Source organism: Carcharodon carcharias, chromosome 9 (assembly GCF_017639515.1).
Source record: "Carcharodon carcharias isolate sCarCar2 chromosome 9, sCarCar2.pri, whole genome shotgun sequence".
In the NCBI taxonomy this organism is placed as follows: Eukaryota; Metazoa; Chordata; class Chondrichthyes; order Lamniformes; family Lamnidae; genus Carcharodon; species Carcharodon carcharias.
The window spans coordinates 98665695-98809873 of record NC_054475.1 but is presented as its reverse complement, the minus strand read 5'-3'; the positions used below and the strand labels follow the sequence as shown (position 1 = coordinate 98809873).

Below are 144179 nucleotides of genomic sequence, written 5' to 3'. Positions count from 1 at the left end.
TTCATCCCATCCTTCCATCATAAGGTCAGAAGTGGGGATGTTCGCTGATGATTGCACAATATTCACCATTCGTGACTCCTCAGATACTGAAGCAGTCCATACCCACTTGCAGCTAGATCCGGATAACATTCAGCTTGGGGTGATAAGTGGCAAGTAACATTCACATCACACAAGTGCCAGACAATGACCATCTCAAATAATAGAGAATCCAAACATCTCCCCTTGGATGTTCAATCGTATTATTAACGCTGAATCCCCCACTATCAATATCCTGGGGGTTACCATTGATCAGAAACTGAACTGGACGAGCCATATGAATACTGTGGCTACAAGACCAGGTTAGAGTCTAGGAATCCTGCGACGGGTAACTCACCTCTGACTCCCCAAAGCCTGTCCACCATCTACAAGACACAAGTCAGGAGTGTGATGGAATACCCTCCACTTGCGTGGATGAGTGCAACTCCAACAACACTCAAGAAGCTCGACAGCATCCAGGACAAAGCAGCCCACTTGATTGGTGCACCATCCAACACCTTCAACGTCCACTCCCTCCATCAACAACGCTCAGTGGCAGCAGTGTGTATCATCTACAAGGTGCACTGCAACAACTTACCGAGGTTCCTTTAACAGCACCTTCCGAACCTGTGACCTCTACCACAAGGCTAGCAGATGCATGGGAACACCACCACCTGTATGTTCCCTGACAAGGCACTCACCGTCCTTACTTGGAAATATATTGCTGTTCCTAATGTCGCTGGGTCAAAATCTTGGAACTCCCTCCCTAACAGCACTGTGGGTATACCTACGCCACATGGACTGCAGTGGTTCAAGAAGGCAGCTCACCACCATCTTCTCACGGGCAATTCGTGATGGGCAATATAAACGTAGGCCTAGCCAGCGCGCCAACATCCCATGAAAGAATTAAAAAAACTCACAAGGTGCACCAAGTTAGGGACATCGTCAGCCAACTGTTCACTTTTTGTTATAGGCCTGTGATTACTGTAACTGTCAAGAGATTGATGAGGCGATATACATGGGAGAATCTATCACTGCTATGAATTAACTTTTGAAAACCTGAGGCAATAGGCATGGAAGTGGCTACTGGCAGAAAGATTTAGAGCAGGAGAACGCATGAGGCCATGAGGCCAGGTCATCAGCATAGATGTGCAATAGATTTTACACATGAGGAAATTTGCCAAGGTAATGTTAGAGTGGACTATCTGCTATGGCATGGCAGCAAAGCATGCCATGACCTCAACCAGTTGGGTCTTAGTGTTCAACACATGGTTAGTCCAGTCTAAAGTTAACTTGGCAAATTTCCTCAAGTGTAAAATCTTTTGCACATCTATGCTGATGAGCTGGCCTCATGGCTTCCTGCATTCTCCTGCTCTGCTCCTCTTCACATGAAGCTCAGACAGCAGATTTTCTGAGGAGAATGCCCATCAGATACAAGGCTGGCAACCATTTATTGTTGCATTCTCTCAAAACAACCTGAGATGTTCCGTCTCTCTAAAAGAGCAAACCCTCCTAGGCTTTAGCACTGGTCTCAGTCATTTGTAGAAATGCATTGAATTAAAATCCTGCAATACAATTTCAATTTGCAAACAATGTCAGTGACCCCTTAAGGCACAGCAACAGTTTAAAAATGCAGTTGTACTGGATTTTTCACCTCGAATTGAGAGTAATGAATTTAACAGAAGCAACTAGACAGATGCAAAGAAGCAAGAGCCAGTTTTCCATTTGGACAACTCTAGAGGCTGAAGTGGGATTGCACAAGTCTTCGGTATTGCTACTTTTTGGATTGATAAGGAATGCAAATGAGTAGTGCTTGTTTGCTGGTATGAACGTGGGCAGAATTTTACATTCGGTGTGCGGGCGGTGCCCGACAAGCTGGAATGTAATATGACGTGTGATGATGTCGGATGTGCATCCTGATGTCATTGCACTGTCTTGCAATATTTTGTTCGGTGGCTGTGTGCCGACCGATAATTGAAAGGCCTATTAAGGCCATTAATAAGGTAATTGAGTTGAATTTTACACTGCCTGTCCAACCTTACGGTTGGTGGGCAGGCGAAAAGGCCAAGCGGCCTTTACGTTTCTTAGGAAACCTCATCCACAAGCGGGGTGAGGTTTCCTAAAGCTAATACTGATTAAATAAAACCATTATTTTGAAAATAAAAACATGTCTCATCTCATGTGGCACAGTCACATGAAGGGACATGTTTCATTAAATTTTTAATGCCCTTATCTATTCTTTAAAAAAACGTTTCAATCTCCCTGAGGCAGCTCTGTGCCTCAGGAAATTTGAAGTGCTCTTTTGTGCGCATGCAAATAGTGATCACTATATATTTAGATATTTAATTTTGTCTCCTTCCCCCACTGTACAGGTAGTGCTCAGCATTACTGCTTGTGATCCACGCAGGGCAGGCCATAATTGGCATGCTCGCGTGAAATTGCAGTGTGGTGTTGACTCCCCGACTGCTGCCGCCCACTTCCACCGAGCCCGCCTGATGACTGGAAAATCCTGGTCTTTGTTTCAATGCAAACAATTCCTTTGGTGATCCCACACTCATAATCTTAAGGAAGGCCTTCAGCCTGGTTACACCTCTCTGATCTTGAAGACCATGTATGGTGGTTTGGAGTAGGCCCTTGTTACTGTGATGTAAAAACAGACCAGAGATTTTATATGAAAACTCAATCTCCAGCACATAATAGTGTGACTTTTTTGTTTCTCATCTAATTTTCTCTTCTTGTCTTCCTAAGTGTACAATCCCTCAGATGCTGACCAGTCTCTGGTACATTGTCAAAATGACCATTCTTTGTATGTGAATCCAAAATGGGGAAGCATCAGGAGGCTGCTCAACTGCAGGAAGCATCACACATGAGTTTATTCCTTTACTTATCCAACTTGCATTTTCTGTTATCATTGTTGTGGGTCTTGGATGTGGTTGTTCACAGATAGTTCTGGAGGCAAGGCTGTTAGTAAACACTATCTTTTTTATTGAACATTATACTAATTCTGTACAATACAGACTCAGCATGAGGCTCTACATAGAGCTCTCTCGCTCCATGTTGTCATGTGATCTTATGGCACTGATGATGTAGACTATATATTTAGATATTTAATGTTAACTCTTTATATTACACATTTCACATGGATTTTCCATGAGGTACGAAATCATAAGGAACAATAACATAGATGATTTTGTCCATTCTCCTCAGTTAAGGAGTGCTTAGCCCAAATAATAGCATGTTTAGTCCTATGTTGGTTGAAATGTTAATTCTTTGCTGAAATTATTAAAACTGCAATTCCCTATGTTACAAGGCAGACAGTGTTACAATAATGCATTAAAAAATATGCATTGTGGTGAAACAAATATACAAGTAAAATAGTAAATAGAAATTGCCAGCTTGAGACAGCATGTTTAAAATCCATGAACATCTCTTGGGTTTTATTTAGTTTATCACTACTGTTTTATTTTATGGTGTTATGTTATCCTTCAAAAGTTATAATGTGTTCAATATGCAAACTGGCATTGGTGAAACATCAGGTTATAGAACAAAAACTAATTTATACGATGGGATGTATCATCTTAGAAGATTTTTAGCTTGTATATTATTCAAATATTTAAGGCTTTCAACAGTGCTTAACATTTTCTTTCAGCAATATGATGTCGTTGCTGAAAATGGACCATTCTCATGCTCTAGAAATCAGATTTATCAGTATTGCGGAACTTCTTCCAATCCCACTCGACTGGGCCCCACTATTCTTTGCAGCTTCTATATATTTAATATGCCACGTTTGTTTTACTGGTTACTGTGACCTCGGACTAGCATGGGCACACAATGTGTTTTCTGTGTCATGTGCCTGGTACAATGTAGAATACTTTTTATAATGCATTCTTGTTTGTTGCAAGTGTTAGTAGAGGAAAAGTTGCATTGCACAAGGGTTGGCCGAAAAAGCTTTACTGAATGACAGTTTGCTAAAGAATATAACTAACTAGCAGTGCAAGTACCTGGTTCAAATTTAGTTACAGTAAATAGTCTATGATTAGCAAATATTTGGTGAAGTAACCATCAATTTTACATCAATGAACTGGGTTTGCAGTAAATATTTCAGGGCACTTGCAACTCTAAAGCTGTTGCCTGCAAATGAATTAGAATGAATGTTTCTAGAAATTGTTTTTATCTTAAACATTCCACTATCTGTGTTTTCCTCCCTATCAGAAAATTTGACATCATTTGACGTAATTTGCATTCAACAGCATCTATTTGCGCTTATTTGCTATCAGTTGCATTCAAAAGCAATCATTTAGTTATAATTTGATATCATTTATTCTCAAAGCCAATCATTTAGCTATCATTTGCATTCAAAAGTAATCATTTAGCTATCATCTGATATCATTTGTGCTGAAAAGCAATTATTTAGCTATCATTTGACATTGCAAGTAGTGATCAACTGACATAATTGACCTAAACTGGTGGTGGGGGGGTTGGCGGGGGGTGGGGGGGGGGGGAAGCCTGTCCATGATATTCTCCTGCTCCTGCCTCCCACCCCTGACTTAATTGGGGAAGAGGTGGGAAGGCAATGTGATCTGCACCCACTACCAGCCCACCCTATTAAATGCCCCAACAACCATTAAATTCGCCTTGGTGGATGACATATAATTCTGCCTAATGTCATGGTGTTCCTGAATGCTAGGTTTTCAATCCATTGATAGGCATGTGGTCTGTGACCAGCAGTACCAATCAGGAAAGTCAATGCTCCCTTCCCAAACGGTTTGAATTATTTGAAGGAGAAAACTAGATTTGAGAGCTGATTCTTGGAGATTAGAAGCTATCCTCTGTAGCACTAGCTAGTAACACTAAAACTATAATTTGATATCATTTGCACTCAAAAGCAATCATTTAGCTATCATTTGACATTGCAAGTAGCGATCAACTGACATCATTGACCTAAATTAGTCGTGGGGAGGGAAAGCCATCCATGAACTTTTCCCTACCTGGGTTCTCCTCCCTACTAGAAAGTTTTGACATTATTTGACATAATTTGCATTCATCAGTGTTCCTTTGAGCTCATTTGATATCAGTTCTGCTCAAAAGCAATCATTTAGCTATCATTTGATATCATTTGTGTTCAAAAGCAGAAAGTGTGTGCAGATACAATGAGATATATCCTTCCTGAAAGGCGGTGGAGGCAGGTTCGATTGAGGTATTCAAAAGGGAATTGGATGGCTATCTGAAAAGAGAGAATGTCCAGGGTTACGGGGGTAGGACAGGGGACTAGGACTAGGTAGAATGTTCTTTCAGAGAGTCAGTGCAGACTCGATAGCCAAATGGCCTCCTTCTGCACTGTAAAGATTCTTTGTTCTGTGATGTATGAATTTACAAGACTGTGAAGCAATTCTTCAGACACCTAGACAAATAAGGAGGGATGTTGTAGCACAGCATGAGCAATACTGTCAGGATCTGAGCTTCATCCTTGTCGATTTCACCATCCAAAAAAGGCCTAAAAACAAGGTGGCAGAGAAAGCAGAAAGCAGTAACACTGGAACCAAACTTGGGTTGTTATGCAGAACCCCAATAGGCAATGTCCAACACCATACTCCACAATAAACCAATCCTTGCATCTGCTGTATTCTTATTCTGCATCAGTAGAAGTAAACTCTCTGGATTAGGTATAAATGAAATTAAAACTATTTCTTAAAAAGTGGATTTTTTTTAACCCCAGCTGCTAGGTGTCTCTGAACCTAGGGATTGATGTGACCCACTACTACTTGTGTCAGTCATGAGAAGGCCTTGTCACTGTTGCCAAGTTCACTGATCGATATTCCACTCACAAAACAAATATCCCATAGGTCTCCCCAAGAGCATAATGAAACTGGAAGCTGGAAGTTTTCATGGGATGGTGGTGTATAGCCAGAGCAAGTACAATACCTACTGGGCACTAATTAGAGTGTGACCGGGGGAAATTTGCCCATGTAAATGGGAAGCTCAGTTGTTTATAAGTGTGTTATTTAGTTACATTACTTGTGATGTGTATTCTCATAATTCAAAATTTTCACGACCTAAGTAGTTACACCAGACCTTAGCTCACAAATTGAATTCCAGTGGTTCATGTTGAAATCTGTAGTCATTTGGGTGACAGCAGCTCTCTCCTATCTCGCCCAAATAGTTATTTTTCATTTGTAACCTTAGGATGTGAGCGTAAACAGGTTATTCTCCATGTTAAAGAGATCAGGAGAGGGGAGGTGTGGGTGGGCTTCAGAATGGATTCTTGCTCCTTAATACATTGTGCTTTTTAAAAAAAATTAGAAATATATTCTAAAAGGAAGCAACTTGTTTGCATATTTGCATGTTTAGAGAATGTTTCGATTATGACTTGGGAGCACCATGACCTTTTGTTCAAAGTCTATTGTAATGCACACACTGCAAACCTGTAACATTGCTGTTACCTGAGAAGTATGAGCAGGTTTGTAGAATGGCAGTTTAGTGACTGACTGTTTGTGGGTCTGAACGTACAATTTTCTCAGTATTCTCCGCAAGCCATTGCAGCTATATTTGATTACCAGTTTACTGAGAGCTATTGTGGCCCTGTGATAAATGGCAATGACATTGCAATTAGATGGCTTGTTACCAAGGGAATGAGGGAACCCATTCAGCTTTAGCAATGGTTAAGCTGATGATCACCGTCAACTTGGACTAATGGAAGTAAATAGCAACTGTACAATGAAGCCATGCCACAAAGTCAACCTGCAGAGTTGTGATAGGCTAAAGTGATATACATTTCACTTGCCCATGGGCCTCCGCACTTTATTTATCGATCTCAACTTTGTCCATGGACTTTGATGTGGGATTACAATGGATAAGAACCTATTTAAAACAGCCTTTTGATAAAGAGCCTGCCTGTAGCTCTGACAGAATTCCAACCTCCTAACTCTTTAACTGCTGGAACTTGAGAACTCATGGAAGGGCTAAGTGATAGATACTTGTCAATCTATGAAACACAGAAAACAACTAACAACTCCAAAAAAATGTTCAACTTAAACACGGCCCTGGGTAAAGGTTTATGTCCAAGGCCACTGTTTCAAGTTGAACGAATACATTGAATTCCCTTTTATTACACTGAATTTCTGGATTTGTATCAGCATTTGGAATCACATTCTGCAATTGAGTCATTTATTTTGTTACAATTGAATTCACATGGCATATGACAAATGAAAAGAAATGGTTAAAATGTGAGTGCAGAGCACAAACTTCTATCATGATTTAATAGAATGGGAGTGGGAGGGTGTGGAAGAAAGAATTATGCAAATACAATCCTAGGGCAACCTCAGATGGGCCATCAGTAGATGGGATACTTTATGTGGGCCCAAGAGAAGCATTCTTTTAGGACCACCGGTTAGCCAATTCAATGTCTGGTAGAAATGTGGGGAGCAATTCCAATTGTGGTCCAATATATACCGTAGCTTTCCAATTTGCATTATCATTTGTGGCTTCTTTTTGAAACAGGGAATGCTCTGGCCATCCATCTCAAAACCCTACCTAATCAATTTCATTTGTGCTGAACACTGAACTCAAATGCCATCTCTATAGGTGAGAAAAGATTATGTACTCTTATTTCTTGTTAACAATATTTTCTGCCACTTTTTAATGCAAGAAATCTTGAATTGATTAAAGACCTGGCTGAGACCTTGGACTGACTTGGAAATGGATGTATTTGAATATAATTATTTGGTGGATGGGTTTCCGGGGTTACTTTCACCAAATGAATACCTAATTGGCTTTTTTATGTTCTTTACCACAGAGTCCCAGAGAAATCAGCAGACAATTTCTCATATGCAACTGTAATTTTATACATGAAGAACAATGAATGCTTGGGAATGCAGCATTTGCAATCTAAGAAAGAATTAGATGCTGTCATCACGCAGCCTCAAGGAGTTCAGAAGACAAGTTCTAGATGATGAAAGTTTTGGAGACACTTCTGAGTATTTACAACTATTTGCTTTGCAGTATTTGTTAAGCTTTTGCAATAGTTTTGTTCAATTATGCGAACATCTTTTTGCTGATGACAACTCTGTGAAGGTGTAGAATCCCTGGGCATTTTATATTATTGATGATCTGTGACACCTATCCTATAGTCACAGCAAGTTTAAAAGAAGATAATTTACTGATTAGTAGTTAAAAATGAACCTGACTATATTTATATTTTTTTTATTTAATGTGCTGAACCAACAGTGTTGAAGTGAAATTGATATTGCAATTGATTTTTGAGCTTTATAATTTTAGGAGGTGTTGCCTCTGTGCTATTTTGTGAGACAACTCAGATGTATTATGGGCTAAATTGGGTAGCCCTCGAAAGTGGACATGGATATCACAAAGCTTGTACTTTAACTCATGCCTATTCAATGTAATGCAGACACTAAGCCAATTTTTTTGCTGCCTGTTCAACTAAATGATTGCGACATGTAGCTAGTGTTAACTATGTTCTTCATTGGCTACATGCATTGGTAGGGGGTCCAAACTAGAACTTGCTAGCACCAGTTAAAGATAGCCAACACTGCTTGAAGGTAACCTGCATCTCTTAAAGGAAAGGTGCACTGTGGCTGGAGCAGGTGCTGGTAGTCATGCAGAAAGTGAATCTGACCTGGAAGACAGTGAAGAATGACAGAATTTAGGAGTTAGCAGGTTCCAAGTGTTTTTGACACTGTACTGGAGGCATGATAAAGGGGGTAGAAAGTAGGAATATGTCCTACATCCACAGGAAGCCCACCAGACACACATTGTAACCAGCAGGGAAAATTGGTAAGATAACTTTTCCCCTTTTTGCTCATATTTCAGTTGTTTGCAACAAGATAATTTTTACAGGAGTGTTTTTAAACCTTTTGAATGTTGTGACTTTAAAGGACAGACACAAACAGGCTGTCTGGTAAGCTTAAGTCAAAAGAAAAATAAATGTTTATTTTCACATATTGGAAATATAAATGCAGTGAAACACTCACTCCCACAAACACACATAGAGACACAAGAAAAGATGAGTTCTAGAGATGACGCATGCACTTAGCTTATTTTTAACATTTTTAACATTAACAGAAAACCAAGAAACAAATGATGTGTTCTTAATCAGTCCTTTAAGATGAAAACATTGCAGGGGTGAAGGATTTCTCTCTCCTGGTTCTTTGAAAATAAATGGATGTTGGAGGTTTCTGGATTTTCATACGAAATTGAGCTCCTGTAGAGAAAAAATAAACTATTGTAGGTGAAAACAAATTAGCCCCTCTCTTCACTGCCTGAGTTGACAGTCTGTTTAGGCAGGGTTTTGTTGTTCTTGCCTGAGGTGGTGTCCTCTATGCTGTGTGGTCCCAGACTGCCTTGACCTGGCCTGACCTTGGAACAATTAGATGTTATCTCAAGTATGTTTTGATCATGTGACCATAGAACCAATACTTCCATTATCCACACAAATTATTCGATCTCACAAACAATTGCCAAACAATGGAGAATAAATGGCGGCCATTCATACCTTTTAAAAATTCTTTCATGGAATGTGAGAGTCACTGGCATTTGTTGCCCATCCCTAATAGCCCTTGAACTGAATATTTCAGAGGACAGTTAAGAGTCAACCATATTGCTCTGGGTGTAGAGTCACATGTAGTCAAAACTGTGTAAGGATGGCGGGTTTCCTTCCCTAAAGGGCATTAATGAACTAGATGAATTTTTATGACATATGATGATAGTTTCATGGTCACCATTATCAGGACTATCTTTATATTCCAGATTATTTTATTAATTGAATTCACATTCCACCAGTTGCTTTGGTGGGACTAGAACCCATGTCCCCAGGGCATTTGTGTGGGCCTCTGGATTATTGGTCCAGTAATATTATCACTAGGCTACCATCTCCCCTACTTGTGATAAAGTGGTTTCCTCAAACTCTCTTTGCTAGGTTTCTAGTTTGTAGACACCTGTCTGGAGTGACCATTATATTTGAGTTCCTGTAAACAGCCAGGTAACAGGAGTTGTAAATTCCACAAGTGATCTTGCATCCTGAATGCCTCTGCAAGGAGCGTACTCCACACATTTATATTTTAATGACTTACTAGAGACATGAGTTAGCCCCTGTCTGTCCAGAAATCACAAAAATTCACCTGAACCCCTGGACCCCATCTTGGGTCAAGGTACGTTGTCCATATCCCATGCTGCTTTTATAAAAGGTAAAAATGCCAATCATCTTCATACAATCACAGACATATGATGCAAGCATGACAACGTTCAAAAAGCAGTTGGAACAGATAGCCAGGGAGATTAATGCCTCAAGAACCCAGATGCAGTGCTGCAAGAAGTTCAATGACCTCACACAAAGGATAAAGGCCAGTGAATGTGTCTTCAAATGTCATATCCCACCAACCGCACCACTAGCCTCAGACACTGATCAAATCACTACAAACCCAACACTACCCACATCAGCCAAACAGACTGTACAACATTCACTGGCACAATCCCCTCTTTTTTCAGGACAGGGTGGCACAAAACTAGAGGCAGCAAGAGCTAACCAAGCAGGCAACCCTGTGTGTCCTAACCCTAATTAAGGAAATGGCATTAGCCATTGTTGCAGCCATGCCCAGTGGCAGGGCTGAAACTATTGAAGTGTTCTCATGCCTAGTCCTCCATCTCACACCCCACAGTCCCCTCATCACAATCTAATTTATAAGCTGCAGATGCTGTGAAAATGCAGCACTTACTTTTCCCCTCTCTCTGTCACAATATTAACTTTATCACTTTTTCTTTCAGATACCCAAAGAATCCAACTTGGTCAAGCAGTGGAGGAAGACCAAGAGAGTAATGATGAAGATACAGCATGTCACTTGTTTTCCCACACTCACACAGCAGCTCAGAGATTGCCAGGACGCTTATCATAGAGGTAAGAGGTGGAATCTGCATGAGGTGAGACATTGACCACGAGTGGCTGAAACCAGGACAAGGGGCAAGAATAGCACTCACCGGAAGGTGAGGTTGTAAATAGTTCTGCTGCAGAGGATTCAGATGGACACTTCAATGAGATAGCTACAAAGGAACACTGATAGTATGCACACAAAATGTTGGTCCTTTGGGAGGCTTACCAGGAAGCCTGTGGCCAATGTGAAGGAGCATTAAGGGGCCCAGCAGATCTTGGAGCCCATCCTATCTAGCATGAAAATAGTGGACAACTCCATTCCCATACTTATAGACCAACTATGATACAGGTCTGATGGCTGATATCTCAGCCCTCATTTCAGCACAAGCAGCAGTCCCCAACATCTGAATGATGCTGTGGAAGCTTAGACTGAAATCATGCAAGCTCAGACTGCTGGCATCATGGCTGTGGATTGCAACATGCAAATATGCTTACAGGGTGTCACAACAGTCCAGCTCCAACAGTTTACTAGGATTCCTGTGATGCTGTGCTCGGGGAGTGGCAGTGGTTCGATGGAGCACCAATCTGCTGTCCTCTCTCAGCAAGACAGAATTTATCCTTCAGCCTTGCCACTTTGCCAGGGAGCTTGATGTTTTTTAGTCTGCTAGCCCAGAATGTTATCACTCATGCTGAGATGTTGCAGTTCACAGCTGGGCCTTCTAGGCCCAAAGCTGTTTGAGCTCATCCTCCAAGGCCATCTGCAGTCTCCCCCACTGAAAGTCAGCAGTCTTTCACAAGCCATGCTGCAGCCATTAGGGCAGCACTACATAGTGCAGCAGGTCAGGCAAAAGTACAGGGAAGTCAGACACTAAGGGAATGCATAACACAACGGAATTCTTCTGTGCTGTAACCAATGATGGTAAGTCCATCAAGCAGTGATGCTTGAACCTACAGCCTCTGACTTTTCTCCTGACCTGAGCTATAGTGACCATTTTCTATAAAGGTGGAGACTCTAAAGTAGGCCCATTTGCAAAATCAAAGTGGTTGATTGGCAGTGTTTCATATGGTAACTCTGTATAATTTAAACGAAATGACCTTTGATTAAACTTGCCGTGGTTTGTCAATTATATCAGAAAAAATTGAGATTATGCCTTGGCTGAAATTGCTGATCTGAATGTAGAAATAATTTCTTGCAACTTAATCGTTGAGTCATAAAATGTGATGCCTTCCAATGATGCTGAGTGGGAATAGTTTTATTTGATGCTGTAATGCTAGCTATTTGGGTTCCAGGCAAAAAGACTCTTAGTGGGTAAAATATCCTTCTGCTTTTCCAGGTGTAGTACTTATCTTACCTGTGTTATGTGGAGAAAAATTAACTACTACACCTAAATAAGAATCAACCTTATCCAGCTAAAGGTTAATCTAAGAGACTTTTGTTCACAACATGAGTATCAAATTTATTGTCATTATATTAATTGTCTGTAACTTGATAAAACATAATTTTCTTCTGGATAACATTTCCATTTCCATTTATTAATAACTTGCTTTTGTGTTGGTAGTTTTTGTAAATATATAGCTGCTGACCAACTTATCTCCAGATGTGGAATTAACCCTGAAGGTTCAAAATTACAATAACTTGTTTTCAATAATAGTAATTTAATAACCTCTTTGGCTTTCAGTTTGATGCTTTACAATTAGTTGTAACTTACAACTGCAATGCCGAGGGGATGTAGGTTTCTATCCCGCATTTTGAAAACTATAACCTCACTGTTGAGTTGTCTTCTAGATTCAGGGATGTAACCAAATACACAATGTCAAAGGCCAGCTCAATCTCTAGGCTATTTCAAACACATAGCAACCAGCCACCTGACATACTCCAGTCATTGGCGGAGTGCATGGAATAAATAGAAGAAGCAGACGCCATTACTTTACCAGTGGTGACATTGGACACAGAGTTCACATTTTGTGGGAGGGTGGTGAAATTGGTGAGACCTCATTTGCACTGTGTCCAGAGAGTGTTCTTGCATTGGTGTTGGATGTTGTTTTGATACCAGTCAAAATTAGTGCAGTCAAAGGAAGCTATCTCTGGCACCACTGTTTCAGCAGATTGTTGTACTTCAGCAAGCCATGCACTGAAGGATAGAACTGTCACCTAATCTTTGCGCACTTTACAAGCTTTCATTTACAGAAATATACATTACAAACTTGCACCTCCTAACCCTACAGCCACAATTTCAGTCTGCTCTGACATGTATGACCATAAGTGAAACCCCAATTAATGCCCAACACCTAAATACAATTAAAGACTAACTCAGTATATAATTAATGTGGATAGGCAGTGACCACTCTATCATCTGCTGCGGGCTGCTTTCAGTAACTTGGGGCCCTCACACAGGATTACCAAGATGCTATTCACTCCATGTACAGAATCATGTGCCCTCCCCCTTGGCGGGAAGCATGACATGTCAGGCTGTTTTTGGGCTCCCTGGGGGGAACCATCATTCAAAGGCACTCAATGACTGATTGAGGAACTTGGCATTGGAAAGGTGGGCCCACTGAGAGGTCTCCCTGCCCTTGCTGTCAAACCTCTTGCCCACCCTCCCTGCAACCTGCACCCTGTGACACCCCTCCCACCATCACTAACCTCTGCCCTGGGATCCAGCGACGATCCTAGGCCTCAGGTGAGTATAGTATTAACAGCAGCCACCGTCTCCCCGGTGACGCTACTGTTCAATAGAGCTGCTGGCCTTTGATTGACCAGCAGCTCTCGGTGGGAGGGACTTTCAGCCCCTGGGTTCTTGATCCTGCGAGAAGGCCCATGGCTAGCTTGTGAAGTGCCTGATTGGCACATGATGTGGATGCCCTTCCTGAAAAGAGGCAACGCAGGACACTTACTGGCTATGCAGCCGGCGGTTGAGACCCCCATCACCTCCACTAGATTTAGTCCCATGGTTTTGGTACATTCTGATAAGTTTCTCTCTCAGAAATGCAGTGATGCACATCCTTCACCTACATTACAACAGTATCAACGGTTCAGAAAGTACTTCATTGGCTGTAATGTGCTTTGGGATATCCTGTGATTGTGGAAGGTGACATGCAGCTCTTTGGGTGGAATTTTACACTCCCGCCTGCAGTGGGACTCGTGGTGGGAGGGAGCATAAAATTTAGAGTGATGATGGCAAAAGTCAGTTTTCCGCTGGCAGGAAAATAACTTGGAATTTTGTTCTTCCAAATTTCATGGTGGGTTAAAGGCGAGGTGTCTTTCCCACAGATCCATGTCAGGAACCACATTTGCTTCATCCCTTTGCATCTGATGAATGCTCATTAAAAGTCCAACTCACCGGAATCACGTTCTCCCTCCAAATTTAAATGTCGCGCCAGTGAGGTTTGTTTCATGATCGTATAAAAGTGGTGCACCTGATGACTTTCCCTTCAGTAGCGACTTCAAAGTACGTAAACACTTCTTTCACTGACCTTTCACAGTACTGCTGCGAGATCTCGGTGTTTACATGAAGCTGCGCGGGAGGCAATACCTGTGGGGAGGGCAAGACAGAGACATGAAGTAGGGGGAGTGAGTGGAGCACGATAGGGGAAGAGAAGGGGAAGACAGAGGCAAGACGGGGGTGGGGAGAGATTGGAGCATGAGAGGGAAAGGGGGAAAGACAGAGACATGACATGGGAGGAGTGAGTGGAGCATGGTAGGGAAAGAGGGGGGCAAGACAGAGGCATGACTTGGGGGGAGAGATTGGAGTATGGCAGGGAAAGGGGGAAAGACAGAGACATGACTTGGGGGGAGTGAGTGGAACACGGGAGGGAAGAGTGAAACACAAATGCATGACTGGAGGTCTGCAGGCGGAGTTGTCAAAGCAACAGAGGGTATTAGTGTGAGACAATCCTGGGACTGAGGCCATGCTGCTGGGGGCAGAATCAGAAGACTTGGGCCTGTGTGGGCCATGCTAGTGGACTCTGCATGACACGCATTCTTCGTCCCAGTCCTGATAGCAGGAAGGCCTCTCTGGACAGTGATGGTCAGCTACAGGGTGGTGCAGGGTATGGTCAGTCAGATACAGTTGTTGGTCCTTGGGGTTTGAGGATTTGTACTGGGCAGCAGATAGCACAGTCATGGTCAGGGTAGCCATCTGCATCCTGTAAACAAGGAGTTGGTAAAGCATGGTGGGGTTTATTGGATGGTCTCATGGAGGGAGGTCCCTGAAAGTCATGGTGCATGTGACCTCAAAAAGAGGAGAGGTCATGTCGATAAAGGCATGAAGCTATCTACATTAAATGGTTCAGAAGGGAGGATAGGAATGTCAACATATACAAAGATTGGCTCCGTGGTGACAGTGGAGGCAGGAGAGTGATCGGAGGAAGTGGAATGTGGATGTGGTGAGGATGGAGGAGGATAGGAGAGACTTGGAGGGTAAAGGGGGAGGTTGAAATCTGGTCGCCCACACAAAATGCAGCACCACCGTGATGATCAACAGCTTGGAATGATGCAGTTGAGGAATGACACAGTTGAGGAATGATGCAGTTGAGGGATGACACAGTTGAGGGATGACACAGTTGAGGGATGACACAGTTGAGGGATGACGCAGTTGAGGGATGACGCAGTTGAGGGATGACACAGTTGAATAACAACGCTTGGAAAAAAAAATTGTCCAGGGAGGGGTCTGAGGGTGTGCGGGGGGAGTCAACCACTGCAATTTTGGGCCGATTGAAGGTGCCTTTAGACATCCCCACCAATGTTTCTTATCTCCACCCAAACAGATTCCACAGCATAATTTTCCAAGCCAATATCCTTCCTCACTATTGCATTGATTTCCTCCTTTACTAACAATGCTACCCCACTTCCTTTCACTATTTGTCAGTCGTTGCTAAATATTGAATACCCCTGGATGTTCAGTTCCCATCCTTGCACCTTGCAGGGTGCAGCCATGTCTCCATAATTGCAACTATGTCATAACCATTTATATATATTTGCACTGTTAACTCATCTACCTTATTGCAAATGCTCCACACATTAAGATACAATGCCTTTAGACTTGTCTTTTTAACCTTGTTTGTCATCTTAGCTTTATTTTGCACTTTGATTTCCCACCTTCCCCAGAATCGGTCCTAATGTCCCAGAAATCTGAATCCTTCCCTCCTACACCATTTCTTCAGCCACGTATTCATCTGATATATCCTATTATTTCTATTCTCGCTAACACGCGGCACTGGTAGCAATCCTGAGATTACGACCTTTGAGGTCCTACTTTTCAATTTATATCCTAACTTCCTATATTCGGCTTGTAGGACCTCATCCCTTTTTTTACCTATGTAGTTGGTACCAATATGTACCACGACCACTGGCTATTCACCCACCCCGTTCAGAATGCTCTGCAGCCTCCCTGAGACATCCTTGACCCTGGCACCAGGGAGGCAACATACCATCCTGGAGTCTCTTTTACAGCAGAAATGCCTATCTGTTCCCCTCACTATTGAATCCTCTATCACTATAGCCCCGTTACTTTTCTTCCTCCCCTCTTGTGCAGCAGAACCCCGGTTGGTGCCATGGACTTGGCTGTTGCTGCTTTCCCTTGAGAAGTTGTCTCCTCCAACAGTATCTAAAGTGGTATATCTGTTAGAGAGGGGGATGGCCATAAGGGGCTCCTGTACTACCTGCCTTTCCGCTACTCTGCCTGATGGTCACCCAAACCCTTTCAACCTGTTCAGTCTTTACCTGCTGTGTGATCACCTCACTGAACATGCTATCCATGATAATCTCAGTATCGGGGATGCTCCACAGTGAATCCACCCGCAGCTCCAGTTCCAAAATATGGTTAGCCAATAGCTGCAGCTGGACACACTTCCTGCATACATGGTCGTCAGGGACACTGGAGGCGTCCATGGCTTCCAACATAGCGCAAGAGGAGCATATCATGGGTGCGAGCTCTGCTGCCACGATTTCCCCTTAAATTAAGCTCATTAGTTACTCCCTTTAAAGAATACTAATTATGTTAGGGGTGTTATTCCACTCCAAACACTCCTACTACAGTTGAAAGCCCTTACCTTATTTTGTTTAGGCTAATGGACTGCAGCAGTTTAATTAGTAGAAAAAGTAGGAGTAAAAGTGGTCATCTGACCCTACTTACCAATCAGCTGCCTCCGCTGCGTAGCGTCACTTTCTGGATCGTGATGTCCTCATGCCGCTTTCAGCCCCAATTCCAGCTCTTGCTCTTTTAAAATCTCCGCTCTGACTCTCAGCTCCCGTGCTTTTAAAATCTCCGCTCTCTCAGCTCCTGCTCTTTTTAAATCTTTGCTCTCTTAGCTCCCGCTCCTTTTAAATCTTACCAAGGCCATCACTCCTTTCGCACTGCCTCCCAGTCCCACTCTGAAGGACCACCAGCTATTTTAACTGTTCCACCGCTCTTGCGCTATTTTATCTGCTCCCTCCCCTCACGCTGTCTTATCTTCTCTCTCCTCTCATGCTGCTTTATCTTCTCCCTCCTCTTGCGCTGTTTTATCTGCTCTCTCCTCTTGCGCTGTTTTATCTGCTCTCTCCCCTCGCGCTGTTTCATCTTCTCCCTCCTCTGATGCTGTTTTATCTGCTCTTTCCCCTTGCACTGTTTTATGTTCTCCTTCCTGTGATGCTGTTTGATCTGCTCCCTCCTCTCATGCTGTTTATCTGCTCCCTGATCTCATGCTGTTTTATCTTCTCCCCCTTCTTGCGCTGTTTTATCTGCTCTCTCCTCTCGTGCTGTTTTATCTTCTCCCCCCTCTTGCGCTGTTTTATCTGCTCTCTCCTCTCATGCTGTTTTATCTTCTCCCTCCTCTGACGCTGTTTTATCTGCTCCCTCCTCTCATGCTGTTTATCTGCTCCTTCTCTCATGCTGTTTTATCTTCTCCCCCCTCTTGCACTGTTTTATGTGCTCTCTCCTCTGGCGCTGTTTTATGTGCTCTCTAATCTCGCACTATTTTACCTGCTCCGCTGCTCTTGCGCTGTTTTATCTGCTCCCTCCTCTCGTGCTCTTTTATCTGCTCCCTCCTCTGGTGCTGTTTTATCTGTTCCCTCCTCTGGCGTTGTTTTATCTGCTCCCTCCTCTGGTGCTGTTTTGTCTGTTCCTTCCTCTGGCGCTGTTTTACCTTCTCCTTCCTCTCGCACTGTTTTATCTGCTCCCGCCTCTGACGCTGTTTTGTCTTCTTCCTCCTCTTGCACTCTTTTATCTGCTCTCTCCTGTTGTGCTGTTTTATCTGCTCCCTGCTCTCATGCTGTTTTATCTGCTCTCTCCTCTGACGCTGTTTTATCTGCTCCCTCCTCTCGCGCTATTTTATCTGCTCCGCCACTCTTGCGCTGTTTTATCTGCTCCCTCCTCTTGCGTTCGTTTATCTGTTCCGTCCTCTGGCACTGTTTTGTCTGTTCCCTCCTCTGGTGCTGCTTTATCTGCTCCCCCCTCAGGTGCTATTTTATCTTCTCCTTCCTCTCGCACTGTTTCATCTGCTCCCTCCTCTGATGCTGTTTTATCTTCTCCCTCCTCTTATGCTGTTTTATTTGCTCTCTCCTCTCGTGCTGTTTTATCTGCTCTCTCCTCTTGCGCTGTTTGTTCTGCTTTCTCCTCTGACGCTGTTTTATCTTCTCTCTCTTCTTGTGCTGATTTATCTTCTCCTTCCTCTGGCGCCGTTTTATCTGTTCCTTCCTCTGGTGCTGTTTTATCTGCTCCCTCCTCTGGTACTGTTTCATCTTCTCTTTCCTCTTCCGCTGTTTTATCTGCTCTCTCCTCTCGCGCTGTTTTATCTGCTCTCTCCTCTCGCGCTGTTTTATCTGCTCTCTCCTCTCACGCTGTTTTATCTGCTCCCTCCTCTCATGCTGTTTTAGGCAGCGGGTACATGAATCAATGCCCCTCTATCCTTCTAGGATAAAACATTCCAAAACAATACAGAGAGGTCGTGGACTGGTGGGGGACCCAAACACCTCCTCATCCTCAGTAGATACAAGCAGGAGGCCCTGGAGCTGGAGAGGCGCCATGCACCTTGGTCACGCGGCCATGCTGAGGTTGGGGTGCCAGATGGAGGTAAGAATGCAGTGCACTGAGGTGAGAATGTGGCTTTTTGCAACCATTGCAGTGTTGTCTCTATATTGATGTGAGTCTTGAACCTGGAATGCCCATTGATAATGGAAAAGTGAGGGCACCATGATGCAGATCTCTGTCTCATCCGGGGCTGAGCATGTACACTGACAGTGTAATGACTTAAACTAATGACATGTCCTTCTTCTCCCTTTTAGGCTTACCAGCAGCCCCTCATTGTGAGGAGCCAGAAGGCCCATCCATGACCCTTGAGGACTAGCATGCTGAGCACGGACCAGCAGGGTGTGCGGGAGGATCTGGCAGAGATACATGAGGGAATGTGTGCCATGGTGTCCATTGTGGAGAGGTCCACGTGGAGCATAAGCACTGTGTTTACCCTCATGGCCGAGGGCAATGCCTCCTCCATGGAGAGAGTGGTGACTCATGGAGAGACTCCACCAGGAGCTCAATCAGGGGTTCCTGGGGTTGCGCTCAGACCTGCAAGTCCTCACACTGGCAATGACCTCAGCTGGTCAGTGTCAGTATGGGAGATGGATTGGGCAACCAGTATCCCAGCTAGGTGCCCATCCATCAGTGGTGAACAGGGAGGTCCAAAGTGACCTTACCTTGATGCTTGAGCTGCCTGTCATCTCTGTGGGCTCCTTTCAATGCTCAGGATGATGGCACCAGCTCCTCTGCCCCTCTGCCAGCGACCGTGGCATCCAATGAGGCTGTGGTGACTGGGGAGATGCCAGCCATGGCACTGGCCACTCCCTCCCAGATGGGGCCAGCACAGGCTCCACGGGCCAGATGATGCCCGCCAAGGTCAGCAAGGCCAACAGGACAGCAGAGTGAACAGTCTGTCTCCAATGCCAGTGCCAGAGAGGGGGGAGCACCTAGACGGAGCACTCACAAGTGAAAACTTAAAGCACCTTAAACACAGTGTGGCCTGATCAAGGGTGATATTTATTTTCCCCATTTTCTGGTTTTTTTTAATGATGTGATGTAAAACACTGGTGAATGTTAATTTCTGCTATGTTTGCCACTCAGAAGAAAATGAGATTTTTTTTTGCAACTGTGTTCTGGATGCTTCATTTGTTCTGCAGGTGTGGGGTAAGCCATGATGTTATGATGGACGTGTGACTCCCCACACTATGTGCCGTTGCAATAAAGTTTATGTTCCTGACTAAGGAACTGGTCCTGGTCCTGTAGACCTGGTTGTTATTTGGTAGGCTAGCTGAAGGAGCATTGGATCAAAGCTTCCCAGGTGTCCTTGCCTCCCTGAATGTTGCCCAGGTCAGCGCCCTTCCCCTCAGCGTTCCCCTGAGCGGCTTATCCTCAGACTCACTACTGGACTCATCATCTGTTGCCAGAGCAGCTGTGTCAACATCTTCCCCCACTTCGTCTCCCCCAATCCAGCGCCAGATTGTGGAGAACGCAGCATGCAACCATGATCAGTGACACATGATCTGGGGAGTATTGGAGTGCGCCCCCTGAATGGTCCAGGCATCGGAAGCGCATCTTGAGAAGACCTATGGTTCTCTCTAACACCGTACATGGCTCCTATTGTATCACTGCTTGGCCTCTGTTCTTGGCCGGCAGAGAGGCGTCATGAGCCACCTTTTGAGAGGATAGCCTTTGTCACCCAGCAGCCATCCATCCAGCCGGGTTAGAGCACTGAAGAGCCCCGGCACCTGGATATATGCGTCATGAGAGCTGCCTGGGTACCTTGCACACACTTGCAGAATCTGCATCCTATGGTCACACATTATGTAGACATTCATGGAGTGGAATCCCTTCCTGTTGACGAAGGTACCTGGCTGACCCGCTGGGGCCTTGATGGCCACATGTGTGCAGTCGTTAGCACCCTGGATGTGGGGGAACCCAGTAATCGCTGCGAATTCTGTCTCGCTCTGCCTTATGGAAGTGAATGAAAGTCTATACCAGCCTGAACAGAGCTTCTGTCATCAGCTTGACTCAACTGTGGACAGCTGATTGGGAGACTCCACAAAGATCACCCACTGACCCCTGGAAACAGCCAGAGGCATAGATTTTTAGGGCCACCGTGACTCTCAGCGCCACTGGCATGTGGTGTTCACCCACATAGTCAGCGCTAATCTGATCCTCTGACAAATGGAGGGCACAGTCTCCCTTGAGAGGCAGAGCCTCCTTCGGCATTGCACTTCAGACATATTGAGGTAGCTGCTTCGCCGCCTGTGAACCCTGGCAGCAGGATAGTGGTGTCTTCTGTGGCGCCTTATGCCTTGGACTTGTTGTTGGTCCCGCACCCCTTGTGCCTGCGCCTCTCATCCAGCAGGTCGCTCCCCCGAAGGCTGAATAGGGACACCTGGCCTCTTCTCCCTCTGGCCCTCTCTTTCTCCTCAGAGGAGGTGCCTCCAGTGGAGACCATAATCCCCATTCCCTGGGTAAGGGAAGGCTGTCTGATACCTGGAAGGACCTACGTGATGCGAATCCTCCGGGGGCCTGCAAGACAGCAATGAGTCCCTGAACTAGAGCCTCTGAATGCAGCTCTGAAGTGAAATGAAGCCATCCTGCTCACAGAAGCAAGCAGCAGCAAGTGATATCCAAAACTACTCATTATTTGCTTTGTGAAGCCCACTGACCCCTCTTATCCTGCCTATGGCTGAGGTTTTGAAAATTGTGGGCTGCCTGCCTGCCCGTGCAACAGCTTGAAAACCACATGGGCTATGTAAACTCGGAGTCAATTGGTCTCACAAGGGCCTTAACTAGCCACTTAATTAACGGTGGGCGCATCTCCGTCTTCATCACGCATCCGCCTAGCAAAATATCGCGACAGTGCGCATAGATGTCGGGACTATCGTCGGAGGTCAACGCGCTTTATTTCACACACAGGCATGTCGAGTGCACGCCCGCACGCTAAGGGTAAAATTCTGCCCATAGAACCAACGGACACAATGGGAGATACTTGAAGAGGGGGGCATCTGTTACCCTTGGATGACCACAGAATGTTGCATCACATGGAAGAGCCATTCAGTACCTGAGACTTTGACAGAAAGCAGCACAACATATTTACAAATATGCAAAGTATATACATTGATGGAACACCCGTGCCAGCATTGTGCATTCAGAAATTGTTAATTTTTTTAACCCTGCCGCTATGACTAGGTGCAGCCCCAACAACTGCAGCAGAGGTGGAGGCAGCTTGCTGCCTGTGGCTGTGCCCTTTGTCTGAGATGACTTTGGCAGGCATCCTCCGGTGGCCCGAGGCCTGGAGAGTCCTGGTCTGTTAAGAGCCTCTTGGTCTGGGGCAGGTTCACCCTACATGGCCTGACCAGCTGGAGTGGATGGGGGTCACAAGCAGAGGGGATTTGGACAGGCAGAACACCCTTGGAGTATCCTGGGTAGATAGCACCCCCCACCCCACCCCCATTCCCACTCGGTGTGCGGCTGACACTCCTTCTTCCTGTGGATGCCTGAGGGCTCCTCGCTGACTCCTTGAGGAGGAGCACCTGGAGAGAGGTCGAGGTGCTCCATTTCTCCCTCACCTAGCCACTGCTGGAACACAATCGTGGCTAGAGTGATGGTGTGCAGGTCTGAGCGCAAATCTGGCAGAAGCTGCTGGATCTGAATCTCCAAGACAGCTGCTACCCCTCCCATGGAGACTTCGATGCGCTTGCAGGCCAGAATCACAACATCAGACAAAACATGGGCGGACTCCTCCATCCTTCATTCCAATCTGCTGACAGCCTCTGACAACTCTGCCTGACATTCCCCTGCCAGTCTTTTCATCTGCAACATTTCGCTGAGGGCCATTTGAAGAGGCTCATCATTGGACTCGGACTTAGCATGGACCTCGGCTGCCATTGCCTCTGCCTGCTGTGGACATGTGTCTGTGTTGTGCTCACCATATAGTGACCCAGAGCTACTCTAGAACTAGGAACCACCGAGGTGGGTGTATCTGTGTTGCTGGAGGGTGCAGGTGAACACAGTGATGGGTCTTCTTCAGATGGATCCTCAGTTTCCTCATCTGAGGCACTTTGGGGGCTGGGGCCGAAACTCTGGCTGAAGCTCTCTCTGCCTTTTCTTGCTGATGGCGGGAATAGAGAAAATAGATAATTTATTGCTGACTACACAGGCACTCACAGTATAGATCACAGTTATTGTCCTCATGTGGCCGATGTATGCTAGATGGGGAGAGGCTGATCCTTCTTCCACGTAGGAACAATCCCTTTCCCCTCTAGACAGCTCAGCCACCTGCTCCTTGAAGGGGATGAGTCTCCGCAATTCCAGGTTCCCTCCTTCGGCCTGGGATCTCTCCTTATTGTTGCGGGAAATCTTGTCCTGCACAAAGATAGATGGATTGACTGTCAGCACCACACACGAAAGAGCAGTTCAGAAGCATGCATATCTGCTGTGTGTGTTGATTCCCACCCAGTAAGGGCTGAAGATGCTGTTTGTGCAGGATAGGACATCAGATGTGATGTTAAAATGGCTGTCAGATAATCAGTGCTGTTGTCCCATTTGGTGCTCGTCTGTGACATGCCTGTGGACTGTAACGCTTAGACCGCCTGATATCCTTATGAGAGTGAAAATTTGGAGTGAGGAGAAGGCTCACTTACCGTGGCAAAGTGGATCAGATCATTCATCTTTTTCTGGCACTACAGGGTGGTCCTTCTTTGGTGACTATGGGTGCTGACCTCCCTGGCTACCTCCTCCCAGGCTGGTGTGGTCATGTTTGTGGACCTCCTGCTCCCATCTCTCACAAAGAGGACCACCCGCCTATATTGGAGGAGTCTCTTCAGGGAGGTCTTGCTAAAACATGATGCAGATGGCCTGCAGAGATTGAATTTGTGTATGGATGCCATTTAAATATGCCGCCAGGGCCTTTGACCCCATGAGGTAATGGCGGGGCAGACAAATCAGTTCCATTCGCCACAAGATATGACAAGCTCCTCGCTGATGCATAAATAATGAACTGAAAAGCAGGTGACCTGGGGTGAGAACCTGTCCTGCTGCCCAGCGGGAGTCACCCTGAGTTTCCCCGCCTGCCACCGGACTTAGTTTCCAGAATGGAAAATTCCACCCTTTTTGTTTTAATACATTGTGCTTTTTGGGAATTTGCTGTGAACAAATTGACTGCTACATTTGCTTACTTGACAAATAACTTACTTCAAAAGTGTTGTGTTGATCCTGAGGAAGCCTTTATTGTAGTTCAGTTGCTTTTTGAGGCATAATTCTTTTGTGATCAAAGTTGTTCTAGTATTTGGAAGAAGAGGTTTATTCACCAAAAGAATTGAGATAAACAAGTAGTTGGCAGTTGAGTGAGAACAACAGTGCTACCATCATAAATAATTAGGGATTCTTCCAGAATAAAAAAGGGGTACAGGAGAGACCAGTTACACTTAAAACAAGGGGCAAAGAAACGTGCAAGAAATATTGAGTTAGCAATAGAAAATCATTTAAACCTGTCAGTAGGAGGCGGGAAGGAAGCAGGATCCTGAATGAGAGAAGTTGAAGGTGAGAGGGTCATCTAGGATAATATAGAATTAGATATCTTGGGCTTCCGCTAAATTTATGGCAATGAAGCAGGAGAAGCCACAAGGAAACTCCAAGCATGAACAACTGCTTAGTGAACAGAATGCAGTAAATCTTACAGACCCTGATAACACTCAGGCTGTAACACTGAGAACAACATGCCAGAAATAATCAAGCTGGTGTAGCTATAAGCTAGCACCTGCCTGACCAGGTGAAAAATTGTTCAGGTATGACTATCCATAAAAAGTAGGAAAATTCTGAACTAGCAAATTACTACCCTAGCAGCTTCCTAACCAAGCAAAGTGATGGAAGAAATAATCATTTAATGCTACCAGGTAGCACGACTCAGCAATAACCTGTTTACAGAGGCTCAGTTCGGGTTCCTATGGCTCCTGAGCTTATCAGAGCTTTGATGTAAATTGTGAACTGAAGGGATATGCATTTTATGGCACATTGGCTTGCTGAACACTGAGCCTGTAGCGTGCCCAGAGAAACCAGACACAGCATAGAACTGCTGTTGGTCAGGCCTTTAAAAGTCCCACACTCTTTGAAAAGTAAGTACATTGGTTATTTTAAATGCCCTTTCTGTAGTTTGTGTTGCCCAGAAACCATTTCAAAAGCCGTTGTGCCAGGTTCTGTTTGTTTTGCCCCAAGACTTCCTATAATGGCCCAGATTATTGGCACCAGGAATCCTTCACAAAGATGGTTCCAGGGATGAGGAACTTCAGTTGTGTGGATGGCTTGGAGAAGCTTGGGACTATTCTTTTTGGAGACGAGAAGGTTGAAAGGAGGTTTAATAGTGGTATTTAAAATCATGAGTAGATAGGGAGAAAATGTTACCATTGGTGGAAGGATTGAGAATGAGAGGGCACAGATTTAATGTAATTGGCAAATGAATCAACAGTGACATGAGGAAAAGCTTTTTAATGTAGCAAGTGGTCAGGATCTGGAATGTGCTGCCTGGCAGTGTGATGGAGTCAGATTCAAACATGGCTTTCAAAAGAGAGCTGGATAATTACCTGAAGAGAAAATAATTGCAGGGATTTGGGGGAAAGACAGGGGAATGGGGCTATGTGAGTTGCTCTTGCAGGGAGCCGGCATGGACACAACAGGTGGAGTGGCCTCTTTCTGTGCAGCAACCATTCTACCATCAAGCCTGGATCAACTCTGGTTTCAATGAGGAGTGTAGGACAGCATGCAGGAGGAGCGCCAGGCATACCAAAAAATAGGCTGGTGAATTAGAACATGGGACTAATATATGCTCCAGAATGGAAGCAGCATGTAATAGAGCAAAGTAATCCCACAATCAATGAACTCTGCAGTCCTACCACATTCCATGGCGGTGGACAATTAAACAACTAGCCAAGGAGGATGCTTCACAAGTATCCCCAGCCTCACTGATGGGGAGCCCAGCTTGTCAGTGCAAAAGACAAGACTGAAGTATTTGTAACCATCTTCAGCCAGCGGTACCGATGTGGATGATCTACCTCGGCCTATTCCTGAGGTTCCCTGACATCACAGATGCTAGCCAATTCAATTCACTCCAGATGATATCAAGAAACAGCTGCAGGCACTGGATCCAGTCAAGGCTATAGGTACTGACGACATCCCAGCAACAGTACTGAAGACTTCTATTTGAGAACTAGCTACATCCCTAAACTAGTCGCACCCTTAGCCAAACTGTTCTGCTGCAATTAAAACACTGACATCGACAAGACAACATGGAAAATTGCCCACAAACAGAAGGAAAAATCAAACCCAGTCCAATTTCACCCCAACTGTCTACTCTCCAATCATCAGCAAAGTGGTGGAAGTTGTAGTTGGCAGTGCTGTCAGGAGGCACTTACACAGCAGTAACCTGCTTACTGATGCTCAGTCTGGGTTCTGCCGAGTTCTGTCAGCTCCAGACCTCAACATGGACAGAAGAGCTGAATTCAAGAGGTGAGGTGAGAGTGACTGCCCTTGACATCAAGGCAGCATTTGACTGTGAGTGGCATCAAGGAGCCTGAGCAAGTTACAGCTCTCCGACCATCTCCTTGGGGAATCATAGATGATTAACATACTGCTCCTGGCTTTGTTGCAGGTAGGAGAAGTGCACCCTGATGACCACAGATGAGTAAGGCCACATGCTGAGGACCTTCCTCCTTCTTCCTTGGCAAGCAGCTTGTCTTATTTGCTGCCTCTGCTCCATATTTTCTGAAATCCACGATACACCCAGGACTTCTATGAACTCAACAAGACCCAGCAGAAAGTAATAAACTACTAACCTGCAAGTTGGATGATGTTGATAACTTAGTGCTGGCACAGGATGGGGGCCTCATGCTGCTGAACACCAGTTCAGTTATGCATACTTAACTAGAGCGGCAAGGAGCATAACGTGGGTAAGTGTGAACTTGTTTACTTTGGCATGAAGAATAGAAAAGCAGTGTACTATTTAAATAGAGAGAGATTGCAGAACTCAGCAATACAGAGGGATCTCAGCGTCCCCGTACATGAATCACATAAAGTTAGTATGCAGGTACTGCAAGTGATTAGGAAGGCAAATGGAATGTTGGCATTTATTGCAAGAGGAATGGAAGAAAAAAGTAGGGAAGTTTTACTAAAGCTGTACAGGGCCTTGTTGAGAACACACCTGGAATATATTGGGTACAGTTTTGTTCTCATTTAAAAAAATATATATAATTGCTTTAGAAATAATTCAGAGAAGGTTCACTGGACTCGTTCCTGGGATGAAGGGCTTATCTTGTGAAGGAAGGTTGAACAGGTTGGGCCTATACCCATTGGAGTTTAGAAGAATGAGAGGTGATCTTATTAAAACATGGAAGATCATGATTGGAGTTGATAGGGTAGATACCCAGAGAATGTTTCCTCTTGTTGGGAAGACTAAAACTGGGGGACATAGTTTAAAAATAAGTGTCTCCCTGTTAATGAGGAGAGATGAGGAGAAACTCTTTCTCCCAAAGGGTCATTGGTATGTGGAATTGTCTCCCTGAGAAGGTAATGGAGTCTGGGTCTCTGAGTTTATTCAAGGCAGAGTTAAGCAGATTTTTGTTTGACAAGGGAGTCAAAGTTTATGGGGGACAGACAGGAAAGTGGAGCCGAGACCACAATCGGATCAGCCATGATCTTATTGAATGGTGGAGCAGGCTCGAAGGGCCATTTGGCACCTTGAGCCTGTTCCCGTGTTCCTGGGTGAAAAATGGCAGGTCGTGATTCAAATCAGCAGTACACTGACTGACATCAAGATCCGCCCACACTGTATAGTTTTAGTGCATGCCCATACTGAACTCCTTCAATGATGTGGTATTTGGTGAGGTTTACACCAGAAATGGTCAGGAGCATGCAGTTGCCATTTTTCTCCTAAACTGGTCCCTGTAGAGCCAAAGCTACCAGTGCTGTGGAGTCATATTTTGTGGTCCTTATGTTCTATGTCATTTACTTTTTTAGTTTTATTAATCAATACACCATCAAAATAAATTAGAAGTCCAAGGAAATGAACAGAGTAAGTTTAATCTATAAACAGCTTTTTATTTTGTTCCTTTTCTCTTATTATACAGTACAGCTTTTAACAAAATCCCAAATCATTGTATATTGAAAGATTTTTGTTTTAAAACATTCATATTTTTGATTTTTTCTTCAAATTTGTGAAACGCTACATTATAAAAATAAGTGATACATTTAAAACAAACCAAAGCAAAACTACCACCATTTTCTTCCCCTTTGTTCTGAATATAAACATTACTTTAACAACTTATAAAAATTATATACATTACTAGATATCCCTGTATTTACATACCAATGTTCCTTAGGGAGCTTGATAGAAAACTAACGTATAATTAAAAACATTATGAGCCACAAGTTTAGTGTAAACTTTCCATCCAATAGTACAGAACCCCACACTGAATCTTCCACCAAAGTTAATTGTGCTGCATGCTTCCTGCGTAACATTTGAATTAACATGGATTTAGTTGGCTGATTATATTATTCAATTAAGTGTCCCAAAATTCAACTTCTGCAATTTTTCAAGTGGTTTAGGGGATTTTTATTCCCTTATTCTCCTTCACAGTGTTAGACATTCTTATCCATGCTACCTCCTTAATTGACAGTGAGGATGGTCCAACGCGCGAACCAACAATTATTGCTGTCAATGTTGTTAACTGCTTCACTTGCCTTATTTACTGAATCACTCTCTCCCCGTGGTGACTCATTCAAATTGGTAAAATTCTCCCCAGAGGTTTTGTGAATGTCATTGTTGGTTGGGACTACTCTTTTTCCTTTTCCAATTCAAACATCCACAGCCTCCATGTGAGAATTTAACAGGTAATATGAAACAAATGTGGGTAAACGGAGTTAAGATACTTTTAGATCAGCCGTGATCTAACTGGATGGTGGAACAGGTCAAATGAGGTGAATATAGCCTACTCCTGTTCCCATGTAAAAGGCCAGGGTGAATTTTCAGTGTAAAAGGGTTTTACCCCAAATTATGGGCTGCATTGGGGAATATTGGGAGTGGGGGAGTGAGTGAAAACTGGTCTGTCAGTCCAACCCTGAAATTTGTGTGGCAAAGTTCCTAAATGCTTCAGCATGATAGCTGCCAAGTGTCCCCAAATTGAATCTAATTAACCTAGTTCCTGGGAAGCCTCAGTTTAACTCTTTGCACTTTCAGATAGACTTTGAGGACTGCAAGTACGCTTATAGCCTTACACAATTGAAATGATTATAGGTGTGTCCCTTCATGCACTGTGATAAGAGCACATCATTAGTTCATTTTTCAATTTACTGACCTATTGCCATTCAGTATCTTTTCAAATTGTTTGCATGTACAGATAATACCAATTTGTGATTCCTTCTATTAAAATTTTGCAAAGCTTTCTCTAAATGAAGTGCTGAGATATATGAGGATATATGTTCAAAAGAATATCAGCAATATATGTGAGAATATCTATTATCACTGTTTTAAGTAATGCTGAGATTGTATGAGGGACATACATTTAACTTTGTTGGTTACTAAATTTCTTAACCAGGATGATGATCAGTTCAGTCTCTTGATAAAAATTCAGACAGCAGTGCTTATGGAAACTAGCTGGATTAGGGTATAAAAATAGTGGAGAAATGTATTAAAAAACAATGCTTGAATCAATCTTAAACCAAATCAGGCCATCAAAATTATTTAAAATAGGTAACCTTAAGAATAGCCAGCAGTAAATAGCTGGATACATGAGGCTTGTGTTCACTAGTCACAATAGTTTGAGTAGCCAATGACCGTTAGTAGTTATAGCATGTTTTCCACCATGCATTATATCCAGCATTTTCTAAAAATATTCTTCCTCACAATGTTCAATACCCGAAACTAGTACTTAAGGCAAATTGTCTACATTCAAATGCCTCTCGTCGATGCAATCAATATTTAGCAGTTAATATACACCGAGATAATTAGATGAGTAACAGTATACTTTAAACAAGAGTTCTTGGCACAAAATAGAGGTAATAGTCAGTTTGTTTTAATTAAGGGTTAAATTGCAAATTAAGACATTTTTCTCAATTTTTAGCATAATTACTCACAACAGTTGATCATTGTAGGAGAACATTTACTTTTGTTTCTTAAAAAAATAATTGTGGAAATAAGGGCTTTAGGATGTACTAAAATGCCTGGATGATGTATACTGCTGTTCAGATACCTTGACTGAATGCACATTTGGAGCGAGAAGCATTCCTGAATCAGTTTGTGTTGCAGTTGTTGTAGGTTTTACCATGTTAGGTATTATTAGTGCTACAGCCTAACACGGAGTGCTTTTCTTTAGAGTTTGTGAATGGTATTTGATTCTACCTATCTTCCCATGCAGCCTTAAAACATTGTTTTTCCAACATGAACTAAGAAATGACTGTGAAATATGTTACCGTAAGAATGTTCAATGCATACGTACTAAGTCCGTTAACCCACAAGGGTAAATTCAGCAATCCTGTGCTTCTAGTGATGAGATTGTAGGCCACAGATATGGTTACAATTCTGTAGTACTGATTCTTCAAATTGTGCTCTCATCAATTAAGGCTTATCTTAGAGGTAGGGCAGAATGGTTCACTAAACTCCTTAACGTGTTTATGTTATATTCCTCTCTCACCAGGTGATAACTTATTTAAAATGAACAAGTTAATATTCTGTTAATTAATATAGAGAGGAATAAGATCAGAATGTGGTAATTGTTTATACAGCTTTCAGTCATTTCTAAGCTATAATGTAGCACAGGTGCTGTCTTGTCCTTTAACTATATAACCATTTAAGCATGGCTGTCAGCTAATTAAATTCCAAGATTATTATGAATATCAATTAATTGCTGATCAGTAATTTGTTTCCTTAACATTATACTGGTTTCTAAAACAATCTTTCAGGCATAGGATAGCAGGCCTTTCTCCAGAAATAAAAAAATAAATAACACAAATTCTATCTTTTTTTGTGAATTAAACACTTTGCATAATTGGTTTCCAGTTAACCAACTGTTTCTCCCAGTAGTATATCCTTTCAAAAATATGAAGCTATTTATCTCATGTGTGTGTGTATGTGTGTGTATGTGTGTATAATGGCAGTACTTTGTTCATCTGTACACTTTAGAAATCAGCCACACTTGTTGTCTGGGTGACAGGTATTGGCTTAGTTTTGGTGTCTCTTCATGTGGAGAGCCAAATGATCTGAACGTGAAAAGCAGCGACCGCAGGCAACACACTTGAAGGGTTTTGCTCCTGTGTGCTTTCTGTAGTGTCTTGTGAGTTCATCGGAACGGGCGAAACGCCAATCACAAGCATCCCATGTACATTTGTATGGTTTCTCACCTGGAATTGAAACAGATGGATGTCAATAAAGTGGCTCCTTTACAGCCCAAGGGCACTTTAAAATACTCATAATCTGAAGAAGAGAACCAAATACCTGAATTTTAAAGATTACTAAGTAAATTTCCATGATATTTGCACTTAACACAGTGGATGAGAGCTATTTCTAGTCATCTAAATGTAGACAAAAGCTGAAAATCTACCTGCAGACCCTGCTGATTGGCCCAAATTATTTTGAGGGCTGGGGCTAATTTCAACATATTTTAACATTTAACGATGAACTGTGAGCACTGTTTACGCTCTTCCTGGCTCCACACATTTAAAATTTTTTTTTGGCTTGCCTTTAATGACCGCTGGTTAAGTTACTCATTGCTTAATGCCAGTGGGTGAAACGTACATGGCCCACTGGTACTTCAAAATTGTCTCAAGGCCCTATTGTATCATAGGACCCTGATTACTACGTTAGAAATTAGGCTCCTGTCTGAAAGATGGCTGCCTAAATAGCCGATGAAGAGGCCCTCAGGAAAATGGCAAAGGGAAGGCATGGGGCAGTAAATACATGTCTGCAATTTTTCATGTCACTTCCATTGAGCAGAGGGAGTTAAAATTGACCCCATATTTATATAATAAAAACAGTTCGTTTTCTCTTTTAAAATTTAAAAAAAAATAGAAGCCTAGATTTTATAATTTGGTCCACTTTAGAACCAAATGGCTAACACCACTCCTCAAAGATCAGCATTGTAACATGCCACATGGGGGTGGAGTCAATGATCAGATCACTATTACTATCAACGGATGTGCCATTCTTTTGTTACACAGGAGCTGCAGTGCCCTTGAAGTAGATGGTACAGTTTATATCCAGCTCTCATCTGGCTCAGACCGACTGAAAACATGGGGCTGACAGAAGATATCAATGGTAACACAATGTGGGCAATAGCAAATTCGCATCCTGTTTTACTGCCTGCGTGAGTTTTGCATAGGTTATAAAATGGATTGCTGATTCATCATCAACCATTTTGTATTATCGATGAAGATCAATTTCAGCCTCATAGCCTCCCTCAGTCCTTGTCATGAAGGTATATCAGTGTTCTCTGATGCAGTACTATGGCGCACCATACTGATATGAATTGCTTTCAACATTATGGTAAATCAGGTAGTGATCTATTTAGTGGTGCCATTGTATCTGCTGTTCCAGCTTCCTTTCTGAAGCAGGCCTCCACATATATTAATCATCTTGCAACCTCTATCTACAGATGTGGATATAACAGTCCTGCAGCTGATCATAATATCTGGTTTCATGCACCCTGATCTCCCTGGAAAACCTGCAATGGTGTTCTCACTCCTCTTCTCCATGCCTGGAAACAATGCCGTGGAGAAAAGTGCGGTGAGTACTGCTGCCAGAAAGCCATGTTATGGCATGATAACTGATGGCCAGTAGCTCTAAATCTAAGTTAGAATATGAACCTATTCCAGTGACAATATTGACTGCAATATATTGCTCTGGAGGTGTATCAGTGGGGTTGGATCTACTGGAGCTCTCCAGAGTGAGTATGATGACGGAGGGGGGTTGGGGATGTGGGGGTGCATGAGAATCGGGCGGGAGTACCCACATTAGATTCCTGATGCTGGGGAAAACTGTCCCTAATTAAGTTGGGGGCGGAAAGGTCCTGGTGCAGGAATCCAGCCCACTAGCCATAGGAAGGCAGTTAGACAAATTAATGAGCCACTTAAAGCCAATGATCCCTGAGCCCCCTGGAATTTAGTGGTGGCTCAGGGATTAAGTGGGATTTGCACGGCTCTCTGGTAGGCTGCCCAGCAAAACCCTATTGGGTTTGCCAGAGACCTTGTGTGGGGTGGGATAACACATTCAATGCCTGATCTAGGGACCTGGCATTGCAAAAGCCACAACCTTCTCCTTCCCTCCCACCTCCCTGCTTCTCCCTCTCCAGTGAACCCCTATCCATGACCCCCAACCTGCTCTCACTCAACTGTGTTGCTCCTGGACTGGGCCTTGGTGTATTACTGGCAGCGGCTATTGCTCCCTGTGGCACTACCAGCAACGGAGAGCTGCCGGTCCTCTGGATTTCCCACCTCATTGCAGGTTTAATCACTTGGAAGGCCTGACATTGGCCAGTTAAGTACCTGGCGTGCACTAAATTGTGTTGGACCTCCACCTTGGAAGTGAAGAGTTCCTGCCAATTCTCCAACCATTGGAAGGATCCCGCATCACTGGAACGAAATCCAGCCCAGTATTTCATTATCATTCTTCTTCAACAGGAGAAACAAATCATTGACATTAACTCTTAAAGGCTGGAAAGGACAAGGTACTATTTGAATCTCGCCAGCTAGTGCTGGCAGCCTTTCTGACATGTACAGCTTAGCCTGATCCTATTTTTCTCCAACATCTACGAGTATGCCCTGCTGGTAGGGGTTATTATGTAGTGATCAGACATGACATTCCTAGCCACTTTTTCCCTTTCCCCAACTAAAGGATGTTGCAAACAACTGTTGAGCCTCTAATACTGCCTGGGCTGAGATCAACTAATTTAGCAAAAATCACGAAAGTGTAATCTAGTTTTCACAAAGAACAAATATAGTTCTTCAAGGCCACTGGGGTTACTTGAAAAATACTTTGGATGTAACTTGGGGGAAGGATTTGCATTCAAGTTTTGTTTGTCCTATGTACAAAATACAGTCTAACTATCCCATTGCTTGAGTTGACAGGCATAATTCATGCAGGTTTAAACATAATCAAATTTCACCAGTGTATCATGGCCTAATGCCAGTCCACTGACATTGAATGAGTGTGTATGAAACTGTATGTCCAGAGCTAGTTTACATTTCTGATAATACAACAATGCTTGCTCAGTGTTGCCAGATATGCTTCCTGACAGGAAAATTATAACAAAGTGCATATAATTATGTGGATGAAAATAATAGGGCTTTTGAGATTCCATGTACTGATAAGACTGTAATGTATACACAGTTGTATTCTACACTGGAACAGGAGATAGAGCTGGGTTAACAAATTAAGTGATAGCTGGGTAATTTAGTTCACTGACTGTCCTTTGGGGTGAAACAGAAAATCATTGGAGTAGAAAGAAAGAGATTGGATTCATCAGTGACCTACTGGGTAAAAGCAGACTGTCGTACAGACTAGAAAGTTGTTAGTTCAAATCTCAGCCTATGTAGGTGCCCATGGAACCATACCTCACTAAGTGTCACTAGGTGTCAGCTGTGTAGCACTCTTGCCCGTGTCAGAAGGCTGTAGGTTCAAGTCCCAACACAAAATCTAGGCTGACACTCCACTGCTGCACTATTGGAGGTGTCATCTTTCAATTTAGACATTAAACCGAGGCTATGTTTATCCTCTCAGAGGAATGTGAAAGATCTCATGGCACAGTTTCAAAGAAATGCAGAGGAATTTTCCCTGGTGTCCTGGTTAATATATATCTCTCAATCAACACCATTAAAACAAATTCTGGTCATTATTGCATTGCTATTTGTAGGATCTAGTTGTGTGCGAATTGGATATTGTGTTTCCCACAATACAACAGGGATTAGAAAATCAGAGGTACTTCATTGTCTGTAAAGCAGTTTGAGACATTCAGATTGTGAAAGGCGCTGTACAAATGAATGTCTTTCTTATTTGTGTTAATGCTTACAACTAAAGAGAAATTAAGTAACTTCCTAGGACACCATGACTACAACAAAGCCTTAGAATCATAGAGCGGTTACAGCACAGAGAGAAGTCTTTCACCCATTGTGTCTGTGCCGAATTTCTGCAAGAGCAACTCAGCTTGTCCCGTTCCTCCGCCCTTTTCCCAGAGCCCTGCAAATTTTCTCAGTTTAGCTGATGACCCAATTCTCTTTAGAAAGCCATGATTAAATCTGTTTCTACCACACTCTCAGCCAGTGCAATCCAGATCCTAGCCAGTTGCCACGTGAAAATGTTTTTCCTCATGTCACTGTTAGTTCTTTTGCCAATCATCATAAATTGGTGTCCTCTGGTTCTCAACCCTTCCATGAGTGGAAACAGTTTCTTTCTGGCCCTCATAATTTTAAGCACCTTTATCAAATCTCATCTGAACTTCTGTAAGGAAAACAAATCCAGCTTAACCAATCTATCCATGTAACTGAAGTTCCTGATCCCTGGAACCATTCTCATAAATCTTCTCTGCACCCTCTCTAAAGGCTTCATTCACATACTTCCTAAAGTGTGATGCCCAGAAGTGGACACATTTTTCCAGTTGAGGCTGAATCAATGTTTTATAAAGGTTCATATAACTTTCTTGCTTTTGTACTCTATGCCCTGGTGCTGTATGCCTTTTTAACCACCTGCTTTACCTGTCTGGCTACCTTCAAAGATTTGTACACAAAAGCCCCAGGTCTCTCTGCTCCTGTACGCCTTTATAATTGTGCTCTTTATTTTAAATTACCTCTCCTCATTCTTCCTGCCAAAATGTTTCACTTTACACTTCTCTACACTAAATTTCATCTTCCATGTGTCCACACATTCCACCAGCCTCACCAAGGCTTCTTGGAGTATATCCTATCTTTCTCATAGTTCACTACACTTCTAACTTCAATGTCATCTGCAAATTTTGAAATTATGCTCTGTATACCCAAGTCTAGGTCATTAAGACATATCAAGAAAAGGTATGGCCCTAGTACCATCTTCTGAGTTACCCCACTGTATATAATTCACCAGTTCAAAACACAACCGTTCAGCATTACTCAGCCAGCTGTGTATCCAAGCTGTCACTGTCCCTATTACTATGCTGGCAAGTAATAACATGTCACTTTATCAAGCACATTTTGAAGTCCATATGTACCATTTCAACTATATTAACCTCATCAACCCTCTTTGTTACCTCATCAAGAAGCTCAATCAAGTTAGTTAAGCTTGATTTGCCTTTAAAAATTCATGCTAGCTTTCCTCAATTGTCCTGGATAATTGTTTCTAAAGACTTTCTGACCACCAGGGTTAAACTGGCCTATAGTTGCTGGGTTTATCCTTACATTCTTTTTGAAGGGTGCAACATTTGTAATTCTCCTGACACCATCCTGTATCGAAAGATAATTAAAAGATTATGGCCTGTGCCTCTGCAATTTCCACCCTTCCTTCCGTATTCTCGGATGCATCCCATCTGATCCTTGGGACTAATCAACTTTAAGTACATCCAGCCTATCTAATATCTCCTCTTAATCCATTTTTTGGCCCATCCAGTGTCTCAATTACCTCTTCTCTCTTCTCTCGTTGACAGATCTTCTTCCTTAGAATAGATGGATGTAAAGTACTCATTTAGTATCTCAGCCATGCCCTCTGCCTTCATGCATAAATCCCCTTTTTGGTCCCTATTCAGCCCCACCCCTCCATTACCATAGTTTTATTATTTATATGCCGATAGAAGACTTTTGTATTCCTTTATATGCTACCTCCCAATCTCTTCTCATACTCTATTTACCTTTCATTTTTTTTCCCCCTTATCAACATGATGTCTGTCATACACTCCTTTTTCTGCTTCATCTTACTCTCTACCTCTTTCATCATCTTGAGTGCTCTGGCTTTAGTTTCTGTACCCTTTCCTCCTTGTGGGTATGTACCTTGGCTATACCTGAACCATCTCCTCTTTAAAGGCACTTGTTACGTTATAATTTTGTCTGCCAATCTTTTATTCCAATGTGCCTGGTCAAACAAGGAAGGAGGCATTGCTGGATCTAGTTCTTGGGAATGAGATGGGTCAAGTGGATCAGGTGTCAGTAGAGAAATATTTTGGGAACAATGATGATAGTATTATAAGATTATATAAGATTTACCTGGGACAGATCCATTCTCACTCCACTGAAATTTACCCCCTTGCAATTAAATATTTTCACTCTTGATTTCTCCTTTTTCTTTTCCATGGCTAATCTTTATTTTATTTTACTATCATCACTGTTCCCAAAATATTACTTTACTGACAGCTAATCCAATTGACCTATCTCATTCCTCAGAACTAGATCCAGCATTGCCTTCTTCCTATTTGTCCAGCAACATACTGATCAAGAAAATTCTCCTGTACACACTTCAGAAACTCTTTTCCTCCCAGTCTTTTACACTATTGCTAACCTAGCCTATCCTAGGGTAATTAAATTCTCCCATTATCACTACTTTATAGTTATTATACCTCTGTAATTTTCTTGCAAACTTGCTCCTCTATATCTTTCCTGCTGGTTGATGGCTTATAGAATACACCAGCAATTTACCTCTATTATTAATTAGATAAAAACATATTTTGTAGAGATTGATAATTACACAGAGGTGGTGGCCCTGTTATGGAAAATGTTTTTTAAGTACAACAGTGGGTACACTGTAAAAGGGACTGGAGGATATTCCATGCCAGTGGAACTGTTGTTAATTGTATATCAATTTGGTGTTAATTGTATTCAGGTAGTGGTTATCAATTGCGGACTCATATTTTGAAGCAAGTTAAAAGAGGGCTTTCTGTTCGAGGTACATAATGAGTAGAATTTTTGGGTCCGCGAGCAGGGGTGGGGCATGCTTGCTGACATGTAAAATGGTGCGCGGTGACATCGGGCAGGCGTCCCGTCATTTAGATTTTCACTTCGGCAGGTGCGCAGGCTGTGTGCCCGCCTAACTGTCAAAGGCCTATTAGGGCCTGTTAAAAACAAATTGAAATAATTAAATGAGCTGCTTATCCAACCTTAAGGTTGGCGGGCAGGTGAAGAGCTCAGGCGGCTTTCGCATTTTTCATGGAACTTCATCCACGGGCGGGATGAGGTTTCATGAAGTGTTTAAAAATTCAATAAAAATTTTTTAAAAATTGACATGCCCCAGCTCATGCGACACTGTCACATGAGGGGACATGTTTTAACTGTTTGTAATTTCTTTATTTAGATGTTTAAAACTGAAACAAATCTCCCTGAGGCACCTCTGTGAGGCTCTTTTGCCACTCCCATGCCCACAGGGAGTGCACAGCGCTTCTGGGCAAGCGTCACACTAGGCGAGCCTTAATCGGCCCGCCCATGTAAAATGGCGGCGCGGCCCTGATCGGGGGCGATGATCGGGTTTGCACCCATTCCTGCCCGTCCCCGCACAATCCTCCCGACGGGGGGAAATTTCTGCCCAATATGTCTCTCTATAAATAAAAGCTTATAAATGAATAGCGACTGGGCTACAGTATTCTATCTTTCGCTACCATGCTATCCAAGTTTTGACAACTGAAACCCACAAGAAATCAATGGTTTCATCGGGCAAAAAAAATATAGTTGTTGTAAACAACATGCTGTGGAAATAACTGCAAAGGGTTGGATTTGTGATTTGTCAGAAATGTAAGTTTTTGAGAAGTGAATTGCTACTTGTTATTGGTTTGTGACTTTTTTTTAATATCAAATCACAAATCTGTTAGGCACTTATGTTTATGTGCTAATTCATTTTATGGAAAGCAAATGTTTGTATCAATGGTAATATGGGGGAGCTTCATTATTATTTGAAATATCATTATACTAACATATGAAAAGAAGGGAGGGAAAAGGCTATTGGGCTCATCAATGTGTACACCCCAGCTGCTGGACAATGCAAACCTGCACAACACCCTCAGTCACAAATAATACCAACGCTTGAGGATGAGTTTGACATGGCCTGCAAATCAAAACTTCTGAGAATACCATTGGGTGGAATCGCCCCAGATTTGCACCAAGTGCAGAGGCGGGCCGGAAAAAGGACGTTTTATCCGCTGGCTGCAATGGGAGGTATTCACGTCGTATTGTCCCAATCCCATCTCTTTAATCATGCATTCCTGGTGACTGTTTTGCTGGTGGGCAACCTCTGATTCACCCCCCATGCTGTCACCTCGCCGCTTCCTCATGCCAAGTGCCAGATTTAATGTGTAGCCGTGCGCACAGCTCTCAGTGCTTCCAGCCCAGCACTGCTGCACAGAAGACTTGGCCCCGAAAGGCAAGAAAATTCAGCCCCTGATTCAGTGACGCATCCCTGGGATGCCTTCTGGACATCGCTGGACCGTCGCAATGTCCTCTACCCCCGCTCTGGCCGCAGGAAGCCCATCAGTGTCTACTCTGGCTTGGGAGACAGTGGCAGTGATGGTCAGCGACAATTTTGCACAGAAGAGGTTCGCCATCCAGTGCAGAAAGAGGATGAATGATCTCATCCGTACTGCCAGGGTAAAGCAACCATTTCATCACTCTAAACTCACACACTCACAAGGCCATCACACATTCACTGGCATCTCACACTGCCAGCTCAAGGGACATCACCACTCTCTCTCTCACACATACCCTCACATCTCCATCTGGACTCATCTCCTCTGGAGACTGCTTCCTCAGCCCTCACCCTCTTAAGGACACATGCACAGTTCAACATATGTCCTCATCCACACTTGGGTGCTCCTCTTCCGCAGTAATGCCCTATCCCTACAGCCTCTTCCCTTGCCTGATGCCACTTCTACCCCTTCCCCAAGCAAGCAGACATGCCTGGATGATCCAGTGTGGGGAGGATGATTCCGGCAAGCTGGAATTATAATTAAATGCAGATGTATTACAATGAAGCTCCCAACATGCAGCGGCGGGAAATGTGGCCCACCATTGACGGGCGGAGCAGACAATTGCAAACTGGTTTCATGACATCGTGAAACCGATTTTTGGCCTTTCTGCCATACTGTCCACTCACGTCCGCCATGATGTCTGACACCAGCGGGCACGGAAAATTCCATCCATTGTTATGCACTGTTTAAACAAAATATTAAAAAAGGTAGTCGAGAAAGAAAAGGATGGTAATATTAATCAGCATTCTTTGAGTTTTAAAATGAGTGACATTTTCTCATTAACTCATGCACTGCCACTTTGATGTATCACGCTCTCTCTCAGAAATCACATATATAAACCCTTGTATTTTCAGGTTGCAAAGGCTATTGATCTCCCTTCACATAATTAGATTTTTACCCATTCATCACTTTGTTTGCGCTTCCTACTAAGCACTGAGAGGTAGAAATTCCTGACAACAGAACAATAGCAAGAAAATCTATCTGGTCTCTCTGTCTCCTGGTTAGCAGACCAACACGTAAGGGTCAGATAATGAGTTCTTTTGGAATAGGTTCTGCCCAAGTCAACAAATACTTTGCAAATAGGGGAATATACCAGGGTGAATTGCTTTTTGCACCAAGGTGTGGTCCAAATATTAGCACATGTTTTCTGATAGTAGGAATAATAAAGCCAAGGGAAGGAAATTCAGAGGTACTTGGACCTCAAATATTTGCTTTTTTGTTGGCTAATTTGTTTTTATTAAATGCAATTATTTCCTTTATTAAATGATTATCATTTTTCAATAAATACCATGAAGTTTCAAACAAAAATAAACATCCTGTTTGATATTAGTAACTGCCGGGCAGAGTCCAAGTTCTTGGGTGAAACACAAGAGCGTAGTAACAATCGGCAGTACAGTGACTTGAAGTGAAATGATATTTTCAGCTACTTCAATGGCTCATTGAATAAATAGATTGCAGCACAAACACAAGCAAGGCTCCAGATTCACCACGAGTGTGTCCCAGGATAAGAAGGGATGGAGGAGGAGGGTTGGGATGCACCTGGCAGATTGCTAATAAGTGACTCCCTGCAGGCAAATGGGAATGATTAGATCAAGTTTTGCTTCAAAGGCCCCCATGATGTTCATGTTCTTGCCAAATTCTGACAGCCCATGTATGAGTTCTGCCTGCTATCATCAATTTGTAGGTTTGGCTGCACTGGTGAGCAGATTACAAGGAAATTCCAAAGTAATAGCTGTTTGCACTTTGGAGGGTAGCAGTAGCTATTTTATATAAAATGCACAGCACAGAAATGGACCATTTGATCCAACTGGCCCTTGCTGGTGCTTATGCTCCACACTATCCTTTGCCCACACCTCTTCATCTTTTAAGTAAGTGTTTGCAACTTCTTTCTATTTTAATCAGTTTCCTTTTAAAATTGCTTCTCCCCACAACTCACTGCATCTTTTCTAATGTTATGAACCTTCCCAACTGTCCCACAGCACCCTCGAATGGAAGATGAATCTCATGGGCACTGCTCCTAATCATCTGGAAGAAGAGTAAAGCTTTGTGCCTGTGGTTTGCACCTTCATGCTTTCTTCCCTGCTATTCTGACCCACAGTCCCACCAGGACTTTCTAACTCTCCCTATCCTCTGGGTTTATATATACACAGACTGTAGCACACTATCTTGTTTTGTTCAACATGTAATGAAGTTATAGCCATGGAGATATTTACCATTACATCCTCTGGTCTGTGTTGCACTCAAAGCTGAGAACATATTTTCATCTGTAGCATTCTTGTAGCAGTTTGTTTTAATATTGACAACATTTACACTTATTCCTGCTTTATTTTAAACACATCAATTAGGTCACCCTTCAAACTTCAAAGCTCAAGGAAATATAAGTCACATTTATGCAACCTGGTCCATAACTTAATTCTTTAAGCCCAAATTGATGAGACCTGATCAATACTCTGTACAAATTAAGTTCCCCTTGCTCCCCCGGGGCTCACTCTTCCTCAGCAGAATTATTTACGTAATGTCTTTAAAAAATGCTCAGTTTATTTCAATGTAAGCAACTTACTGAGAAGCTACAGGGTGCTACCAGATGCTTGAGAAGCTAAACCACATGCATTGAATCAGAATTATTTCCATGCTAGAAATAACTGTCTTTTGGATAGAGCTCAAGGTAACATTAGGGTTTTCTATACTCTTGCTTGGATGTCTGGAAGTATCCAGCAATAGTAGATGAGTGCCCCCTCCACTCCAAAACAATGTTGCTAGCAATTTAGTAGGTAGAATTTTGCGCCTGTGTACATCCTTTGTCTGCTCATGGGAGACCTCCCAGTTCTCTAAATTTCTCGTATGACAACTGCTAGTGCTACACTGCAGCAAGTAAAGACAAAATTACTGGAGGCACAATCATTATAAGGTAAACGCGTAACTTTTACAAACTGTGGGAAAGCTGTGTGTTATCAGATATCATATGATTAGTTGTCGCATGACCAAATGCCTTATGACTAAATGTCACATATCAAGCATGATTCATCCAACCAGAGTTGGCAACCCTATCACTTAGCAAGCCACCACAACAGTTAATGGAACTGATATTCTCACAATTTAGTAACATTGGAGCGGTCTCCCATCTATTTGTCTACTTTTCCAGCTTCAGATGGCTGTGTGGATCTCGAGGGGCTTCTGGCAGGGATTCCAAAACTGGAAAAAATTGTTCAAAACACTAATTTTAAAAAAGATGAGAACAGTGCCTTCCTGTGCTCTGGGCTCTTGCAAGAAGGAGCTAAGTAATTAAAAACCTTCCCTGAAGAAATCCTAAACCTTGAATCTCTTAAGTAGGTCTCCAGCAAAACAAAATCCTTGCTCCATGGCTGGTTCTACTTCATAGTTATGCAGTATTTCAAAAAAACCCAGAGCAGAATTCTCTCAATAAGTTAGCACTAAGCTAAAGATTCAAACCAAATATTTTATTTGGTCAAATTCAATATGGCTAAGAAGTAAAACTCTGAGCCCTTTAAACATACTTTGTTAATATGAACTCTTAACTGGCTGGTATATATCATGGTATATACTTTTAAATATCAGTTTGATTTGCAAGTGTGTGAGTAGCTCAAGGTTACTGTCAGAACTAACCAAATGGAATACTTTCATACTGTTACATCATTTATTGCTCTGCTCATTGCCCGCTGTGTTGTTTATTAGTTCATCTGCTTGAATGTGTGACGTACAATTAATTTTTATAGAACTTATAATGCACAAAATTTTGGCTTATTTAATTTAAATATTGTATATTTATGAAATCTTACAATGTTTCACATAAGACTAAGCAAAAAAGCTCTTGGACAAATATCAATTTACAATAAAAATGAAGGAACAAATGCTTGCATTGATGTAACACCCAATCAGATTGAAACTTTCAATGTATTTCACATTAAATAGATGACTTGTGCACTTACTATATTTAGTCAAAAGAATATTCCATAAACAGCTATGGATTGATCTGTTTTTGGCAATGCTGGTTAAGGGCAGAATGTTTTCAACAGGAAACCAGAAGAACATGTTACTTATCTCTGAATGATGTCATGTGATCTTTACTATCCATCTGCATAGCCAAGGAGATGTAACATGATAACTGTCCATCAGACGTGTAATTTCAAAATATTCTTATACCAAAATTAATAATTTAGTTCCTCTTGTAATCAATGTATCCTCCAATTTTGTTTTGCAGTGCAAGGGTCTTTTATTTCATTTTTTGCATGGCTGTGCACAGGTGGTAACTTAAAGGGGTTGACTTGTGTGTGCAGGTTGCTGCACGGCTACACAACCGGAGGGAACGTTGCTTGCAATACTGATTTCTAACTAATCTGTCATGTGAGTGTGATCCAAGGTAAAGGGTAAGTCCAATTGTTCCTTCCTCCCATGAATACAAATTCTGTGATAGAGTGCATTATGTGCCAATGCTTTATGTAAACGTGCTGCCAATTGTTTGCAAAGTCACTGCTGTAGCCTATCCTGGGCTTCCCTGAAACCTATTCAGTATGTGCTGTTAATCACACAGAGCAGGAAGGTGCAATACAAAAACAGAATTACCTGGAAAAACTCAGCAGGTCTGGCAGCATCGGCAGAGAAGAAAAGAGTTGACGTTTCGAGTCCTCAAGACCCTTCAACAGTTCTGTTGAAATGTCAATTCTTTTCTTCTGCGCCGATGCTGCCAGACCTGCTGAGTTTTTCCAGGTAATTCTGTTTTTGTTTTGGATTTCCAGCATCTGCAGTTTTTTGTTTATATATATATATATATATATATATAGGAAGGTGCAATGTTTAATCCCTGGTATATACTGAGTTGGTTTATTTCCACTGTTTTGCTGGTGGTACATTCCCAGATAGGTTATTTTTGTTATTTGCCGTTTTCCAGTGGTTTCCTATTGGAAAATGCATGTGCAGATAATAAGAAAATGTGAAGCTATGATATCATAATTGTTGGATAGACTATCAATATTCATAAAAAAAGAAATAGGAGCAAGGAGCAGGTCGCTTGAACTTGCTCCACATTCAATAAGATCATGGCTGATCTGATTTGTGGCCTTAACCTCACTTTCCTGCCTACCCCCCCATAGCCCTTAACTCCCTTGTAGATCAAGATCAGCCTTAAATATATTCAATGGTCCAGCCTCCAGCTGCTCCCTGGGGTAGAGAATTCCAAAGATTAACAACCCTCTGGGAGAAGAAATGCCTCCATATCTCCATCTTAAATGGAAGACCCCTTATTTTGAAACTGTGCCCCCTACCTTTAGATTCTCCCATGAAGGAAAACATTCTGTCAGCAACTACTGTGTCAAACCCCCTCAGAAGCTTATATGTTTCAATAAGATCACCACTTCACTGACCATGCTGCCAAATTACTGTCCATGATATATTCGAGGGCTACTGAATCTATGGAACTGTCATCCAGCAACACCCTTTGAGAGAGAAAGGTAATTAGAGAGAAACTAATTCATATGTTGGTAGGTATTGAAACAACTCCCAGCAACAGATCTGCCATGAGTGATGTCCAATGGAAGTTAACATGAACTACCCTTCAAATTATACTTGAATTTTTTCTGTAAAACAGAAATTGTTGCTGAAATCAAATTAGTCTTTAATAATTGAACAATATGCTATCAAAGCATGACTAAGGCAGCTATTAAGCTAGCAAAGATAAGCTTTTCACAAGATACAAGTGCTGTACACTGGTTTGTGTGGGTCACCATTTCCCAACACTTAAACGTTATCAGTGAAAAGCAAACAGAACTAGATAAGTAGGAACTGAATGGGGGAAAAATAAACTTGTTTTTCTCTGTTTGTCAGGCTCACAATCAATTTGCACAGCTTTTCAGACTAATATAAGTGCTAGATATGGGCACTTCAAAGCAATTCTCAATTTTCAAGCACAGGTGAAGATTAACATTTTGATTTCAGCAATGCATGTGTCTGATCACTTAACATACATCAAGCAGCCCACAATCTTTACAACAGCTTCTCATGAAGTGGAAGCTCTGAATAGCATTTTATCCTCTGTTTACTAATAGGAAACCACACTAAAAACAGGTGGTTTCCAAAAGCCCTCGGCTGCTGGTGCTGTGGAATCCACCCCGTATTTGTTAAGTGAACTGTGCAATTGGTTGAAAGTCATAGTGCATGACTTTCACTTTCTTCCTCTTAAAGCTTACTCAATGGCTGTGAATATTACATCTCTAGTTTGTATGGCTGGGCTTAGTGCTCTGCACTGTGTGTCAAGAGAAAACGGTATCTAGCTTTGCCAAAGGCAGTATTTCCCTTTGTCATTGGTAGTGCAGGGACTTCCAAAGCTGCCTACAAAAACAACCATTTTGTGTAGGGGGAGCCATCTTCAAAAGCATTTGTGCGACTTCATTTACCTCATGGCACTAGCACTGATGTGAGAACTACAAGGTACAGTAAGTTATGTGAAGCTGCCTTTATTTTATCAAATAATCACTTAACTATTCCATAAATTGGTCAGAAAGTCCCTGCAATCTGATTTATATGCATGCCACTTACACATGTCAAAAGGTATCATATAACAGAGAACAAGAGCTGAGCAGTCATGGCCAGCATTCTTCCATCTATGAAAGATGATGGACATGCAGGAAACAAATCTAGTTCATATGGTGCACTTTTTCTGATGGCTGAAGAGGCCAATCCTTGAGTCACAGGTTCTGCCACAAATGCCATACATGAAGCCACCAAGTGTTGTTGTTTTTGATGCTGGTGACTCTTTCTAAGTTGCTGTGGCCACAGGTCATTGTGCTGGTGCACACCAGACCACAGGAGGTGTCACATTTTCTTCTATCCTCAGCTTTTGACTCCCAGGTGTCATAATCAATGTTTAGGGCCTTCAAGTCACGCTCGCAAGCATCCTTGAAGCAGGGCTTTGGGCATCCTACTGGTTCTCTGGCTCTGGCTTCCTTGCCACACAGAAAGTCCTTGGGTGTGCATCCTTCTTCCATCCCACAGATGAGCTGCAGCCAACGAAGCTGTCTGTTTGACGAATGCTAACAAACTTGGGAGCTCTGCCTTTGAGAGGACATGAAGATTATGCTTTAGCATCATAGGAGAGGCCTTTGCTAGAGTCGTACTTGAAAGGCTTCACCTACTTAGCAGATAGCTAAGCAGTCATATCAGTCAAATATAAATGTATTTAAAATATGGTTTAAATATATATCTGAGCTGGTGAATGTTTCATTATGTGGTCGGCGTCTAGACGGAGGTTTTGGTGGGGATTGTCTATTCTCCCAAAGAATGCTGCTCGGGCCTGTAGTTTCACAAAATCATTACTCTTTACTTACAGCAAGTATTTACACATTTGGATCTCTACTCAAGGTTCGAGCTTTTCCTTCTTCTAGATCTCTCTTACTTCTCAGTCGTGTGGTGTGACATCATGTGTGCTTCTGATGTTAAATCTTTGCTCTACAGTGAAAGTCCTCCCAAAATCAAGTTTGATCTAATGCCCAGAAACTTAAAGATTATTTGGGTGCTCCTAGTTACAGTAGTCATTTAAATTGTAAATTATGAAAAAAATTAAGATTTGCACGATCATAATTGAAAGATTTAAATGGTAATTTTTCACCAAGGTCTTTTTATGGGATCCAATGAATAGGGGTATTCAAAATTTCTCTTCATGGACCCAATGGATCTGTACCATTAGAATCTTGAGAGCTTAATATATTGCTTAAATCAATTGCATTCATTAAATTTTACATAGGCCTGAATTTTCATTCTCTGATTGGGACATTTACCGACTCCACAAACCAGACCTGGGAGGAAGTGCCCGGAAGTTGGGAATTTTGCTCCGGTGTGGCAAGGTTCTCTCTGAGTCGGGCCAGGTGACCCTGGACTAAGTGCGGAGGTGGCCAGGTGCGAAGGTGGGTTGGGGGGGAAGGCCTGCCTCGATGCTCTGGCACTAATTATAAAAAGCACAATAAAACATAAAAGAACCCTCATACCCCAGACACATTCCCCATGCCCCATCCATGCCAACCCATGCCCCCCATCCACCCCGATGGCCCCTCATACTCTCCACGCCAACCTATACTTTCAAAAGACATTTGATACAGTGCTGCACAACAGACTTATAAGGAAATTTATAGCTCATGGAATAAAAGGGACAGTAGCAACATGGGGCAGAACTTTCCCCCATTGAGGGGATGGTGCAGAGTCGGTGTGCGCAGACCACATTGGTGCTCCCAATAGGGTCCATACCGCCATTTTACGTGGGCAGGCCTTAACTGTGACGCACACCCAGAAGCGCTGTGTACTCCCTGTGCAGGGAAGGGGGGGGGGGGGGGGGTGTGCATTCCCTGAGTCAGGAGTGTGCTCTTTTGCGCATGCACACGAAAGAGCGCAGAAATCTCCCTGAGATTACTTTCACTTGTGAAACATTGATTAAAGATAAACAAAAATTTTAAGGACATGTCCACTCATGTAAAACTGTCACAAGAGCTGGGACATGCCCATTAACTTTATTAGAAGCTTTTAAAACACTTTAAAAACGTTCATGAAACCTCATCCCTCGATGAGGTTCCATGAAAAATGCGAAGGCCACCTTTGCCTGCCCACCAACCTTAAGGTATAATTGATATTTAAATGGCCTTAACAGGCCTTTGATAGTTTGGCGGGCGTACAGCCGAAATGAAAATCTAAATGACATGCAGTGATATCGGGATGCACGACCGACATCACCGCACATCATTTGAAGCCTCGGCGAGCAGGCCCTGACCCGCCCCCGCTCGCTGAGCTGAAGATTCTGCCCATGGATCTGAAACTGGTTGTGACAGGAAATAGGGAGTAGTGGTCAATTAATGTTTTTCTGGCTGGAATAAGGTTTGTCGTGGAGTTTCCCAGGGTTCAGTGTTGGGACCCTTGTTTTTCCTGATATATATTCATGATTTAGACCTTGGTTTACAGGGTAAAATTTCAAAATTTGATGATTAAAAAGTTGGAAGCATTGTGAACGGTGAGAATGATAGTGTAGAACTTCAAAGGGTCATAGACAAGTTGGTGAATTGGCAGACGGGGCAGATGAAGTTCAATAAACGTGAAGTGATTTGTTTTGGTCGGAAAAACATAGAGACACAATATAAAATAAAGGATGCATCTCCAAAGGGACTACAGGAGCAGAGGAAATTGGGTGTACATGTGCATAAGTCATTGAAGGTAGCAGGTCAAGTTGAGAGAGCAGTTAGTAAAGCATTATCCTAAGCTTTATTAATAGGGTCATTGAATATAAGAGCAAGGAGGTAATATTGAATTTGTAGCCTCAGCTGGTGTTTAGAGGCCAGTACTGGACACTGCACTTTAGGAAGGATGTGAAGACATTGGAGAGAGTGCTGAAAAGATTCACAAGAATGGTTCTAGGGATGAGGAACTTAAGTTAGGAAGATTGATTGGAGAAGTTGGGTCGATTTTCTTTGCAGAAAACAAACCTGAGAGAGACTTGATATTGGCATTCAAACTCATGAGGGGTCTGGACAGAGTAGATAGGGAGAAACTCTTCCCACTTGTGAAAGGATCAAGAATGACAGGGCACAGATTTAAAGAAATTGGCAAAAGAAGCAAAAGCAATATGAGAAATTTTTTTTCACACAGCAAGTGGTTAAGGTCTGGAATGCACTGCCTGAGTGTGGTGGAGGCAGATTCAATCAAAGCATTCAAAAGGGAATTAGACTGTTACATGAAAAAGAAGATTGTGCAGGGTTACGGGGAGTAAGTGGGAGAATGGCACTAAGTGAATTACTCATTTGATAAGCCGGTTCAGACATAATGGGCTGAATGGCCTCCTGCACTGCAACAATTCTCTTCTACCCATCCCTCATGGCCCCTCATGTTCCCCATGTTAGCCTATATGCCTCTTCCCACCCCCTATGGCTCCTCATATTCTCCATGTCAACTTATCCTCTCTGTCCATGCCCCATGGCCCCTCATACCCTACATGCTACCTCATGCCCCTCTGCCCACCACCTTTATAATCTCTATACCAACATAGTGCCAACTCATGCCAAGCCATGCCCCTCACCCACCACACCTTTCCCTTACACATATCATGCCAACTCATGCACTATCCATCATGGGCAGACCACAGAAGTGATGCTGTGAGGAAATAATAATGTTCTAAGTGTCTATTACAGACTTCATTGGAAAAAAGCACTCATTTATTAAAACCCATTTACTATATTTACATTCCCTCAACTACATAATCTCTTATAAGAACAAACGTTTCATTCAAGTGCATAATCCCTTATAAAAACATTGGAATATTGGAATTCATATACCCTCTTCAAAGAATTTATAACCACTTGGTACTGAAAATCAAACCGTGAAAGGGCAGGCATCCTACTGTCATGCAGCACTAATTCAGTAATGGTAACTCTAATCCAATAATAGGAGTCCTCAGGCTCCGTATTGAATGAAGGGGGAAGGCTCGATGGGCTGAATTGCCTACTTCCGCTCCTAGTTATGTTCTCATGCTCTAATGTCAACAGGCAGAGTTACATAGCAAGCAAAGATTTTTTTTCAAACACTCCAGGCATTTTTTTTTCAAAGATTTAAAGGGCAGGAGTTTTAAATTCCTTGACAGTTGCCTTTGGCAGTTCATTTTGGCAGTCAATCAGTTTATGCGCTTTTTACACACATTCATACATGTTTTTAGCAATCCCATGGGGCACCTGACCTCTCCCAAGGGCATCTGACCTCCCCCAAAAGTTGTCCTGGGACTATATCGAAAGGGGTACCCTACGTCTCTAAATGAATCCACAAAGTTCAGACCTGCTCCTATCAGGTTTAATCTCTCCTCATTGTATTTCACAAACCTGGATCAACAAAATTTGTAATGAGTTGCTGATTTATATGGGCAGCTGATTTATATGGGCACTGCCTCTGTGAAACATGATCTGGTCTCATTTCCGCCCCGAGAAAATGGTTAGATTTTTAAAAATTTATTCACAGGATCTGGGCTACACTGGCTGGGACAGCATTTATTAACCAGTTGCCCTTGAGAAGGTGGTGGTGTGCTGCCTTCTTGGAACTGCTGCAGCCCATGTGGTGTAGGTACACCCACAGTGCTGTTAGGAAGGGAGTGCCAGGATTTTGACCCAGCGACAGTGAAGAAACAGCGATATATTTCCAAGTCAGGATGGTGAGTGACTTGGAGGGGAACTTCCAGGTGATGGTGTTCCCATCTTTCTGCTGCACTTGTCCTTCTAGATGGCAGTGATCATGGGTTTGGAAGGTGCTGTCTAAGAAGCCTTGGTTAATTCCTGCAATGCATCTTGCAGATAGTACACACTGCTACTACTGTGCATTGGTGGTAGAGGGAGTGAATGTTTGTGGATGTGGTGCCAATCAAGCAGGCTGGATGGTGTTGAGCTTCTTGAGTGTTGTGGCAGCTGCACTCATCCAGGCAAGTGGGGAGTATTCCATCACACTCCTGACTTGTGCCTTCTAGATGGTGGACAGGTTTGGGGAGTCAGGAGGTGAGTTACTTGTCACAGGATTCCTAGCCCCTGACCTGCTCTTGTAGCCACGGTATTTATATGGCTAATCCAGTTCAGTTTTTGGTCAATGGTAACCCCCAGGATGTTGATAGTGGGGGATTCAGTAGTGGTAATGCCATTGAACATCAAGGGGTGATGGTTAGCATCTTTCTTATTAGAAATGGTCATTGCCTGGCACTCGTGTGGCGCGAATGTTACTTGCCACTTGTCAGTCCAACCATGGATATTGTCCAAGTCTTGCTGCAGTTGGACATGGACTGCTTCAGTATCTGAGGAGTCGTGAATGGCACTGAACATTGTGCAGTCATCAATGAACATCTCCGGTTCTGACTTTATAAGGGAAAGTCATTGAAGCAGCTGAAGTTTGTTGGACATAGGGCACTACCCTGAGGAAACCTGCAGCGATACCCTGGGGCTGAGATGACTGACCTCCAACAACCACAGCCATCTTCCTTTGTGCTAGGTATGACTCCAACCAGTGGAGAGTTTTCCCCCTGATTCCCATTGACTCCAGTTTTGCTAGGGCTCCTTGATGCCACGTTAGGTCAAATGCGAACTTGATGTCAAGGGCAGTCACTCTCACCTCACCTCGGGAGTTCAGCTCTTTTGTCGATGTTTGAACCAAGGCTGTCACGAGGTTAGGAGCTGATTGACTCTGGCGGAACCCAAACTGGGCCTAAGTTAATAGGTTATTGCTTAGCAAGCGCCGCTTGATGGCACTGTTGATGATCCCTTCCATTACCGATGATCCAGAGTAGACTGATGGGGTGGTAATTAGCCTGGTTGGATTTGTCCTGCTTTTTGTGTACAGGACATACCTGGGCAATTTTCCACAGAGTCGGGTAGATGACAGTGTTTTGCCTATACTGAAACTGGCAAATGGCTATGGGTGTGGCAAGTTCTGGGGCACAAGCCTTCAGTACTATTACCGAAATATTGTCAGGGCCCACAGCCTTTGCACTACCCAGTGCCTTCAGTCATTTCTTGGTATCACATGGAGGGAATTGAATCGGCTGAAGACTGGCATCTGTGATGCTGGGGACCTCCGGAGGAGGCCGAGATGGATCATCTGCGTGGCACTTCTGGCTGAAGATTGTTGCAAATGCTTCAGCCTTATCTTTTGCACTGATGTGCTGGGCTCCCCCATCATTGAGGATGGAGATATTTGTTGAGCCTTCTCATCCAGTGAGTTGTTTAATTGTGCACCAACATTTACGACTGGATGTGGCAGGACTGTAGAGCTTAGATCTGAACCATTGGTTATGGAATTGCTTAGCTCTGTCTATCACTTGCTACTTATGCTGTTTGGCACACTAGCAGTCCTGTGTTGTCTCTTCACCAGGCTAACACCTCATTTTTAGTTATGCCTGATGCTGCTCCTGATATGCCCTCCTGTGCTCTTTATTGAACCAGGGTTGATGGTAATGGTAGAGTGGGGGATATGCCAAGCCATAGATTGTGTTTGAGTACAATTCTGCTGCTGCTGATGGCCCACAGTGCCTCATGGATGCCCAGTCTTGAGTTGATAGATCTGTTCGAAATTTACCCCATTTAGCATGTTGGTAGTGCCACAGAACATGAAGGACGGTATCCTCACTGTGAAGGTGGGACTTCGTCTCCACAACAACTGTGTGGTAGTCACTCTTACTGATACTGTCAGGACAGATGCATCTGCAGCAGGCAGGTTGGCGAGGATGAGGTCAAGTATATTTTTCCCTCTTGTTGGTTCCCTCACCACCTGCTGCAGACCCATTCTAGAAGCTATGTCCTTTAGTTCTCAGCCAGCTAGGTTAGTAGTGGTGCTACTGACCCACTCTTGGTGATGGACGTTGAAGTCCTGCACCCATAGCACATTCTCTGCCTTTGCCACGCTCAGTGCTTCCTCCAAGTAGTGTTCAACATGGAGGAGCACTTATTCATCAGCTGAGGGAGGGCGGTACGTGGTAATCAGCAGGAGGTTTTCTTGCCTATGTTTGACCTGATGCCACGAGACTTCATGGAGTCCGGAGTTAATGTTAAGGACTCCCTGGGCAACTCTCTCCCGACCGTTACCACTGTGCCGCCACCTCTGCTGGGTCTATCCTGTCCGTGGGACAGGACATATGCAGGCATGATGATGGTAGTGTTTGGGATATTATCTGTAAGATATGATTTTGTGAGGATGACTATGTCAGGCTGTTGCTTGACTGATCTGTGAGATGGCTCTCTCAATTTTGCCCCAACCTCCAGATGTTAGTACAGAGGACTTTTCAGAGTCAACAGGGCTGAGTTTGCCATTGTTAGGTTGATGCCAGGTGGTCTGTCTGGCTTTGTTCCTTTTGTGAGGTTTTGTAGTGGTTTGATTCAACTGATTGGCTTGCTAGACCATTTCAGAGGGCGTTTAAAAATTAACCACATTGCTGTGGGCCAGAAAGGACAGCAGATTTCCTTCCCTAAAGGACATTAGTGAACTAGATGGTTTTTACAACAATCGACAATGGCTTCATGATCATCATTAGACTTTAATTCCAGATTTCAAATTCAAATTCCACCATCTGCCATGGCAGGATTCCCCAAAGCGTTCCCCTGGGTTTCTGGATTACTAGCCCAGCAACAATACCACTACGTCATTGCCTCCCCTAGGTGCCATGTTCAGGGCCATGACTTCCTATTTTCCGGCTCTTCCATTATTTTTGCAACAGCAGAGGCTCTCCATCATTTCGAAAATCCAGGCCATAGTTTGAGTTGTAATTAACAGGCTTGCTTTGATTTAGAACTTATTAATCAAAAGGATAAATGTGCTAGAAAAAGCCTTTTCCAAAATCACAAGAAAATTCACAAAAGACAAACCAGGGGATAAATGTAAATATAAACAGAACTGAGTTGCCTGGATTCATGGCTGATTGCCAACAGTTGGGGCCCTCTTTCCTATAGAAATTATAAGCTCTCCTTTTCATTTCTAACCAGTGACTTTGCTGCATTTGTAGAAGGCACAGCTCTTATTAAATTCAATGGGAACCACTGGCTCTAAAATCCCTGTTTGGGAGATGTGATTATTTAATTATAGGGACTGGAAGGCTAGGTTTCACTGTGTTAAATTAGAAATGAAATTCTCTTGTTGCTATAGCATTGTTACTGAATTGGCTCATTTCTCTCCTGGAGGCAACCTACAGAATGTAAAAGTGAATAAAGTAAAAATATTTTACAAGTTTCCTGATCTATCCGGAGAAGTTGAAATTCACGATTGTGCTTGCAAACTTCACAGGATCACAGTTGCAGATGGTGCCATCCATTCAGCCCAACTGAATTAATCCATCTAAAGAAACACATGTGCTGCTGCACGCCTCCCAAGCCCCAACCACACCAGCCTGGCCCTCATCATTGTGGCCTCTAGTAGCTTCTTAAATAATTCCAAGGCTTTTGCCTCCAATGCTCTTTCTGGAAGTTTATTCCAAGTGTTGATGTCTATTTGTGAGAAGAAGAATTTCCTGACATAGTCCTAAGATTATCCTTCACTAGCTTGAACCAGTGTACCCTTGTACTGCTCCCACCACTTAATATAAAATAATGTTCTGGGTTAACTTTTTTTAATCCTTTAAAAATCTTATATACGTTGAAGATAAATCACTCAGATACTTCCTATGTTTATTCAATCTTTTCTTAAGAGACAGTTCATGGACATAGGGGTTCACTCAGCCTTGTGCCTCTTTGCTCCACTGCCTCCAGTGCTTGAATGCCTCTCATTTCCTGGTGACCAGAACTGAATGCAATTATCGAAATGCAGTGTAGCCAGAGGACTATACAATGTGACCATTACCACCTCTTATTGTTTTGGATTATGTAGTTCAACATCCCATTGGCTTTTTTGATTGCTGCCCTGCATTGGTTGGACATATTTGGTGTTGAATTTACTAGGACTCTAGGTTTCCTTCAACTTAATCCTCAACAATATCGACACCTTGCATGAAATATGCATGTCATCTTTTTGTCCCTTCCTATGTATAATATTTTACATTTATCTGTAATAAATTTAATTCCTCACTGATCTGCCCACTTTCATGTTTTGCCTGATTTGTACTCTAATTTCTGAACTGCCTCCTTTCATTTCCTCTGCACTTTCCAGTTTACTGGAATCGGCAATCTGATCACTGTATCTTTAGTTTCTGAATCTAGGTTATTAATGTAAACTAAAACAGTAATGATCCCAGTAATCAACCCCAAGATATCCCATTGGGTAGCCACCCTGCCGCCGCAACCCCCCCCCCACCAAAATTCTTGAAAAATTCATCTAACTTGTTGTTTCCTAGCCTTCTGCCAGTTTCTTATTCATCCTTGGGTTTACCCTGAATTCCTGCAGATTTGAATTTATTTAATAGCCTTTTATGTGGAACTTTACCCTTCTGGAAGTCTAGGTATACCATGTTATAGGGCCTTCCATAGTCCACTTTAGTTATCACCTTACCAAATTTGTTGATGATGGTGGTTAGGCAGGACTTCCCCTTCTGAAACCATTTTGAGTACTGTTAACTAGGTCAGTGCTTTATAGATGATCTTTAGGTTTACTCCTGATAAAGAATTCCATTAATTTACATGAAATTTAAGTAAGATTAGTGGGTCTGCAATTGTCTGCCTGGCTCTTCTGCCCTGTTTGAAGCAGTTAGGAGCTTTGGCTGCACCGGGAGTTGGGGGAAATGGAACATTTTATATAGTATTTCCACGTAGTAAGTCACGTACCTATTTTCTGCACATGAGAAACTTTAAAAATGTCTAAAAATATGAAATATTTAGGATTATTTTTAGTCACTCATGGAGGATATATATTGCTCTGCCATATTGAGATAGATTATAAGATGGCTTTACACTAGAATATGTGGGATACATTTTGAATTGGAATCTTAAAGTACATTTTTGATTTAAAAGCATTTGAAAAGTTTGATAAGGAGTACATTCTCACAACAAAATGTTTAATTATATTTTGTTAGAACAACACATGAATTCTATTGTTTTGTCTATGTTATTAAAACACAGCTGCTCACTTCTATCAGGTGTTTTACCTATGCCATGTACAGAGTGGTTTCAAAAGGACAGAGCCTGGTGTAGCCTCGGTAAAATGTAAAAAAAAACACTCAACCATGAATATGAAACTAATCCAGGCTTGTTTTGGATTAACCAGTTCAACCTCACTATACTCTTAATATAAAGATAGAACAAAGCCCCACTGTGCTAGGGACCATCCATAATTATCATCTTTGTCATGAGTACAAAGAGTACTTTTAAGTTTACAACTCCTGTCCCGAATCCAAAAAGAGGGCTGTAAAAATTGTGAAAATTGATCAGTTTAATGCTTATATAATGCTGTATAAAGCAATAACCATCTTTCTCACACACTGAGTGCTCTTGTTCAAACAATGAAAATTATGGATGGCCTCTATTCTCGCTGTGTAAATTCAGAATAAGAGACCACAGGTCCGAACTGAACCTTCAACCTGACTCTTCCTGGCAGCAATATATTTTATTATCAGCTGTAAAAAATTCGGTGAGTTTCATTTTTAATATCTATTGGATTAATTATAAACATTAGTTAATCATGGCTTTGGTTCTTTGAAATATATTTCTTCACTCAGATGTGAATATTATTTTTCTTTTATAAATTTTGTTATAGTGCACAGCTAATATTACTTTAATATGCTCTGTGCACTATATCATGGACTTTAACAAATCAGCTTGGCATAGTGGTGAGAGATTGCAGGTAAAACATGTCTGCTGACAGTCTTTTTTTCCCATGTGCTAATTCTAATCTGCATTTCTAATCGCTGCCCAAATTCTAAACAACTTGCATTTATATAGCACCTTTACCACTGTAAAATATCCCAAGCCACTTCACAAGAGTATTATCAAATAAAATATGACACTGAGCCACCTTAGTATATATCAGGGCAGATGACTAAAAGCTTGGTCAAGAAGTAGGTTTTAAGGAGTGACAAAGAGTCCATCAACTCCTCAAACCTATTATTGGGGTGATAGTAAAGGAGACAAGGGACATGGAGGTAAAAAGATGGTTTGTAGTGGAGAAGAGAATGCTGGGGTTATTGCTATATTCCTGGATAATCCTGGAATGGTAAATAGTTTTGTCAGAGGAGAGCAGGATCTGCTATCGTGCTTTAATGTGGTCCAGCCAGACCTGGCACTGAATGGTTAAGTTGTCCTCCTTAGACATTCAAGTCTGTATCCCTTGGACTGTTGGGAGTGGTGATGAGGGCTGAACCAGGGAGAATGACCAGAGTGAGAAAAAGTAATGATTTTAATGGGCACAAATGCATAAGGGTGAGGATGTGATTAAGCTGTTCAGTAATTGCAGAAATGATGAATGGCAGGTCAAAGGCTAAATATTTGGGAATTTTAAATTACAGTTGTAAATGACTTGAAAACCTGGTTATAATAAGCCAAATTAGGCAGCTTGGTTTCCTCCACATCATTTCAGTTACCAAAGCCATTTCCCTCCAGCAATCTTGAAATCTCTGCCCTCGTCTTTTCACCATTGCTGTCTCAACATTACTCCATGAATTTTTCACCTCAAATGTTAACATTTCTAATACTTGCCTGAAAAGCCTCAACACTTCACATGTCACAGCTCTTTACAGTCTGCATCGTTGCTTACTTGAAGTCCCATGTTCCTATTGCCCTTGTCCTCTTCACACTCCACAGGCTCACCATAGCCCGGGAGACTGACCTTTTTTAGTAATCCCCTCCAACCTTGCATCCCTGCTTGCTACTTTAAAAACCCCATTTAAATTAAAGTTGTTGTTGTACATCATTCCTTTAATGCCGGGATATCCAATGTCCTGCATCCCGTCTGTTCACCAATGATAACTGCCTGTTCAGCTATTATACTCCTGACTAAAGTCCCACTGCCTTTGCATTCAGAACCCTTCTCTTTGACTACGGCGGAATCATCCCAGATTTTCACTAGGTGCGCTAGCGGACGTGACAAAAGACGTTTTACCAGCTGACTGCAATGGCGGTGTTTTATGCTGAATCATCTGCTTTCCACCTCATTATTATCCAGCCACAAGAAATACGCCATCTCACTGGCGGGTGGCCTCAGAATCGCCTTCCATGTTGTTACCACACCATTTCCTCACTCTGGGTGCCATATCTAAACTGCAGCCACGTACACAGTTCTCAATACTTGCAGCCCGGGGTTGCTCCAGTGTTGATATGGCTCTGAAAGCCAAGGATTCAGTGACCCATCACTGGAATGCCTTTTGGAGGCCCATTGTGATGTCCTCCATCCTTGCCTTGGTTGCAAGAGGCTCAGCAATCTCACCCCTCCGGCTCGGCAAGCGGAGGCAGTGGTGGTCAGTGCCAATGTCGCACAGAAGATGATGGCCTTCCAGTGCAGGAAGAGGACGAATGGCCTCATCTGTGCTGCCAGGATAAGGCAAGCATCTCATCACTCTAAACTCACAAGTCCGTCACACATTCACTGGCATCTCACTCACTGCCAACTCAAGGGACATCACCATTCACTCTCTCACACACACCCTCACATCGCCATCTGGCCTCATCCCCTCTGGAGACTCTCCATTCTGCCTTCACTATCTTGAGGCCACTTGCGCAGATCAACATGTGGCCCCACACACACCCTGGGATACGCCCCTTCCCCAGTACAGCCCTCGCCTGCAGCCCCTTGCCTGAGGCTACGTCTCCCCTTTCCCCAAGCAAGCCCTAATCCTGCAGCCAGTTGGTCTGGTAAGTAGGGACCTGCCCGTGGGCCCTCTAAAGTGATGTGGTGCTGTCACCGAAGCCTGGCGCTGATGACCACAAGTTCTGCCCAAAACAAGGTCGGCAAACAAACCTCGAAGACGCGAGCAAAGTGCAGCTCGCCAGGTGCACTTCACTTACGTACAGTTGTGAAACATGTCGGCATGATTGCCCGGATGATCCAGTGTGGGGAGAGGGATGATTCCGACAAGCAGGGCTTATCATGAGATGCTAAAGTATTGAAATTAGGTTCCCAACGTGCAGCAGAGCGGATGATTGCAAACTGGTTTCACTTCGGCATAAAACTAATTTTTGGCCTTCCCGCCATATTGTCTGCTCACACCCACCATGATACCTGATGCCAACGGGAGCGGAAAATTCCGGCCTATACCTTTGCCCTACCGTGCCTGCAAATTAGTTTTCTCTTTTGCTTGTCATCTACTTTCAAGGAAAAGTGTTTTTTAAGACATCAGCTGGAATCTTATGAAGGCGATGGGGGTCTTGGCTGCCATATAGAGACCCAGAGTGAGCCCCGCATTACCTCTTCTTTGGGAGGCCAACCGCATTATGTCCCACTCAGGCACCTGACAGACCAATGGCGAGCCTTTCCCAGGGATTAAGGACCCCAGAAGCAGGTCCTGCCTGCCGAGGATTGCCAGCAAATCAGAGGGTTTTCTTGTCCTGCTCCCTGGACGGTGAGCCCCCCCCCCCATCCACTGATGGATTAATATCATGGGATGGGACATTAATTGGCCACTTAAAGGCCTGAATTGGCAGCATGGTGGGAAGGTGGCCGGGTCCTCACCCGGCACACTCTGGCACGATTAAATAACCCCTCACACCACCAAACTCGCCCCAGGAGAGGGCAGAAGATTCTGGCCATTATCTTGCAGATAAGAAGTGTAAAACAATATAAATTGTTCAAATGATGGTGCAACTGTTTAATGCTGAAATTACATTGATACAATCGCATTCACTGTTTACTGCTTTGGAACTATTTACCATGCAAATGCCAAATATCATAAGGAACAGAGTTCCTATGATTCTTTCTTATGTGTTTATCATACAGCTATAGAAATTAGATAGTTCAATTTTTATACCTTGCAATTTCTGAAACTTGTATCAGTTCACCAGCAGAAAACAAAAGCAATATTAAAAAAAATTAAGCAGTTGTTTCTCAAAACACTTCCTACATTTTGATTTCCCTTTTATGTTGATGCCATTAACATACACCATTACAGTCATTTCTCAATTAATTTGAGTATTAGGTAGGGGGAATGTATCCAAAGCTCTTGTCAATTCAGCCTTGTAATTGTCTTGCAATAGATACAAGTTCTGAATGGGTTGTATAACTGGTCCTACCAGTATTTTGCTTCCCCCCTGCTATTCCTCCCCTCTGGCCCCCTATGCCAAAAGTTGCCCAATTACAGTAATCTAATTTTGAATCTTTTGTTGAAGTTGGGAATCTAACTTTCCATCAATCAAGATTCCATTAAATTGGAACTGCTGGATGGCAGCCCTCATCATGTACCTCACAAATCATGTACTTATGAAGCAAAAATGAACAGAATGATAAACTTTGCTGCAAATAACACTATGAAAGCATTGTAGCACCTGTTCACTGTAAAGCTAAACAATTTTGTAATTTCAGAAGAACCTGTTTGGACTCTGCATTCTTGCTTATGTTGTTTCTTTTGGGCTAAACTAAGTCTAAGGGGAAAAGTATTGCAAGAAAAAAAGGGATCCAGCTACAGTCTCTGGAGTCATGCTGTATGAATGTGATTAAGATCTGTTCACTGATTTCAGGAGGTTTCATGAAAGCTTCATTAGGTGCTTACAAAGCCATTACTAGCCTCCATTCATCTGGGAATTCGTTGGGTTAATTAGGTCTTCTCATATTTTTTGATAGGCCCACATAGATGTTAACTATAACTTGCCACTAGATAATACTGGCTGTGCTCCATCCAGGCAAAGTAGTAGAAGAAAATATTTGGAATTTGATTATTACCTGTACAATTATTGATTCTATAGCCAGTAAATAGATTCACTATTTAAAAGCAACACTAATATTTGTGCCTTCAAATGCCATAATTCTATTTTCACTTGTGTTAACACAAAAATTACAAGTGGATTGGTAATTTAATTAAATGTGACTATATTATTCTTTTGCTCTGAATTCAACCTGGATATACTGGGCAGAATTTTACGGTTGGCATGCGGGTGCGCCCTCAACATGCCCGAGAGTAATATGATGTGCAATGACGTCAGGTGTGTGCATTTGTGCAATATTTGGTTCGGCAGGCGCACAACGGAGTCGGCTGCATGGCCAATAATTGAAAGGCCTATTAAGGCCCTTAACAAGCTCATTAAAATCAAATTTACACTGTCCATCCAACCTTACAGTTGGTGGGCAGGCGAAAAGGTCAAGCGGCCCTTACATTTTTTAGGAAACCTTATCCACGAGCGGGATGAGGTTTCCTAAAGCAAATAAGCATAAACTGAAAACTTCATGTTTGAATTAAAAACATGTTCCAGCTCAAGTGACAGAGGGGACATTTTTTCCATTTTTACTGTCTTCATTGATTTTTTAAAAAAGCGCTTCAATCTCCCTGAGGCAGCTCTGTGACTCAGGGAGATAGAAGCGCTCTTTCGCGTGCATGCACAAACTGCGCGCCAGGCCCACTCTATCTCCTTCCCCTGCCCATACAGGTAGCACTCAGCGCTGCTACTCACGATCCATGCAGGGCGGGCCTTAATTGGCCCACCCGTGTGAAATTACGGAGTGAAGCCGATCGCAGGCAGTGGTTGGCTTCCTGACCGTTCCTGCCGAGCCTGCCTGATGAGGAAAAAATTCTGGCCATTGTGAAGCAGAATTCAGAGCACAGAGGCAATGGGAATTCTTTTTAAGCTTGTGCATATATAGCTCTTAAAAAGTTAAGTTTGCAACTTAAACTTTCTGGCTATGGGCCAATAATAATGACAGCCAAAAGTCTATGGAAGCTGAGTTCCAGAGACCAAGTAATATTCTGTGTTACAATTCACAGCGTCTAGTACGTTTACAATAAATGTTATATCTGACTATAACATGGGTCATAAAGAGTTTTCAAAGTGCCAAAAAGTTTTGGCTTAAAGTGATATTTTCAATCTAATGCGATGTAACATATTTTCTTTAGCGTCTGCGTATGCATCGAACCAGCACCGCACACTGCACCCATGTCTCTGTAGTACCACAGTGACAAGTCTTGTAATTAGAGAATATATAACGGTAGTTATTCATTGCTGGGAATATGGCAACTTGTGTGACAGTAATACTATGAGAAGCATCTAATATATAAAATATATTTACACCCAAACATATCACAGAAATCATAGAAAATTTATGACACAGAAGGAGGTTATTTGGCCCACAACATCTGTTCCAGTTGACAAAGAGCTACCTAACCCAAACCAATCTCCCTGCTCTAGGTCGCTAGCCCTATAGGAGATGGCTCTTCAAGTCGATATCCGAGTACTTTTCAAATGTGTTGTGATGAGAGTTTCTGCTTCCAACACCCTTTTAGCCAGTGAGATCCAGGTCTCTGCCACTCTCTGGATAAAAAAATTCTTCCTCATCTCTCCTCTATTCCTTCTACCACTTACTTTAAATCTATATCCCACAAATTTTTGACCCCTCTGCTAAGGTAAATAGATCATCCCCATTTATTCATAATTTCAAACACCTCAGATAAATGGCTCCTCAGCCTCCTCTTTCAAAGAAATAGCTAAAATTTTCCACTCCTGGCAACACCTTGTAAATCTCCTTTGTACCTTCTCAAGTGCAATCATATCTTTCCTATATTGTGGTGACTAGAATACGAGTGGTACTCCAGCTGTATTCTAACTTGTTTTTTTATTCCGTTCTAGGATAACCTCCTTGCTCTATGCCTTAGCTAATAAAGGAAAGTATGTCATATGCCTTTTTAACCACCTTATTGTGTGGAGATGGTGGCGGAGTGGTCATATCAGTAGGCGGGTAATCCAGGCCAGGCTAATGCTCTAGGGACACTAGATAAATTAATTTAAAAATCTGGCATTGAAAAGCTAGTCTCAGTAATGGTGACCATGGCAGCTATCATCAATTGTCATAAAAACCCATCTGATTCACTAATGCCCTTTAGGGAAGGAAATCCATCATCATTACCTGGTCTGGCCTACATGTGATTCCTGATCCACAGCAATGTGGTTGACTTTTAACTGCCTTTGAAATGGCTGAGCAAGCCACTCAGTGCAAGGGCAATTAGGTTTGGATAACAAATGCTGGTCTTGCCAGTCACTCCCACATCTCATGAAAGAATAAGGACAAAAATATTGATTTTTCTTGCTAACTTTAAAGATCTGTAGACATACACTTCAAGGACCCCCGTTCCTCCACACTACTCTCATTTGTTGTGTATTCCTTTGCCCTGTTGCACCTCCAAAATGTATTACTTCATTCTTCTCTGGATTGAATTCTATTTTCCATCTTTCTGCCCAACTGATCAGACAATACATGTATTTCTGTAGTCTCCTCACTGTGAACCACATGGCCAATTTTTGTAACACCTGCCACCTTCTTTATCATGTCCCCTATACTTGAGACTAAATCACTAATATAAGCAAGGGACATGAGGCCTGAGCCATTTTGAAGCCCAGCTTCATTAACTCGCTGCAAGCAAGTAGAGAGGGCACCAAGCAATTGACCCACTGCAGTTCGCTGGTTGTGTTTTTTTTATTTCAGTGAAATACAAGTGATTTACTTGGAGCTAGTGTACTTGGTCACCGCCTTTGTGCCCTCCAACACGGCGTGCTTGGCCAGTTCCCCGGGCAGCAGCAGGCGCACGGCAATCTGGATCTCCCCGGAGCTGATGGTGCTGCGCTTGTTGTAATGGGCCAGATGAGAAGGCTCGCCTGCGATGCCCTCGAAAATGTTGTTGACGAACGAGTTCATGATGCTCATGGCCTTGGAGGAGATGCCAGTGTCTGGGTGAACCTGCTTCATCACTTTGTAGATGTAGATGGAGTAACTCTCCTTCCTTTCCTCACCCTCCTCCGATGCTTGCCGCCCTTCGCTGGGGCCTTTTTCAGTGACTTTTTGGGGCCCTTTTTGGGAGCCCCTGTCGCTTTCTTCCCATCCCCCATAATCACGTCAGGAGAACAGGAAGATGGACCCTGAATCTGGGAGTTTGAAGCTGGAAACAGGAGTACAGGCAATCCTGTGGGGACCTTGAGAATGCTAGCAGCAATTTAAGGTTGTCAGGGGCTCAGGAGTTGAAAATTGCCTCATGTGTATACATATGTAAGCAGTGGTTTACCCCAAATATTTTAGGCACCAAAGAGCCTTTGAGGAGACCAAGAAGGGGTCTTGAGCTGCAACGCTGGTTTAGTTTGCCTTTAGTGCAAGACACCACCTTGGTAAAGGAATTGAAGTGCACTCTAGAAACAGCTGCCTGGAGGATCATTAAAGCTTAGATTGACAATTAAGTTTGCCTGATAGCACTCATTAAAGAGGCTGCATGCCATTTTGGTGACTAGCACTTCAATTAACACTGTCCTAACAGCAACCACTGAACAGGAGTTAACAAGTTTATTTTTGTCAGTAAACAAATTGTTGCTGAGGGTTTCAAGTAATACTTAAAGCTATGTTTAACTTTCACTGTTTAATTGCTGCTGGAAGTTTGAAGAAGACCTTTGACACATTAGGGGACTTTCTAGGTCAGTTTGTCAAGACTTCACCGACACTCTCAACATTTTTCCTGGGAATTCTTTGGGCACTTCAACTGAAGAAACTGTGCCACTTTCCCTTATCGGAAACCTTAGAAGAGTCACCAAAGAAAGGGAATGCTTGATCATGGTAATTTTGCTAGGGCACCATTGGTTTGGTGGCAGAATGGGAGAAGAAGTTGGGCAGAACATCACCAGCTGCTGCAGGAGAGAGGAACAGGAGAGCAAGTGGACTCATTTCACCACCTGCTTTTGCAGGTACAGAACATTCTTTCTCCCTTTGGATCTCCATTGCCATGTCTGAGAACATGTGTGTCCTCTCTCCTTGAGCCATTCTGAAATATTTTGTTGGGTGTCAGCCAGCATATTCCACACCTTCAGTGGAGGTAACTCTTTCGAGTACAAACCCGTTTCCATCTGTTTCAGATGAAGTTACATTGTTTCATAGTTTACCATTGTGAGATTGGAACTCTTGATCTTGAGGTTACAAGCCCAGTACCACTTGCCTATTTAGGCCAAGCTCCTTCACTAGAGGTAGGTGTAGAATACACTGGCTGACACACAAGCACTCAATAGTGCTCACATGCTGAATGGGCAAGAATCTGCTTTAGTGTCTCCAGGTGCGTTCAAAACACGGTAATCATCAATTAGCCCCAAAATTGTAGACTAACATCAGACTTTCAAACAGGTGTGTCCTATTAACACTGCACCCACTTCGTACCTGTTTTCACCCTTTCAGCAAAATAACCCCATGTCAATTTAAACTGAAATCATAAGTTTTATGAACATTAAAAAGAGAAAAAATAGGTTGACAATTTGATTGAAGACTTTTCCTCAAACATTCTGATTAAAGTATCTTTTTTTTGTTCTAAGTTTATGTACTATATATGTTTATGTACTATATGTTTTGTTTGTAGTCCTAGGCTACAATTGATCGTGAGTCAGATGCTGATGGAGCTTGTGTATTTTCATTGACTTCTATAAGAAGGAATATTAGGTGGGGTTTATAAACTGCAGCCAATCCAATATTGCCTACTCTACACAAAAGTTGAATGTTCCACCCATCGAACATTTGTTTCTGTAATATCTTGATGCTTTTATCCATTATGTGACCAAGATCTGCATGTGTGGTGTGTGTCTCTATTTTTTCTATGCATGTATTACCCCACCAGTTTTTCTGATTGTCTCCTCCTAATTTTTCAGTTCTGAAGCAGGGAAAGATATTTTTTTTCTTCCCACAAAAGCTGATTCCAGAAATAATTTTAAAAAAGGAATTGGACGGGTACTTGAAGATTAATAACTTAGAGTTATGAACAAAAAAGCAGGAATGTGGAAGTAAGCATGACAGCTCTTTCAAAAACACAAAGAGCTTAATGGACTCTTTCTGTGCTGTTAAGATTTTATGATACTGACTGACCTGTTGTGTTTCTAATATTTTCTGTTTTTGTTTTATATTAATCCATCTGTAGATTGAGTTATATGAGAGATGGCTTCCTAATTCCAATGATATAAACAAAAATTTCGGTAACTTCTGTTCTTAGAATTTTTATTCAGGGTTAACCGTGCAGAAACTTCTCTCCATTAAAATCTCTCCTTTCACTATGTTTTACAACAAACAGAATACTGCGTGAGCAATGAAAATTGTGCACATCTAAAGTTTCCAAAGAGGGATTTGTTTTCCCTACTCCTATCCCCTCCCCACTAACACATGCACAGTTGAGGTGTGTTTCCAGTTTGCTGCCACTCTCTGCAGGTTTCCCACTTCCTATTGATTGATGAGGAATTATCAGTAAGTAACCTGAGGTACAGTATTGTGAAGGCTGTTTGTACCCCAATGCACCACTAGTTCATTAGGTTTGCCTAATTATTTGGGATCAATTCTCCAAGCAAGAATTCTTTTTTGAATATGTCTGCACAATAAGAACAATGTAGTGCACTGAGACAAGTAAGAACAGAATAAAATGTGAGGTAATCAGGGCCCCTATTCCCAGGTGAGTGGAGGTTTCCACAAAGCACAACAGCTCCTGTTTCCTTAGTGTCAACAGTTCACTGACATTACAGCATTGCCTGAAATAGCATGAACCAGGCAAAAAAAAAAAAATCTGGTTTAGCAGGTTTGCCCAAACATATTTCAACAGCATTCTGAAGAAGTGAACTCTGATAGACTCTCAGGCAGAATGTACTGTTTTAATTAATGTAACCTGCTGGTACCTCTCAAGGAGACTTGCCAGTTTGTTATATATGGTATCAGATACTGGCATCAGAAGTAAAAGGGACTCAATCATTACTTTAGCACAGAAGCTGTAACCTGACGCTGACCATTCATTTAAATCAGCTCCAGGTTATTTTAAATAGTACAATGGTTTGACAAAATAATATCCTGAGTTACTGGGCGGAGTCTTCTGCTCTCTCTGGTGGCATATTTGGATGCGGGGAGGGCATTTAATCGGGTGGGTTTCACTTATTTAAATGCCTTAGTCTTGTTCATATTACAGAACTCTGTGTCCTTAAAGTCAAGAAACAAATGGCAAGGCTGCCAGTGACCTGAGGGTTCATCCTATTTTGCATTTTGGAGAGATTTCACAGCACTGCAGAGCATAGCGAAACAAAACGGATTGTGCATTGCAGAGGCTTTTAAAAATAACCATAAGGGCTTTCAGTTTGGAGCTTCCCCAATGTTTGGGAAGAATTTTTCATATAAGGCAGAATAAGCATATGCAGCCCACTCGAGCAGTTGATCCTTCCATAGTGGCATTCATTGCTCAGTGCTGCCTGTTTGGGTTTTGAAATACAACAGTACTACATGTCCTATCTGGCGTGCCGTAATCATGTGAGCTCTACCATGAGGCAGTCTCTCTGTAAGCTGCCATTTTACATCTGTTCAATAGAGACCAACAATGAGAAAGCACAGCTGTATTTGAACTTGAAACATGGTGTCACAAGTGGAGATAAAATAGAGTTTTTAAATCCTGAAAATACTACAGAGAAACCAGAGCTCAGAAAGGCACACAGAAATGTTCAAATCTGCTAAATGCTGCTTAAAAAAAAGAAGAAAAAGCAAACTCAAACCAAAGGCTGCACGTCAAATACTGGGTGAGTTAACATGACTGTAAACTCCCCCTCTCCCTTCTCTGGTAGAAATGAAAGACAATATTTAGCAGAACTGGCAATGTTTCCACTTGCAATGGCAAAACTTTGAGGTGGCAACAGATCTAATTAACAAGCCAGAACCAATAAAAGTAGCCACAGTTCTAGCACTGCTAGGGATGGACTGCCAGAAACTGTATTCCACCCTAAATCTATCCGATGAACAAGAGAAAAAGACGACAGAGATTTTGAATGCTTTGAACACACATTTTGAATCCCGAGTGAACGTTACTTATGAATGCTATGTATTCAATACTAGAGCTCCAGGTGTAAATGAGCCCATTGAATAGTATGTGACCGCAGTAACACAGCTTGCAGAATCATGTGAATTCGGGCAACTAAAAGATGATCTGGTTAAAGATCAAATTGTCTTTGGTCTACAGGATCTCTCAGTGAGAGAAAGTCTCTGAAAGAGGAGAAACTTACGCTCAGAAAAGTGATAGACATGTGTAGAAATGTGGAGGCTGTAAAATGTCAGGCAGAGCAAATGTATGGCAGGACAGACCAGGCTGAAAGAGCAGAACAATCATGGACAAAGGACAGGATGCAAATGCTGCGGAAGAAAGATTTCTCAGCATGGGGAAAGCAGTGTTTATACTGCAAGAAGCACACAAGTGTTTGACTAGAAAGAAAAACAAGCCTATACAGATGGCTACTGGAGAGATATCAGCAGAAGAGTCTGATGGAGCATTATACACCATACAACAGGTTGGTTCCGTCAAGTCTATAGGTGATAAATGGTCATCACTGTAACAGTCATAAACCTCAGGAGAGTATTAAGCAAACAAGAAGTGTCAGATAGACACTGGTGTGTCATGCAACATCATGACCTTCACAGACCTGTGCGAAGTGGCGCAACATGGCGATCTGAAAATGAAGTCCTCAAAAGTGAGGTTGAGGTGAAATGATGACATGATATTCATACCGAGAGGACAAATTAGCCTGAGAGCCCAATGCAATGGCAAGAAGGAAAATCTAGAGTTTCAGATCATAGATGGGATGCAACAGCCACTCATCTCACCTGAAGCAAATCTAAAGCTTGGACTGGTAACTCTGAATGTGCCAACAGAGATTTACAATGTATCATCACACACAAAACTATTGACTGCAGAACAGATCCTAGAGGAGTACAAAGCTGTGCTTACATGGTTGGGATGTCTACCAGAAGAATATCATCTAGAAGTGGATGAGAGTTTAAGACAAATTCAGCATCTGCCGAAAAGAGTTCCAGCTGCCCTCAAGGCAAGCGTAAAAGACAACATGGAAGAGCTGGGAAAAGAAAGGAGTAATCAAGAGAGTGATAACTCCTATATACTGGATTAGCAGCATGGTAGCAGTGAAACAACCTGGAAAGCGGTGAGTATGCTTAGACTCAAAGAATCTAAATAAAGCGCTGCAGCGATCTCACTATCCCATGCCAGCCATTGAAGGAATTTTGCTGTAACTTGCCAAGGTGCGAAGGATGGTTACTGGCAAGTGAAGCTGGATGAAAGCAGCAGCTCTCTAACTACATTCTGGACACCATTCTGGAGACACAGGTGGTTGCGCATGTAGTTTGGCATTTCCACCATTCCAGAAGAGGATAAACGCTGACAGCATGAGGTAGTCAGTGATCTTTCCAGAGTGGAAGCAATAGTGCATGATCTACTAATCTATGAATGTGGAGACAGAATAGAAGAAGCAATAACTGACCATGATCAGAATTTAGTATGACTGCTAGAGACAGCTCGCCAGATCATCCTGAAGCTTAACAAGAAAAAATTGCAACTGGAGATGACTGAAGTCAAGTACATAGGTCATGTACTGACAGCAAAAGGTCTTCACTTGGGTTCCGACAAGGTGAGAGCTGTAGCAGCAATGCAGTGACCAACAGATGTGAAAGCAGTGCAATGATTTGTTGGATTCGTAAACTATTTAACAAACTTTTTGCCCAATTTGTCATCGCAGTGTGAACCATTATGCAAGCGCACACCAAGGAGAGATGCAGTTGGGGAGAGAGCAAGAAGCAGCGTTCACTGAAATCAAACAGTTAGTGGTGACAATTCCAGTGCTGAAGTACTATGGAATAAATAAGGAAGTCACAGTGCAGTGTGACGCCAGCAGGACCGGTCTTAGCGCAATCGTAATGCAGCATGGATAATCAGTCACATTTGTATCCAGGGCACTAACGCGAACGGAATGACATTATGCTCAGATTGAGAAAGAGTGCCAGGCTATTGATTTTTCTTGAGCATTTTCATCAATACCTGCTTGGGAGAGGCAAAGTAACAGTGGAGTCGAACCACAAGCTGGTTCAAAGCATTTTTTTCAAACCATTACTATCTACTCCAAAGCATCTGCAAAGAATGTTACTTCATCTACAGAGATATCATCTAGATGTGGCATACAAGCAAGGGAAACAGCTGTATGTTGCAGACATCCTGTTGAGAGTAGCACTTCCCATGAAGAAAGTTGAGGATGCTACAACAGAATGTGAAATCTTCTAGATTCAATGTGAAGCAACAGCTCAAATCAACAGATCTGGAAGTCATCAGCCCAGCAGAGACATTGAATCTGACAGACAAGTGACTTGCTCAAATCAAGAGAACTACCCAACAAGATACAACTTTCCAAGTGCTACAAGAAGTAGTGATGAAAGGATGGCCTGAGAACATCTTGTCACCTGTGCCCAAGATGGCATCTTGTACAAAGGAAATAGAGTCATCATCCCTAAGGAGATGAGAGGAGATATGCTGAAGCGTATCCAAGCAAGCCATAATGGAATCAAATCGAGTCTTATAAAGGCAAGAGAAGTGCTCCACTGGCCAAACAGGGACAATGAAATTGAAGAGCACATTGGCAAATGTGATGCTTGTCATAAGGACAAAGCTAAACAAGCTAGAGAGTCATTAAAGATGCATGACATTCCAGACAGACCATGAATGAAGTTGGGAGTAGACCTCTTCACTATAGCAGGAACTGACTATCTTGTCACTGTAGACTATTCTGACTACTTGGAGTTAGACCAGTTGACTTCAACGATGACAGGAGAAATAGTAGAATGCTTGAAAGCATACTTCAGTTGTTATGGCATTCCAGACACTGGCCCTCAGTTCATGAGTGAAGAATTCAGCTGTTTCACAAAGTATTGGGAAATTCAACACTACATTTCATCTCCGAGTATCCCCAATTGAATGGAAAGGCTGAGGCGACAGTAAAAATTGGCGAAAGAGTCATCAAGAAATCAAGCAAATCTAGCAAAGATGTACATAATGCAATCCTCGAGTGGAGAAAGTAGTCCAGTATAAAGACTAATGTAAATTCACACCCAAACTACTCTTCCAATAACAAAAAAGCTACTGAAGCCAGAAGTATTAACATACATAAATGAAAAAATCAAGGTAAAATGGCAGAAAGCCAAATTTCATTTTGACACGACTGCCAAACCATTGCCAGAGCTGAGCATTGGAGAGACAGTCAGAGTATAAACCTTCAACGCTCTCAACAGGAGTCAGCCCACGTGGAAACTTGGGACATGTGCATTGTCACCTCGAGCCTACGCGAATAGAAGTGAACGACCAAACATACTGATGCAACCACAGGCATATGCACACAACAAATGAAGCTGTTTCTTCATAGCAATCGACCAGTCAGGGAGAAAGGATCTCACCAGCTGTGTTGAGTACATAACCACCATCAAAGCCAGAGGTCCAAGTATACCCACCAATGGCAATGGAACAACAAATTACCGCGGCAACAAGTGCCATAGGAAGGACACTCCCTGGACAAGGAATGTCACCCAGATGAACAGCCAATGATACTGCGCAGGTGGACCATTAAGAGACCTGCACAATTTAAAGACTATGTATGCAATGCAGAAGCAGAGACTGACTAGCAGAGCAAACAGTTGTTAATGCAAGAGAGTAGTGGGCATATAGTGGGTAACTTGGGTAACTCACAGTTACACATTATCGTGTCTTTTGTTCATTAGGAAAAGGGAGATGTTTGGGTCTTTTGTTCATTATGAAAAGGTGGGTGTTTGGGTTTTGAAATGCAACAGTACTACATATCCTATTTGGCTTGCCATAGTCATGTGAGCTTTGCCATAAGACAATCTCTCTGTAAGTTGCCCTTTTATATCAGTTCAATAAAGACATACAATGAGAAAGCCCACCAATGTTTGAACTCAAAACACTGCCAATAACAACTGTTAATCTTTGTCATAGTTGAAGTGGGGGGGGGGGGGGGGGGGGGGGGGGTTAGTGAGAAGACAACACTTTGAGGTTGTAGTCTTTGTACTTTGTTGAATAGAGAGGTGCCTGTACCTCTTTATTTATAAGTCTGCAACCAAAGTCGGGGTAGGAGCATTGAATTGTAATGATGATAACTGAATGACCTATTGGATTGAGAAACTGTCTCTTTCACACTATTATGTGACTGCTGATGGCTGATTTGCTTTACAATTTGCAGGCAATGGCATAGCTCTCTTAATTCATAACAGCTTGCAATAATATGCCTAATGCTATAAAATTTCAATTAAACATAGTTAAAATGTATCAGAATTAATAAATACCATTGATACCCTCATAGCATTGTCCCCTCACCATCGGCACATTGTGTCCGCAGTGCGTACCATCTACAAGATGTATTATAGCAGGTTGCCAAGGCTTCTTTGATAGCACTTCCAAAACCTTCGATCTCTACCACCTAGAAGGATAAGGACAGCAGGCATACTAGAACACCACCACCTCTAAGTTTCCCTCCAAGTCACACACCATCTACTGTCATTCTTTCAATGCTGCTGGGTCAAAATTCTGGAGTTCCCTACCTAACAGTACTGTGGAAGTACCTTTAACGCACAGACTGGAGCAGTTCAAGAAGGTAGTTCACCAACATCCTCTAAAGGGCAACTGGCAATGGGCAACAATTGCTGGTCTTGCCAGCGTGACCCACATGCCAAGAATGAATAAATGAATAGACAAAAATAGCCAGAGGTGGAGAAGCAGACTTGACCTAAGGTATATACATAGAGCTGTTGAAAAATAGGAATTATGGTGGCAAGTGGGATTAGATGCCAGGGCTTCAGGACATTGATCTGGTAGATAAGTTGTTTTATAGTACCCGCTTTTTTAATGCTTCTTGATTGAAGATTGAAGGTGCAGCTGACAGGAAAATATGAATTATTTCTTGTTTTGTCTTTCTAAGTTGGTCGCTACTAATCTTGTGGACAGTACAACATGTGATTAACAATCAGAAAAGAGACAGAGACTTGACAATTTTCATTTCAATAACACGCTGGTTTACATGAATGATCATCATGCACTTGAAGTGCTTGCATTACAGCAAACTCACTCACCTCACTATAGCATTGGAGGCAATAGAGCATAGCATAGTCAAAATAGAATATGATTACAGTGCTGCAACACAGGTAATGTCTGCAACTGATCCAGCATGCAGTATTGCAATTAAAGCAAGAAATGCCACTGTAGGGACAGAAGTTCCAACTGATGAAGTCCACGTAAATATTTACATTTCTTTCACTTATGCAAATGTTAAAAAGTTTTACCTATATTAAGCATTTGTACATGAGTTTCACCAATTGAAATTTCTAATCTACAGCGGTGCCCATTATGCAATTACTTCCTCTTAATCCCTCTTCTAACACAACTGTTTTTGTAACTCCCACCAGATTTCGATATAGTACAATGGATACTGTATTCATTTTGGAACCTGATTGTATGCATGTTGGATTGTATATATTGGCCATGAAACTAAGTTTAAATAACTTGCTCTGGGATCTACTTTGTCAGTCATGCTTGTTAATATTTGACTGGTGTATGTGTGGGTGGTTTTGTTTATCTAGCATTGTACTTGATGCTAAAGAGCAAGCTAAGACATGTGGAGACTCTGAGGGCTGATACAGTCAAAGAATTAGGTGCTGTGCTTTAATGCTAATGAAAACACTCCGATACAAAACGGTGAAGTTACAAATGTGCTTTGTGGATAATCTTTTGGCATAGCTGTGGATGACTTTTGGTTTATATAACAATGAGAAGAATGTCATCTTGCCATGACTGTTGAAAGACTATTGACCTAATTTTAAATAAAGATAGGAAAGCATTTTCTATTCTGCTGTTATTGGATATCCTTCTGTTGTCGTAATATTGCTTGGGATATTGATAGAAAGCAAAACATTAACGCAAGCTTATCTTAGAACGTCCATTTTCTTGGCAGGTCATTTTGTGTGCTCTGAACATTTGAAAAATTGATAAAACCTAGGTAAAGGGACAAGGCTAATTGCCCCATACACCAGTAAAGTTGAAATGAGTAAAATAAATTCGATACGTCAAGGAGTGGTCAGGTAATGCTAGGCTTGACCATTTAAAAAAACTGGAGAATGTATTAGGAAGAAAAGACTGAATGAGAGAAGGAATTGAAAGTCTTGAGACCCTGGGAAGGGAGTCAAAGTAAGGGACATTTTGTTGAGTTTCCCAGTAAGGATGCAAGAGGAAGAATGCAGTGGATGACTTATTTAGAGATTAGAAGAAACAATAGAACATATTCAGAAGTATGAATTACATGGCTAAATAACTCATTCAATCTGCTCTGGAACCACCATATTAATGCTATTTGTTTAGAAAATCTATTGAGCCAATAGCATTGGTATCTAAAAACGTATTGCTAAAGGACTGTAAAAATAAAGCCATAAGGTTGTCGGAAAACAATTAATGCAAGATTAAATTAAACAGCTTAAAATAGCAGTGTAAGCAATTTCTGGCAAATATGTGAAATATTGAATTATGGGAATCAATATAGTCTTTAGCGTTAAATTATGGGCTAGATTTTCGTAGAGGTTGGGTGACTCCAGATCCATTTAAAAATGGCGGGCAGGACCTAATTCTAGGATGCCCACCCCCATTCCCAATGTTGGCAATTTATGCCAGCACAGGATAAGGGTGTGGGTAGCGAGCCCACATCCTGCATTCTCTACCTGGCTGGCTCCATTGGGAGAAGCATATGCAGCTCCATCTTCCACTTATGCAGGCAACCCTCTATTTCTCATTTCAATATTTGTACTCCCATTCAATAACTCAAGTTACGTGCTTTAGCTAGTGCCTCCAAAGTGCTAATGTTGACTTAGGTCTGGATATAAAAGAGCCCCAGAACAGCCCTGTTCACCTGACTTTGATGTATCTCAGGAGTTTGAGCACAAAAACACCCCAAATATTTGTGTTGGCTTTCTGCATTTTGCTTGCAAGTTTCCTTGCAATTTTTTAAAACTTTTGTTCAGTGAGAGCTGCTTTACATATATGCTGAGAGCCTCACGACATCCAAGATATTTTGAATCCCCAAACATTTCAAATGACTGAACAGCAGGTATGAGCTATCCAATGGACATACCTCTGTATTCTATGAAAACAGAAGTGGAATAATAACAGCAGAGCCAACCAGGTACAAAAATGGGCCATCATGGCAGAAAAGAGCAGATATTCGTCCACATCCAGAGAATATTGAAGCAGTCTCATAACATTTGAGGAACTGTATCTGTAGAACACACTGTCCAAAGCCATAGGGCACCAGTATGAAATTTTAGAAGAAGACCTCAAACTTCAGTCAATTGCTGGCACAGCATTCATTATCTGTGCAGGTGAGTTTGCCATGGCCCTGAATTTTTATGGTTCCAGTTCCTTCCACTCAGACACAGGGGATCACTGTAATATTAACCAGAGAACTGTAAGGGCCTGCATTAGCTAGGTGACAGGTGCCCTAATCTGAAGGATACTTAACACCATCAATCATGGCATAGCCTCTGCAGAGCAGAGACAGCGCCATTCAATTGTGCAGACTCACTAGCTTCCCAAGGATGAGGTGGCCTGAAGGCAACAACTTGGAACCCATGACATACATCAATGGGAAAGCTTCTACTTGCTGTTTATGCAAATTGACTGTGATGCCCAGTGTTATAGAGTTGATCTTCCAGAGAACTTTTCTTAGTGGACACATTTAACTTTATTTACAAGATAGCAGCAGCAAATACATGTGTGCATCAAAATTCCATAACCACAGAAGAACTCTCTGTAGAGTTTCCCCATGCTGCTAACACATTGGTATACACAGATCATGTGATCTTACAACACAGGATTATTCTTAAAGCTACAATCCTACATTTATCAAAACCATAATTACTAAATTCCGCTCCCTTTTACTTTTCTGTACATTTTGTATTTACAAGAATATTTGTCTTATGACATTACAATATTTACACAAGTCATGAAATTACAAGTTCAGTCTTTCAGGTGGGTTCCTGATCTGTGTGGAACGTCGTAGGTCCACGACTTCCGATTCTTTTGTAGGAAACATTTTCTGGAACCGCATTGACATCAGGTACCTCATTAGGCACATGTAGTTCAGTGTCTTCCACTCCAACAGAGACATCGGGCATGTCTGTCCTTGGTTGAGCAGCTTCAACAGGAACCACTGGTTTAGTAATGGTTACAGATGGAGCATCATTTTGTTGGGGTATCTCCCTTCTTCTTAAATGATCCACATGCTTATGATGATCTGGCCCTCCACTTCCACGTGGTACGACAATAGTCCGGTCACTGATCTTACTTTACTTGGTATCCATTTTGGTCCTTCACAGAAATTCTTTACACATATTGCTGTCCAACAGTAAATTGTCGCTCATGACAATGCAAATCATGAGTCACTTTTTTTGGTTCCCTTGACTTTTCTCCACCTTCACCTCCAAATTGGGAAGCATTAGGCTTAGTCTTGTCTGAAGACAGCGCCTTTGTAAAAAGATAGAGGAATTATCAGAATTTCTTGGAAAACAAATGGTGCGAACTGGTACTTGTATCGATGGATTGACATGTGATTGACTGATGTTCGTGTATGATAATTCTGGCTATGTGTTGTTGTGCCATTGTATTCTCAGCAGTGGTAGCATGTTACTGGAGAGTTTTGAGCAATGTTGAATCCAACACAGTATGATTTTTTTTAAAGTCAGTGCCTTAACAGTAACTCTGCATCCTCTTTCTATGTGTCTTCTTTTTAACCACAGAATTTAGTCACAGCCTTTTTTTTTGACTTCACTGTTGGCCAGACTTCTCTCAGATGCAATTTCAACTTGTCTTAGTTCAGTAGTTGAACTAATCATGACTTCATTATTTACTCACATCTTGGAAAGCTCTTTTGCATTTAAAGCCTCTTTAGCTGCATTTATCTTATTCTTCAGCTCTTCTGTATCCTTCTTGTATCTGTTGGAAACTTGAACATTGCTGTGTCTTCTCTGCCAACTGGCTCTTCAGTTTGTTCAGGGAGGTAATAAATTCTTCCTGTTTCTCTTCATACTTTTTCAGAGGCACAAACTTTGACCTGAGGGATCCTTGTAGTGTGTGAAGGTCTTTCAACAGGTTTTCCTTTTCTTTACGATGCTCACTTGCTTCATCTTGAATTCTGTAATTCGGCAAAGTCTCCTTGGGTTTCTTCTGCTGTTCTTCCATATTGTTGTTTAAGACAGTCTTCATTTCTTCATGTTACTGAATGCTTACATACTCCTTTTTCATCCTGTTGTAGTCCTTGAACTCTCCAGTCTCTTTCTGAAGCACCTTGCCTGTTACTCTGGTGATACCTTTTACCTAGATTTCTTTGCCTGTGCACATTTTCAACTTGGCAGATGTTTGTTCCAAATTTAATTGTTGGTCACCTTTATTTAAATATCTGGAAGTGTGTTCTCCTATGACAGTGATAGGAGCACCTGTGTCTTCTTCCATTTTTAAGGGTTTACCATTCATTTGCACTGTGACAATAATTGGCTCTGTCTTCCTAACTTTTACGTTGAATAATGAATAAATGTCAGAATTGGTTGTTTCTGGCTCTTCTACACAATATACTTCATTGGACTTCATTTGTTGTCTGGGAGCTTGTTTAAATCTCACTTTGCAATGTCTCTAATATATGTCCACTTCCGTGACAAAAATAAAACTCTACTTTTTTAAATTGCCAATCGCTAGAAGAATGATTAATTCCACGTCGATAAAAATTAGTTTTTGACTTTGTTGCTAAGCTGTTTCCTCTCATTTTTTGGTTAGTAGGAGCTGTTTCCCGCTTTGCAGCAGAGTCCCGGCTTTTCACGCCACTTTCAGCTGTCCAATTAGGAGAACAGCACCATTTTGTGCCCCTTGAATTGCTTGTGAATCCCTTAAAGTGCTTTCTACTGCAAGCACTATTTCTAATGCTTTCTTAAAATCAAGATCCACTTCAGCCAGCAATCTTCGTTGAATAGCATCCACCTACATGCCACATACCAAATGATCCCTGAGCATATCATTCAGAGTTTCACCAAAATCACAATATTTCATTAGTTGTTTTAATTTTGCCAAGTAGTTAGGAATGGTCTCCCCCAGGGCTCTATTCCGTGAATTGAACCTGAATCTCTGCATTGTGACTGAGGGCTTGGGTTGAAAATGTCCCTTAACGAGGTCTACTAATTCACTGAAAGTCTTCGAATATGGGGCACTGGGGGCTGTCAAGCTTCGAATTAAACTGTAGGACTTGCTCCCACAAATAGTCAGGAGAATTGTTCTCCTCTTTTCCTGCCCCATGATTTAGTTGGTTTGAAAATAGAACACAAGACATTCTATACATTGAGATCAATCGTCTGTTGCTGGCTCAAAGAGATTGATCTACCAAACTGTGGAATTTTGGATGATTCTTTTCTTTTAATTAACTTAGATAGTCACAATTGCCGGCCGAGGTACAGCACCGAATCTGATTTATCCTCATCGCTAGTTTGTTATAGAGTTGATCTTCCAGACAACTTTTCTTGGTGGACACATTTAACTTAATTTACAAGACAGCAGCAGCAACTACATGTGTGCATCAAAACTCCATAACTAAAGAAGAACTCTCTCTAGAAGCTCCCGCGCTGTTAACACATTGGTTTACACAGATCATGTGATCTTACAACACAAGATTATTCTTAAAGCCACAGTCCTACATTTATCAAAGCTATGGGCAGAACTTTATGGCCCACCCCGATCGGGAGGAAAATAGTACGCGATGATGTTGGACTAGCGTCCTGACGTTATCGCGTACTCATGCGATATTTCGCTTGGTGGGTGCTCGTGAGAGTTGGCAGCGTACCTGCTGTCAAGGGGCCTATTAAGGCCATTAAACAAGCAATTGATTTGTATTTTTCACTGCCTGTCCAATCTTATGTTTGGCCGGTGGGCAAATAGGCCAGGTGGCCTTTGCATTTCTTAGGAAACCTCATCCACAGGCAGGATGAGGTTCCCAAATGTAATTAAAAAGAAATAAATTTTTTTAAATGTCATTTTTAATATGTACCTGTTCATATGACTGAGACACATGTGGGGACATGTTTCCCTTATTTTTAAAATTTTATTTTTCATTGTAAAATTCTTCAGCTCTCTGAGGCCACTCTGTGCCTTCAGGGAGCTTTCAGTGTGTGCTCCCCCACACATGCACAGGCTTTAGTGCTCATGCTCCTCCCATCCCCAGTGCTGAGTTCATGTTCATTGGCCAGTTAGCGTGAAACCGTGGTTGGGGCCCGATCGCAATCGGTGGTCCGTTTTGCAGCCGCTCCGGGGCCTGCCTGCCACATGAATGGAAAATCCTGCCCTATAATTTCTACATCCAACAAATGGGAAGTTGCCAAAGTGCATTCATTCCGCAGCTTTCAGCTATCATAGTTATTTAGTGAGAGGAGCTGAATTGAGGGATGAGTCCTGGGAAGAAGTCCCATTTGCTGATTCCATTCAGTGTGACCACAGAGGATCATTGCAATCGAATCCATGCAGCAACCTGGCAAGTATTGGAGAGGATCATATTCAGATGACTGAACAAGTCGGGGAAGTTACCTGAATTGCACAACAGGAATAAGTTGTGCATGCTTGTATGTTGCAGGGTCATAGAGATGCTCAAGTAGACTGTACTAAATGTCAGGTCTTGATATACTGTACTGCTGTCTCAGTGACAGTCCTGTATGCACCATATACCTCTGTCTCAATGATGATCCTGCTTACATCATATAATGTTGTCTCAGTTTTGTAGACATTGCTTACTCCCCTAACAGCAAAGTATGGAATTTCTAGGAACAATCTCCCCGCATCAGTAGTAATTTGTAATTCTGTTATGTGCTTTGCACGAATCTCAATTAGTCAGCGAAGTCATGCCCTTCCCAGTTTCATAATAGCATCCAGTATATGATTTGTTTTACTTTATTTAAATATCACAAGATTTTGAAAGAATAAACTTTAATAGAATTCCACTAGCTAATATAAAAACAAATAATATTTTTAGAAACCTATACAGTTTTATGTAAACATTTGTTTTATGATGATAAATCTGATGGAAGTTTATTTGGGATTCCATTGCTGAGTGTGTTCAATATAATTGTTATAACCCCATTGCAGACCACATCTTTTTTGTATCAAACAGGAGACCTGGACAGTGGTTGGCATTAGAGGAGGTGTACTTTGGTAAGATAGTAAAATAGGGGGAAATTGGAAGAAAGAAAGAAAAATAAGGCTTTCAGGGTTGTCTGCTGTCACTAGTTTCTTCTTTGTGACAAGGAAATCGAGGAGAGTTGAAGACCTAGAAGGATAATGTTTAAAAACCATTGACCTGACAATGAATTCAGCATTAATAAATTCCATTTTTAACAAAGCACAAATATTCTTCTTGCTATTATCCACTAGTTCTACTTATTGTACATGCAAATGTTAAGAAATGCCAGAATACTAAAGTATAAAATAGTTAAAATATGGGTGTTTACTTTTGTAGAAGTAGCAAGCAATACAATACCCAGTCCTGTAAAGTGCTGAGACTTCAATCAAATTCTATGGTCATATTCTTGAACCTCGAGGGCTCAATGTGATGTAACATCTAAACTGCACAATTGCTTTGATGGCATAAAATCGAATATATGCAGGCATTGACACATGATAGTAAAGGAAATCAGCATACCTGTGTGGGTCCTTTGATGGGCTTTCAAGTGAGAACTCTTGGTGTAAACTTTGGTGCAGCCTGCAAAAAAATACATTACTATGACATCCTGTTTCAAATGTGGTTTTGGTCATTTCAGATTTATAATTATACCCCCTTGCTGAAAAAAAAAATCTGCTAAACTTACTAATTCCCCAGCCAGAACACTAAATTGTCAACCTAAGGAGTTCCACTCAGAAGGAAGCTGCTGAGCTACTTTGAGAATCAATCACTTTAAGTACTAGAAGTAGTAACTATCATTATTAGATCATTAAACAACTGTACAAGCGTTCGGTCTAGTATTTTTCTCTTTAGTCAGAATCTCTTTCTTCATGTACACTTCATAAACCAGGCATCAGACTTGGTTGCAGGTATTAAACATTCTTCAGAAAAACGAGAAATAAAGCCAGTCATTGATATGCAGCACTAAATTGATAAATAATTACAATTGCTCACTGATTTCAGTAGTTTTTAAATAGCTACAATTACCTGGATTTACCAGATTAATGGTACAGGCCAGGTTAACAGTTGAACATCACAAACATTTTCCAGATACAAGACCACCTCTGACCAATGTCACAGGAGGTTCGCTGCTACACATAGGGGAGAATTTTTGGCTTGGCGAATGGGGGTGGGGCCCGCTTGCCGAGGCATAAAATGACGTGGGGTGGCGTCGGGCCTGCAAGCCCGCTGAACTGTCAAAGGCCTGTTAAGGCCATTAATTAACTAGTTAAGGCTATTGAGAAAGCTGTCCATCCAACCTTAAGGTTGGCGGGCAGGCAAAGAGCCCAGGGGGCCTTCGTATTTTTCATGGAACCTCATCCACAGGCGGTATGAGGTTTCATGAAGGGTTTATTAAATACATTTTTTCATTAAAGTTCATTGGCATGTCCCAGCTCATGTGACGCATGCCTGGAAGCGCTGTGCACTCCCGCACAGGGAGTGCACAGCGCTTCCAGGCATGCGTCATGCTGGGTGGGCCTTAATTGGTCCGCTCATGTAAAATGGCGGCACGGACCCAATTGGGGGCGCCGATCGGGTCCACGCCCTCCCACGCCCGCCCCCGCACAACCCCTCCGCAACAGGGGGAAAATTCTCTCCATAATATAATTTACAAGATATTGGAACAAGTTATCTAGCCGCCTCATCCAAATCCTGCAGACTTGTCTGCATATGTGTCCGTTGCAAAGCGCAAACATAGAGGATGCGAATCTACCACTCGGCTGCCACAAGTTTTGATGGAATAACTGCAGAAGGTTCGTAACTGGTGTTTACACCCTTTTTCCAAAGTTTCTGTGGCTCTTCATCCAAAGTCATAGCGGATGAAGAGGTGAACCCCATATGGAGATTCAATCCCAGACTGATTCTCAAAACATTGTGAGGTAATTATGAAATGGCAGAGTTGGCTTTTTATTTTCTGAATTCAGACTCAAAACATCACACAGGAGACAAATGACATTATTGCAATGAGTCAGTTTGGATTTTTAAGACCAAATGACCTAATGATTTAACTATCCAAAACTTGTGTATATAAAAATGGAGGAGCAGGTAAGTTGACTACTTGAAAAGTTCATCAAATTTTTCTGCAGAGAGAACTGCATGTGTACTGGCAAGCAGATTGATGTCTTGATCACCTGTAGAATTGCAACCATTTCCATAAGACTTGACATTACATCTGGTTCATGATAAAAAGCCCTCAATAATGTAAAACTGAGCTACATAGACCAAGAAGATTGCAGATACATTCACTAGTCTCAACATTTACCTGATCTCAGTTAGAATAGAAGCACGGCTGGTACAATTGACTTCACTGCTCCTGCCCAGGAAGCTGATAAAGCAAAAATCACAGTTGATTCTTGCTCTTTTCTGATTTTTTTTTAAGTATTATTATTCATTCTTGTGATGTGAGCATCATTGACAAGGCCCGCATTTATTGCTCATCCCCAGTTGCTTTTGAGATGATCCCCTGCTAGAAAGTACAGTTTGGCATTGGTTTAGGCTAAGTTATGATGCCTTCTATGTTGGAATAGATTTCCAAAGCTTGCCGTTTAAGTTTATATATGAAGAATGGCCAGTGGAGAAAGGTACAGAAGAACACGTCTCAGCATGAATTAATGTTTTAATAGAGGAGGAGGAGGGGGCAGCAGCCAAAGAATATGAAAAAGACATGACATTGAATTTAAAATTATAGTAATTACCCTTGATTATATCACCTAGATTATATATTAAAAAGTTTTAATACACCAAGCTCTCATACCTGGGAAATCACAATGATGAATGCGTCGTTTCTCCAACTCAGGGTTGTTACGTCGACTGTATTTTGTTGTCTGGAAGCCAGGCTGACAGGGTTGCAAGCTGGTCTGAAGGCTATGCATCTGTGGGTGATGAACTATCTTTGATGCTACTGATGCAGCATATGATGGAGGTGGCGAGAGTGTATTGATAAGGTCAGGCTGGTTTTCTGGGCTACCAGGTTGGGAGTTTGGTGGTGAGGGTGGCAGGTATGAGGTTTGCTGCTGATAAAACTGAGCTGGCACAACAAAGTTGTTTGGTGTCGATACAGCAGGCTGGAAGTGTTTAATTGCAGACTGGGTAGCTAGGCTGGTTGCTCCAGCCATGCCTGTTGACATGGTAACACTGTTACAACTGTGAATAACTGTAGTGTTGCCAAGTGACTGGGTAGAGCTCAAAGGCATGTTGACAACATCTGCATTGATTGGCATCTGATACAGTTGGGGTTGATGCGAACTGACGGGCAGTTGTAGCTCAGGGGAAGAGGCTTCTTGCTTGATGAAGATATTATTCACAGGAACTGACTGTGGCACACTGAACACACTGGTGAATTCAGGCAGGGCATTCGTCGTGGTGGACGTGCAGGACTGGGTGAAATTAGTGACCGGCTCTGTCTTGACTTGTGGGAGAGCTTGCTTTGTTGGTCTGTAAAGGCCTGTTCTCAAGTGGGTGATATCAGGCAGGATCAGGTTGATATTCAGACTGTATGGTGATGTTATCTGCTCCTCAAAAAACTCATCTACCACTGATGCACTCTCTCTTCTGTATTTTTTCTGGTCCAGAACTGTTGGAGCTGATGGAATCAGTGGGGCGAGATACTTGTCCATTTCTGATCTTACCTTTTTTTAAAGAAAATGAATACACGCATTTGTTTTGGGTACATTGTCAAATAATTAAAGGATGCCAACTTTGCTAAGGCTTTGAGTTTCATTATACTATAACAACAAAATATTAAAATATTTTTGTATTTGATTTTCAATTGACTATTTAACATACATTAATGCTAATGAACATCAATGATTTTTAAAGATGTCCTAAAATAGAAAGCCAGTCTCTTATTCCCTTTTGTCATAGTGCACTCAAATTGCACCTTTGATAGATTAACCAATGCCTAGTCCCTATTGTAAACAAAGACCTTCTTAAGACAGTTTAAAGCAGTGCAATGCAACATAGTTTCCTAACAGGAGAGGCTGGTTATTACTTGCAGAAAGCATTAGCTGATATTTGCATGGGAGTTACACCACAACTTGGAGGCACTGGTGATAAGCTCCATAAAAAAAGTTATTTTCCTAATGAATCAAATGGCAACTATTAAGGTGGTCTCTCCACTGCATTTATTCATTTATTGAAAGTCTTGTTCTAGGTTTTTAAAAAGGCTTCCCCCGTTTCCCACTTTAAAGAACTCTGTGGCATGTAGTTTCCATGACTGAAAGCAAAAAGACAAGTTATTTCCAGGCCTGCTGCTTTGAAACAAGCAGTTGGGTGAAAGTTGCATTTTATTCTGTCAATAATATCTGCTCAATGCCATGACATCAGAAATTCACTAAGAGGGCATTCAAGGACATACGCTGTTAGCTTATCACTCGAGGTCACAGTAGGACCCATGCTCCTACATTGCCATAAAGTTAACCATCAGAGCGATTATCACTTTATGTTGAAGAATATCAGCACTTTTCATTTTACCTGATTACTTCTCAATCTAAGCACCTTTAGATCATTCTACATTAAATTTAGATATTTGACTTTTCAATGACACTGACAGTCCAGGTAAGTAGTACAAAAGGTACTATTGCTTAGGTATGCTGCTATAATTCTTTATGACACCATGAAACCTGACATTAGACTGGTTTCAGGGGCATTTTCATCATAAAAATGGCATAGTATCCATCTATATATTACCCAGATCGCATTTAACTGCAGCAGCCAAAGTCTGTGTGGGGGTGTTTACTGACTGTAATCTGTGTATTGCTTGACTAATTCAAGATTGTGGTTCCAGAAAAGAATATATTAGATATTCTCCTAATCAGAGTGACTTCATATTTCAAAACCATAACTGTCAAGACAAGATTTCCTGTATTTTTTCTAATAGCTTCTGTACGATGGGAGTAATTAACAATTTCATGGCAATATTTCTTGGATCTCATTCAGTTTTTCCAGCCTTAACTAACAACTACATAGAAGGGAGTTTAAGGTCATCGGGTGGTCGTACCAGGAGTCCACAGCTACTCTGCCATACCAGGAATACCTCTATAAATAATGAGCGTACTCTACTGAATAAGAGCGATTGAAAGCTGTACATTTTCCAACAAACTCTGCCCAGATCTTTTAATACTCATTAATACTCCTTCAGCTTTTCTCCTTTCTTTTCCTGGGAAGAAATAATTGTCCCCTCTTAAGTAATCTTCCCATTGTGGTTCATATTCACACTTCAGCCTATGCTGCACAATAAAATTGTCAAAGTAGTCAAGAAGCACAAAGACCATCAGCACTCTCATTTCTATCACATGGTTCAAGCTGTTCATTTGAGTTCTGCTGCTTAATATTATTATGTGAAGTGCATAGTATTTCAAATATTTTCAATTTCCATAGTGTGCTTTTTGCAGTAACCTGTTGGAAATTTTTTTTGATTGTTCTATTCTTATACTGGCATCATTCAACCTATCATTTGCTACCTGATCTTGCCCAATGACAGCACTGAAGTCAGGAGGTTGTGGTTTCAAGATCCACTCCAGAGACTTGAGCAGAAACTCTAAGCTGACACACTAGTGTAGATACTGACGGAGTGCTGTACTGTTGGGGATGTTGTATTTTGTATGAAGTGTTAGAACAAGGTCCCTCTGCCCTCTCAGGTGGATATAAAAGGTTTCATGGTACTATTTCAAAAAAAGAGCTGGGGAGTTCTCCCTGGCCAATATTTATCACTCAAATAATATAAAAACAGATCATCTTCTTAACTGTCATATTTCCTGCATTACAACAATAATAATTTATATTTATATAATACCTTTAACATAATAAAACACCCCAAGGTATTTTACAGAACCATTTTAAAACAAAATATAACACTGAACCACATTAGTTCAGATGACCAAAAGCTTGATCAGAGAGGTAGGTTTTAAGGAGCCCCTTAAAGGAGGAACAAGAGGTAGGAAGGAAGCACAGAGGTTTAGGGAGGGAATTCCAGAGATTAGCACCGAGGCAACTGTATGGCTACTTTCAAATATGTTGTTCTGGGAAAGATGGGCATGAATTTAGGAGGCAACAATATGTTCAAGGACTTTGGAGAGGAAAGGGTGGTTGGAGTTGGGGCTGTAGCTTGCAAGGACAGTGGGGTCAAGGGTAGGTATTTTGGGGGGTGATGACAGTTGATTTAAAGGAGAAAGGGGCAACACCTGAAGGGAGAGAACCATTGAAAATATCAGCTAACGCAGGGGCCAGGAGGGGATGTTGGATGGTCAGCACTGGTTGCTCTTTAATTCTTCATTTGGGCATCTTGAGATCATGAAAGGTGCTAAATAAATACAAGTTGTTTCTTTTTAGAGGTTTCCACATATAGATAATAACTAGCTGTTAAACATTGTTTTGCCAGAATAGTATTGGGCGTGTCTTTAGAAATGGTTGAAGCCTTGATTTTTTTTTTAGCCACTAGTTCGAATAAATATGTTTCAAAAGCTCTTTTCTACTACCGACTGTCTCAACATGTCATCATCATAGAATGGTTGCAAGAGCTCTGCAACAGCGACTCAGTGAGTCCCACTCTCCTGCCTTTTCCCCATAGCCCTGCAAATGTTTTCTCTTCAGATAATGAACCATTACCTTGTTGAAAGCCATGATTGAATTTGCCTCCACCACACTCTCAGGCAGTGCATTCCTGATCCTAAACACTTGCTACGTAACAACATTTTTTCTTCATGATGCCTTTATATATGAAATTAAATTTTCACACTAATCTCCCTCATAGTCATTTATTTTCCTCTCCCACCAACTCTATTTAAATAAATTTGTCAGTCACCATATTTAAATAAATATCTTGCAGTAATACCATCTCAAAAGAAGATTCACATTATATTCATAAATCATAAATTAGCTCCATTGTCCAAGATGCTATAGCCCTCTGTGTCATTGTTGCCTTATAATTCATTCCTAGGTTCACATTGTTTTCTTACCTTGTGCTAAATCTATGTGCATCAAGGTTATTGTTTTTACATCTTCACATTCTTCTCATGAAGTTGTGGAAGGATTTGCAGACTGATAAATAGTCTGACAGGTTGCAACATAAGTGCTCCTTCTGTGGTCAAAACCACCTTTATATCAGCTGATAGGGTGGTTAGTACTATACAGGAAGAGACTTCATGTACTCCCACAACCCATATAATGATGCAGGGGACACTACACAAGCAGATCCAGGAATGTCTGAAGCCTATACCTTCTAACTCGAGAATTAGGAATTAGGCCTGAATTTTTCGGATGGCAGGGTCTCCCTTACTGCCATCCAAACAGTCGGTGGGGAATACACTCAAAGTGTCTTGCAGCCATTTCATGCTCAAATGAGTGTTAAGTGACTGCAGGCAGGACTTCCTCCCCTCACTTAGGAGGAATTTCCACTTTAGAGAGCTGCCGGCTAACTTTTCAGTCCCTGCAGTGACAAGAGCTGCAGTGGACTGAAGAGGAAGTGAACCAACTTGCCTCAGCCTAAGTCCTGGGACCAGAGGACAAGGTAAGTTTAAGGGATCCCAGGGCGGAGAGGGTAGGGAAGGCTGGGGGGACAGCGGGGGATGTACAAAGGGGGCCATTGGTGTCTCAGGGAAAGGTTGTTGTGGGAGGACGGTCCAGTAGCCTTTGGACCTTAAGGAGTGGGGAGAGGGCTTCTGATGTAGGTGCCCCCCCTGCTTCCGGCCCGAGAGCTAGACCCCTTCTTTATCAAGCTTCCTGCATGCTAGATAAGCCTAAAAATTGAGGTTGGGTGGGAAACAGCCCTTAAGTAGCCAATAATTGGCCGCTTAAGGGCTTCAATTGGGGCAAGGGTGGGCTTCCAGTCCGAGGCCTTGTCTGCCCCAGCATAAAATCTCTGCATGGTCGGGGTGGGCGGGAACCCAGAGGGAATCCCGTTCCTTCAATTTTGTGCACCCCACGCCTAAAAACCCACGGGTGGGGAAGAGTGAAATTCTGGCCAAAGGCTTGCTCTGCTCAGTCTCTATATTTCTAGATTAGAACCTACTCTCCATTATAGACTGGATGAAAATACTCTGAGTATTATACATAGGAGCACTGTAGACCAGATCACAGATGTCTGTTATGGACTGGATCATCATGCTTTGCATTATGTGTGAGATCATTATCTTTCGAATACTAGTCCAAATTATAGCCTTCTTCATTATAGATTAAAGCATTACACTCTGTGATATTGATCAGATCATAACTTTGTATTGGTCATAGATTGGAGCTTTGATGAAACAAAAATATAGTGAAACAAGTGGCTCCGGTTATCTGTTCTTAGTTCTAGACAGCTTTCTTACTGCTCAATATTTCAAGAATCTACAATGGCAAGACATAGCATGCATGCATCAATCAAATTAGATCTCAGACTAAGAGTTTCAGACATATTTAACATTATTTCCGTATTATTTTAAAAAATTGTATTGGAGTTGATTCATTCACTCTACAGAGATTCTGCACATGGGAAAATGGACAGCAAAAACCTGATCTGGAAGCACTGAATGAGATCTGCCCTTCCACACAACTGCAGCAGGACTCCATTAGATAGCACACAACATCATAAAATATATCTCATTTTTTGAACTCAACAACTCCCATAAGATTCAAGCTGTTAAATGTGTGTCACAATGAAGTGCCCATTTGATGCCAATAGATTTTCTGAGATGCTTAGGGAGAAATCTGATCAAATAATTCATTTTTCTCTTACGTTTAATCAACTCATGAAGAAAGCAATAAATGAGGAATTCATAAACTATCTATTGCTGTCCTCCCAGGGAAAGGATAATGAATGGGCAATTGTGTTTTGCTGCAGTCAACGATCATTGAGTGTACTTAAGAACATATCACAAAAAGCATTAAGTACACAATGATATAGCTTAACAACCAGACATCTGTTCATGAAATTGGTTCCTGTTGGTATGTAATGGAAAATAGCACAGGAACTGCAGAGATATGCACACAATCAACAAACCTTTATCACTATTGACATATACATTTCTCATTTTTAAGTACTTATCAGGTTATTTGCTTTTTAACAAAAATTAACTGCAAAAATCCAATCAGAACTTGCATTAGTTATTTGAGAACTGGTTATATCAGTTATAATTCCTGAATGTTTTCTTTATTAGAATCTTCCAAACGTTAGAAGTTGTATTCTTTTGCTACCCCTGAGCTACCAGTATTTTTACGATGACACAAGTTAACACTGGCCTTGGTCCTATCCCCTCTTCAAACTTATAACACTTCATATTCAGGTCCCTCTTATCCACTTGTATACCATTTCATCTGTGTGCTGAGCACGAGTTTTTGCATTGTAAACATTTTCTAAATGAATGTAATTAAAACTTATGTAAAATGAAAAATGTAAACTTACTTGACTTGGAGAAGATGTAGTTTGTAACAATTGCAGTAAATGTGATTTCAGTAAACCTGATGATTTAATGGTATCTTCTCCTAGAAATATGTTGGCCTAGACAAACAAAATATTAAAGAATATTTAAATGCAAGTTTTATTTTCTACATAACATCACAATAAGCTTTTGTCTGAGGAGTTTTCCTCCTGCAATCCAATCATTGACCTCCTCAGGGCATATGCAAGAAACAGGCAGCTCCTAATTCATAACCAATACTCTGGTTAAGAAGCATGCAACTGGGATTCAGTGAGGAGATTCTCTCCCTTTAACTTCGCATGTCTCTCTCCTTCCCCAGCCCCCCACCTTTCCCTCCTTTTCTGTATATCTCAGATTAATAATTAAGGAGAACATTCAATGTTTGGAGGCCCTCACCATGCATGTCAATGATCTGACTCACAAAGGCGATGTAATGCTTTCAACATCCTGCTTTGAAACCTGGACAATTCCAATTACAGAACCATAGATATTTATAGCATAGAAGGAGGTAATTTGCCCATTGTGCCTGTGCTAGCTCTCAGTTACAGCAAGACAAAATGAAAGCTACAAACCTATTTCCTTCCTCCTACACATAGCTTGGTATTTACTCTGCTTCAAATAATTATCTACTTTTTCCTTAAAAGACGCAATAGCTTGTGTTTCAACAACCACCGCCTGCACACCCCCCTCCCCACAACCTTTTTCTTTCTTTGTCCCTTCATGGAATGTGGGCATCACATCTACATCACGACAAGCCCAGCATTTGTTGCCCATCCCTAATTGCCCTTGAACTGACTGGCTTGCTGGGCCATTTCAGAAGGCAGTTAAGAGTCAACCTCATTGCTGAGGATCTGGAGTCACATGTAGGCCAGACCAGGTAAGGATGACAGATTTCCTTCCCTAAAGGACATTAGTGAACCAGATGGCTTTTCCTGACAATCAATGATAGTTTCATGGTCATCATTACTGAGACTAGCTTCCAATCCCAGATTTATTAATGGAATTAAATTCCACCAGCTTCATAGTGGGATTTGAACTTGTGACCCAGAACGTTAGCCTGGGCCTCTGGATTTACTAGTCCAGTGACATTACTGCCACACAACCATCTCCAATAATCTTTTCATCTTCACTCAATCAAAATTTTTCATCATTTTAAAAACCTCAATAAAATCTCCTATTTTCTCCACTCCAGGGGCAGTCAATCCTGTTGAATGTCAGGGTTTATGACCATTTTCAAAGTGATAAGGAATTTTAGGGTCTGAGGTTGTGCAGCTGTGCCAGGAATGTATCTCCACCATGTTTCAGAATTTCAGCTGGGATTCCATTTGCTTCAGAGCTTTATTGTTTTTCAGCTGTCAAATGGCTTTTTGAACTTTTCTCTGGGCCAGGGTAGCACTGAGGCCAAGCCGGATGGGGTATTGACCTGACTAGTAATAGGTAGTAGAACACTTCTGCAGCTTTGTATCTAATGCTTGCAGTCTAATTTTCATCCTTTGTAAATGGTCCATCGACTTTGACCCTCCGAGCTGAATCAATCCTTGAGGTAAATATGAGGGTGATTACCCTCAAGTTTCCACCAATTGTCTCTGTATTTGATTTTCAGGAGGCAAGAGAGATGGTTTGGTTATGACTCTTGCCTCATTGTAGCTGTCCCCCTTTCTTCCCACAGGAAGATTCTACAGCCTTCAATTGGAAGATTGAGAGCTGAGCTAGGCAGGACTCAAAACCTATGTTTACAATAACACTCTATGATTCTAAGTGTTTGTGCACTAACTCTTTGCTAATTTAATTTCACTGGTAAATGAGATATTATGAGTATCTAACAATGTTTATGTAATAACATATCCTATTTTGCCTTGTATTCTTATAATGCGCAACACATGTTCCCAACAAACTCTACAATGGACCTGATGGAAGAGCCCCATAAAGACTGCAATGTTAACAGCCATGAGGTGATATAGAGGAGTTACTGGAGGAGACCAACCTCCACCTTTCTTCCCTTTCAAATGGTGAAAGGAAAATTCTATCTTGCCTTCAGTGACTTACCATTGAACTGATCTTTTGAATGTTGGTAATGACTTTTAGAAAGATGGACCTTTGAATTTCCCTCATCCCTTGTTCTTTATTTTATTCATTGTAGATATCATGCAAGCCATTTCAATCACAGCAGAAATTATAGCAGGAATATTGATGTAAAGGTATTCATAGAACATTGCATTCTATTTATTGCTAGAACACACAAGGTTTGGATGAAGATCCATTTGATCTCATTCTTCCAGAAGGTCATGACTACCTATTTTTCATTACAGATTTAATGACCACTTAACCAAGACAGGACTTTAGTGCATGCCTAGATTCTACATGCAAGATCTGAAGTCTGAAGCCACAGTATTTTAACCTAAGGGTGCACTACCAATCGAGATATGGTGACATCCTAGGGAAGATTATCCACTGGAGTTATGCTTGTTCTCCAGTGTAGGCATTCTGCCATCTCCATGGACAGTGGCACTACTGCGATTTTTTGTCAACAGATGTAGAACTTTGAATATACCTGCTCTATTGAAGGTGGCTCTAGTCAGATTGCATACTAATAATGGAAAATTGCCATTTAAGATATCTCCTATCATTAAAACCATAGTAATACCAGAGAGTTGGAATGCTGGTACATTCTTTTTGTATTATGTTGCTGTGGTAAGTGTAGCGTAATTGATTACAATTCCTCTGCCCAGGAAATGTGCATTTTTGAAATCTGCTGTCCTTACCTGGTCTGGCCTACATGGGACTCCAGATCCACTATAATGTGCCTGCAGTGCTAACTGGATGAGGAAGAGTGGCTGACTCTTAAATACCCTCTGAACAAGGGCAATTAGAGATGGGCAATAACTGCTGGCCTAGCCAGCTACGCCCACATCCCATGAATGAATAAAAAAGTAATAATTTCTTTAACTGCCCTGAGAACATTCAAAAACAAAGTCTGCAATGCCTGAAGCCAGGACCAGTAATGTTTCTCCCTCTTCCTGGGTGGTCTCCGCACTGCAGGTGGGAATCCCACTGGGAGCATGCCAAAACTATTCAAATAAGGCTGACAATTCTGAGTCCATGGGTAGAATTTTGGGTTCTGGTGTAGGGGATCCTGACTTTGGGGTCAATGAGGGTCGTGTGGGGAGGCCATCCAGCTTGGAAGAAGCTGCAGCCTGTCATTTTAGGTAAGAGAGAGAGGGCACCTCCATCTTGAGAGACACTCAGCATCTTTTAAAACTTTTAAATTAAAAAAAAAATGGCCACCACTGTCATGCTACAAATTTAACACTGCTATTCAAGAAAGGGGGGAGAGAGAAAAGGAACTACAGGGCAGTTAGCCTGACATCAGTCATTAAGAAAGTGTTGGAATCTACTATTAAGGAAGTCTTAACAATGCATTTAGAAAATCATAGTATAATCAGACAGTCAACATGGTTTTATGAAAGGGAATTAGTATTTGACAAATTTATTAGAGTTTTTTTTGAAGATGTAACTAATAGGGTAGATAAAGGGGAACTGGTAGATGTAGTATACCTGGATTTCCAAAAGACATTCAATAAGGTGTCACACAAAAGGTTAATTTGCAAGATAAGGGCTAGTGGAGTTGGAGATAATATATTAGCATGGGTAGAGAATTGGTTAATGGTCAGGAAGCAAAGAGTAGGCATAAATGGGGCTTTTTCAAGTTGACAGGTTATGACCGGTGGAGTGCTGCAAGGATCAGGGTTGGGGCCTCAACTATTCAAAATTTATGTTATTGAATTAGGCACAGAGATAGAGAATAATGCACCTAAGTTTGCTGACAACACAAAATTAGGTGGAAATGTAAGCTATGAGGAGGACACAGTCTGTAAAGAGGTATGGACAGTGAGTGGGCAACAAGCTGGCAAATGGAGCATAAAGTGGGGAAGTGTGAAGTTATTCCCTTTGGACATAAAAATAGAAAAGCAAAATGTTTTTTAAATGGCATAAAACTTGTAAATGTTGATGTTCAGAGAGACTTGAGTGTACTCATACAAGGAACACAGAAAGTTAGCATGCAGGCACAATAAGCAATTAGGAAATTAAATGGCATGTGGCTTTTATTGCAAAGAAATCAGAGTGAAGGAAATCTTGCACAATCCTACAGGGATTTGGTGAGATCACACCTGGAGTAGTGTGTGCAGTTTTGCTCTCCATATTTAAAGATATACTTGCACTGGAGGCAGTACAGCGAAGGTTCGCTAGATGGTTCCTGGGATGAGAAAGTTATCCTATGAGGAGCGGCTGAGTAAATTAGGCCTATATTCTGTGGAGTTTAGAAGTATGAGTGATGATCTTATTAAAACATATAAGATTCTGTACCTGGTTGAGGAATCCAGAACATGAGGGCACAGTCTTATGATAAGGAGTTGATCATTTAGGACTGAGATGAGAAATTTCTTCACTCAAAAGATTAAGAATCTTTGGAATTCTCTACTGTGGAGTTGTGGATGCTCCATCATTGAATATATTTAAGGGTGAGATAGACAGATTTTTGGACTGTCAGGGAGTCAAAGGATAAGGGGAGTGGACAGGAAAGCGGAGATGAAGCCCAAGATCAGCCCAAGATCATTAAATAGTGGAGCAGGGTCTATGGGCTGTATAATCTACTGCTACTTCCATTGTTTGTGTCTTATGCCACCATTATGGAAGGGAAAGGTAGCCTGCAGTTTGCAGCTGGAGCATGGTAGGTAGGGAGGGTTACAAAGTTTACCTGGAGTGCTGGCCCCAGTCTGCCACCGGGAAGTTGCATCCAGGCAGCTGGCCCAGTTCCCAACACTTTTGGTGACCCACAGGCTGACTGGCCAGTAATTTGTCAGAATTACTTTTCTGCCAGAAAAATGGTCCTGGGGTGGGATGCTGCCATCAAACCAAACTTTCATGCCTGCCCATCTCCATACGCATCCCCACATGAGGGTCAAAATTCTGACCCATATTTCAAAGGTTTCCACTGAAGCATAAAAACACTAATCTTTACAGTATCTAAAAGAACAATGACATAGTAAAGCCACATCTCATTGTGAAACCTTGGGTAGGACGGCTCACCACGCCACCCCCCCACCCCACCCCCCCTCCCTCCACCCCCACAAAGCAAAGTTGGTGAGGAGCCAACACACTCCATGCCAGACAGCCTGCCCGCAGCCATACACGCTATGGGCAGGCGAGGGAGGGGCAGTGTGGGACCTCCACCCCTCACTGGGGAGGAGGTTCCACCATTGGGAGCTAGGAGTGCATTAGTGGGCACTACCTGGATTGCAACCAGGAAGAAGGCGGCCCAAGGAACCTGGAGACAGATAAATCCAGGGTCTTAGGGAGAGAGGGTTTAGGCAGGCTAGGGAGGGAGGTGCAGGGGGGTGGGGGTGATGTGTTTAATGCAGGAGGTGGGTAGGAAGAAAGGGGTGTTTCAATCTTAGGGAGGTTGCCCTGGATCCGCAAAGGGCAGCCCCCAAAGATAATAACACTCCCTCCTTGCCACCCTTTGAGGATTAAAAACAAAAAAATCTGCTTGCCCACTCCCGCCCAACAGCTCACACCGTTTTATGGCATGACAGTGTATCATCATATGAACATTCGAATTAGGAGCAGGAGTAGGCCACTCGGCCCCTCGAGCCTGCTCCGCCATTCAATAAGATCATGACTGATCTGAATGTAACCTCAAGCCCACATTCCTGCCTACTCCTGATATGCTTTCACCCCCTTGTTAATCAAGAATCTATCTACCTCTGCCTTGAAAACATTCAAAGACCCTGCTTCCACTGCCTTTTAAGGAAGAGAGTTCCAAAGACGCTAACCCTATGAGAGAAAAAAATTCTCCTCATCTCTGTCTTAAAAGAACAGTGACCCCCAGTTCTAGAGTCTCCCATAAGAGAAAACATCCTCTCCACATCCACCCTGTCAACCCCTCAAATCCTACAGGCTTCAATTAAGTTGCCCCTTACTCTTTTACGTTCCAGTGGATACAAGCCTAACCTGGCCAGCGTTTCCTCATAAGACAACCCGCCCTTTCCTGGTAATAGTCTAGTAAACCTTCTTTGAACTGCTTCCAATGCATTTACATCTTTTTTTAAATAAGGAAACCAATACAGTTCACAATACTCCAGGTATGGTCTCACCAATGCCCTGTACAACTGAAGCATAACCTCCCTACTTTTGTAATCAATTCCATTCATAATGAATGATAACATTCTATTAGCTTCCCTAATTACTATGACAGGTGTTAGGCTAACTGTGTTGTTTCCTGCTCTCTGTCTCCCTCCTTTTTTGAATAAAGGAGTTACATTTGCTATTTTCCAATCTAATGGAATCTTCCTCGAATCTAGGGCATTTTGGAAAATTAAAACCAATGCATCATCTATCTCACTAACCATTTCTTCCAAGACCTTAGGGTGAAGTCCATCTGGACCTGGAGATTTGTCAGCCCGCATCCCCAACAATTTGTTCAATACCACTTCCCTGGTGATTGTAATTTTCCAGAGTTCCTCCCTCCCTTCTGTTTCCTGAGTTACATCTATTTCTGGGTTATTACTTGTGTCCTCTATAGTGAAGACCAAAGCAAAATACCTGCTTAAATTCATCCCTCCCTTCCATTTCCAGGATGTTACTTGTGTCTTCTACAGTGAAGACCAAAGCAAAACATCTGTTTAATTCATCCGCCATCTCCCTACTTTCCATTATCAATTTCCCAGACATACTTTCTACAGGACCAACGCTCACTTGGTAACTCTTTTCTTATTTAAATATCTATAGAAACTCTTACTATCCCATCTTTACATTAATAGCTAGCATTCTCTCATACTCTAATTTTTTCCTTCTTATTAACCTTTTTGTCATTCTTTGCTGTTCTTTATATTCTTTCAATCTTCTAACTGGCAACCTGCCTTTACGTAATTATATGCCTTTTCTTTAAGTTTGATGCTGTTTTTAACTCGGTTTGCCACAGTTGGTGGGCCCTCCGCTTGGAATTTTTCTTTCTCATTGGAATGTATCTATTCTGCGTATTCTGAAATATCCCTTTAAATGTCTGCCACTGAACCTCTATTGACCTATCCCTTAACCTCATTTGCCAGTTCACTTTAGCTATCTCTGCTTTCATGCCCTCATAATTGATTTTATTTAAATTAATATACTAGTTTTGGATGCACCTTTTCTCCCTCAAAATGAATATAAAATTCAGTCATATTATGATCGCTGGTACCTAGGTGTGCCTTCACTATGAAGTTATCAGTTAATCCCATATCGTTGCTCAGCACAAGGTCTAGTATAGCCTGCTCTTTGGTTGGCTCCAGAACATGCTGTTCTAAGAAACTATCCCGAAACCATTCTTTGAACTCTTCATCTACACTACCTTACCCATCTGATTCTTCCAGTCTATAAGTAGGTTAGAACCCTCCATGATTATTGCTGTATCTTTCTGGCAAGCTCCCATTATCTTTTTTTATATACTCTGCCCTACCATGGAAAAGTTACAATTAGGGGTCCCATATACCACTCCCACAAGTGACTTCTTGCCTTTATCATTCCTCATCTCAACCCAAACCGCTTCTATATCCTTGTTTCCTGAACTTAGGTCATCCCTCTCTAATGTGCTAATCCATCATTAATTAACCGAGTCACCTTTTCATAACTTCCTGTCCTTCCTAAATGTCATGGACCCTTCAATATTCAGGTCTCAATCTATGTCATCCTGTAGCCATGTCTCTGTAGTGGCTATCAGATTGTACTTATTTATAACAAAAACAAAAATACCTGGAAAAACTCAGCAGGTCTGACAGCATTTGCAGAGAGGGATACAGTTGATGTTTCGAGTCCATATGACCCTTCATCATAATGTATTTATTTATTTCTATTTGCGCTATCAGTTCATCTGTATTGTTTTGAATGATATGTGCATTTAGATACAGAGCCTTTAGTTTTGTCCTTTTATTATTTTTGTGGGGTCTCGCCTTACCTGCTGATCTACTCTTAGAATTGTACTCTTTTTCCCTTCCTCTCACAGTCTGTTTATCATTTCCTATATTAATACCTTTCTCTCTTACCTTGTCTCTGCTTTTTGGTTTACCACATCTTTCCAAATTTGATCCCTTGCCCCCACTATTCAGTTTAAAACCCTCTCTACTTCCCTAGTTACGCGACTCACGAGGACACAAGCCCCAGCATGGTTCAGGTGCAGACCAGCCCAATAGTAAAGATCTCACTTTCCCCAATGCTGGTGCCAGTGCCCCACAAACCAGAACCCACTTCTTCCACACCAGTCGTTCAGCCACATATTAATTTCTCTAATTTTATTTGTCCTATGCCAATTTGCATGCGGCTCAGGTAATAATCTAGAAAATATTACCTTTGAGGTTCTGCTTCTTAATTTGGGGCCTTGCTTGTCATACTGACAATGCAGAGCCTCCTTCCTTATCCTGCCTATGTCATTGGTACCTACATGGACCACGACCTCTGGATGCTTACCCTCCCACTGCAAGTTCCTCTCCAGCCCTGAGCAGATGTCCCGAACCCTGGCACTGGACAGGCGACAAAGCTGCCTGGACTTTTGATCTTTGCTGCAGGGAACAGTGTCAATCCCCTTCACTATTATGTCCCCTACTACCACTATATTACTTTTTGCTCCCACCACTTCAATGGGCTTCTTGTACCATGGTGCCATGGTCCGTTTTCTCATCCATCCTGCAGTCTCCAAACAAGCTGAGAGAACCTCAAACCTATTGGACAATTGCAGAGGCTCACACTCCTACCCTCTGGGTCCCCTTATCTGCTTCGCTTGCAGTCACATCCTCCTGTCACTGGCCACTGACCAAATCAGAAGACCCTATCCTAAATGGTGTGACTGTCTCCTGGTATAAAGCATCCAGGTAACTTTCCCCCTCCCTGATGCATCACAGTGTCTGCAGCTGAGCCTGCAGTTCAATGACTCTGAGCCCAAGTTCCTCAAGCCGCAACCACTTATTGCAGATGTATTTGCCCTGATCATAACGTTATCCAAGAGCTCCCATAAGCTGCAGCCTGATGCATCACCTGTCCTGCCATTCTTAATGTGTTTTAACTAATTATTTAATTAATCACTTATTTCTGTTGCTTTCTTTTATATTTTATTAACTTTACCACAAATTTATGTACTATTTTAAACCTTAGGAATAGAATAGAACTTAACTACTCACCAGATACTCACCAAACAGCTAGTTGCTTTCCCCATGGTAGAGCAAGAAACAATTACTATGGGGTGAGAAAGATGGAAAAAGAAACAAACACATCCTTTCCCCTCACCTTCACCAAACTCCCCTCTCACCCAATTCCAAGTCTTCACTCAGTTAGCTTGGCTGCACTAAAGAGCCCTGAATTTATAGTAAACCGAACTGGGGCTACAGTAACCATATTCAACCAGTTAGCTAATTAGCTACACAGCTCCTACAACTGAGAGTGAGTTTACCCTATCTAAACTACAAGAAAGAAAGAACTTAGCCTGCTTACGCACTACTTTCCATTTACTGCTAACTATAGACTAGATTAGATTGTAAGGACAAAATTTAAGAACAAAATTAATGCTTAAAACACCCCCTCACCAAACTCCAAGTTTTCACTCAGGTCAGCTGCACTCCGTTTGTTAACAAGCCCAATTGACTCTTGATTATCTGTTTAAAAATGGTGGGCAGGATGGGTGAGCTTGGGGGTGGGTGGGGAGGTGGTGGGATGGGCGGGCACCCTATTTTATGTGTCCCCCGCCCACCACCAAGGGCATGTAAAATGCCACCCCTTGTGTAAATATAGGAACAGAGGCAATTTGCCCAATATACAACAGTTCTGAATTATTTTGGTCATGTTTCACTACAAGTGTACTTCTAAATTATCCCAGAGAACATGGAAACTAAGACTTCATACCAGGTTTAGTATATGTTGATGTTTAAATTTATAATATGGAAAAGTATCTCCCTTCTGAATGTGTATACAATGAATTCATCAACGTTTCATAGGAAGAGAGGCAGCAGATGGAGGTGTGATGTTTCCCCTGATGGTGAATCAGAGGATAATAAGGATCAGAAGATGTTCTCATAGATCTTCAGTTGGCTGATTCAACAGTGCCTTTGGAAGTAGCCTGGGGCAAAGATGGCCGTCAGCTCACTCTTTTAGGCAGGCATTGTAAGGAACAAACCTGTCAACTCATCTTATTTCAGAACAACAGTTCTTAGCATAAATACACTTTATTTCATTACTTTCATTTGCATATTTTGTATCAAGCAAATTAAATGAAAGATTGTAACAATCCAGAACTTCTGAAGTCCAAAGCAGTTTTAAATTCCCTGAAAGTTGCACTATTACTCATTTGACACTTAATGGAGTCTTTACTTTTATAAAGTATTCCTCAGGGAAGCAAAGGAAAAAAAATTAGACAAAGAGGGGAGGGTTGGCACTTCAACATGGTGTCCAGCAATTGGATAAATAGTATAGTAGTATAGCAACATCTATAGGGTATGTTAAAATGGTCATTACTAATACTGTACAAAATAATACTCCCTACAGAGTAATTTGACAAACATCAACATTAGTGAATCACCATTTTCTTTCTATTAAAACATGTAAGCAAGTATTAGCAAAGAATTGGCAAATTATTCAGAACCAACGTTCATCAACAATTCTCCAATATAATAGCTGAATGGAAAATAGAGGGATATAAAGCACTGTCATATACAACAGGTTGTGCAGGTTGCTTCAGTACAGCACTGTCTTCCTTCTATTCAATTATGAAACTCTCCTTAGGCTTTACTTTCCTATCAGCTTTTGAAATTGTGGCTTTTGATCAGTAGATAGTGGCAATTAGTTTCAAGCAATTTCTAGTCCTTAGATCCAATTAGTATAGAATTCATCTCTTTAAGGCAGTAAATAGTTACTGCTGTTTCCAGTGACTCTAAGTGTAAACTCATGGCTAGATTATCTTTATTTAATTTGCTATCATTGTAAGGATTGGCCAGTGCGCTCATTACAGCAACATGGGATAAGACATTTCTAGGATTAAATAAATCCACTATGTTTCTGTTTTGCATATTTTATTAAAGAAACAGTATCTGGTTTTAAGAAGGCCAATATAGTTTTCGTCATGAAAGGGGAGTCTACAGCATACTGAATTAAGAACTTCTAACATTAGTAAGATCAAATTCTCATGCTAGTGGACTGACGGGTAGAGTTGGAGAGGCCCAGTTAGCTCATACCTGTTCTTTATCTCTAATGTGATAAGTATGAGTTTTTCACTCTTTGCCTCATCCAAAACTTGACATGGAATAGGTGGAGGTTAGAGAGGTTTGCTATGTTCATTCCTTCAATTTTGTCATTTGCTTTGATAAGAATGACAATTAATTGAATTTCTTAATTAACATCTCTACATCATGATAAATCTCAGTGGAAGAATATAATTATACTCTAAAAATTAGGCAAGGTATGTACTTCTGAAATTTTCAAAAAATCCATGAGAAAAAGCATTAAGTCCAATCTTGGACATGTGGCAACCAGAGGGGAGGGGAGGAGTATTTGTCCAGGTTCCCCATGTCTCATAGGCCTTAGTTTGGTTACCCATATATTGATTCTGCTTCCATTCCTTAACAGAGAAGAAAATAGCTGCTTTCTTCTGCTTCTCACCAACCCCTGCATTTAACCAACTGACAAAGCAGGGTCACCATTAGAAATATAATACTAAGTGATTCTTGGCACAATGATGTCAGCCCAATGTTATTTGACTTAATATAATAAAGGACTTATACTGTCTCTATTGTGACTTAAAACTGCAAAAGTTCAACCTCTTGTTAAATTGTTTTCCTGTTAATCATTTCAGCGGGCATCTGGAACAGGTAGAATTTAATTGGGCAAATGATTATTTTCTAGTATCTGTCCCAGGTGCAGCTGTGCCTTTTCAACTGATTTTCATCCTGGTAAAATATCATAACTATACATTTCAGGAGTAGTGCTGCTACAAATGATTCACCATCTTCATTCATCACTTCTCTAACATGTTAACAAGTAATAATTCTACATTAGGCTATGCTGTTCTAACTTTCCATACTATCTGAAGTTGATCAGTGGAGGGAAAAGGTGTTCAAGTTTACAATTGTTTTAAGAAAATATACTCCTTAGAGGAACTGAACAGTGCATGGCAGGAAAACTGCAGGGTCAGGCCAGTTTGTACTGAGTTAGCTGATCTCAGCCAAGATGGCAGCAGGGGCACGACAACTGGCCTCAGTGATCCTGGGTTAGGGAAGTACAACTTATGGATGCTACAAAATGCATGTCTGGTGAGGAAAGATCAGGTTTGGTTGTGCTGGCCCCCACAGTAAAGGAGCTTGCCAACAGAAGAGTGACCACTTGGGTGAGATGCCAAAGATGTACTTGTACCAGTGGCACCATACCACAGGATTACTCAGTAACAGGAAGGGAAAATGTTGAAGGGACAAGAAAAAAAGACAATAACTTTTTAAGAGGCATCTATAAGATTGCATGACATATCCAGCCTGAAAATCTTAAGACATTTTCTTTCCAACCCCAAGATGGACCATCCACAGTCCATCTTTATTTTATCACTTCCTCTTTTTAATAACTTCTAATCACTTGCGCAAAGGGTAAGCTCAACATAAATTATTTGCAATTAAGACTGCTAGAATTCGAGAAACTCATGCAAAAACGAAACATAGACAAAGGTAAATATATATATTACAACTCTCATCTCTGTTAAAAGATTACTGAGTAAGAACGCTTACCCTGATACCTAACAGAATCTCACTGCACCCCACCTCCACTACACCCCACAGAAGGAAAGTTGGCTGCTAGACATAAAGCACAGCCAATGGGTTAAACCAGGTGAGAGTGGGACTTCCGCCCCTCGGTGAGAGGAAGTCGCATCTTTGAGAACCCAGAGTTTAGTAGTGGGCAATGCCGGGACTGCAAACAGGAGCAGGAACAAGAGGGGTGGCTGCCAAAGATAGGTAAGTCCCAGGATTTTAGAGTGGGGAGGAATCCAAGAGCCAAGGAAGAGGAGAGGAGGGAGTCGGGGCAGGCAGGCTTTGGAAGGCAGGCAGTGAGAAACAAGAGGCGGGGCGGGGGGAGGTCCAATGCCCCAATGTGCACAGGGCACCCTCCGAATGAGGTGCCCTCCCTTCCTCCTGCCTTTTTTCAACTTGGTCTTAAAAAACAGCCTGCTTACTCCTGCCTGCCTGCTCATGCCAACCATATTATAGTGTGGGCAGCGTAATATCCTGATCAGTTGGCTTTTAATTCTTTATTTAAATATGGCAGGCAGGCTGCTGAATTCGCCGCCCATCCACCTAGCTATAATGGAGGACAGTTTGGGGCTGGGAAGGAAGATGGTGGGTTGGGTACCCCTCATATTTTATGTTCCCCACCACCAAAAACGTGCCCAGCATGAGGCTGTAAAATCCAACACATCAGAATGATTTAAAGTGAGTTCAAATAATTCAGAACTAAATGTAATCATGATTTCGATAAATAGATCTTGAATTACAATCTTTCTTTCAGATCGAGGGAGGGGTAACCTAGACACATTTCCCTCCAGCCAGTTATGGCTGCACCATATACAACATGGATACTAAATCTGACTGAGTTTCTTCATAAGGATTAAAAGAAAATATTAATGGGGTAGTATTATGGGTTCTTGTGTCATGAGTTTGGTTGTTGATGTTACAGGTTGTTCACAGAACATGCATATTAAGCCTCATTTGAGCTATTGCTATAAGTCTTTATTGTAGGTGGAATTACAAAATGCCTTTGTGAAGCTGCATAGCAAAGATGGTGGCCATTTTATTTCATTTGTTCTATTTCCTTGCATTGTGCACTCACGACTTGGTGTTGAATTTATGACATGTTACAGTAAAGATAGAGCAGGTTTCAGCTCTAAAATTCTTTGAAGTTTCAATTACTTTAGAAACTTTAAAAGCAATGTCCATTTAAGAAAATGATTGTGCTTGAAAATCTGGCAATAGCATGCCAAAAGGTTCAAAAGGCACTTACAAACATAGGGATATATGCACAAATGGAAGAAATGACTACAGTCCATCCTGTTAGTTCCAAAGTCAATCCAAAAACTGATTGTTTTTCCAGAATAAATGACTTATAATACTTGGATGTAAGGTGCTTTAGAACTTTCCCAATTGTAACTGTAACTGGTGCTGAACCAATTGTACAGAGTTATCTAATCTTACTTGTGAAGAGAGCTCTAATTGATCATAGTAACCAATTGTTCAGTTTATGAAAGGGAAAAGAACATCAGACTTCCTGCTCCCGACCATAATCTAAACCTGGAAAGTAGGTGTGAGAACATTGGGTGAAGATAAAATAGGGCTCAGCTCTGTTAGCTCCAATTGTTCAATACATTGTGCATACTTAATGCCTAGTATAATGTCTAGTATAATCTGGGCAAGATACAAGAGGGAATCTGGCACAAGCCACCATCACCTGGAGTTAAAGGGATGAAATTCATGAACAAACTATAAGAGTCAGGTAATCAATTTAGGGATAGAATTGGTCACTAACAATAATATGAATATTACTATTAAATTAAAACTTTGCTAGGAAACAGTAGTAACTATTAGAATATGTCGAATTTCAAATAAACCAGGCAACCTCTAGAAATTAAATCAGGTAAACTGATAAGAATGATAATGCTTGTTTCAAAGATAGGAATGTTATAACTGTACACAGAATCACCAAGAGACTTCCAGCTAACTTCAACATAGGAATGCTATAACAAATTAGGCAATTAAACAATGAATGTTAGCATAAAATAGTTTTTTTTGCTAACCAGAGCCTTTAAAATGCTTCACTTGGGTCAATAACCATGTAACTTTGAGCATGTTAAACTTTGGCCAATGTAACAGAATCAGTTACATTGTCTACTGTGATTTAACCCAGCAAATTTATGATCTGTTATAAAAGTGGGTTCATCTGCAAAACAGTTATATATATATATATATATATATATATATATACTAGTTTATTCAATTTAAATTAGCCTCCTCCTTTGAACACTAGTTACCTCCAAATACAGACCAGTCTCTGCCAACATTGCCAATTATACTTAAACGTACAAAAAATACTTGTATTTATATAGCATCTTTTGACATATGAAAGGGCTTTACAGCTAATGAAGTACTTTTGAAGTGTAGTCATTGTTGCAATGTAGGAAATGTGACAATTAATTTCTGCACAGCAAGGTCCCAAAAACAGCAATGTGGTAATGACCAGATAATCTATTTTTGTGATATTGATTGAGGGATAAATGTCGACCAGGATATTGGGTATAACTCTCCTGCTCTTTATCAAAAGTGTCAAGAGATCTTTTACATTCACCTGTGAAGACAGATGGGACCTCCAAAATACAGCAATTTCAACAATACAGCACTCCCTCAGTGCTGCACTGGAGTGTCAGCCTTGCTTTCTGTGCTCATGTCCTATGTGGGACTTGAACGCGATAAAAGTAAATGCAGTTAAGCTGTGAATTCAGTGAAGTAAAATTGAGGTATGTGCACAAAATCATCTTTTTATCTCAAACCATACTAATGAAGCAGATACTATTCTTTTTAATGGATGATGCTCTGTACTGACTAGCCATATTCATAGTGGCAGAAAACTCTTGCTAATTACAAAGTTTTGCTGGTTGGTGTTGATTTTCAATTATTTTGATCTCTCGTCTGAATGCTTAAATTGTTTGATTAAGGCTAGTTTCAGGATAAAAATGATTAGCAGCGACAACGAATGAAGCCAGAAAATACAAGAATAATTAACGAAAGACAGGTAGTTACAGAAAATTCTCATTATTGTAAATGAATAATTTAGAGGTAAACTTGGGCAAAACATTGGCCTTTCTCTCTTTAAACCCAATCTTTATGCGCAGGTAATATTAGTTGGATATTAACATAGGTTTAAAAAAATTGAAGCCAAAATGTTTTGCCATCTATATTTAATGTCTGGTTGCTACTGATTAGCAATTAGCTTTAAACAATTGTCAAATGTTATCTCCTGAAATCGTAGCTGTGTTAATATTTGCTGGACATTAACAAGAACAGAAAAAAATGCCCAATATATGTCTAACAGAGAAAGACTTGGCTGAAGTATGATTGTGGTCTATAGAGCGAGTCTGGAGGTTGGTGCTGCGTGATGGAAGCACAGTTATTTATATTCAAAATCCATGAACAATTTTCAACTGGGTAAATAAAAAAACTCAAATGGCTTGCAATGTTGACAGTTCATAAGTCACTTAAAATATATTTAGGACTTAAAAGTACAAAATAATGCAGAAAGTTGAAAATTATATTTATACACTCATATTAAGAAAATATTCAATTAAACTTAAGTAAAGTTTAAAAATGATTTAGTATGTTAAATTAATATTCTAAATATTCACATTAAAATAAATTCAAAATACATATTAGTTGACTGTTCAGATTTTTATTTTAAAAAAATTATGATTACTAAACTGCAGTTTATCATTGCCCTCTACAATGAGACAAAAAAGATGTAAACAGTGCATAGTTGTGACTTCTTAATGCAGCTTGGATTTGAGAGCACATTTCTTTTTATCCAAGTCTAAAAAGAAGAGGTACAGTGATACTAAAAATACTTATATTGTAAGAGATCAACAATTTTAATTTTGCGTTTCCAATGTTTCAAACTGTGAATTAAAAGATTTAAAGAAGAGGATTTTCATTAAGAACATAACCGCACCCATCCCAGATGCCTGAGGTCCAGTGGTTACAATAATGAACAAAATATATTCCAAAGATGTTCTTGATAAAGTTTAAAAATTAGTCCATACCTCAGCCCCTAAGGACATGTTAATCTGTCAGTGCATATACTAACTGCCCAATCATGTGTTGATAATACAAAACAACTGTAGTTCTGAAGTGCTCTCATTAAAATCCATAACTAACCATATTTATTTAATGTTCCATCTTGGGACTCTTTTCCCAAATGAATATAAATATTCATTTTATATATTTATTGTTGACAATGTTTTTCTACATAATGTAAAAAGGCGAGGTTCTTAACCAGATTTTAGCAACGGATTATGGTATTCATTTTGATTTGAAACCATAATGACATTAGTCCACTTTGAATATGTCAATGTGAATAAGCAAATGCCTTTATTGGTGACATATAATTATTTTTATTGTTTGTGTGCAATTCATTGGAGTTTAATACATTTGGTGCTTCAGCAAGTTAAATACTTAAATATCTTACTAAATTAACTATTTATTTATAGAAGTTATTTATCCTACCTGTTAAAAATACAGTCACATTAACAGCAGATGAGTATTACACCTTGGCAGAAACTAAGATAAAAGCCACACACCCACTCCAAGCTATCTTGCTACTTAATGCAAAGCTCAATTTAAACAACTTTAGCTACTTTGAGTATCTTCAAGGTGACTGTTTTTTATCTTTAATTTACACCAGTGTGTAAGTATAGAATGTATGTATATATATCACACATAAAACATACTTACAGGTGCATGTATACACAGAAGTCAAAGGTAAAAAAGTATACAAAATATACACAAAATTTAATGTAAAAAGTGATATGCTCCTAATATTGTTTTAAAGGAATCAGTTAATTTTCAAAACAATATTGTTTCAGCAAAGTAATTATCAAATTATTTGCTAAATATGTAAATACACAAAACAAAGGACCTTTTCTGTTTACAGTCCATAGTTCTTATCTTGACCAAGACGTTATTAATTGAGTACCTCCCTTCTATTTCTATATAAGCACAATATAGATTAAAATGAAGTCCTGAATATTCTTTGCACCTCAATGATACAATAACACAAAACATTTATCATAAGCCTTAGTAATTATAGCAGGAGGCAATAAAAATGCTTAAATTATTCTTGCGGAACAGTGATCATAAAAGACACATGATTTTTGTTTCTGTTTTAACATTTGTCTAGGATTACTTTAATTCTCGATTCTATCATTAAAAATACAATAAAAGAAGGCCAAATCAAAGATTGAAAGACTGATTCCTAGTCATGTTCGTGGATCTGATCACAGCCAATACTTGTTTCTGAAATGATACAACCACTGGTCCTGTGACTTCTGCATCTACTGTGCAATGTGGCTCACAGAGCTCTTCATTATTTTATTCATTCAGTCAGAGTACCTGTCTCTGTGCACAGCATACCTACAATTTTAAACTTAAAAAGGAATTTAACATTTTAGCAAGGATTCATAGATCCAAATCTCTGAAGGCAGCAGCTAGCAATGAAAACTGGATATGCAACATAAACAAGGCTATTAAATCTTAATTATTAATTTTGAATTTGACAATAACAAGAATCTTTTTGAATTTTTAAAAAAAAATTAAATGGACTACAAGTAGATAAAAGAAATCACAGAATGTACCTTTTACAATTTAAACCAATGCCCAGGAGTAGTTGGCACTATTCTCCAGGCAACATTCAGCTCAATATTTGGCACTTGCTTCTCAACTTGTCTGCAAAATCTCAAATGTTGCCTGTCAGAAACAAATATCTATTTATCATTCTAGGCACCAAGGCGGGAGAGAGAGAAAGATAAAGATCACATTTTAATTAAAATTAAAATGGTTCTTTCTTAGTCTCAAACCTCCCCAATCCTATTCTAATTATATGAAATGCTCAATGGACTTCAAGTGTTGGTACAAACTTTTGAAGTCATTAATGCTTCCCACCTGAATGCCCGCAGCATAGAGATAAGGAGTCTAGACGCAGAATCAGGGACTTAAGTGTCGGTGGGGGTATATTTCTCAAAAACTCCATTCTTTGTTTTGTTTCTCTTCCATTGAACAAAACTCAGTTCATCTTTGGCCATGTCCTGCCATTTTAAGGAAGACTTCCAGAGAGTTATCTAACGGACTTGTATGTATGCTATTTGGGGTTGATGTATTTCAACTTTAAACAATAATAGGGTATTAAAGTGCATTGATTGTGGATAATTCAAACCAGAATAAACAATCTCCTTAAATCATTTGTTTATAAATATGTCCCTGACCTACTTTCAATTATTTCCCATCTTTGACAGTTCACGGACTAAGTATTAAATCTCAGTCAACGTAAAAATAGAGCTCCGACTAAATTTGCTGGGATCAAAATTTTCATTAGATTTGAAAGAAGACGGTTTTCGTTTCAGGTAAACAGGCAGAGTTACAGAAGGAAACGAAATAAAACAAAAGTGCACGAATCCTAAACCATTTAGCACAACCCTTCGATTTTTAAAGTCAATGCAATTGGTTTAACTTTGCAAATACACTTGGAGCCGGACGCACTGTCACCGTATCAAATGTTGCAGCGTCTGACCCTGCTAACGAAGGCCGCCTTCCGACCTGTTCTGATTTTAACCAGTTTGTCCTGCAGATTAAAAAAAAAGCCTCCACAACCTGGGGCCCGCTTTTATTTCTTGAAATTCTCACCTTGGCCCCATCGCTAATTATCTCAACTTTCTGAAACATCCTGACTCAGCAGCTGACGAAAAGCGCACCAACCATGTTTTTTTTAAAAAAAGAGAAAACCTTTTGGTTTTGGCGCGGCCGGTTCTCCCCACACAGCAGACCCGAAGCAAGACCGCTTTTTTTGTTGTTGTTGTTGTGGCGACTAAGAATAATAAACAGCAGGAGGACGGATTCCTCTGGCCTTTTACCTGAGCCAAGTCGTGCTGATTCTCCAGCATCCTAACGGCCGGTTTGATGTCTTCAAACACCGGTTGCTCTTCTGAAGCTCCGTCAGCCATGCTCACTGGTTTGAGTTGAGTAAAGACAGCGTTTTCTTCTGTGTTGGGCACACTGATTGCCAGCCCACTACTCGACATCACTTTCTTTCCCCCGTGACTTAACTTTTTTTTGGTCTGTGTTTGTGTGTATATATATTATAATTGAATGGAAGACAAAAGAAATCAAGTTAAATGAATTCCAACTTTGCCCACAGTAATGCCTCACCGCACGATGCTCGCCTGCCTCTGATCTGATCTCAATCTGTCACTCACCTGAACTATACCTGAACGCAGTTCCTGTGATTGACAGCACGGCGACACCAATAGTGGCCCAGGCCTGGTTGTCAATCACACGCGCCGGGGAGTGGGAGGGGTCAGGCAGAGGGGTTTGGGGGCGGAGCACGAGCTGGTTTCGCAGGGACTGATGTGGAGATTTGCTTCGATGTCACACCTCCGCATTGAGCAATTCCGGCCATTGCGAAATACAAAGTTTTAGGGTTTTTTTTGTTAAGAACATGTTTTCCGGAGGGGGTTGGGGGGGGGGGGGGTGCGGTGTGGGGGGCGCTATAAAATGTAAGTCTGGCTTTGGGTTTCTTCTCGAAATAAAACAACGAAAAAAGTCAACCCATTCATAAATCTAACAGACGCAGAGTGAACACTGTACTTTGAAACCCCAGTAACAGTTTATTACCATAGCCACAAAATCTGTTTAAAATACAAGTAACTGCAAAAGTCGCCTGAACATAAGAGCCAGTGTAGCGTCAGGTTCTTCAGCTCCTCCACAAGAACGAAAACACGGAAAAGGCACTAACAGCTTTATTCATCTGTTGACTGTTTTAACAAAAAACATCTATGCACTTATTAAAGGGGAAGTGATACTTCAAATCATTGTACTGGAAGTGTCTGAAGATTTTATCCTATTCATTTCACACGATAGCGATATGCTTAATGTAACCTCCATCATTGCATGTTTGTCTAGATATATATACAAAAAACAGGCAACCCGTGTTCAAGCTACTAAATTTTGTTATGCAAGTTGCACTTAATGGTATTATTAACTGAATGAAATGTTTCAAGCCTTTTCATGTGAGTGTAATTAGGTAAAAATGAACATCCATCCAAAGAAAGAACTGTTAGGGTAGGCAACCAGAAGGTAAATTTTAAGGGGTGATTTTAAAGGAGCACAGAGAGTTGGAGAGGCAGAGGTTTCAGGAGTGAATTCCAGAGCTGAGGGCCCAGATGACTTTTTATTCTTTGTTCAAGGATGTGGTCATCACTGGCAAGGCCAGCATTTATTGCCATCTTTAATTGCTGTTGAGAAGGTGGTGGTGCACAGCCTTCTTGAACTGCTGCAGTCCTTGTTGCATAGATACTGACATCGTGCTGTTACGGAGAGAGTTCCCGGATTTTGACCCAGTGACAGTAAATGGTTTTTGTTGTGTCTAATACCTAGGTTGATGCCAGATGGTCCATCCTGTTTTATTCTTATTTGCCTTTTCCATAGCTGTTTGAAACAACTGAGTGAGTTGTTAGCCCATACTAGAGGGCTGTTAAGAGTCAACCAAAGTGCTGTGGGTCTGAAGTCACAGGTAGGCTAGACTGGGTAAGGACAACAGATTTCCTTACCCAAAGGAATGAATAAACCTGATGGCTTTTTAATCAATCCAGTATTTAATGGTCACCATTACTGAGACTAGCTTTTTATTCCAGATGTATTAATTCATTAAATTTAAGTTCCCCTAGCTACCATGTTGGGATTTGAATTTTAGAGCATTAGTCTAGGCCTCTGGATTGTTAGTCCAGTAACATTATCACTATGTCATTGTTCCTGTATTTAGTTGCCAGGTTTGCATCATCACCAACAAAGGACATTTCAGAGTTCAGGCTATGATCTCACTCCACATCCTGCCTCCTGTTTAACCCTTTCCAAAAGCAGCAGAGGTAACCCTCCATTTAGAGGAACAAACATGAGAGCTGCAACCACTCAGGTTAGTAGTCGTCATATCTCTTTCAAGTTCATCACCACCAGTGCAGGGCCACTGAAATGGTAATACGTCAAAGGCAACACAATCAAGCCTTTTGGAGTGCAAATTGGTTGTTAGTAAAGTTAGTGGCAGATTTGTGTCATAAATAAACGTGTCAGTGCGGTACATAGGCAATAAAATCATCAGCTCCCTAGAAAAACATAGCCTGGACGGGTGGTTCTGAATTGGTCAAAAATGTACTAATAACTTTGCTGATTTTATTTGAAGTGGTATCCCTTGCAAAACAGGTTTGACTGGTATGATCCAGTGACTATCCACAGCTAAATCTGGACTGAAGAAGAATCACTGCTTTGGCAGCACACCCTACATCATGACATATACACTGTTAACTCTTGGTATGCAAGTTCAACCTGCAATAAGAAATATTGCTATTTCAGGTATTCAGTTTTTTATAATACAGAGCAAACAACATGAAATATTAGATAAATTACAAATAAACTATTTCATTTGTGGTTTTCTCCACTTTATAAATCACAGTACCACAGTATTAGTGGAAACTCAGGCAGTAGATGCCAAAAAGTTGTTATTTTGTGAACTCACTAGTCATTTGGTACTAAAGTACTAGCCAATGAGGACATAGTGATATAGCTCTTGATTTAACTGCCGCACGTCCTCATCCACTTAATATCAAGTTTGGAAGATCAACTGTTGGGAAGAAATCCGTTCATTCTTTTATTAGCCTTTCCATTGATCACTTTCAATGCACCCTCTCAGGGTTTCATTCAAGAGGTCAAAGAAGCCTTTCGAGGGAACTTGGATAGTGTCAAAGGTAAAATGCCCGTGCCTATCATTATAACATCTACATCTCCAGGCAAACCTACCTGACAATGTTAGAGGAGAACTTCTTCCACAGTCATTGATTCAGCATGGAAGCAATTGCATCGACTGCATGGAGTTCTGCAACAAACTTCCAACATAGGGAGTGACTGTCAGTCACAAACAAGGATGTCTGCCCTCAAGTGTTTCTGCCTCCTTCCAGGTCACCATAGGGAAGATGTGCAATATCAGTCTGCATATTAAATAGCTGGCTGACTTATTGTTGAGCAAGCTTGTATTTTCATCATCTTTCCCATTGAAAAGCAACAGTAACATTATCCACATGCCTGATTTGACCATACTGCTAGATATCCTAAGATGCAGAGGGTCATTGATGATCTCTATCTGACCACCAAAATAGCAGATCCTTGGTTTTCCTCTGGCACCATCATTTGCTTTTCCTCAACTTAGCACTGTGGCTTGCCTGACACAATATCTTGAAGCTCGCCTCCAGGGCAGAATTTTTCATGCCCACTGGTAGCGGGCGTGATAGATGACATGTGTGGACAATATAGCGTGGTTGGTTTCACAATGGTGGGAAGGCAGGTCGCAATTGTCCGCTCAGCCTGCCGACGGTAGGCTGCGTCTCCCGCCAACGGTTGGCAGGGATCTGATTGTAACACATTAGCATAATTTAGAGGCCCTCCTGCTAGGCTCTTGGACACCCGTCGGATCTTCCATCTGCGCCAGCGGGAAGCACGTTGACATGTTTCACAACAGCCTACAGATGACGTGCACTTGACGGCCTTCACTTTGGGGGAACTGAGGCGAGTGAACAGCATCATTCTGCAGAGCTCGCCTGTTGCTTTGCAGGCTTCAGGGGTGTCGGGGGCCTGGGTGAAGTGCAACCCTGCCACGGAGGCAACTGTTTTGGTGGGTGGACGGGTGGTGTCTAGGGGCAACTGCTGTCAAGCCTCAGAGGTGACTGTTGTCAGGGGAAGGTGTCTGGAGGCAACTGCTATCCAGTCTCAGAGGCGACTGTTGTCAGAGAAGTGAGGGGCAACTGCTGCCCTGGCGTTTGGGTCCCTCGCCCAAGAAATCGAGGTGGGGACAGGGCAAGTGGGAGAAATGGCCATGCAGTAGGGACACCCATATAAACTTACCATTCCTCTGCAACTGAGACAGTTTAGGCGACAGTGATATGATTGGGGTCAGGCTTCTGGACTGCCCACCCAAGCAAGCAACGCGGAGGCCACAAAGGGCCAGCAAGCACTCCACACCTTACCCCTGCCTTGTCACCACAACCCCCCGCCACCCGGCACAGACTGCGAATTCATGACCACTTTACTGGATTGCGGAGCAGTCAGATTGCAACATTGTACAATCTCCTCACCAGTGCTGGCCACGTAGCAGTCAATGCTGGAGGCACTGACAGCCCCTTGCAAACTCAGCGTCCTGTTTAGGAGCAGTCTCTCCCATGTCGCAGGCTGACAGGGCATCCTGCAGCACACTCATCTCTGACCATCTGAGGGGTGGCTAGCACTCTCCGGGAAGTGTTAAGGGGCAGTCACACAGGGCCAGGAAAGGTGCTAAGTACACACATTCTAACCACGTCTCTCTCTTTCAGGCTGCAGGAGGACCACATCAGGATCATGGATCCTGGTGACCTAGCCATATTTCTGATGGCCTACAGAGAGCGGGGAAGACGGAGGACAGAGCGAGTAAGGCTCCTGGCCATGCAAAGGCAGGAGCAGCAACCTCATGAAGAAGGCGCAGCAGGGGCTCCCGCACACGTTGCCCAGGAGGGACAAGGAGCCATGGCTGGTTGGTGTCTAGCAACACCCAGGGTCTATAGATGCCGCCTGTCATTCCTGCAGATGAAAAAGAACAAGTGTCACCGATTGCGCATGTCTAGGGAACAGGTGGCTCACATCTGCCGCTTACTGCAGGACTTGACGCCAAGGGGACATGGAGGGCATCCACTGCCAGTGGCTGTGTAAGTGACTGCTGTGCTCAATTTCTATGCCAGTGGCTCCTTTCAGGGCTCCACTGGTGACCTCTGAGATTTCACAATCCGCCACCCACAAATGCATCCATGAGTTCACGGATGCCATCTTTCCATGACACACAACTTAGTGCATTTTGCCTGGGACCAAGATAGCCAGGGTGCAAGAGCGACTGGATTCTCCCGGATCTCAGGATTCCCACAGTTGTAGGGTGCGACTGACTACACCCATGTGGTGCTCAGGTCTCCGTCAGTATACATGGTGAACTACATCAGCTGCAAGGGATTCCACTCACCAAATGTGCAGCTGGTAAGCAGCTTGCAACTTGGTGGAGCAAACCATCAGGATACTGAAGATGAGGTTCCGGTGCCTGGACCAATCTGGTGGAGCCCTGCAATACAGTCTGGAGAGGGTGTCACACATCGTCATCATCTGCTGTGCCCTTTACAACCTAGCTGTGCAGCGGGGAGACGAGCTGGCTGAGGAGAAGATGGAGGAGCTGCATGTCTCCTCCAATGAGGAGGACACCGACAGAGATGAGGCTGAGGAGATTCTTGAAGGTGACGATGATGGGGATGAGGCCCTCGCACTGGCAGGCATGCTCAGGAAGCCCCCATAGCTGCTAGATTTGTGGAGGATGATGACAACATGCAGTGAGGTGTCCCCATAGACCCTCACATTGCATTTATGAACGTTTGACTCCAATCTGGCTTATGTCAGCGCACATACCCTCTGTGAGAATGCTTCTGTCATGGAGATGCAGTGGAGGCCCTAATAGTCAGTTGATTGCAGGAAGATGATGATGATATGCAGTGAGGACACTCCATAAATCTTCACATGGTCTCTAAGAAAGTCTGACTACTGTCTGGCCAAGGGCAGCTCGCTTGCGCTCCATAATCAGGGTCATATTATAGAGATGCAGCCATGAAACTTTAGAAGTTCTGATGCTTTGTCTGCCTTCAGCACTTCAGCCCTTCAGGAGCTGGAGCACAGCATAAGTAGTCACGGATACTGAAGAGGTGCGGGCCAGATCCTCCTTAAAGGTGCTGAGAGCACCCCGAGAGAATGAGAGAACTCTATGGCGCCTGCCTACTACATTCTGGCAGCAATGACCAGCACCACTGAGGTGCAGGTATCAGTAAGGTGTCCAGGGAGTGTGAGGCTGGACCATCACTTTGGTCTGAAGGCTGCACAGAGCACAAGGAAGAGGCCCTGGACTGAGACACCTGCCTTTATCTTGTGCAGAAAGGCTTCACATCTGAATGACAAGAGCACTGCTTATCAGAACAAGGAGCCATAGGCAGGGAGACATACTTGGGAGTTTATTGACAATAATGAACAGTATGTACAAGTGATAAACACCCATGCCCAGGTGGTGCAACTAATTCTCCTTAACATTCCTAACCCTGCCGCTATGTTTTGTTACTCCCTGGACATCTACAGCAGAGGTGGAGGCAGCCTGCTGACTGCAGCACCCTGTCTGTGATGACTTTGGCGGGTGTCCTCTGGAGGGCCAAGACTTGGTGGGCCCTGGCCTGCGTTCGGGGTCCTGCTGTGTGGTAGTGGCACCTTCCTCAGCTTGTGGAGCTGGAGCTGTTGAGGTCACAGGAAGAGGGGAGTCGGTTGGGCCGGACACTCTCAGAGTCACCTGGGTGGATGGGCCCAGAGTGTGCACCTGCTGATCCTCCTCCCTATGGGTGCCTGAGGGTCCCAGGCTGACTCCTTGAGGAGCAGGGGTACTGGAGTGAGATTGAGCTGCCTGGCACCCCTCTCGCGTACACACTGTTGGAGACCAACTATGGCATCAGCGATGGAGTTAAGCCCACGCAGTAGTGCAGGAGTGACATCCTGGACCAAGGTCTCCATGGCCCCCACCATCCTGCCAGTGTTGATCTTGGTGCATTGGCATGTTGATGCTATCACCTCAGTCTGAAGGTGGACGGACTCCTCCATCATGCCTTGCAATCTGCAGAGTGCAGCGGACATCCCTTCCTGTTGTTCCCTAGCTTACTTTTGCAGCATCAGCAACTGTGACATGACCAAATCCAGGGGCTTGTCATCTGACTCATACTCAGCAATGTTCTGGCCTCCAGCAGGCCTCCGTGTGCCGGGGACCTGGGAAGTCCCTGCTTCCGCCTGCTGTGGATCAGACAGTGCGATGTGCTCACCAGATTGTGACCCCGGGTCTAGTCTAAAGCTATGTCCCACCGAGGTATGTATCTCTGAGCTGGTGGAGGGTGTGGGTGAGCACTGTGACAGAGCTTCAGGGAGGGTGACTCCAGTTTCCTCTCCAGATGCTTTTTCTGGGCTTGATTAGAAGCCGTGGGTCATGGACTCTGTCAGTTGTTTGGCAGATGTGCCTGCGAAAACAAGGGTAGATAATTAGTACATGGCAGAGGCCTGTGAAATAGGACACTTCACTCACAGTGTGGTTCACTAATGGATGTTGCATTGCTGGATCCTCACTTAGTGCAGCAGCGCTGACCTTACCATCAGCACAGGATCGGTCCAGAGCATCACTGGCCAGCTGGATGGCTCTGTTTTCAACGTCAGTAAGGACCTTGATATCGGGCATTCTGCCACCAGTCTGCAACCTCTCTCTCTTGTGTGCCAGCTTGTCCTACATGGATAGAGATGGAGAATGAGTAAGCAACTTGCCTGCAAGGCCTGATGATTAGTATGCCTGACCTGTGTGTGTGGTGAGTGGTCCCATGGACAATGACAATGAGGACAATGACAGTGTGTGAGACAGTGAATGGTAATGTCCCTTGAACTGGCAGTGAGTGAGGGCCCTGTGGATGTGTGATGGGTTTGTGAGTGTGTGAATTGGGAGTGATGAGAAGAGCGACTCACCCTGGCAAAACGGAGATCATTTATCCTCTTGCAGCACTGGGTGGTTGTCCTCTCCTGAAGGGCATTGGCGCCGACCACCACAGCCACCACCTTGCAAGCTGGATTGGTCATGGTGCAATCCATCTTGTGGCCAGAGCAGGGGTGGGCCTCCATGGCATGCAGTAGTCACTCAAGAGACCTGTTGTTGAAACATGACGCTGTGATCCTTTTTCCTTTGCTGGCCACGTCTTCCGTGCAGCAGTGGTGAGCTGGAAGTGATCAGCACTGTGCTTGTGGCTGGTCTTTAAACATAGTGTCTGGCATGATGCCGGCACCATGATGGTGATGGCCAGCAGGCGAATGAGAGCCCGCTGGCCATGGAAAGGGCGCGCTTCCCGGGAATGCATAAATAATGAGGCGGGTTTGGGATGGTACGGCTGGCGGGTAAAACATTGCTTTACCAACCTGCTACCACACAGTGCAAATCTGGGAAAATTCTGCCCCCAGCATCCATCAGGGCCTGTGTAGGCATCTTGGTGCTTCTAAAATGAATGAAACAGGAGACTGAGCTGATGGTTTTCTTAGGGCCCTGGCAATGTTGTTCTTTCAGGCCTGATTTCTTTTATTCATTCATGGAATGTGGGCTTTGCTGGCTGGGTCAGCATTTATTGCCCATTTCTAGTTGCCCATGAGAAGATGGTGGTGAGCTGTCTTCTGGAACTGCTGCAGTCCATGTGGTTTGGGTATCCCCACAGTGCTGTTAGGGAGGGAGTTCCAGGATTTTGACCCAGTGACAGTGAAGGATCGGCGATATATTTCCAAGTCAGGATGGTGAGTGACTTGGAGGGGAACTTCTAGGTGCTGGTTTCCCCATCTATCTGCTGCCCTTGTCTTTCTAAATGGTAGTGGTCATGGGTTTGAAAGGTGCTGTCAAAGGAGCCTTGGTGAATTCCTGCTGTGCATCTTGTAGATGGTACACACTGCTGCTACTGTGCGTCAGTAGTGGAGGGAGTGAATGTTTGTGGATGTGGTGCCAATCAAGTGAGCTGCTTTGTCTTGAATAGTGTCAAGCTTCTTGTGGGAGCTGCACTCATCCAGGTTAGTGGGGAGCATTCTATCACACTCCTGACTTGTGCCTTGTAGATGGTGAACAGGCTTTGGTGAGTTAATCATCACACTATTCCTAGCCTCTGACCTGCTCTTGTAACCACAGTATTTATATGGCTAGCCCAGTTCAGTTTCTGGTCCATGGTAACCCCCAGGATGTTGATATTGGGAGGTTTAATGATGGAAATTCCATTGAATGTCAGGTGGTGATGGTTGGTTTCTCTCTTGTTTTAGATGGTCATTACCTGACACTTGTGTGGCATAAATGTTACTTGCCACTTATCAGTCCAAGCCTGGATATTGTCCAGGTCTTGCAGCATTTGGACATTTACTGCTTCAGTATCTGAGGAGTCGCAAATGGTGCTGAACATTGTGGAATCATCAGCAAACATCCCCACTTCTGACCTTATGATGGAAGGAAGGTCATTGATGAAGCAGCTGAAGATGGTTGGGCCAAGGACACTACCCTAAGGAACTCCTGCAGTGATGTTCTGGAGTTGAGATGACTGACCTCCAACAACCACAACCATCTTCCCTTGTGCTTGGTATGACTCCAAACAGCAGTGAATTTTACCCCTAATTTCCATTGACTCCAGTTTTGCTAGAGCTGCTTGATGCCACACTCGGTCAAATGTAGCCTTGATGTCAAGAGCAGTCACTCTCATCTCACCTCGGAAGTTCAGCTCTTTTGTCCATGTTTGAACCAAGGCTGTAATGAGATCAGGAGCTGAGTGGCCCTGGTGGAACCCAAACTGGGCATCAGTGAGCAGGTTATTGCTAAGCAAGTGCCACTTTATAGCACTGTTGATGACCCCTTCCATTACTTAACTGATGACGGAGAGTAGACTGATGGGGCGGTAATTGACCAGGTTGGATTTGTCCTGCTTTTTGTGTACAGGAGATACCTGGGCAATTTTCTACATAGCCAGTGTTGTAGCTGTACTGAAACAGCTTGGGGCATGGTAAGTTCTGGAACACAAGCCTTCAGTACTATTGCCGGAATATTGTCAGGGCCCATAGCCTTTGCAATATCCAATGCCTTCAGCCATTCCTTGATGTCATGTGGAGTGAATCGAATTAGCTGAACTGTGCTGAACAGGCAACTGTGATGCTGGGGACCTTCAGTGGAGGCCAAGATAGGTCATAACAATAACATAGCAAGATGGATAATAACAGTGCTGCCTCCTAGAGCTGTTGTCAAACCAGTGACATTTATTAATATATACTGTAAGTGAGAGATGTTATTGTAGTTGTATCGATGCCTGTGTCAGCAACTGAGAAGGAAACAAGACATAACAAGAACAGATTGGAACTAGCCCTTGGGGAGGTTTCTAGCTTCATCTTCTTTCTACCCTTCTGATGCATTTTTAGGCAAGGATGTGCAGCGTGGCCTTGTTAAAAAGAAACAAGTGCTTGACATTTCTGCATATTTCTCCAATTCAGTTATATTCTCATTTTATGTACTAACTTGTCATGCAGCATACAAGTAGTCTTATCCAATAGGGAATTCAGAAGAAACTTTACCTAAAGAGTGCTGAGAATGTGGGACTCACTACCGCAGTGAGTGGTTGAACCAAATGGTATAGATGCATTTAAGGGGAGGTTAGATAAGCATATGAGGGAGGGGTATAGAAGGTTACAATGGTAGATTTAGATAAGGAAAGACAGGAAAAGGCTTAAGTGGAGCATGAATGCTGGCATGGATCGAATGGCCTGTTTCTCTGCTATGTATCCCATGTCATCCTATATAAGATGCTACTTAATGGAGTACATATAGCATTAGTAATCTGTCAAACTTGTAGCCAACCCTGTGTATGAGTAAACTAACATGTATTATGCAGCTTGGACAGAATATGCTGTGTGAAGATTCTGAAGATTTAAATGGGGCAACAACTTCTGATGGAATTCATGCAGCCCTTATTTGTGCAATTCTGCTGTATACTTATGCATGGAAGACATTCAAAGGTCTGCATTGTTGTTTGAATGTGTTATTTGAATGGGTAGCAGGAGAAATAATTAATTATAGTTCTGAGGAGACATTTTATAGTATACATTCTTGGGCAGATTCTTGCTACTGGAAAATTTTGCGTTAGCTTCCTTTCTCGTGTCTGCCATCTTCCATATTTACAGAAAGCACTACTGGTTGTTGCAGATACCACTCATGTCTGTCAGAAAACTCCTGTCAGGCATTTTGGATGATTCTTTGGACAGGGTGCTGAGTTATATTTGTCTCCCAGCCAACATACATCACTAAAGCGAAACCATCAAAATAGATTAACTGGTCATTTATCTTATTGTTGTTTATGGAACCTTGCTGTTTTACTCGAGATAGTGCACTGTAATATCAAACCCCACTGTTCCCCGAGCCATGACAAATGTGAAAAGTTTGATCAGACCACCAAATTGCCCCAATTCTACCTAACTGTTTAATTTAGATTAACAATACGAGCACCAGGATTGTAAACTTAATAAGTAAATAACTGTTTATTGAACAAATTGTCTCAAACCAGTGGCAAAAGAAAGAAATATGACCAGCTCACTTTTAGCTCAAAACTTAAACTCTACCCCTTCTTAAACCCCTATACACAAACACATACATGCATAAGACACACAAAACATGGATTTTAAGGGTGAGATAAAACAGTTCAGCAGCACCAATCCGGAGTATGGGATTAGATGGGTTGATATTGATTGATGTGTTCTCAAATTCCTTGCAGTTCATTGTTAATGACACAAAATGGTCTTCCAGCATTTTCAGCCTATAGTTCACTGGTTGAAAACTTGTTTTTCAATGTCTCAATTGGTGATTTCCCTCATTTCCTATTGACAGGGTTTATTTTCAGAAACAGCAGGTTACAGAGGTGTAAAGAAAAAATCAGCTAGCTACCCTTGTAGATTTACTAGAATCTTACACATACAGGAGAGAAAGGTTTTCGGTGTGTGCTCTTTGCAGGCTAGGATCTCTCTGCTCATTGCGAACACACAAAACATGGTCACCTGATCAGGATCCAATTAAAATGTTGTTACTAGGCAGTTCCCCTTAGTTCAGGACCACTTTCCGGTACCATTTTGTCCAGCCTGGCACAATCTGTTCCAGGGGATAGCAACATTATATATTCCTCATCCTGTTCCAGTGAACACGTTTTTCAACTGCAGCCACGGTAGTTTCTTTTTAAAGCCACAGTCTAATTTTAAAGCCACAGTCCAAGAAAATAAAAAGATATGTTCTTTATAACAGTCCAAGAGAAATAAAAAGCTATGTTCCTTACACTGTGTGCAATTTTATTTACCTAGAAAACAACAGTGGCTGCAGTTAAAAAGAATTTGTTAACCTTCAAGTACTTTGGCATATGTAGCTGCTTTATAAGTACAAACTCTTTCTTGCAGAACTTAAACAAAATTAAGAAGGGAAGGAGGATGACAGAAAGAAAACATTAACATATCTGAATTCTTGATTGCTTTTTGCTACTTCCCCATTCCCTGTTTATTGTAGACTGTCATATAAAGAGTCTTAGTTTGACTGCCAGTTCTTTCAGTTCTGCTGAAAGGTTTCATATTGCCCTAGATTTTGTAGTCAGCGGTGGTGACGGTGCTCGCCGCATACCTCAGAAAAAACTGCCCACAAAAATCTAGTGGTCTATGTGGTGAGGACTTTAGCTTTCCTGATATTAATTGCATTCTAAGGCCAAGTGTAGAGGATCTCTGATACCCAGCAACAGTGCTGTCATCAAGCAGTCTAAGTAGCCAATCATAATGAAGAATTTCCAAGGCACCAAACCAGCAAGTAAAATCACTGGTTATCCTTCACTTTTTAATATTTTTTCAGAGAGCAAGATAAGGATTAGAACAGACACATTGAATTCCAGATATAAGTTGAAATATCATAAATATTAGAAAAAATATTATTTTTAAAATGTATGGAATCTTTTATTGTAACAGATAAATTTGACATTCCATGAATGTAAAATTAATGGTTCAGGCCCAATGAAGCTGTTCAGTAGTAATTATGAACTTAGTACGCTGTTAAAAACCCAGTTACACCTCATTTAACAAAGGGTTTTATAACGAGAATAATAGTGTAAGAAGTGGAAGTTCATGTCAAATCAAGTGATTTCGAAGATTTCTATCTGTGAGGACTATAGCACTGTACCCTGTGGAGGAGCAGGGAATCACTGCCAGAAGCTTCTGGATTTCGAGATTAAGCTGTGCATCTACAAATATCAGAAGTTACAGACAGTTTCACAGGTAGCAGTTTCACAGGTAATAGTGAATGTTAACAATTTGACTGTCATTACAACTGCAAAATCTGGGCCAGTTTCTTGTGCCTCTTTCAGATGCTAACTAAACTGCAGCTCCAGCATTTTCTGCTGCTTTTATATTTGCTTATTCTATTAAGGGAGGGATTTTCTGCACTTGCCCGCTGCCAGGATCTTCCAGTCCAGCTGCAAGTCAATGGGCTTCTGGCTGGTGCGCCACCTCGCCTGTGGTGGGTCCCGCCCACAACAGGGAGAGAAAATCACGGCCTAAGTAAAAACAGCCCTCTATAATTTGTACAAATTAAATTAACCTTACTGAACATTTAAATCAACGGTGTATAAATATATGGTTCAGAGACTTCTTTCCATTTTGGACTAAAAAATTCAGTTAAACTAACATATCATGGAATTGGAGTGTTTTGCCCCACGAAACATTTTAGACCGTCATCAAAGCAGCAATAAGAACCTAAAAGACTCTCAATATCAAAGTTAACATTGCACAAACAAGTTGGTAAACCTAATATTTTCATTTATAATTATTCATTGCTGATTTTAGAAATATTGGACCCTTGTTTGTACATATCCATATAGTTATGAATAGTTCTGTTGCTACAGCAATTAGTATTGGTAGAGTGTTATGGTACAGTGATAGTAAATGCTGAACTACTCATATCGTAGAGGGAAATTTGATACAGCTGCCACAACTGTTTTGCAATTTGTATTTTATTTAGAGATGTGTGCCTTGAATTCAGTAGCAATAAGTCTACCTATTAAGGCCGTTGAAAAACCAATTAACATGACTGATGGACCTGCCCGTCCAACCTTAAAGTTGGCGGGCAGTCCGGGAGCCCCAGGTGGGCCTCAGAAAAAACATGAAACCTCATCCACGGGTGGGATAAGGTTTCATGAGGGCTTTAAATTTTAACGAAAAGTTTCAATAAAAGTTATAGACATGTCCCATCTCACGTGACAGTGTCACATAGGGGACATGGCAGGGAAATTTTTCAAACCTCTTTATTTCAAATTTTACATCCCTGAGGCGCATGTGCAAAAGAGCACACTCCAGGCTGAGGGAACCCCCCACCCCACCATCCGCACAGGGAGCGCATAGCGCTTCCTGGCACATGTCACACTGGGAGGGCCTTAATTGGCACGCCCACTTAAAATGGCTACGCACCCCTGACTGGGGCACTGATCAGAGGCCTGCCCGCTGGTGCCCGCTCCCGCAATTTACCCCCAATGGGGGGAAAATGTTGGCCTTAGAGGTTTTTTTACAAAACTAAATTAACCATTGATTAATAGAAGAAAATAGTTTAAGCACATGCATAGGTCTAAAATTACTACTATAATAACTCCTAACTCCCCTGATTAATCTGGCTCCCACTTACACCTCCATTAAGGCAACGGTAAAACAAAAATATAAGTTAAAATATAAACATAATATAAGGCAAAGCACACAGTACTCTGGAAAGTGATATTCAAAATGAGTTTTCTTGGCTCCGGTTCCTGTAGACAGCAACTTAATGCACTGAAGTTGGAGGCATTTCATAATTGTCTTAGATCTTTGAATGTCTTCTTCCCTTACATAATCTCATCTCCTTTATACATGTTTCTCCATTTTTAATGTAAATTCAATTGTTCCAATATATCTTTGCAACTTTACTTTCCTCATAATATAAATCTTTCATAGTACTAATTTTATCAGTAATCTTTGGGAAAAATAAACATACTGTTTGGCTTAGCTTCTTATGGCTAGATGTAACTTCTTACCATCTCTTTGAAATTCAAACTAACCTAATTTATCTAAAAATGTTCCTCACATCTCCAAATATTCCTCACATCTCACATTCTAAAACTTCAAACATGTTTACATATTTAGCATTTCAAACCTAGCTCCCATTTGATAACTCAAACTCCAGACTAGCCGTCTCCAATTCAATTAAATCTCCCACACAAACACTTCAACACAGAGAAACTAATCCAAACCCCACTATTAATCAACCTTTGCAATAAATCATAATAATATTATGAAAATTATTATATTTTCATGATACAGGGATGAGTAGAGAGTCTCTGCTCTTGACTCCATTCCCTGATAACATTTGCTCTGTACAGGATGAGTAAAATTTCCTGCACATGTAAGACAAGTTGGAAACTCACCAATATAATGCAGGCCTAAAGCAACCAGATCTTCAGCATTTGCTGGGAGGCTTTCACCGATGAATTTCAGCCCAAAATATTTTCCTAGTATGGTTGATCTAAATTATTCAAAAATCAAAAATTTAATAGTGTAAGTAGTTAGAAGACCCACAATGGGCAAAAGCATTACACTATCTGATTATGAGTAATCAGATGTATATAAGCTAAATATGGATGTGCACCTTTGGAGTAAGGATCAAAATATGATAATGTTTATGATCCAACAAGAAGTTAAAAGGTCAATGTAAAAACTAGAACACCTTAGATTGGATTAAGACTGGATTTTAGACAGATGAAGAGCGAGATAGCCAAAATGCAAGGAGAAATTAGAGAGAGCAGTTAATAAAGCATATGGTTTCCCAGGCTTCATTAATAGGGGCATAGAGTATAAGAGCAAGGAGGTTATGTTGCACTTGTAAGAGTTATTAGTTTGGCCTCAGCTACACTATGGATTCCAGTTCTGGGTGCCCCACTTTAGGGAAGACATGAAGGCATTGGAAAGGGTGCAGAATGGTTCCAGGGATGAGGAACTTCAGTTATAAAGATAGGCTGGAGAAGTTAGGACTGCTTTCCTTGGAGAAAGGAAGGCTGAGAGGACATCTGATAGAGTTATTCAAAATCATGAGGGGTCTGGACAGTGCTTTTTTTCATTCATTCATGGGATGTGGGCGTCGCTGGCTAAGCCAGCATTTATTGCCCATCCCTAGTTGCCCTTGAAAGGTGGTGGTTTGCTGCCTTCTTGAACCGCTGCAGTCCATGTGGTGTAGTGCCACCCACAGTGCTGTTAGGAAGTGAGTTCCAGGATTTTGACCCAGCGACATTGAAAGAACGGTGATATATTTCCAAGTCAGGATGGTGAGTGACTTGTAGGGGAACTTCCGGGTCGCGGTGTTCCCATCTGCCTGCTGCCCTTGTCCTTTTAGATGGGAGTGATCGTGGGTTTGGAAGGTGCTGTCTAAGGAGCCTTGGTGAATTCCTGCAGTGCACCTTGTAGATGGAACACACTGCTACCACTGTGCATCAGTGATGGATGGAGTGAATGTTTGTGGATGGGTTGCCAATCAAGCGGGCTGCTTTGTCTTGGATGGTGCCAACCTTCTTGAGAGTTGTGGGAGCTACACTCATCCAGGCAAGCGGGGAGTCCTGACTTGTGCCTTATAGATGGTGAACAGACTTTGGGGAGTCAGGAGGTGGGTTACTCGTCGCACGATCCCTAGCCTCTGATCTGCTCTTGTAGCCGCAGTATTTACATGGCTAGTCCAGTTCAGCTTCTGGTCAATGGTAACCCCCAGGATGTTGATAAGTGGGGGATTCAGTAATGGCAACCCAAATAGGGAGATATTGTTCCCAGTCATGGAAGGGCCGAGAACAAGATGTCACAGATTTGAAGTAATTCGTAAAAGAAGCAAAACTAATATGAGGAAAAACTTTTTCATGCAGCAAGTAGTCAGGGTCTGGAATGTACTGCCTGAGAGTGTGGTGAAGTACTCGAAAGGGATTTAGATTGTTACCTGAAAAGAAGAATGTTCAGGGTTACAGGGAGAAGGCGGGGAATGGAACTGTGCGAGTTGTTCAATCGGAGAGCCGGTGGAGACACAATGGACCAAATGCCTCCTTCTGCGCCATAACAGTTCTGTAATTCTGTGAGATTGACACACAGGACTGTAGGTTATTGGTAAAAAAGGAAAAACCAAAATTATCCGAAACAGCACATTCCATTAAAAATAAACTTTTTAATAATTTTAGAATGCCGTTAGCAAATAAAATGGTTAAAAATTAATTAAAATTTAAGATGAGGGCCTCTGAAGACCGTCACTCGATTAACAAATGAACAAGGCGCTCAATACAGCACATACCTCCACCACGCTGTGTTAACTCAACATTATTCCAATTACACAGCTCTTCTTAAGGCTATTTCCTGCCTGGCTGATGCTCCGTAACTACAAAGCCGTAAAGATAAATCTTTTTATAAAGGGCTTCCATCTCATTGAGGAAATTTCAGGCCAATCCACACCCAAATGCTCTGAAAACTCTGCTCACATTTTGACAGCTGTGACAAATTCCACCACAGCAGCTGAGACAATCCACAACATTCTAAAACAATCAACAACATTCTAAATAAAGCAACCAATAATATTCTTAAAAAAAGTTAATTCACTCTATTTCCCAATGTTAATGGATTCTTTAAAAAAAGTTCCAGTAACTGGATACACATCTTCATCAAAAACTAATTTGTTTTTTCTTGGGTGACACCCTAGCTGTTTACCAAGTTTCATTGAAATATACCCGTTAGTTTTGAGATATATTGTTTACAAACAGGTAAACAAATAGGGGCACAAATAATGAAAAAAAAATGTAAGAAGAACCATTAATAGTGGGGTAAGGAGAGTCACGAGGGAGTTCAGGAATTAAAAATAAATCAAAACAGTAGAACATTTTTTACAAATATAGCACTAAAAAAATTGTTAAAGCATGATATGATCCCTGAAAGAAGAAGGTGTCTACTTGTAGTTGATGATCATAAATATCAGAAATATCCAATTACATTCTTTGCATTGGTCTTTATTAAATGGAAATGTATTGGGATAGGGGAGAAGAATTCTAATATGTTTGAGAGCAAGGTGAATGATATTGTAATGGGTAAAAGGAATATGTTAGGTAAGTTAGATAAGCTAACAGAAGACAGGGCTCAACAGGAAACAACCTAGGAATCTGAAGGAGATGGAGTTGCAAAGGTCCTAGATATTATACTTTATGGCCTTATTAGGTATGCTGGGGGACTGCGAAGTGGCTAACGTAACATCAATTTTGAAAATGGAGAACAGAGATAGTATTGATAATTGCACGCCATTTAATTAAGCATTTATGGTGGGGAAAATTTTGGAGTCTTCGATTAAGAATAAAATTTCACAGTAGCTGGATAACAAGAAAATCATTAGAATTTGGCAGCACAGATTTCAAAAGGGACCGCCATGCTTGACAAAATTTGTAGAGTTATTTGAGGAGATAACAGACATGATAGATGAGAGAAATGCAGTACAAGTAATTTACTTTTATTTTTACCACTTACTAAAAATGGATTTTCGGAAACCTTTGACAAGGCACCACAGAGGAGATTACTAGAGAAGATTAAGGGATATGAATTTATTGGGTAGATCCCAAACTGGATTTAAGATTGGTTAGGAATGAGAAAATGGAGACTCGAAGTTTAGGATGACTAAACTGGATAGGAATGGTTAGTGATGTTCTGCAAGGTTCAGTTAAGTTTGATAAGGTTGTATAAAAAGCTAATTGAATTCTAGGCTTCATCTCAAGAGGTGTAATACATAAAACCAAAAAGATACTGATGAGTCTATAAACCTTAAAAAGATCTCAGTTGGAGTACTGTGTGCAGTATTAGGCTCCACCATACAGAGAGGATTTTTTTTTATTCATCCATGAGATGTGGGCATCGCTGGCTGCGCCAGCATTTATTGTCCATCCCTAATTGCCCTTGAGAAGATGGTGGTGAACCACCTTCTTGAACTGTTGCGGTCTGTGTGTTGGAGGAACACCTACAGTAGAAAGGGAGTTCCAGTATTTTGACCCAGCGACAGTAAAAGAACGGCGATATATTTCCAAGTCAGGATGGTGAGTGACTTGGAGGGGGACTTCCAGCTGATGGTGTTCCCATGTATCTGGTGCCCTTGTCCTTCTAGGTGGTAGAGGTCGTGGGTTTGGAAGGTGCTGTCGAAGGAGCGAGGCTTCACAAATCATACAATCCAGATTCAATAAGATGCTGTCTGTGATGCGGGAATTAAAGTATAAAGAAAGACTTGAAAATTGGGTATTTTTTCATTAGTTCAATGCAGATTATGAAATGATGTAAAAGCTGTGATTAAAATTGTTACAGACTGAGATAAGTAGAAAGTAGCAGGCCATTTCTAATAGTTAAGTGCCAAGAACAAGAGACCATAGATACAAGATTAAACAGGAAATTTAGAACGGAGGGCAGGAGAAACCACTTTGCACAGAATGTTGTAAGGTTTTGGAATTAATTTTCAGGGTTAAGGGCTGGGACAGAAGCTGTATCAACATTTGAAGATTAGATTGGATTGGTAGGTAACGGCAAGAGATCGGAGAGATATAGGAAGAAGATTGGTAAATATGATTAAAACTATTTGTTCATGTGGAAAATAAATGTAAATATGGCAGTTCTGAAGAAGAGTCATACAGACCTGAAACATTAACTCTGTTTCTCCCTCCACAGGTGCTGCCAGACCTGCTGAGTTTTTCCAGCATTTTCTGTTTTTATCAGAAACATGGATTGGTTGGATTGAATGGCCTGATTCTGACTTGCAACTTTTATGAATTTCTAAGTATACATATGCGGCTGGCTTTATGCATTTGCTTTTAGTGATGGAATCCTATAAAAATGTAGGCTGACAATTTTATGGAGACTAACTCCCTAGCCTGAATATAAAAATGGCAAAACAACACTTCCCCATAACCTGGACAACAGAAAAGGTAAATAAAATCTCCTTTACATTGTTTTGACTTTGCACTGACTGCAATATAAGTGAAATCTCTTCTTCAAGTGCCACCCTTACTTTTTACATTCCAGGTATATGTGCATAATCTGTACTATTGATATCTGTCATGCATTATTGCTACGGTCAATCTGATTGGCTTTCCTGTTTGTATATCATCCAGCCAATTATTTCTCACTTCATTGTCTTTGGCTTTCATTTCTTCCAGTATGGTTATCTTATCAAGATGGTCTCTTTCTCTGATGATACATCCTGACTATTAGAGTTCACTCTTTGGGCGGAATTTTCTGTGCCCACTGGCGTCGGGCGTGTTCAGTAGCGTGAGCAGATAAAATGGCGAAAAGGCCAAAATTCAGCTTCACGGTGTTGTGAAACCAGTTTACAATCGTCTGCTCAGCCCATCAATGGTGAGCTGTGTTTTCTGCCATCGAATGTCGAGAAGTTCATTGTGATGCATCTGCACATCATTATAAAGCCTGCCCACCAGAATCATCCCCTCACATTGGATTGTCCACTCACGTTGGAGGGAAAACACGTTGGTCTTGACAAGTGTGCTGTGCAGAAGTCAGGACTTGCTACTAGGACGTTGCTCACATCACAGACATCTGAGGAGCAGAAGATGCTGGATCCCACCAGCAACGACACACTGGAGGAATGTCCATGGCATGCTGGGTGGATTCTGATGGACATGGCTCTGCTATGAAGCAGCTCAAGGGAGGTGGATTTGAGGGCCGACTCACAACGGATGATGGTCGAGGGGGTGGAGAAGAAGGTCCACCTGTGTTTGGGAGAGGAAGATATACCCTGGTGGGTGGGAGAGGAAGGTCTAGATTGACTGAGAGAGGAAGAGAGAGGAAGAGATGTGGTGGGGGGTATGAGGTTGGGAGGGAGGAACAAAGGATTTTGTGGGGGTGAGGTTGGGAAGGGGGAACGAAGGTGTCAGGTGGGAGGTTGGGAGGGGGGAAGGAGTGCAGAAAGGGGAGACAGTAAGGGTGGAGGAAGAAGTAAGAGTGGAAAAGAAGTTGGAAAGTGGGGAAGAAATAAGGCTGGAGGAAGAAGTACGGGTGTCTGAAGGAGTTGGGAAGGGGGAAGGACTAAGTGGGGAATCTGGGTTGGGAGTAGTCCAGCAGTGGTGGGGGGAAGAACTAAGGTGAGTGAGTCTGTGGGGGAAAGAGTTCTGGGGTGGAGGAAGGAGTTCCAAGGGGTGGAAGAGTCTAGAGCCAGGGGGGAGTCCAGAAGGGGTAAATATCCAGGTGAATGTGCAAGGGAGGGCTTTGATGAGTCCATGACTGCCTCCTGGGGAGCAAACTGAGAGTGGGCACTGTGCGAAGGAATTGTGAGAATGACGGAGGGCAGAATGAGATGGTAGGATGGGATGGTCTGGGTTGACATTATCGGTAGAAAGGATGGCGATGGTGGCTGTGAGGACACAGAAGCAGTCGTGGACCCTGGGAGTGGGAAGGAGGAAGTTGGGGAGGTGAATGTGGATGGGGGTTCGATTTTCGAGAAGGAAGGGAATGTACGTGTTCACCTGGTGGACATCCCCGAAAGAAAAGGGCTGTGGCTGGTAGGTAATGGAGGGGAGGTGGAAGGTGATCCCAGAGGGCTCGACAGTGATGGGGGAAAGGAAATGGGTGACTGGGGGAGGGGAAATTGTGGGGGAGCGATAGGAAAACTGAATTACTACAATGCTGGCTGGATGGAATGTGAAACAAGAGTCGTGGTGGGCGAGATCAGGTGCTGCATGGGAACGTGATCAGTGGGTGGGCGGAGATGCAGGTCAGCTAAGGACAACTGAAAGTGAACCCCAGCAGGCAGCAGTGAAAATGCTCAGGACATTGAGGTGAATGTGATACAAGAAGGCTCTGCGTGTGGGAGAGAGTGCTTGCATGAGGCTCTGAAAGGCTCTGCCACACACACAAACTTCTTCCTCCAGAATCACTTGTGGTCTGGCTGCGTGCAGCCGAACTGTTTGTGGTTGGGGAGTGGGGGTTGGGAGGGTTGCATTGGAAGCACTGACGAAGCCTGTCAATGAAGCTGAAAGACACCGTTGCACATTATTCAATGAAAGTGAATATATTTTCAAATTGTAAAGTGGCAAAATGTGTTCACCCATGCAACCAACTGTGATCAGAATTTCTTAACTTTTGAAAGCCTTAGACTGCTAATTGTTGCCCTGGCATCCGCAGCAGGGGTGGAGACAGCCTGTGTAATGGTTGGCCCTGTTGCCTCTTGATGCCTTCAGCATGGGTCCCCTGGAGATCAGAGGCCTTGTAGGCCCCGAATTGCTTTGGCTGTCGTCATGTGGGCCAGCTGATCCCTCTGTGGTGACAGAGGATATGGTTGAATGGTTCACGGGCAAAGGGGACTTGGAGGGAGAGGACAGCTTCTGAGATTCCTGTGTGGATGACCCAGGAGTGTCCAGCTGCTGCACCCCTCCCTTTGAGTGCCCGAAGGCCCCGGCCTGATGCCTTGAGCAGGAGAGGCACCTGGGAGGACGTTGAGGTGCCCTGTTTCTTTCTTGCGTCACCACTGCAGGAACTCACCTATGGCTCCCATTATGGAGAACGGGTCTGCACACATCTCTGCATTCTGTTGGACCACAGTCTCCATGGTGCCTGCCATCCTCCGTACTCACACATGTGAGCAACACTTCATCAGAGAGCAGGCAGACCCACTCCTCCGACTTGTGTGCCACTCTGTTGTGGGCTTCCAACAGCTTTCTGTCACGTTCCCCCATCTTTTGCTGACGCTCGAGGATGAGTTGGAAGACCAAATCCAGAGGTTTTTCATCTGACTCGGACCTCACAGATGCCTCTTCCCCAGCAGTCCTCCAAGTGCCGGGGAGCTCAGCTGAACCTGCCTCCTCCTGCAGCGGACACTTGTCCATGCGGTGACTACCAGATTGTGAAACTGAGCCTGCACTAGATCTAGGTCCCACTGAGGTACGTCTCTGGGCCGGTGGGGGGTGTGGATAAGCACTGTGACAGGTCTTCCAGACTGCTTATTTCCAGCTCTTCAATGGAGGAGTGTCCTCTTGGCTGGAGATGAAGACGTGGTTGGAGCTGAGGGACTGGCTTGGCTGAGGGCATCAGTCGCTTGGCAGAGCTCGCTGCGAACCAAAGTAGAACTAATTAGTGCATGGCAAAAGCTGGATAGAGAAAACTCACTGTTGCGTTGAGAGAAGGATAATGTGGTGCTGGATCTTCACAAAGGGATCTTCACATCACTGACCTCATCATTACCACAGGCATAGTCCACGTTCTCACCAGTCAGTATGATGGCACACTTCTCATAATGAGCGAGGTGCCTAAAGTGGGCCACTCTACCCCTGGTCTGGGACCTCTCCCTGCTGTTGTAAGCAGGCTTCTCCTGCATGAAAACAGATGGAGAGAGTGCGATTAGAACACATGGCACTGTGTGGAATGTTTGTGTGGTGAAAGGAGACATGGATGGGATGAGGCTGCAAGCTCCAGTAGATATGAGCCTGAGGAAGATGTGAGGGTGTGTGTGAGAGTTAGTGGTGTTGTCCCTTGAGGTGTGAGATCCCTGTGGATGTGTTTTGGGTTTGTAAGCGTGTGAGCTGAGTGCTGAGAAGAGTGACTTACCCTGGTGAAATGGATGAGATCATTCATCTTGTTGCAGCACTGGGCGGCTGTCCTCTTTTGCAGGGTATTGGCGCCAACCACCTCCATGCTGGATTAGTGATGCTGCTGCCCATTCTGAAGCTAGAGCAGGGGGTAGATGACATCATGATGGGTCCCCACTGCGTCCAAAAGGCGTTCGAGGGATGCATAATTAAACCAAGGGGACAGCAGGCTTTGTGCCTTTCGGTGCCTTGTCTTCCGTACAGCTGCCCTGGGCTGGAAGCACCGAGATGTGTGCATGTGGCTGTACTTTAAATATGGCACCTGCCATGATGAAGCGGCGGGATGATGGCATGGCAGGCGAATGAGAACCTGCCTGCCATGGAAACAGCATGTATCCCCGGAACACATAATTAATGTGGCAGGATTGGGACAATATGACGTGAGAAGCCGCCATTGCAGCTGATGGGTAAAACATCATTTTTCCCGCCCACTATCACAAATCTGGGATGATTCCATCCTTTGTCCCAGTGAGCAATTTACTCACCATTCTAGCCCTTCAAGCACTATTTATTTCTCCTGTATGTGGTCCATGGGACTCAGAGGATCTTTTTGTTCACTCACATCACCAAGGCTTGCAACAATTTATTCTCAGCTTCAGGCAGTCTCTTTCTACTTCCTCTAATTTCTCGAAACTTGATCTGCATTTCAGCTGCCTTTCTCATTAGGTCCAGTCTAGTTTTTATAATTGCAGCTAATATGAAGCAAAGTTTAAAAATTTTTAAGATTGTTCATTGCCACCTTCATTTGCACATTTTCTTATCCCTCTTTATTTACAAGGTTGTCAGCCATAGTGCGATGTGAGGCAACTCTGAAATAAATAAAATAATTGAAGACCGTTGAAAGCAACAGTTATGTTCTTGACCTGGATGTTTGGTAGTGACCCACAGCAAAGAACTGACCCTTTCCCAAGGGAAGAGAAAATAACAAGGAGGAAACCAGAGATAAAAACAAAAAAACTGCGGTGCTGGAAATCCAAAAAAAAACAGAATTACCTGGAAAAACTCAGCTGGTCTGGCAGCATTGGTGGAGAAGAAAAGAGTTGACATTTCGAGTCCTCATGACCCTTCAACAGAACTTGAGTTCGAGTCCAAGAAAGAGTTGAAATATAAGCTGGTTTAAGGTGTGTGTGGGTGGGGGGGGGAAGAGAGAGAGAGAGAGAGGATTTTTTTTAATTAAGCTGTGGAGGAAGATCCCCAGAGGAGATGAGGTCAGTGACAGTCCTGGAAACAATGGCTTGATGTTCAGTGGTGGGGTCACGGTCCAGGGAGAGGTAGGAGGAAGTGTCTGCGAGTTGACGCTCAGCCTCCGCGAGGTAGAGGTCAGTGCGCCAGACAACAACAGCACCACCCTTGTCAGCGGGTTTGATGACAATGTCAGGGTTGGACCTGAGAGAATGGAGTGCAGTAAGTTCAGAGAGAGAGAGATTAGAATGGATGAGAGGAGCAGAGAAATTGAGACGACTAATGTCGCGCTGACAGTTCTCAATGAAAAGATCAAGAGAAGGTAAGAATCCAGAGGGAGGGGTCCAGGTGGAGGGAGAATATTGGAAGTGGGTGAAAGGATCCGTTGAATGGGGAGAGGACTCCTGCCCAAAGAAGTGAGCCCGGAGACGAAGACGGCGGAAGAAGAGTTCAGCATCATGCTGAGCCCGAAATTCATTGAGGTGAGGGCGTAAGGGTATGAAACTAAGTCCTTTGCTGAGCACTGAACGTTCAGCATCGGAGAGGGGAAGGTCAGGGGGTATAGTGAATACACGGCTGGGGCTGGGATTGGAAGATGGGGTGGGGACGGAGGGACAGGCAGGGGTGGAGGGTCCTAGATGGGTGTTGGTGTCGATGAGTTGTTGGAGCTTGCGTTCCTTAGCACTTGAGAGAAAGAGAAAAAGTTTCTTGTTGAGGCGTCGGATGAGCCGAAGAATAAAATGAAACTGGGGGCACGCGCAGCTTTGAAAAAGGGTACGGTGGTGCTGCTGGAGGGAGAGGTCGAGTGTGTTCATATGGCGGCGCATGGCACTGAGTGTGGATTTCAGAATGTGACGGGAACAGCAGTCCGAGAAACGTTTTATGTCCTGGAGATACCTGTAATCCTGGGTGGGTTCGAAACATGAGGGGTGGAATTTCAGTTGAAATCCACGTGGGGTAAGTCGGAGACGGAGACAGTCACTGAGAAAGGAGATATGGCTGTGAAAGCGGGTTTTAGTAAACACCTTGTCAAACACCAGGAGGGAAATGGAAAGCAATGAAGGTGAGCAAGGCAAAAGAGAGGTACGGAAATCTTGTCGCAGAGAAGAACAGAACTTCTTCAAGGAGGTAGGCATTTCTTGAAGAGCAGTGGCAGTCAATTAAACACAGAGATAAAAACAAAAAAACTGCGAATGCTGGAAATCCAAAACAAAAACAGAATTACCTGGAAAAACTCAGCAGGTCTGGCAGCATCGGCGGAGAAGAAAAGAGTTGACGTTTCGAGTCCTCATGACCCTTCGACAGAACTTGAGTTCGAGTCCAAGACTGGTCTTGCACACCTATTGAAATTTGGGTTGAGAGCAATATTCTCAAGTTTCCAAGAGGCCTTTCAGCTGGGTGTGTTGAGTGCTAACCACAAACTCAAAAGTTGGGCGAAAAATAAATAAAAGATGGGAGGAGATAAAGAAAAAGTTATCTACCATAAATATTTAGCTTATACACTTTATAAGCATGGCTTGCAATATTTTGCTACTGTAATGTTTCGATGACTAATGCAGCCACAAACTTCAGTATGCCAGTTGAGGTCTCCACATATTTGCCTGGAAATATCTTATAATAATGGAAAAAAAAGTTTGGGCCGAATTTTCCATGCCCGTCAGCATCGGGCATCATGGTGGGCACGAGCGGACAAAATGGCAGGAAGGCCAAAATCGGTTTCACGACGTCGCGATACCAGTTTGCAATCGTCCGCTGCGACCGACAATGGCGAGCTGCGTTTCCCACCGCTGCACCTCAGGAACTTCATTTTAGTACATCTGCATATCATTATAAGCCCTGCTTGCTGGAATCATCTCCCCACGCTCAATCATCCAGTGTTTCACAATTGAACATAAGCGATGTGCACTTAACAAGCTGCACTTCACTCAGGACTTTGAGGATTGTTTGCCTACGTTGCTTCAGGCAGCACTCACAGTCATCAGCACCAGGCTTCGCAGGCAGCTCTGCTTATTTTCAGGGGGGCTTATGGGCAGGTCTCTACTTACCAGACCAGCTGTAAGGTGGGGGTGGCTTCTCAATGGCTGAAGGGCTATGCCTTGCTTGGGGAAGGAGGAGAAGTGGCCTCAGGCAAGGGAAGAGGCTGCAGGGCTAGGGCATTACTGGGGAAGGGGGGGTATCCTAGGGTGCATGTGGGAACACATGTTGATCTGTGCAATTGGCCTCAAGAGTAATAGGAAACAGAGTAATGGTTAATGGGTATTTTCTGGGCTGGAAGAAAGTTTGTAGTGGAGTTACCCAGGGTACTGGCATCCTTGCTTTTCCTGATACGTATAAATGATCTAGATCTTGGTGTGCAGGGGGCAGTTTCAAAGTTTGCGGATGACACAAAACTTGGGAGAATTGTTAGCGGTGAGGAAGAAAGTATAGAACTTCAAAAGGACATTGACACATTGGTGGAGTGGGCAGATAGATGGCAGATGAAGTTCAATGTGGAGAAGTGTGAGGTGATGCACTTTGGTGCAAAATACATGGAGAGACAGTATAAAGTAAAGGGTACTATTCTCAAGGGTGTGCAGGAGCAGAGATACCTGGGTGTATATGTACATAAATCATTAAAGGTGGCAGGACAGGTAGAGAGAGCTTTTTCTAAAACATGCAGTATTCTAGGTTTCATTAATAGGGGCATAGAGTACAAGAGCAGGGAGGTTATGATGAACTTATATAAGACACTGGTTAGGTCTCAGCTGGAGTATTGTGTACAGTGCTGGGTGCCACACTATAGGAAGGATGTGAACACATTGGAAAGAGTGCAGAAGGGGTTTATGAGCATGGTTCCAGGGATGAGACACTTCAGCGATGGAGGAAAGATTGGATAAGTTGGGACTGTTTTCCTTGGAGAGGAGAAGACTAAGAGTAGGCTTGATATAAGTTTTCAAAATCATGAGGGGCCTGGACAGAGTAGATAGGGAGAAACTGTTCCCACTTGTAAATGGATTAAGAACCAAAGGGCACAGTTTAAAGTGTTCTGCAAAAGAAGCAAATGCGAGGTAAGAAAAAAACTTTTTCACACAGTGAGTAGTTAGGTTTTGGAATGCACTGCCTGGAATTGTGGTGGAGGCAGGTTCAACTGAGGCATTAAAGAGGGCATTGGATGATTATGTTTCTATTTAAAATGTGAAGAGTCACTGGGAAAAGGCAGGAGATTGGCACTAAGTTAAAATGCTCAGAGAGCCAGTGCAGGCATGATGGGCTAAATGGCCTCCTTCTGCTCCTCAACAATCCTGTGATTCTGCAATAGTGAGGCTGAGGAGGCAGGCTCCAGAGGGAATGAGGCCAGATGGAGATGTGAGGGTGTGTGAGAGAGTGAGCGGTGACGTCCCTTGAGCTGGCAGTGAGTGAGATGCCAGTGAATGTGCAATGGCCTTGTGAGTGTGAGTTTAGAGTGATAAGATGGCTGCCTTATTCTGGCAGCACGGATGAGATCATTCATCCTCCTTCTGCACTGGATGGTGAACCTCTTCTGTGCAGCGTTATCACTGACCATCACTGCCACTGCCTCCTAAGCTGGAGTGGTGACACTGATAGGCTTCCTGTGGCCAGGGCGGGGATAGGGTATATCATGGCCGACTCCAACAGTGTCTAGAAGGCGTCCCAGAGATGCGTCACTGAATTGGGGGGCTGCAGTCTTCTTGCCTTTTGGGGCCATATCTTCTGTGCAGCAGTCCTGGCTGGAAGCACTGAGAGGTGCACACGTGTCTGCCCATTAAACATGGCACCCAGCGTGAGGAAGCAGGGAGGTGACGGAGTGGCAGGTGAATTGGGGACCGCCCGCCAGTGAAATGGTATGTTTCCCAGGAATGCATGATTAATGAGGTGGGATTGGGACAATACAGTTTGAAAAGCTGCCATCGTGGCTATCGGGTAAAATATTCTTTTTCCCACCTGCTACTGCATTTAGTGCAAATCCTGGATGATTCTATCTCATATGTTTAAAAATACAAAGGGCATTTGTCCATTGAGAACTACTATCAACATGGGAAAATATTAGGTAGGAGATTTACAATTAAAAACAGAGATGGATTACAAACTCATTTAAGGACATTAAGCTGCGCTTAATTTTCACATGCAATTAGGTTCTTCATAGAATTCTACACCCCACCCTGCCCCACCACCAAGTGATCTCCTGAGGGAAGTGAATAGTCAGAGGTAAAACTTCTCAAATGGGAAAACTCTGTTCAGTTTCTTTCTACTGGAGCCTGCTCAGTCATTGGCAAAAAATAGAATAAGCATCTTTTTCAACCAGTTTAAGGCAGATAACATGTGGTATATTCCAAACCCATTCTTTTTAATTGCATTTATAGCTTTGCTGCATAGTGTACAGAGAAAGTTTACCCATGTTTGTTAAATTTTGCCATTAGACTGGCAAATCATTCAAATGTATTACATTAAAGGGTGAATTTTGCTTCTTTCTGATTGTTAGGAAATACGAGGGTTCAAAATGGAATGGTCAATTTCCCTCTTCTTTCCCCAATTTTATTGTTGCTGATTATGGACAAGGCTTCACCTGGACTTTGGCAGGAAGCTCATTAACAAAGATAAATCTGACTCCCATAATGTATAGAACCCAATGGCATTTTTACTCCCACCTGAGTGAGGCCCTCTAATATCGGTTTAAAAAAGACCTTTCTTAGTGGCGAATAGAGAACAGGACTGCTCCTTCTGAGTCCTGTGAGGCAAGTCCATGGGTGGAATCTTCTGATGGTGGGACATAAACCATTTCTGGGTCCCAACCCCTTAGGGGTCAGAGGTGCATTGGAAGTATGAATCCCCCCTGGCACATGGCCAATTACATTGCTGTGTCCACATTCAGTGCCCAATTAAGGACAATGGATGTGATTGAAAGGTGCTGCAATGAAATCTAGCGACACATTAAATCAGGATAAATTAACTGATCCCACATTCACAACAGGCAGATTTGTTTGAATAGAGAACAGGTCAGAGAATCGACTGCAGTGTTGCAGTCCTATCTCTAATTAATGATTACAAAAACAGAATTACCTGGAAAAACTCAGTAGGTCTGGCAGCATCGGCGGAGAAGAAAAGAGTTGAAGCTTCGAGTCCTCATGACCCGAATGACTCGCAACGTCAACTCTTTTCTTCTCTGCTGATGCTGCCAGACCTGCTGAGTTTTTCCAGGTAATTCTGTTTTTGTTTTGGATTTCCAGCATCCGCAGTTTTTTGTTTTTATCCAATTTATGATTCCCTGTATTCCCAAGAAAGATATCTGCTGGGAGAATGGCATCAGTGAATTAACTCTAGAGTAAAAAATGTCTTTCTTAAATCAGACCTAAGACCACTTTTGTCCACCAGGTGCAAAATCAGTGAATACATAAATTGATGGTTCTACATTTCTTGACACGACATTATTTGTTCAGATTATGTTCAATTCAAAGATAATTAACATCAAAACTTTTCTTATGTCCTCATGGTTGTTTCAGTTATGCTCACGGTACATAATAATGCTGAAGATACCACTATGAACTAAGTGAAAATGATCACAAAGGTAATTTGGTCAGTGGGGGGACAAAACCTCAGTGCTAAAGAAAGGGGCCACAAAGCATTTCCATTAGAAGCTGTGACATTGAATGGCAAGAAGCCATTGCACTTTTAGAAACACTTTCCTTATGGTAACATGCTAAATACAAAGCAGAGAGTCCATACAACATTTTTTCATCTGCCCTTTCTTGGGATTTGGGCATAACTGGTTGGCATTTATTGCCCTTCCGAATTGGCCTTGAGAAGGCGGGGTGAACTTTCTTCTTGAACTGCTGCAGTTCATATGGTGACAATACTTAGTTCCACAATGTTATTACATAGGGAATTCCGTAATCCAGTGATTCTGAAGGAATTGCAATCTATGTCCAATTCAGGATGCTGTGTGTCTTTGAGGAGAATTTGGAGGTGATAGTGTTCTGCTGCTGTGTTATTTTTCTAGGTGGTGAAGGCTGTGGGTTTGAGAGATGCACAGCTGACAGACAAAGTTTCGGTAACTTGCTCAGAGTATCCTATAGATAGTGCCCACAGTAACCACTGTGGTGGAGGGGGTTAATATTTAAACTTCGACAGCACCTTCCAAACCCACGACAACTACCACTGAGAAGGTCAGGCAATGACCATCTCCAACAAGAGAGAACCTAAACATCGCCCCCTAATGTACAATGGCATTCCATCATTGCATCCTCCACTGTCAACATCCTGGGGTTACCATTGACCAGAAACTGAACTGGACTAGCCATATAAATACCGTGGCTGTAAGAGCAGATCAGAGGCTAGGAATCCTGTGATGAGTAACTCACCTCCTGACTCCCCAAAGTCTGTCCACCATCTACAAGGCACAAGTCAGGAGTGTGATGGAATGCTCCCCACTTGCCTGGATGAGAGCAGCTCCCACAACACTCAAGGAGCTTTACACCATCCAAGACAAAGCAGCCTGCTTGATTGGCACCACATCCACAAACATTTACTCCCTCCACCACCGACTCACAGTAGCAGCAGTGTGTACCATCTACAAGGTACACTGGAATTCACCAAGGCTCCTTAGACAGCACCTTCCAAACCCACGACCATTACCATCTAGAGGGACAAGGGCAGCAGATACATGAGAACACCACCATCTGGAAGTTCCCCTCCAAGTCACTCACCATTCTGACTTGGAAATATATCCTCCTCACTATCACTAGGGCAAAATCTTGGACCTCCCAAACAGCACAGTGGGTGTACCTAAACTACATAGACTGCAGCAGTTCAAAAAGGCAGCTCACCACCACCTTCTCAAGGGCAATTAGGGAGGGCAATAAAAATGTTTGCTAGCCGATGACGCCCACGTCCCGTGAAAGAATAAAACATATAGTAGATGGAGGGCTGATCAAGATGACAACCTTGTTCTGATTGATATTGAAACTTTTGAGTGCAGTTATAGCACATCCAGGCAAGTGGAGAATATTCCATTACATTCCTGATTTGTAACGTGAAAGTGCTGGAACTGCTTTGGGGAGTCAGGAGGTGAATCACTCACAGCAGAAAACTCATCCTCTTTACTGGTTTAGTAGGCTTGGCCTAAATGGCCAAGTGGTTATGGTACTGGGCTTGTAACCCTAAGATCAAGAGTTCAAATTTCACAATGGCAAACTATGAAACAATATAACTTCATCTGAAAACAGATGGAAATGTGTTTGTACTCAAAAGAGTTACATTTTTTTGCTTGGCCTAAATAGCCAAGTGGTTATGGTACTGGGTTTGTAACCCCAAGATCAAGAGTTCAAATCTCACAATGGCAAACTATGTAACTTCATCTGAAACAGATGGAAACGGGTTTGTACTCGAAAGAGTTACTGGTTTAGTAGCCAGAGCATCTATTTGATTGGTCCAGTTTTATTTTCTGGTCAATAGTGGGACACTCAGGAATTAGTATTTCTATAGTATGTAATTAGCAGGTGGTTAAGCTCTCTTGTTTAAGTTTGCCATTATCTAACACTTGTATGTCACAAATATTAGTTGTCACCCACAAGGCTAAGTATGAATGTTATCTAGGTCTTGCTGCATTTTCGCTTCATTATCCAAGGAGATGTGAATGGAGTTTAACACTGTGCAATCATCAGTGAAAAGCACTACTTCTGGCTTTATGCTGGAGGGAAGGTCATTGATGAATCAGATGAAGATAGTTGGACTGGGATGTGTCCTAAGGAATTCCTGCATGTCCCGGAACTGAGGTAATTGGCCTCCAAAAACCACAACTATTTTACTTAGTTTTAGATATGTCTTCAGCTTCTGAAGAGTTTACTTTTTGATCTCCACTGATGTCAGTTTTATTCAAGCTCTTTTGAATCACACTCGGTCACATACTGCCTTGATGGAAAGTGCAGTAATTCACACCTTATCTCATGATACAAAACATCAGCTGTGATGGACAGATACTGCCTCAAACACCACATATAGAGAGCATGCAGGAGGACTTAGAGGATTTGGTACAAGGAATGGAAGGTATTTCATTTTTAACATTACAAAAATTGCCACATTTAACCGATATCCTGTCTTGTATTTCTGAAGATGTTTTTGTACTTGTCACAGAGGGAAAGTGCTAATATGCTATGCGCTATTCTACTGATGTGCAACAATGGGCAGAATCTTCTGGCTGGCGGGTGGGTGGCGGGCAGAGTGGGAGCAGGTGCGGGTGGGCGTGGACCCGATCGCCACCCGCGATCGGGTCTGTGCCGCCATTTTATGCGGGTGGGCCAATTAAGGCCCACCCAGCGTGAAACGCAGCTCCCGAGGACGGCGGGAGTGGGTGGGTGGCGGCAGGACTGCAATGACCACCGGGTCCAATGGTGACACGGTGGCCTGTTTTAAAAAGCTGCTGTAGCCTTTCAAAGGCTGAGAAACATGGCTACTGGAAGGGCTCCTCAGAGCGCTGCTGGTGAGCAGGCCAGGCAGGGGGGTAGGGCAGGGGCTGGGGGCATAGTGCCCCTCGTTTTTCGGACGATTGCCTTGCTGGTCTCCTCGAGGAGGTGGCTGCCCAGCGGAAGGTACTCGTACCCCAGGACGGGAGGAGTAGCCCCCCCCGACATGACCAAACGTGACTGGGAGGAGGTGGCAGAGACAATGAACTCCCATGACGTGGTGCGATGCACCTGGATCCAGTGCCACAAGCGCTTCAACGACCTCTTGCGCTCGGGGAAGGGTGAGGACATTGTTGGCATTGGTCACTTACAGCAGATAGGCTTTCCCCCCTGGTGCCTGCACCCGCACCCCCCACCAAATCTGAGAAAAATGACTGCATTGAATCATTGACAGTGTGTGTCCTTTGCTGGGCGGGCCAGCAGATATTGCCCATGCCGAGGTCACCCTGAGAGGGTGGTGAAGAGATGGGTTCTGCGCCCGCAGCATGTGGTACACTGAGGCCCACATTACTGTTTTGGGGGCAACCTGGAGGAGCTGCACCTAGACACAGTGCTGGAACTCCAGGACATGTCCAAGTCAGGGTGCTGACATGCTGGGAGAGGACCTTCAAGGTGACATGGCACCGATCGATCTGCTGCCCTCTGTGCTCCACGTGCTTGCACCTCCTTGTTATGGAAGGTTAGACCGTGTGGTGCCTAATGTGAGGTAGGCAGCATTTGGCCAAGCAGGAGGAGACAGGCCTGTCATCTTTGTGTGAGTGTTCAGCAGCAGCGGGGCGAGGAGGCAGTGGAACCCTGCAATGCCCCACTCTGGTTGGGGTGGGCCGTCCACGAAGAGAATCCAGGTACAATTAGCACTAATCAATGCTCTTCTCTCCTTTTCTGAAGAAGAATGCACATAATGCAGCCGAGCGGGATAGGACTGGTGGAGGGCTGGCCCAGGTGGCAATGCCCAGCTGGTTCGAGCAGGAGCCCTCGGTCTGGAGAGGCGCCATGCACACAGGTCCACCAGTGTCAGTGAGCCTGGGGTGCCATGGGCGGGTATGTTTGCCCAGCACTGAGGTCATCATTGTTCTCCCAGCAGCCATGGGCACTGCTGAATGTTCAGTGATTGAAGTTTGCAAAATGGCTTGACCATTGCTAATGGAAGGATGAGCGCATAATGATCCGGGGGACAGGGATGGACATTGACATCGTCTCCACGTTAACTGATCCAATGTCCTTGTTCTTCCCTTCAGCATCAGTGGAACAGGGCAGGGAGGAGGAGCAGCAGAAGCCCCCTCTCACACCTGAGGGCCCTGAAGTCTCTGACCCACTAGCATCACACCATCTTTGCCAGGCAGGCACCAACGCAGATACTAACACCTTGGTGGGAATTAAAACATTGGCTAGTGTCCCGGGGCACAGCAGTGAGGGCACCACAGTCACTGGAGGACCTGGCAGAGACAGAGAGTGCCCATGGTGCCAGCAGTCAGAGGACTGCAGGGGACCAGGCACATGCTCAGTCAGTGCCTGATGATGTGCCTCTGGAGTTGTCTGCAAAACAGCAAAAGCAGAAAATACAGCAGGGTGTGCAGGAGCATCTGGTGGAGACACATGAGGATATGCTTGTCTTGGTGTCTGTGGTAGAGGAGTCTATGCAGACCATGGCCAATGCAATGAGCCTCATGGCCGAGCACCATGAATCCTCCATGGAGAGAGCAGTGACTTTCGTGGAGAGGCTCCTCCAGGGGGCCAATCTGTGCTTCCTGGGGATGTGCTCGGACCAGCAAGCCCTTACATCGGCATTGACCTCAGCTGGTCAGTGCCAGTGTGGGAGATGGTCTGGGCACCAAGTTTCCCAGCTCGGTGCCCATCCATCCACGTTGAGCAGGAAGGTCCGAACTGACCTCATGTCAGCGCAGCAGCTGCCCGTCGTCTCTGCAGGCTCCTCTCAGGGCACTCTGGGTGAAGGCGGCAGATCCTCCGTCCCTCTGCCA

The 144179-nt window shown here is 42.5% G+C and overlaps 1 protein-coding gene across 1 annotated transcript; it reads right to left on the bottom strand.

The window, feature by feature from the left end:
• Positions 1 to 27963: 27963 nt before the first annotated feature.
• On the bottom strand, positions 27964 to 109432 carry klf5l (Kruppel-like factor 5 like). The gene is made up of 5 exons (XM_041196048.1): positions 109115 to 109432; positions 89382 to 89477; positions 82758 to 83631; positions 80483 to 80542; positions 27964 to 31281 (listed from the first exon to the last, which is right to left on the bottom strand). Exons 1-5 carry the CDS (start codon positions 109280 to 109282, stop codon positions 31103 to 31105), a joined length of 1377 nt encoding a protein of 458 aa, XP_041051982.1. The 5' UTR covers positions 109283 to 109432; the 3' UTR covers positions 27964 to 31102.
• Between the last annotated feature and the right edge of the window lie 34747 nt (positions 109433 to 144179).

Bases quoted from the DNA above. Each gene is read 5' to 3' on its own strand.
- klf5l (XM_041196048.1), bottom strand. From the start codon at position 109,282: ATGTCGAGTAGTGGGCTGGCAATCAGTGTGCCCAACACAGAAGAAAAC. The intron at 89,478-109,114 runs GTAAAAGGCCAG...TTGTTTGTCTAG, and splicing joins ATCAGCACGACTTGGCTCAG to GCCAACATATTTCTAGGAGA. The intron at 83,632-89,381 runs GTAAGTTTACAT...CTTTAAAAAAAG, and splicing joins CTACATCTTCTCCAAGTCAA to GTAAGATCAGAAATGGACAA.